The 108896-nt window shown below is 41.5% G+C and overlaps 1 protein-coding gene across 3 annotated transcripts; it reads left to right on the forward strand.

The window, feature by feature from the left end:
• The first annotated feature begins 14043 nt into the window (after positions 1 to 14043).
• Positions 14044 to 45127, forward strand: LOC126213179 (uncharacterized). Of its 3 annotated transcripts, none has more exons than XR_007541104.1 (3): positions 14044 to 14111; positions 15710 to 15798; positions 43583 to 45124. XR_007541104.1 is itself a non-coding variant. In XM_049940806.1 (3 exons), the coding sequence occupies exons 1-3, from the start codon at positions 14522 to 14524 to the stop codon at positions 43835 to 43837; spliced, it is 408 nt and encodes a 135-aa protein (XP_049796763.1). In that variant the 5' UTR covers positions 14402 to 14521; the 3' UTR covers positions 43838 to 45127. The 3 variants fall into 3 exon arrangements, 1 of the variants encoding a protein (XP_049796763.1); XR_007541103.1 differs by having other exon boundaries at positions 14054 to 14183; positions 43583 to 45123; XM_049940806.1 differs by lacking the exon at positions 14044 to 14111 and adding an exon at positions 14402 to 14585 and having other exon boundaries at positions 43583 to 45127.
• The last annotated feature ends 63769 nt before the right edge of the window (positions 45128 to 108896 follow it).

Genomic DNA, 108896 nt, shown 5'->3' on the forward strand with positions numbered 1-108896 from the left:
ATGCAAAAACCACACATTTCTTGGAGAGATCTTATGGACTTACATGGATGCTGAGAGTAAGATTGATGTGGAACACTCTTCGTTGTGCAGCAGTTACATACTCAGCTCGAGCTCGCTCAGTTCCTTCATGAGAATTGGAATGTAGTAAGTACTGTACCCTCCTGCTTAAGGTCAGTTGCAAATTAATTCGGCGACTGTGTTGCAGAGAGGGTTGGTCAAAGACAATGCAAGGAGCTCTTTCAGTGTCCGACTTTACTCTATAAATGCGAAAATACTTTGTGATTCCCATCCACATAGAATAAGATGGCAAACCATGATTAAATCTTACCGAATTTAAGAAGTGTTTCGCCTAAGGAACGTAGTTTTCGCACCTTCTCTACGCTGGTGGCTATTTCCTACACAAAGAAACAGCACTGTGTCATGTGATGTTGGCAGTGTAACAGGCTTCATGATATATCCATACATATATGGCCCTCGCAGAGTAGTGGGGGGGGGGGGGGGGGATGGTTTTGCAATGATACAGAAATTGAGAACCATGCTGCAATGTCATTGGCTGACAACATAGCGGCAGTGACGTGATGAGACATTTTGTTGGTTTGAAACTCGTTAAGGGTGGTGGTTTGGACCTTACATAACTGCATAAAATGTGTTAAAATTACGGAAAACGTGGTGCAGTTGCGAAATTGATGGAGAATACGTAATCACTGTAGAAGATGAGATTAAATGTAGAGGTCGTCACATTTGGACAGCTGTTTGGAAACATTGCACAACACCACAAACTCTTCCAGTTTCCACATATTGTAGTACCTTCCACATTTTTGTCAGTAAGAAACACCAACTCTGTCTCTTATTCCAACCACCCCATTTATTGTGGTAGCAGCATAATTTATATCATTTGATGTCTAGTTTTTTGTGTGAGAGCCAATGGATCAAAACATGTTAGTGTTGGATCAAACCTGACATGGACCTCGAAGTTATGGTAGAAAAACATCGTGCATGGCTGTGTACATTGCTGTAGTCATACACTGCTCCAGTGTCTTACAGCTAAAACAATGTATCAAATTGCTTACGAAACAACAACACAAGAACCCTCTCTTTTGCCAGCCGTTGTGGCTTCAGTCCAGAACCACGCGACCGCTACGGTCACAGGTTCGAATCCTGCCTCGGGCATGGATGTGTGTGATGTCCTTAGGTTTTTTAGGTTTAAGTAGTTCTAAGTCTAGGGGACTGATGACCTCAGATGTTAAGTCTCATAGTGCTCAGAGCCATTTGAACCATTTGAACCCTCTTCTTACGATTGATAGTCTGTGGTCTAGGGTCTTCCTCCAGTACACGCGGCGAAACTTTACTCAGATCCGTAGAAACGTATTCGATCGCTAGCCACCTGGTCCAGTGGACCAAAACATGTATATATAATGGGATCACCTCATATGGGCGATGTCAACAAGCATACGGTATTTGTTTTTGATATAACAGGAGAGAGAGAGAGTCGGTAAAATTTTGTTGAGTTCTCTACCGAAATTTTTATAGTTTATAGGTTTACTCCAGTGGATCTTACAAAAATAACGAGGACAGAGAAGGGGAGAGAGAGAGAGAGAGAGAGAGAGAGAGAGAGAGAGAGAGAGAGAGATACGATGTGCTATCAAAAAAGATTTAGAGATCATTGCGCTGTCGTATTTCTGATGTGGTAATCATCAGAATACAATAAAGGAATTAGGACATGTATCGGGGATATGTGTAGACTGCTGAATTTCTTTGTGCAATCCATGCATACTCTGCTTGGTTGTGAATTTCCTCCTGTACATTAGTGTGAAACTTTTCTCGTTGTGATAGCTCTCGTTGTGATAGCTCTCTGCCTAGTCAGTGACGGGTGCAGGTGTAGACAGCCTTCTGACTAATAGAATAGAGCTCTTGAAATGTGATGAGATTACGAGACTAACAGCGGGCGTCTGTAACTTGGCGGAGGACATTCCTTACTCTCGAAATCACGTGTATACAAATTCTATTATCGAAGACTGGAGGAATCATGAGCATGAGACAGATAAACGATAATCTGACCAAACACGTTACAACCTCTCACATACATCTCGAGAAGTGACTGCAATTAGAAAATTAGGGGCTAATACGAACATTTCTACAGTGAGACAGTCAGCAGCAGAAGTTCTGTCTTTGTTTTCTCGATAAATTAGAGGCGACTTTCTTCCTTAATTATTTAGTGTGCCTGTAAATGGATGAACTGACATCTTAATATGTATATTAAATTTACATCTACATCGATATTCATACATCACAAGCCATTGTACAGTGATTGGCTAAGGATACCCCTGTACCGTTACTGCTCATTTCTTTACCTATTCCACTTGCACACAGGGAGAGGGAGAAAAAGATGGTGTACATACCTCCGTATAAGCGCTAATTTTTCTTATCTTATCTTTGTAGTCTATACGCAGAATGTATGTTGGCAGCAGTATAATCCTTCTGCAGTCAGCTTCAGATGATGATTCTGAATAGATTTCCTTGAAAAGAACATCATACTCCCTCTATGGATTCACATTTCGGAAACACATCTCAGAACGTTTTGGTTTGCAGAAGAGGTGAGGAGGAGCATGTTGTTGAGCATCCTGGTATTTACCCCAGTGACATTTAAGCTCACACTCCTTCAGAGAAAGATAGGACAACTTTAGCACGCATGGAATCAGCTGCCTGACACAGTGAGCAGTGAGTTGTTGGACAGTAGCAATAGAGCCCTGATACGAGGGGTTCACGACCGAGTGGTGGGAGTGACAGCTGTTCACATGCAACCCAGTGGCAGGGTGGTGATGGGGGCGAAGGCTATGTGGGAGTGGTGAGAGGAGTGAAACATCCGGCGGCGCCCATACACCGACAGGTCTCAGCAGGACTGGTTTGGGAGTCGCTTACCAGAATTATAAGTGACTTACTTCCACCAGCATGACAAGGCAACCGAGAGACAGACCGTAGTTAGAGATGGATATCTTCAACTATTTTAATACAGTTAGCACCCATATTGGTATCAGAGGAAGTAAGTACCTAGCTTGTGGGGAGCCTCCAGAGACGACACAGGAGCGTCCGCAACAGTTACCTAACGAGTGCAATCTGACTGCAGGAAAAAAATTACTCGCCATGCAAAGCGACTCTCATGATCAATTTAATTAATTAGTCAATCAATTTCATATCAATGAGGTGTTGCTGGGAGGGTGGAAGCGAGGGAGAAATTACCACAGATATTATTCGAGAGTTGAATTGGTAATCACGCGTTTTTTCTTTGTGGTGAAATTTTTTAACGGAGTTTCAGTCTACCAACTACACAGGGAGAGATGATCATGTTAAATTTGGCTACAGTACCGAATTTACAAAGTGATGTGTAGTATAAGCCTGATGTTCACAACTCCTCTGTGCTGCTACCTTGAGAGACTTTGTAGGTGACGTGAATGTAGAAGAGGGTATCAGTGATCATAAGTCAGTGGTTGCATCAATGACTACAAGTGTAATAAGAAATGCCAAGAAAGGAAGGAAAATATATTTGCTTAACAAGAGTGATAGGGCACAAATCGCAGAATATCTGAGTGACCACCATCAAACGTTCATTTCTGAGGAAGAGGATGTGGAACAAAAATGGAAAAAATTCAGAAACATCGTCCAGTACGCCTTAGATAAGTTCGTACCGACTAAGGTCCAAAGCGAGGGGAAAGATCCACCGTGGTATAACAATCATGTACGAAAGGTACTACGGAAACAAAGAAAGCTTCATCATAGGTTTAAGAGTAGTCGAATCATAGCTGATAAGGAAAAGCTGAACGAAGCGAAAAAGAGCGTAAAGAGAGCAATGAGAGAAGCATTCAACGAATTCGAACATAAAACATTGGCAAACAATCTAAACAAGAACCCTAAAAAGTTTTGGTCATATGTAAAATCGGTAAGCGGATCTAAATCCCCTATTCAGTCACTCGTTGACCACGATGGCACCGAAACAGAGGACGACCGAAGAAAGGCAGAAATACTGAATTCAGTGTTCCGAAACTGTTTCACTGCGGAAAATCGTAACACGGTCCCTGACTTCAGCCGTCGCACGGACGCCAAAATGGAAAATATTGAAATAAACGATATCGGAATTGAAAAACAACTGCTATCACTTAGTAGCGGAAAAGCATCCGGACCAGACGAGATACCCTTAAGATTCTACAGTGATTATGCTAAAGAACTTGCCCCCTTTCTATCAGCAATTTATCGTAGATCGCTGGAAGAACGTAAAGTACCTAGCGACTGGAAGAAAGCGCAGGTCGTTCCCATTTTCAAGAGGGGTCATAAATCAGATGCGAATAATTATAGGCCTATTTCGCTTACGTCAATCTGTTGTAGAATAATGGAACATGTTTTGTGTTCTCGTATTATGACGTTCTTAGATAATACAAATCTCCTTCATCATAACCAACATGGATTCCGCAAACAGAGATCATGTGAAACTCAGCTCGCCCTATTTGCCCAAGAAATTCACAGTGCCGTAGACACTGGCGAGCAGATTGATGCCGTATTCCTGGACTTCAGGAAGGCATTTGATACGGTTCCGCACTTACGTTTAGTGAAAAAAATACGAGCTTACGGAATATCGGACCAGGTTTGTGATTGGATTCAGGATTTCCTAGAAGAAAGAACACAACATGTCATTCTTAACGGTTCAAAATCTGCAGATGTAGAGGTAATTTCGGGAGTACCGCAGGGAAGCGTGATAGGACCTTTATTGTTTACAATTTACATAAATGACTTAGTTGACAACATCGGTAGCTCCGTGAGGCTATTTGCAGATGACACGGTTGTCTACAAGAAAGTAGCAACATCAGAAGATTCGTACGTACTCCAGGAGGACCTGCAGAGGATTAATGCATGGTGCGACAGCTGGCAGCTTTCCCTAAACGTAGATAAATGTAATATAATGCGCATACATAGGGGCAGAAATCCATTCCAGTACGATTATGCCATAGGTGGTAAATCATTGGAAGCGGTAACGACCGTAAAATACTTAGGAGTTACTATCCGGAGCGATCTGAAGTGGAATGATCACATAAAACAAATAGTGGGAAAAGCAGGCGCCAGGTTGAGATTCATAGGAAGAATTCTAAGAAAATGTGACTCATCGACGAAAGAAGTAGCTTACAAAACACTTGTTCGTCCGATTCTTGAGTATTGCTCATCAGTATGGGACCCTTACCAGGTTGGATTAATAGAAGAGATAGACATGATCCAGCGAAAAGCAGCGCGATTCGTCATGGGGACATTTAGTCAGCGCGAGAGCGTTACGGAGATGCTGAACAAGCTCCAGTGGCGGACACTTCAAGAAAGGCGTTACGCAATACGGAGAGGTTTATTATCGAAATTACGAGAGAGCACATTCCGGGAAGAGATGGGCAACATATTACTACCGCCCACATATATCTCGCGTAATGATCACAACGAAAAGATCCGAGAAATTAGAGCAAATACGGAGACTTACAAGCAGTCGTTCTTCCCACGCACAATTCGTGAATGGAACAGGGAAGGGGGGATCAGATAGTGGTACAATAAGTACCCTCCGCCACACACCGTAAGGTGGCTCGCGGAGTATAGATGTAGATGTAGATGTAGATTTGGTTACTTTAAGAGAGTTCGAATAAGAGGAGACATCCTGAGACAGAGGTAGAGAATGCTTTCAGCACCCCATCATGAACCAAAAATGAGATTAATATTCTAGTCCTGTGAAGCAGGACGGGGCAGATATTAAACTGATAATAACATTTTTTTCTACCTCATGACAGCATACTTAGGGGAGACATAGTCAGTGCCACGGTACTGCACAAGATTTTCATAACAAGTGGAGTGATGGTGTTGGCAACCACACAACTTATCCAGTTCGTGGAATGTCAGTGATTTGAACTGTGGTCTGTGATCCATTGTGATGTGTACCAGGCTGTCAAACCAAGTGGGTCATGTAGAAAGAAAAGTCTTGGCTGGCTTTTCCACAGAAATGTACATAATTGGAGTCATATGAGCCCAACAGGTGTATCTCTCAGTTGCCTTGAGGATTTACCAGAACAATTCTGCTGGAGGCAGTAGGCATTGTGTACATAGGAAAAACGCTACGTGGAATAAGAAAAATGACCTACTGGCCAATGTACATAGTGATTGCTTTTGCTACCTGAAGTGTAACACATGCTCTTGTGCATGATCAACAGCGTTTCCTAGCAACCGGCCAAGTGTATCTGTTCTTGGCAGGTTTAATTGTGGTATTAGCTACAGAGTGAGTGTCTTTGTACGCCTTGATGAACACTTGCTTGCCAAAAACAGTAGCAGGCATGGTAATGTGTCTCACATCCATGGCAAATTCACTATTAATAACTCTAACTGCCAAAACCACAAAACCATGTCAGAGAAAGGTTTCCTCAGGCCTCTTAAAGGCAAAATTAATGGGCTTGTTGTCTGTATAAACTGGAAACAGTGTACAATGATAACCCAAAAACGGTGTCACTCAGAAGGTAAAACCAGCTTACCTGTTACCTGGTGACCAGCTAGCACCCCCAGCACACAAAAAAGGTCATGAGCAATTTCATTGAACCACAGATGACTCGATCCACTACTGAGGACACCCTTCATGCTACACAGCCCCTGACTCCTGTTTACATAAGCGTCGTTCATCTAGTTTGCCACAAAGCCCATACATTTGAAATTCTGCTCTACGACAGGAAGGGATTTGGGGGGGGGGGGGGGTGGGCAGCGGCCTTGTTGGAGTAGATGTGACTCGAGATTGACATACAGCATTTGTCAGGCACATTGCATCTCTGTGGTGCTTAAAGCAAACTATCAGCTCTCTTTGGTACACTTACACAAACTGTCTCTCTCATTTGGCTGCATATTTGCAGGTTGTGAATAAATTTTCGTTTTTGCTTAGCATTCTTATATGAGTGATGTTTGTTATGGTTAAAATACCTACAAGTACGGCCAATGACGTGTGGTAACATTAAGTAAATTATATCTTATGAGAATCTGGGGTGTTTAATAATATGTTAGCATTACCTAACATGCGCTTGATATGTATCAGGTGATTAAGATTAATATTTCATTACCGAATGTGACTAGAGTACACATACGGGGTTGATGGGTCTTACATTGTGTGCTGATGGAAGTTTATTGATGTCATAGGCAATTGGATGTCAGTATATGGAAACCAATAAGAATCACTGAACATAATTATTCTTTTCAGTAGGTGGAATGAATTGATTACATTATTTTTAATATGCAGAGCGTCAAAATAACTTCTATGTGTCTGGTTATTATGAATTTTAGGGTTTGTTACTGATTTTCATAGTTGTTTGATGAATGGAAAAACTAGATTTAGTGACACAATGACCTGTAGTGAAGCCTGAAGCCTAGGTTAGGGCTGGAGTTTGACCCCTTGACTGTGAGTTTGGCGAAGCCAGCAAATGTGAATGGAAGGAAACGTAGGTGTGCTGACAGACTGTTCTGCAGAGTACTAGCAACGCAAGACCTTGAAACGTTGGAATGTGACAATTCAGTTTCGAGTTACAAAACCAATGAAGATGGAAGTACGACTGAAATAAAAAATTGATGTCTACTGTAGCCTGAGACATATGTTCGACATTGCAGTAATCTACTTGTGTATCTTATTTCCGATTTTGTCAAAAATTGTGCCTAAGTGATTAAATTGTAACCTAACAAAATAAAATACCATCTAACTTTATTGAGTGCCATAGAAAATTCCGAATGAGCTTCCTGATTTGCAGTTGACAGTTGGCTTTGAAAGTGCACTTCTATCCAGTGTTTTAATTAATATGTATTTGCCTTCCTGTTGTCATGCAACAAAAAAGACATATGCCATCCAAACAGTGATTTTTATTTCACTGTGTCTTGTATCAGCAGGTCAGTTTTGTCAGTAAAGTAGTAGAAACTACAATCAACTTTGATTTGGTGCTTAATTGGCATATACATCTCTTAAAAAAAGAAACCTCTTTTTATTTGTAAACCATATTGAGCCTTCAGCTTGGATTCCGTAGAAATGTTGAAACACGAGAGGCAATACTGACCCTACGACTTATCTTAGAAGAAAGATTGAGCAAAGGCAAACCTACATTTCTAGCATTTGTAGACTTAGAGAAAACTTTTGTCAATGTTGATTGGAATACTCTCTTCAAATTCTAAAGGTGGCAGGGGTAAAATACAGGGAGCGAAAGGCTATTTACAATTTGTACAGAAACCAGATGGCAGTTATAAGAGTCGAGGGGTATGAAAGGGAAGCAGTGGTTGGGAAGGGAGTGAGACAGGGTTGTAGCCTATCCCTGATGTTATTCAATCTGTATATTGAGCAAGCAATACAGGAAACAAAAGAAAAGTTTGGAGTAGGTATTAAAATCCATGGAGAAGAAATAAAAACTTTGAGGTTCGCCGATGACATTGTAATTCTGTCACAGACAGCAAAGGACTTGGAAGAGCAATTGAACGGAATGGACAGTGTCTTGAAAGGAGGGTGTAAGATGAACATCAACAAAAGCAAAACGAGGATAATGGAATGTAGTCGAATTAAGTCGGGTGAGGCTGAGGGAATTATATTAGGAAATGAGACACTTAAAGTAGTAAAGGAGTTTTGCTATTTGGGGAGCAAAATAACTGATGATGGTCGAACTAGAGAGGATATAAAATGTAGACTGGCAATGGCAAGGGTAGCGTTTCTGAATAAGAAAAGTTTGTTAACATCGAGTATAGATTTAAATGTCAGGAAGTCGTTTCTGAAAGTATTTGTATGGAGTGTAGCCATGTGTGGAAGTGAAACGTGTACGATAAATAGTTTAGACAAGAAGACAATAGAAGCTTTCGAAATGTGGTGCTACAGAAGAATGCTGAAGATTAGATGGGTAAATCACATAACTAATGAGGAGGTATTGAATAGAATTGGGGAGAAGAGGAGCTTGTGGCACAACTTGACTAGAAGAAGGGGTTGGTTGGTAGGACATGTTGTGAGACATCGAGGGATCACCAATTTAGTATTGGAGGGCAGCGTGGAGGGTAAAAATCGTAGAGGGAGACCAAGATATGAATACACTAAGCAGATTCAGAAGGATGTAGGCTGGAGTAGGTACTGGGAGATGAAGAGGCTTGCACAGGATAAAGTAGCATGGAGAGGTGCATCAGACCAGTCTGAGGACTGAAGACCACAACAACAACAACATATTGAGCCTAGTATGAGTATGTTTATGGTATGTATTTTACACTGAGCTTGAGCATGAGTACTTTTTTAAACACTACAGAAGGAGGAAACCTATAGCCTTTCCAAGAAAAAGAAGTTAGGTATGTCAGTATAGATGTATTACCAGTTTATCCATCCGGTTTTGTATTCTCGTCTCCGTTTCAGTAATCAGGTTATTTAAGGAGGTCGGGTCCACCACTTCCAGTTGCCTTGGTGGGGCTGCCACCTTATCGCCCATCTGACGATTTTCCAGATGATCTGCATATGTGCTTGGCATTTCCTCCGCACCCCTATACGTGGTTTAACCGCCAGAATCGGTTATGTGGGGAAAATGGGAAGGAAAAGAAAAAGTATGGGCTAGGGGTGGGAAGAGGATAGGAGACAGGTTTTTGATTGGCGTATTTTAAATGTGAGATGACCAGATAAAATGACAAAAGAAGATCTTTGGAGGGAGACAAATCAGCAACCAATCAATATACAAATCAAAGAAAGAAAATTGAACTTGATTGGGCATACATGGAGGAAACCAGATGGAGCTGTTGGAAGGATGGCGTTTGACTCGAACCCTCACAGAGTTAGAAAACGTGGTCGTCCCAAAAAGGCGTGGAAAAGGATGACCGAGAGAGAAGCTGCAGAGGATGGGAAAACCTGGAGTGAAGTGAAGAGACTTGCTAAAAATCGTACCAGGTGGAGGAATTTCGTCACGGCCCTATGTTCCAGAGGGAACGACAGGAACTAAGTAAAGTAGTATAGATGTAGCTGATGTTGCAACTTTCTATTATTGGGTTTTAATTCTAATTAATTAATTAATTGACACTGTTTTAACATCTTCTCTGAGCTATCATTTCTCAAGTATGAAATGTAAACAAAATTTTTGTTAAGTGGCAAAATATACTTAAATTTTGTGAAAGAAATCTGATTCTATATTTTAGCAATTACTTTCAATTGATGCTTGTTAGCAAGATAACACAGTTCCATTTTCCTTACCAAAAAGTGACAATAAATTTAGAGAACACTCAGTATAGAAAAGTAGATATTTACATTACTGTACAACTATCAGTATTTTAAGATATCATAATTCCAGTATAATAAATTCATTTTCGTTTTTTGGTCACAAATGTTACAATGAAATATCAACAAAAAATTTATTAGTGCTTTCACATATTTAAAGCTAAATTTGAAGTGACATCGAATCCCATCAGAACGAAAAACTGTTCTTATAAGCACAAACGCCAATTTACTGCGAAATATCCTATGCATAGGACTTGCAACTTCTGAAAATTGTCAAAATTGCATTTTGTTTCAAGTTGATATAAATTTAAAATTTAGGTGAAAGATTCTTTGAATGAGGATACCATTGTTAAAATGGTATCAAGCTTGCTTTACTTGAAATTCTTTAAAATCTAATAAATGCTTCGAGATAAAATTTTAAGCTCAGTTATCATACCTTAATACACATTAAACGATGTGTAGGTTTTAGCCTCTATTTTGTCGGTAATATATTTTGTAACTTTTATTGTTTTGTAATATTTTATCAATTGACATTTTCAAATAATGCTAAGTGCTTTGAATATACTGTTCAGTTATTCATAGTATTTCAACCAATCTTCACTACTGCTAAAAATATCGTCACATTAATACAATAACTCGATCTTTTGCACCTTTGAGTCGTCACTATTACTCTTCCCTCTGCTGCAGCTAGGTATCTCTCAAGATTTACTGTTGGATCGCAATACTCACTTCAACAAATATGCAAATATTGTGTCAGTGAGCATTTCTCTGCTACAAATAGCAGATGTTTCTTAATAAGAGCTACCAATGGTACCATAACTGTAATGCCTGAGGCAGATATCTTGAACTACACAACTGTAATACCTGAATGTCATACACAGAAATATTTATGTTGTCTGTGTGTAACAGTAACACTGTTTATATTGGCAACAACGTTTTGTGAGTATTTTTCCCCATTCTTTCAGGTTTTGTCCTATTTATGCCATAATGAGTGAAAAAATCAGGGGGGTTTGTTTGATTTCAGAGCTCTTGTGTACTAACAATTTGTTAGTTATGAGTTCCAGAGGATAATATGATCGAATTTGTTCTGTAGGATTTGCAGTCTCTTGCTTGTATGTATAACAATAGTCTTCTGAAATACCGTTGCTTTGACATCAGATTTCAATGCTTTATTTCTTTTTCCTGTTTCCTTCATTTTCTATGGATGCAAAGTGGAAACCTTTTTTTTAAATTTTTGCAAAACTGGAGAGTGAGGGAAAAATGAAATACAGGATACACAAGATACAAAACTTTGTCTCTGTTCTTCTGTAAGTAGCCTTGATTCTTCATATTTCCTGAATGAGATACCACTCAAATCAGTCACTTTCCCTATACTTTCCAAGCCAGTGACAACAATCGTGATTCACCTTCACCATCTCTCGTTCTATTTTTGAATACCAACCAACGTTTGGTGATGAATCAGATGAAGAGCCACGAAAATGAGCAAATGGTAATTTGCAGCAATTAAAGCCAGCTGATGGTAACAAGGTTCAAATCTATTGTAGACAGCCAATGAAGGTGACATTACTGACAGGCACCCGATTAAAGAACATAGAGACATAGAGACATAGGAGAAACATTTTCAAGGACAAGCAACGCCATAAAAAATATATAAACATTGAGAACACAGGTATATAAATGTTTTCAAAATCAGATACCAGTGCAAAGAATCGTACATTTCACCCAGGGAACTCCATGTTCCAGGAGCTTACATGAAAGATCCACGTTGAGAAAAGTGCAGAAGTAAATGTGATAAGAAGTTTATCCATGCAGAAAATGCTGAACATTTTTAAAGATATTACAAATTAGAGATGTATGAGGGAAAAAGAGGCCTTATTTGCACTAATTCAGGCAAGACCTTTAAAAAAAAGCCAGCATATGAGTGAACTCAAAAAGGAACTTCACTGTTATGTTCTACTTGCTAAGAAAAACAGAATGAATCAAAGTCTGTAAGACCATGTTTCTGAATAAACTTGGACTCTGTTAAGGTGTTGTGGTTATAGCGATGAAGGAAAGAGCATTCAAAAACACAAATGAAGAAGGTAGAAGGACCATCATCTAAGAAAATTTAATTCACCAGAACTTTGAGATGAGATGATGAATCAAGCTGAAAGTTTTTCGGTGGCTCAGTCTTACTACTTTCACTGTGGAAAAAAAAATTAAATAAAATTCCTAAGATTGTCACTTAACATCACACTCATGAAATCCCTGTACAAATCTGATCATACAGATCGTATTTACAGGAAGAAAGTTTCAGAGGATTATAGTCTCTGTTTCCATTATAAAAGAAAATAAAGATCAGTGACATCTATACATGGCCTGGGCTCAATAAAGATGCATTTACACCTAATAATAATGCTCAGCTTTTAGAAAAAGACAGGGCTCGAGAGGAGAAGGTACAAGAGATGGAGTGGGCCCAAAACTCATATAGAAGAATTGTTAGCTGCAACTTCTGTTTCCAGGGAGTTTTGTTGACAACAACTGATCCCATGATCAATACTTTGTTTTATAAGCAGCGACAGATTTTTTAAAATTTTACAGACAATGCCATAAAGCCAAAATAAGAAGACTGTTTCATGTGCTCGGAAATACAGGGAAAACGAGGAAGTTGTGAGATAGTAAGCTGTTTTGTATGGATGCTGAAGTCTCTTCCAACAATGCTAAAGCTCATTTTAGCGATTTTTGTGCAGGGTAGAATCCAAACAAATTTGTTGCTGCAACATGCTCGTCCGCTATTCAGGAAATATCTAACCCAGAATTCATCAAACACTTGAAAATCTAACCTAGGATTCATTGATTTAAAATTCATGTGTATTCGTCACAGTGAAATGGAATGTATATCATTGCATTTGGCAGTCACTGCAGAATTTTAAAAAAATGGTGAAAGTGAACTGGCCTGCTGACTGGAATATTGTTGCTGAATATGCGACAAGAAGGGAGTGACAAACCTTATATTGTTCATGAAGCAACGCGCGAGAAGATTATCAGTTGGCTGTAAAATCTGATTCGTTACGTTGCTGTTACGAAAGAAGATTTGAACAGGACACCAGTCAGATTAATAAGACCGAATGAGGTGGTGCAGTGGTTAGCACACTGGACTCGCAACTGAAAGAACGATGGCTCAAACCGGTATCTGACCATAGAGATTTAGGTTTTACGTGACTTCCCTAAATGGCTCCAAGCAAAAGCCAGGATGTTTTATTTGAAACAGGACAGCCGATTTCCTTCCCCATCCTTAACAGAATCCGAGCTTGTGCACTGTCTCTAATGACCTTCATGTCGATGTGACGTTAAATACGATCTTCCTTCCTTCTTCGGATGGGAATGTCATAAAACAGCGTCTATTTGTTATGTGATTTAATGAAAACTTTGACGCAGTGTTTAGAGCTCACAACTCTAACAAGAAAACCAGAAAAATCAACAAGACTCTCTGTCAAGCACGTAGTAGATACGCGTGCTGCCAGTAACAAAGGAAAATTACATACATGTGATGTCCCTGTTCAGATCAGTGTTCCCACACAGTACAGTGAAGATTTAAAATTCCAAGAGATTTTCTAACGGATTCCTTGAATAACAGCTATTTTATATTATCAAGTTGTTGTACTAAAATAGCGATACGGATTTACTAAAGGGATAGAATCTCCTATGGAATTTAATTTTCGCACTTTATCTTTGCAGTTTTTCGATACTGCTGCTCTTACTGCCCACGGCACAGTACTTTGTCTTGCTGCAAGCTCTTTGGTTTTCCTAGTTTGTGCGTGCAATCAGCTGCACTCTCGTGCTTTTGCGGAAATTTGTGTGTGACATTCTCCAGGTAATTTATAAGCGTTTATAAACTGCAAACAAGAATAGGTGAAAAAAATTGTTTCTGAAGTAAATGAACAAGGTACTTCATTTCTATTACCATAACAGTTGAGTGTGACTAGTGTAATAGTTCGCGGATATCTGTTGCAGACGCTGTGGTAGCTATGTTTGATGCTGCTGTCCTTTTTAAATATGAATGTGTATATAAGTATGAGATTTTATTCTGTATTTGTGATCACATCACGTATAGTATGCCTGGTGAGGGTGCGTGAATGTTTTTTCAGGTTATGTTCATAACAATCAAATTCCTGAGTTACTAGTGCTTACTGTTTTGGTCTCCCTGGTAAAGTCGTTACGTGCATCTTCATAAAAGAATCGGCTGGGATTGTGACGTGTTGCCAGGAGCAGTTTGTCTACGCAATGATCGCCATGCATTTCGTGACTGATGAGAAAAGGCTTACAGTGAAGTTCGAACAATCACTATGTTAGTACGGTTATATTGACTTAATTAGCTGTAATAACGTTTGTGATGATAATTTGCTGTGATCTGATGTAGTTATAAAGCGGCTCCAGATTTTAGGGCTAATTTAAGCATTTTTTCAGACGCCCACAGTTACTTCCTCATTTCATGGTTCGCGTATGTTCGCATGAAAGGAAATGCTGTGATTCTGTTGCATTTTGTTAGTTTACACTGTGCTTTGATTATTCGTGTCGTTAGTATTTGTCTAATCATGTGTAAATACCATTGTGTTGTAGTGTGTGGGTTTTAATGGAGTTCTGTGTAAGAATTCTTTAACAATATTTAGGAACTGGCGAAATACGAGGTACAAATTAACTGTAATTTGTCTAACATAAAGCATTACTTGTCTCCAGAACTTAGGTCATTCATCATATTTACAGATAGTAGGGAATCGTTTCAGTAAATCAGTTTTGTAAGAAAAAACTAACGAATGTTTAATCTTGATAGTAATAAAAAATGAGAAATTCCGCATTGCAGTGTGCAATCTACGGTGCAGGTATATGGGTTTCTTTAATAGCATGTAAAGATTCCAAAATAATGGTGCTTACTGTAAATTGAGTATACATCCGTGAATGAATACAGAGGAAGAAAGTTTGAAGGAAGTACCTATGTTGAAAATGCATATTCACTGATAAGCAAACCATCTGTACGTCTGGATTTTCATCATTCCCCTATAAGACAGAAATTAAGTAACACAATGAACAAAGTATAGAATGAAATATTTGGAGTTATTCAGTAATTTCGGTGCAGTCTGTTGACTGCTTTGATTGTTAGTACTACTGAAGTTAGTGCATGCACAAAAAAATACACATCTTCCATAATTGTCACTTTAGGGCAGCATCCATAGGCCAGTGTTACAAAGGAGCTGTAGCAACTGTAAATATTATGGTTCCAGTGCATGTTATTGTATGATTGTTCTCACTCTTCATGACATGAGAAATGTGAGTGAGTTTATATCACTGAACACTCTTCTCCTCAGCAACTTTGAATCTGTTTCCTGAGTGAAAATACTGCCTTTGAGCTATACTTCATGGTAACAATGGAAACTGAGTACAGCTATTCTTATCTGATTGCTTTTATTTTTTCAGACTGTAGAACTGAAGCCATGGACCAGGAGCCAACTATGTGGATTAAAAAAGAGGAAATGGATGAAGTACAAACTGAGATATGCTTCATGGTAAGTGGCTTACTTGTATTACTCAACAGTGTTTCATTCATTTCTGTGTGCAGTATGGTGTGTGGATACATAAAATTGATGTCATACTGCTGGAAACACGAGTAATTCTATTTACTAAAAATCTGATAAACTTTCAGTCTTAAATATGAGATTTTGCACAGTGCATTGAAATAAGCCTTGTATTAAACCTCACATAAAACTGAAAAAGAGTTTCAATTTAATATTCAGTAAACATTGAAAACTTTTTTAATTCACAACCCAAATATATTGATAAAGTGGTTGCCATAAGGTGGGTATATTCTTCTCTGATACGCTTCTTTTAAATGACAACTTAAAAATAACTGTGACTATAGTGAATGTTAGCAGTGCCATTAACTTTGTAAATGGTGTGGGTGAAGTTAATGCATTATTGCAGTGTATGGTTGGGGTTATTTGGGGGAGGAGACCAAACAGCAAGGTCATAGGATTAGGGAAGGAAGTTAGCTGTGCCCTTTCAAAGGAACCATCTGGGCATTTGCCTGGAGTGATTTAAAGAAGTCATGGAAAACCTAAATCAGGATGGCCAGGCGCCGGATTGAACTGTCGTCCTTCTGAATGCGAGTCCAGTGTGCTAACCACCTCACTCAGTTTTTATTATTGCAGTTTATCATGGAATGGAGTGAGAATTGTAATTTAGATATTAATGATGTAAAATAAATTATTTGTGAATAATTTTGAAGTGACATTCGCGTGGTCACTAATCTGTGAAGTACGTTTTGTAGTACTATTAACATTGTTGACTCTGAATATGTAAACAAAGTGTAAGTAGAACTGTCAAAAGTAAAGTTAAATTTCAGACAAATATCACATGGAAGCATAAATTGTTACATGGTCTGTAGGTGCAGAATGAATTTTTGTCGGCAGCAAAGTTTTGACGAAGCCTGGGGTTACACATTAAGTATTGACAGGTTTGTTCATAACCACTTCATGTGTTTACTGTATATTGTTACACATATAGTTAGTGAAACTGCCAGAACAGTTACAGTTACTGTTGTAAGTAATCTTACATACACACATCACTTAAAATCTGATACAGTGCAACTCTTTTTAGGGTATTCAGCTGTCAGCAGGCAAAGAAATTCACTTGGTGCCACTAGTATTTTTATTATGCAAACCAGAATTGAGGGTTCTGACACAATCACGCAAACTACTTGTGTACTGTCTGCGCTGAATAAGTCTGCTTCAACATCCATCTTCGGTGCAACTGCAGAAGTACTGCGATAGCATTAATGCAGAAATTAGCATTTGAATATAGCTGAGAGCTTCATTATAGTTAATACAAACTTTGTTACCAGCTTGCAATTTAATTGATGAGCAGTATCAGAACAGTAATCCTGTACCATCATTGTGAGGAAATCATAGGAAAGTAAATATACTAAATACTAGTAAATACAGTAAAAGAGTGGGTAGACCCAACGTGGTTCAGGCTTTGGATTTGACCCTTGACGTAATGATGGTTTGGCATATAGAATAAGTATGCACAACACATTGTGTGTGAATGGAAAGCAGTTTGAACAGTCATTGAGCTTGGACCTGAACCTGAGAACTATTCAAAGGTTACAAGGTTAAAATGTGGTGCTAGCCCCCTTGAAATATTGGTTGCGGTGAGAGACTGCTACATAGTGCAGCTCCAAGCCTAGCCTAGGTTGAAAAGTGGCAGTGTGGTTGTGAGCTGACAAAGCCTAGAAATGTGAAAGCCAAATAAGGGATGTGGTAACAAATTGACCAGTAGCACAGCCTAATGTTTACCAAAAAAATCCAAATGATGCCCAGAATGGAACTTTAATCCACAAGAAGTCTTCTCTTACATTGTGTGCTGTGTTAGTTGGAGTGAAATTCCATATGACCTTAAGAGATGTATGTAGATGTTATATCAATTGAAAGACACATTCTTTGCGAAATTAATGAAAAGTTAATTTTTATTTGTTGTATATTTTGGGCAAGTCCTCATGCCTAAAAGTAATGGCTCCAAATTTTTATTTGAAAATTATTGAAGCATTTTAATGAAAACAAACTATTAACATTTTACATCTTCATCATTCTTCTGCAGCATCACATTTCGAAAGCTTTTGATCACTGGTCATCTAAACTATTTATTTTCCGTATTTCACTTCCATACATGGATACACTCCGTACAAATACTTTCAGAAAAGACTTCCTGACATTTTAAATGTATGATTCATGTTAACCAATTTCTCTTCTTAAGAAACGCTTTCCTCGCCATTGCCAGTCCACATTTTATATCCTCACTACTTTGACCATCATCAGTTATTTTGCTCTCCAAATAGCAAAACTCGTCTACTACCTTAAGAGTCTCATTTCCTAATCTAATTCCGTCAGCATCACCTGACCTTCCGAATCACTGCTTCCCTTTCATGCTCCTCGACTTTTATAACTGCCATTTGGTTTATGCACAAATTGTGAATAACCTTTCACTCCTGTATTTGACAACTGCCACCCTTAGAATTTGAAAGAGAGTATACCAAACAACATTGTCAAAAGCTTTCCGTAATTCTACAAATGCTAGAAATGTAGGTTTGCCTTTCCTTAATCAATCTTCTACAATAAATTGTAGGGTCGGTATTGCCTCATGTGTTCCAACATTTCTATGGAATCCAAACTAATCTTCCCCGAGGTCAGCTTCTACCAGTTTTTCCATTTGTTTGCAAAGAATTCATGTTGGTATTTAGCACCTGTGACTTATTAAACTGAAGTTTGGTAATTTTAACACCTGTCAAGACTTACTTTCTTTGGGATCGCAGTTATTATATTCTTCTTGAAGTCTGAGGGTATTTTGCCTGTCTCATACATCTTGCCCGCCAGATGGTAGAGTATTGTCAAGGCTCTGCCAAGGTTATCAGTAGTTCCAATGGATGTTGTCTACTCCGAGGGCCCTGTTTCAACTAAGGTCTTTCAGTACTCTGTCAAATTCTTCATGCATTATCATATCTCCCATTTCATCCTCATTTACACCCTCTTCCATTTCCATAATATTGCCCGCAAGTACATCGTCCTTGTATAGACCCTCTATGTACTTTCACTTTTTTGCCTTCCCTTCTTTGCTTGGAACTGGTTTTCCATCTGAGCACTTGATATTCTTACATGTGGTTCTCTTTTATCCAAATATCCCTTCAGTTTTCCTGTAGGCAGTATCTGTCTTGCCCCTAGTCATATATGACTCTACATCCTTAAATTTGTCCTGTAGCCATCCCTGCTTAGGCATTTAGAACATCCTATCGATCTCGTTTGAAATGTTTGTATTCCTTTTTGCCTGCTTCATTTACTGCATTTTTATATTTTCTCATTTCATCAATGAAATTCAATCTCTCTTCTGTTACCCAAGGATTTCTACTAGCCCTCATCTTTTTGCCTACTTGATACTCTACTGCCTACACTATTCCATCTCTCAAAGCTACCCTTTTCTCTTCTACTTCCCATGTTCATGTCAGTGTTTCCCCAATGCTCTCTGAAACACTCTACAGCCTATGATTCTTTCAGTTTATCCAGAGCCCATCTCTCAAAATTCCTAGCTTTTTGCAGTTCCTTCAGTTTCAATAAATTGTGGTCAGAGTGCACATCTGGCCCTGTAAATGTCTTACAATTTAAAACCTGGTTCCTAAATATCTGTCTTACCATTATATAATCTATCTGAATCCTTCTAGTGTCTCCAGGCCTCTTCCACATGTACAGCTTTCTGTCATGATTTTTAAACCAAGTGTTAGCTACAGTGTGATATCAAAAGTGTCTGGACACCTGGCTGAAAAGGACTTAAAAATTCATGGTGTCCTCCATCGGTGATGCTGGTATTCAGTAGGGTGTTGGCCCACCCGTAACTTTGATGACAGCTTCCACCCTCACAGGCATATGTTCAGACAGGTGCTGGAAGGCTTCTTGGGGAATGGCAGAACATTTTTCACAGAGTGCTTCACTGAGGAGAGGCATGAAGTCGGCATTCCAAAACTTCCCAAAGGTGTTTTATAGGCTTCAGGTCAGGACTCGGTGCAGGGCAGTCCATTGCGGGGATGTTACTCTCATGTAACTACTCCACCACATGACTTGTACAGGGTGTTTCAAAAATGACCGGTATATTTGAAACGGCAATAAAAACTAAACGAGCAGCGATAGAAATACACCGTTTGTTGTAATATGCTTGGGACAACAGTACATTTTCAGGCGGACAAACTTTCGAAATTACAGTAGTTAAAATTTTCAACAACAGATGGCGCTGCAAGTGATGTGAAAGATATAGAAGACAACGCAGTCTGTGGGTGCGCCATTCTGTACGTCGTCTTTCTGCTGTAAGCGTGTGCTGTTCACAACGTGCAAGTGTGCTGTGGACAACATGGTTTATTCCTTAGAACAGAGGATTTTTCTGGTGTTGGAATTCCACCGCCTAGAACACAGTGTTGTTGCAACAAGACGAAGTTTTCAACAGAGGTTTAATGTAAGCAAAGGACCGAAAAGCGATACAATAAAGGATATGTTTGAAAAATTTCAACGGACTGGGAACGTGACGGATGAACGTGCTGGAAAGGTAGGGCGACCGCGTACGGCAACCACAGAGGGCAACGCGCAGCTAGTGCAGCAGGTGATCCAACAGCGGCCTTGGGTTTCCGTTCGCCGTGTCGCAGCTGCGGTCCAAATGACGCCAACGTCCACGTATCGTCTCATGCGCCAGAGTTTACACCTCTATCCATACAAAATTCAAACGCGGCAACCCCTCAGCGCCGCTACCATTGCTGCACGAGAGACATTCGCTAACGATATAGTGCACAGGATTGATGATGGCGATATGCATGTGGGCAGCATTTGGTTTACTGACGAAGCTTATGTTTACCTGGACGGCTTCGTCAATAAACAGAACTGGCGCATATGGGGAACTGAAAAGCCCCATGTTGCAGTCCCATCGTCCCTGCATCCTCAAAAAGTACTGGTCTGGGCCGCCATTTCTTCCAAAGGAATCATTGGCCCATTTTTCAGATCCAAAATGATTACTGCATCACGCTATCTGGACATTCTTCGTGAATTTGTGGCGGTACAAACTGCCTTAGACGACACTGCGAACACCTCGTGGTTTATGCAAGATGGTGCCCGGCCACATCGCACGGCCGACGTCTTTAATTTCCTGAATGAATATTTCGATGATCGTGTGATTGCTTTGGGCTATCCGAAACATACGGGAGGCGGCGTGGATTGGCCTCCCTATTCGCCAGACATGAACCCCTGTGACTTCTTTCTGTGGGGACACTTGAAAGACCAGGTGTACCGCCAGAATCCAGAAACAATTGAACAGCTGAAGCAGTACATCTCATCTGCATGTGAAGCCATTCCGCCAGACACGTTGTCAAAGGTTTCGGGTAATTTCATTCAGAGACTACGCCATATTATTGCTACGCATGGTGGATATGTGGAAAATATCGTACTATAGAGTTTCCCAGACCGCAGCGCCATCTGTTGTTGAAAATTGTAGCTACTGTAATTTCGAAAGTTTGTCTGCCTGAAAATGTACTGTTGTCCCAAGCATATTGCAACAAACGGTGTATTTCTTTTGCTGCTCGTTTAGTTTGTATTGCCGTTTCAAATATACCGGTCATTTTTGAAACACCCTGTAGCAATAAATGAATAAAAGGTGAGAAAAAGGTCACCCCATGACAACTTCAGGAAACCAAGCACTTGAACAGTAACACCAGACTGTTTTACACACTTTTGCTTGTTCCAGCGTGTGAACCTCAAATGTGCCAGTTTGCCATTTGCCATATTTGCGCAAGTCTGGACGAAATCTGAATATGATATGTGTGATTGACATAGAGCCGATCAGCATGTGGTCATGCTAACAGGCCTTGACACTACGTATAAGACAAGGACTCGACCCAACAAATCACCAAACATCAAAATGAACAAAATTTTAGAACAAATTTCAAACTGTAATTTACATAACTTGAGTGAAGGCAGCCCATGGGTAGATGGCAGTGGTGCATTGCATGAAGCTGATGTACAGAGGCAATGTTAACACCCACAATATGATGAGCACTCACTGAGTTCAGGTCCAAGACAACCAAAGCATGCCACAGCAGTTGAAAATTGGAACGGACTAAGGGAGCACCTAAATTCCACTGTCATTCTTAATACAACCATGTGACGGCAGTACTCGTACAGATCAATGAACTCTTCAGATGATTCTCATCAAAAACTTGGTCTAAGGCTAAACATGGTCACACTTAAAACTGTGTTCAGGATTAGCAAATCATCGAATCCACTGCTAAATATGGGGAATTGAATACCAATAACAAGCCTGTCTGGTTGCTAGACATTACCCTAAGCCCTTCCAAGGCAGTGCCGCAAGGTATTAAGTTGTGCAGCACAACTCAAATCGGGCAGTTTTTCAGATGAGAAAGCTCCTTGCATAATTTGACTTCCGCAGAGAAGAACCAACAGCAAGTACAGATCGTGAAGACCCCTCCAATGTTCTGTCTTCTGTTAACACCTGTGCCTGCAACTATTAACTCGACAGAAACTTTAAAGGGCTACCAGTCACTCCATTCTGTTAATTTCTGCTGAATGGCAAATACTTTCTACATACCGTGCATAGCTCTACTATGCTCCATGGTGCCGCAAGCTCCAAGCAAAAGAAGTGACATACACTAGGTGTCGGTAGGAATTTAGAGAGGGAGCCTGCCTTAGCTCACATAGTAATAATAATAAAATCATTATCATTATTTGTACTAGTATATAAGTATTTTTTGTAGGCAGTTACTTAATACAAAGATCAGTTAATAACATGTGCTGTATTCTTTGTCTTCTCTGCCCAGCATCTCTCTTTAAAGCATTCTTTTTGTTTCATTATTTCGTTGCTACACTCTTTCTGAAAGTTCAGTGGTCTACTTTGTTTCTGTCAGTAAGGTGATTTTTAATCATAAACTGTTGTTTGGCTACTAATTAACATTCTCAACAGATGCCTATATTAGTTCAATGATTTTTTTCTATGCTATCACTGTTTCATTTGTTCTCATTTCAGAACTTACTTCAACATTATGGGTTTTTCTGTCTTGATATGCTGGCTGTGCTCCATAAATAATGTTTCCAGGACTACTTCTCCTTTTGAGTTCAGCAAGTAAAACCCGTAGTAAGTAGTGTGCCAAGGTAGAATGTGTGTTTTTTAGTAACTCTATCATAGATAAGCGATCAGTGTATCAAAGGGTTTTGATGTAACTGTTTCAGACATTTTATGATTCTGATCATCTACATCTACGTGATTACTCTGCTATTCACAATAAAGTGCCTGGCAGAGGGTTCAGTGAACCAGCTTCAAGCTGTCTCTCTACCGTTCCACTCTCAAATAGAACGCGGGAAAAACGAGCACTTAAATTTTTCCTTGTGAGCCCTGATTTCTCTTATTTTATTGTGATGATTATTTCTCCCTATGTAGGTAGGTGCCAACAAAATGTTTTCGCAAGTGGAGGAGGAAACTTGTGATTGAAATTTCATGAGAAGATCTTGTTGCAACGAAAAGCGCCTTTGTTTTAATGATTGCCACTCCAGTTCACGTATAATGTCTGTGACACTATCCCCCTATTTCGTGAATATACAAAATGAGCTGCCCCTCTTTGTACTTTTTCGATGTCATCCGTCAGCCCCACCTGATGCGGATCCCACACCGCACAGCAGTATTCCAGAATAGGGTGGACAAGCGTAGTGTAAGCAGTCTCTTTGGTAGACCTGTTGCACCTTCTGAGTGTTCTTCCAATGAAGTGCAGTCTTTAATTTGCTCTACCCACAATACTATCTGTGTGATCGTTCCAATTTAGGTTATTTTTAATTGTAATCCGTAAGTATTTACTTGAATTTACAGCCCTCAGTTTTGTGTGACTTATCGTGTAATCGAAATTTTGCTGATTTCTATTAGTGCTGATGTCAATAACTTCACACTTTTCTTTGTTCAGGGTCAATTGCCACTTTTTGCACCATACAGATATCTTATCTAAATCATTTTGCAAGTAGTTTCGATCATCTGATGACTTTACAAGATCGTAAATGACGGCATCATCTGCAAAAAAATCTAAGGCAGCTACTCAGATTGTCTCCTACATCGTTAATATAGATAAGGAACAATAGAGGGCCTATAACACTTCCTTGGGGAATGCCGGATATTACTTCTGTTTTACTCGATGACTTTCTGTCTATTACTATGAACTGTCACCTTTCTGACAGGAAATCACAAATCCAGTCGCACAACTGAGGCGATACTCTGTAGGCACGCTGTTTGATTAGAAGACGCTTGTGAGGAACGGTGTCGAAAGTCTTCTGGAAACCTAAAAATATGGAATTAATTTGACATCCCCTGTCGATAGCACTCATTATTTCATGAGTATAAAGAGCTAGTTGTGTTTCACAAGAACGAAATTTTCTGTATCTGTGCTATGTGTCAATAAATAGTTTTCTTCGAGGTACTTCATAATGTTTGAATACAGTATATGCTCTAAAACCCTACTGCAAATCGACGTTAGTGATATAGGCCTGTAATTCAGCGGATTACTCTTCCTTCCCGTTTTGGGTATTGGTGTGACTTGATCAATTTTCCAGTCTTTAGGTGAGCGAGTGGTTGTATATGATTGCTAAATGTTGTTGTTGTGGTTATGGTCTTCAGTCCTGAAACTGGTTTGATGCAGCTCTCCATGCTACTCTATCCTGTGCAAGCTTCTTCATCTCCCAGGAACTACTGCAACCTACATCCTTCTGAATCTGCTTAGTGTATTCATCTCTTGTTATCCCTCTACGGTTTTTACCCTCCATGGTGCCCTCCAATACTAAATTGGTGATCCCTTGATGCCTCAGAACATGTCCTACCAACTAATCCCTTCTTCTAGTCAGGTTGTGCCACAAGCTTCTCTTCTCCCCGATCCTATTCAGTATCTCCTCATTAGTTACGTGATCTACCCATCTAATCTTCAGCATTCTTCTGTAGCACCACATTTCAAAAGCTTCTATTGTCTTCTTGTCTAAACTATTTATCGTCCATGTTTCACTTCCATACATGGCTACACTCCATACAAATACTTTCAGAAACGACTTCCTGACACTTAAATCTATACTCAATGTTAACAAATTTCTCTTCTTCAGAAACGCTTTCCTTGCCATTACCAATCTACGTTTTATATCCTCTCTACTTCGACCATCATCAGTTATCTTGCTCCCCAAATAGCAAAACTCCTTTACTACTTTAAGTGTCTCGTTTCCTAGTCTAATTCCCTCAGCATTCCCTGACTTAATTTGACTACATTCCATTATCCTTGTTTTACCTTTGTTGATGTTCATCTTATCTCCTCCTTTCAAGACACTATCCATTCCGTTCAACTGCTCTTCCAAGTCCTTTGCTGTCTCTGACGGAATTACAATGTCAAATTGTAATTGCTAAATATGGAGCTATTTTACCAGCATACTCTGAGAGGAACCTGACTGGTATACAATCTGGACCGAAGGCCTTGCTTTTATTAAGCGATTTAAGCTGCTTTGTAACACTGAGGATATCTACTTCTATGTTTCTCACCTTGGCAGTTGTTCATGATTGGAATTCCAGGAATATTTACTTCGTCTTCTTTGGTGAATGAGTTTCGGAAAACCGTGATTAATAACTCGGCTTTAGTGGCATTGTCATCAGTGACCACACCATTGTTATCGCGCAGTGGAGATAATGATTGTGTCTTGCCACTGGTGTGCATTATGTATGACCAGAACCTCTTTGGTTTTTCTGCCAGATTTAGAGACAGAATTTCGTTGTGGAAATTATTCAAAGCATCTCGCATTGAAGTTTGCGCCATATTTCGATCTTGTGTGAAACTTTGCCAATCTTGTGGATTTTGCGTTCCTTTAAATTTTGCATGCTTTTTTCGTTGCTTCTGCAACAACGATCTGACCCGTTTTGTGTACCATGGGGGGATCGGTACCATCACTTATTAATTTATGTGGTATATATCTCTCAATTGCTGTTGATGCTATCTCTTTGAAAACATTCCACAACTTTTCTACACTTACATGATCAGATCGGAAGAAGTGAAGACTGTCTCTTAAAAAGGTGTTAAGAGCATTTTCATCAGCTTTTTTAAATAGATATACTTTGCGTTTCTTTTTGATGGTTGTAGGTGTTACGGTATTGAGCCTAGCAGCAACTGCCTTGTGGTCACTAATCCCTGTATTCATCACAACACTCACTATTTGTCCAGGATTATTTATTGCTGAAAGGTCAAGTATGCTTTCACAACCATTTACGCTTGGAGTGGGCTCATGAACTAATTGTTCAAAATAGTTTTCTAAGAAAGCATTCAGTACAATTTCGGATGATGTTTTATGCCTGCTGCCGGCTTTAAACGTATAATTTTTCCAGCATATCGAGGGTAGATTGAAGTCACCACCTACTATAATTGTATGAGTGGGGCACTTATTTGAAATGAGACTGAAGTTTTCTTTGAACTGTTCAGCAACTATGTCTTCTGAGTCGGGGGTTGGTAAAACAATCCAATTAATAGTTTAGATCGATTGTCAGGTATAACCTCTAACCATACTATTTCACATGAACTATCTACTTCAATTTCGCTACAAGGCAAACTACCTCTGACAGCAATAAATACTCCACCACCAACTGTATTTAATCTATCCTTTCTGAACGCTGTTAGATCGTTTGAAATAATTTCGGCTGAACATACTTCCGGCTTTAGCCAGCTCTCTGTACCTACAACTATTTGAGCTTCAGTGCTTGGTATTAGGGCTTGGAGCTCTGGTTCTTTCCCAACAGAGCTATCACAATTTTCAACTACAATACCGATCGTTTCTTCAACTACCTTACTGTGTTTTACCTGCCCACTTCCACACAGCCCCCACTATCTGTGTAGCCGCCTCCTGTGTATAGTGGACTCCTGATCTATTAAGCGGAACCCAGAAACCCACCACCCGATGGCACAAGTCAAGGAATCTGCAGCCTACACAGTCACAGAACTGCCTGAACCTCTTTCAGACCCTCCACTCAGCTCTGCGCCAAAGGACCACAGTCAGTTCTATCGACGATGCTGCAGATGGTGAGCTCCACCTTAATCTCGGAAGCAAGAGTGGCAGTCTTAACCATTTCCACTAGCTGGGGAGGTCACAGCAGTGGACACGTGGGACATGCTAGACGTCCTTCACATCCCTGCATCTGATCTCCCACAGTGACGCCCCTTAGCAGCAGCCTCAAGCTGTGTGATGGAAGGTAACGCAGCCTGAAGCTGTGAGCGAAGGGTCACCAGCTCAGCTCGCATCTGTACACAACAATGACAGTTCCTATCCATTACTGCACTCCTCCTGTTTGAAGCTCGTAAAAATATGTAACAAGTGAACAGTGTAATCGCCTTAGTAGTAGTAGTAGTAGTAGCAGGAACTAGTGATGTGCTCTCTCTGATGATCTGACACTCATAAAAGTAGTAAGAGTGATGTGGAACTTGACAGTTCAGTTCATGCTCCCCCACACACTTCGTGTGCACTGTATTGTCATTTGATATGAACAACATTGATTTTATGAACAACATTGATTTTATGAACAACATTGATTTTATGAACAACATTGATTTTATGAACAACATTGATTTTATGAACAACATTGATTTCAGGTAGTAGCTGTAATAGTATTTGATTACACTACCATTATTTTGTCACATAACCAGCTGAGTAGCATTGTCGCCGTAGTGTAGTGGTTATATTAGGCTGTTCCATGGAGGGTCCTGAGTTCAAAACTCACCTGAACTGTAAAATTTTAATTTCTGTGTTTGGTTCGAGTACAATGTAGAAGTATCCACAAATGGTAAGAATGGTTGTACTGGAATGTTCTGTAGCTGTAAATGTACTGTATGTGTTCTGGCTGGAGGCAGGTCGCTGTGTGCTCTTGTATGTGCAAGTGCTGAATAAACCTTCATTAAGAGAAGTTACTGTTCATGATTGATCTACTTACATCTTCCTCTACTTTACGATATTCTGGTGGAGGCGCTGGGTATTGGAACTTGTGATACCACACTTTATCGACGACACAGTGGCTCCCATCAGGCCATGACAGAGCCGCGTTTACATGGTGAGAAACCCGAATTTGAGCCATATTCAACAGATTGCAATCTATTGGAGACAGAAGAAGATGACGTTACCATGACAGCAACAGTGTACCACCATATGAGACATCCTTCTGGGTTCTCTGGTGGTGATGGCCAAGATATGAACAAGTGGCTGAAGGTATATGAGCATAAAGCCAAATGTAACAAATGGGATGAGACCGTGTGTTTGGATAATGTATTTTTCTACTTGGAGGGCACTGCCAAGCAATGGTATGAGAACAACAAGGAGAAGTTCACAAGCTGGGAAGTATTCCAGGCAGAACTGCACAAGTATTTTGGCGACACACGACGACAGAACTGCAAGGCTGAAGATATAGTGCAGGGAACAGTGTCCAGGAGAAACCACAGCATCCTACATTCAAGATGTCTTGGAGCTGTGTAAAATAGTGGATCCTAGAATGAAGGGGAAGACAAGGTTGCACATCTCATGAAGGGTGTTACTGAGGATATGTATCAAGCCCTGCACCTGAATGAGGTTTTGACAGTAGACAACTTCATAAAATGGTGCCAGTATATCGAGACAATGCATCAAAAATGAATTACATGCAAGAAGTTTGAACGGCTTCCAAATGTCGTATCGATGTCTGTGATGGAGAATGCAACTGATTTCACTAGTGTACTTTGTCAGATAGTGAGAGAGGAAGTTCAGAAGGCACTTGGATTGCAAGGTGAGCAAAAAACCATGACACTTCAAGAAGGCATAAGGGAGGAAGTGGAACAGACATTGAATCCAATCTCTCGTCCTTCATTTCCCATTAAAACAGTAAAAAAAAGTAGACCCAGGTGAAGTTACGTTTCTACAATGCCGCATGAGAAACCTGTTTGGGCACCAAGGAAGACTGACGTCTGGAGGACCCAGGATAACCAAACAGTATGTTTCCACTGTGGACGATCAGGACATGTGGTGCGCTATTGTCAAAAAAGGCGGCGGATATTTGATGACACCCATGTCAGAAGACAGCAGACTGATCTTTGCCGACGCCAACTCTGAGGCAATGAAGATGAACAAGATGATTTGGGTGCAGGATGACATAGGTCACAATCACCGCACGCTAGCCGCTGGAGAGAACACTCCCCAACACGCCGATCAAGGTCTGCATTGCTGTTTAGAAGCTTCAGCCAATCACCTAGCCACTACAACCTGGGAAACTAAAGATTGTGACATTTCTTGGAGGTGAGGCCTCAGAAGAGAAAAATCCTCCACCATCAATCACTACATGAATGATAGGAAAACTGTCGAAACCCTCGTGGATGGCCACCAGCCCAAGCTCTTGTGGACTCTGGAGAATCATATTCAGTTATTTCAGAGAAGTACCGTCGCCAGTTGCAGAAAGCCGTATTCGTCAACAACAAAACATCTCTCCTGAAGGTGGCTAATGGGAAATACGTTAAACCTGCAGGAAGATGTCATTTGTGTAGGTATAAGTGGCCATACACAGCCATTAGAATTCGTCGTCTTATGAGAGTGTAGTTCTGACATCATTCTCGGATGGGACTTTTTAAAAGCTTCTCAGGCAATTATAGTGATATGTCTGCATAAGCAGAAGAAACTAACACTCAAAGTCCGAAAACAATTTGTTGGACTTTTCAATTAACCAAAACAAATTCTCCAAGTATAACACCCATACGAAATAGTGATCAGTCTTCGAATCACAACTGCATACAAGAATAATATAGAAAACAACAGAAATAATTTCCTAGTAGTCTCCGCCAGGGACTTCTCCAATATACCAAGCCTAATCCAGAGATCGGCGAGAAGATCCAAGCCTGGCTGCTGAGGCAGCACCTATCCACATCTGCTGGCGGTCGATGAACTGCCGATGTGCGGCCGAGCGCCAGCCTTTATACTGCTTTGGCGGATGAGTACCTCAGAATTATTTTCCATCACTTGGTTTGACGTGTGAAAATAGTTTCGGGATCTGCAGCGACCTCTTCCTTATGTTTGTGTGTGCTGGTAGTGGCCACTGGTGTGTTTGCAGTGGTGATGTTGTTGTCGTTCATCAATATTGCCTGTCAGTTGTGTAGTGCTTTGGTGTGCCTGCAAGCAGGCAACCCACGGCTGCAGGCTGTCAGTTTGGTTGCTGATACTCTTGGCGCCATGATGTCTGGTGGAGAAGGCCACAGCATATAGATTGTGGTTGCGTGAAGATTGTGCTAGCCGAGATGAGATACTATGGACGATGCACATCTGAGTGTGTGGACACTGTGTGCTGGATGATGTAATCATTCCTGCAGTCAACGCTAGAAGGGTAGCAGTCATGTCATGCCATGCATCAACCCATGGATCTTGCAGTGGAATGTACAAGAAGCATACCACTGAAGAATAACTTGGTCATCCCAGCCTCTGTCATCTCGTTTAAGAATGGAGTCTGTGTATTGTGGATAGTTAACTGTCACCGAGAACCACAGATTCTTCCAAGAGGAATGTGTGTAGCAAACGCTGAGCTGTTAATTGCAGAACAGCTAAGCATAATAGAAACTTCCCATGCTGAGTCTGTGGGCGAAATTAGCGCTACCATTAAGAGACAAGATCTTCTAGCTCTACTATCACCAGATCTAACTAAGGAACAACAAGAGACGCTACTTGCCATTCTTCAAGAGTTCTCTGAATGCTTCGATCCACAGGTGAAGAGCAAATTAGACAATTCGACGGTGAAGCACCGGATTAGCACTAGAGACAATCAACCAATAAGCCAGAGAGCAAACTGTGTGTCAGCAACAGAACGTCCAATAATTCGCGACAAGGTAGAGAAAATGAATAAGAATGACATCATTCAGCCTATGCAGAGCCCATGGTTGTCACCAGTGATTATCGTCAGGAAGAAAATGGCTTTTGTGTTGCTTACAGGAAGCTTAATAACTAAAAAGGACATTTACACTCGTCCACAAATGGACGATTGTCTGTGGGGGGCTAAGTTTTTCTCAACCATTGACATGTACTCGGGATACTGGCAAATTGAAGTAGACGAGGCTGATCATGAGAGAACTGCATTCATCAACCCTGAGGGGCTGTATGAGTTTAAGCAAATGCCATTTGGTTTGTATAATGCACAAGCAACTTTTGAACGAATGATGGATAATATTGTAAGGCACCCAAAGAGGACTGTGTGTCTTTGTTATTTGACATTATAGTGTTAAGAGACATTTGATGAACACACAAAAAGACTGAAGGCTGCTCTCAAGTGTCTCCAACAAGCTGGACTGAAACTTAATCCAAGAAAGTGTGTCTTTGGAGCAAAATAAATCAAAATACTTTGACACCTTGTGTCAAACTAAGGTCTGTGGCCAGACCCATGAAAGGTGAGAGCTATAGCGGAATTTCCTATTCCTAAAAGTATTAGAGACGTGAGAAGCTTCCTCGGGTTGTGTTCTTATTACCACTGTTCCATCAAAGACTTTTGTATCAAAGCCAGACCACTCCAAGAGTTGTTAAAAGCCAGATGCTAAATCTATCTGGGGTGGTGCTCAAAACAGACATATGATGTGCTGTGAAAATCGCTGATGACTGACCCTGTACTTGGTCTGTATGATGAGAGCACCTACAGAACTACACACAGATGCCAGTGGGTATAGGATAGGCACTGTCGTGGTGCATGTTTTGGATGGAAAAGAGAAGGTTATATCCTACACTTCTAGGACACGTAACAAAAGCCGAGAGAAACTACTCAACTACAGAAAAAGAATGTCTTGCTGTGATCTGAGCCATATGAAAATTTCGACAGTATATCTATGGAAGGCCATTCACAGTTGTTACAGACCAAAATTAACTTTTTTGGTTGACAGGTTTTAAGGATCCAACAGGACTACTCGCCAGGTGGGCACTACGTCTTCAAGAGCATGACATTACCATAGTGTACAAAAGTGGAAGAAAACACTACGATGCTGACTGTCACTCGAGAAACCCTGTGCAAGACCATCAAGACATTGATTGTCTCCCTTCACTCCTGGATCTCTCTGCTGAGCAGAAGGACATCAAGATATCTCAAATAATGCTTGCCCTAAATCAGTCAGAGGATGTGAAAGGACAATTTAAGGTAGTTAATGGATTACTTTGCAAGAAAAACTTTGTTCTGTTTGGAAAGAGGGGGCTACCGGTGCGCTATGGTCACAGGTTCGAATCCTGCCTCTGGCATGGATGTGTGTGATGTCCTTAGGTTAGTTAGGTTTAATTAGTTCTAAGTTTGAGGTGACTGATGACCTTGCCCCCTGCGGGTTCAGGGGTTAGAATAGGCCCGTGGTATTCCTGCCTGTCGTAAGAGGCGACTAAAAGGAGTCTCAAACTTTTCGGCCTTATGTGATGGTCCCCTGTTGGGTTTGACCTCCATCTCTCAAAATTTTCCGAAGAGCGAGCCAATTGGGGAAGGGCGCCTTATTTGGTGCATTGTGTCCATCGTGCGGTCAGACCATTTGCCAGCTTATACGCCGTTGAATTGCAGTCCTGCCCACTCTCCGTCTCTTGGGCATGACTACGTTTCTGCATGCAGATTACATCTTGCACTGTGCGGTGCCTCTTTCTGCACCGATGGCGACCATGGACCACATGTTACCCAACATCCAGCACGGTAGCCAGTCCGTAGTGGTGGGGCCACCATGTACCCTGTTGGTTGTAGCCCCCTGACAACACAGGGATCGCTCTACTGATGCCTGCGCCGTTAACTCCCCACATATGCCAAGGAGTAGATGCCTATCCTCCTGGGGTATCGGGACTCCCGGCAACGGCCATCCTGCCAGGTGGCTCTTGCTGCGGCTGGGTGGCGCCCGTGGGGAGAGAGCCCTTGGTCGGAGTAGGTGGCATCAGGGCGGATGACGTGCAATGAAGTGTGGTACATCGTCTCTCGCTGGTGGCCAGCCGCCAGCAGTCTCTAAGCGTTCTCGGGATCAATTAACGCTCAGAAGTACGATCTGAAAACGTTCCCCTCCCTGGCCACACTGTGGGAGGAACGTAAGTCTCAGGATGGCAGTAGCAGTTATTCGCCCCAATTCGTAGTTTGTACAAGAGCTGATGGGGAGTCTTTTCTCTCCACAAAGCCTCAGTTCTTCGTCGAGCATTTAGAGGACAAGTTTGGGGAGGTGGAGGGCTTGTCCAAAATGTGCTCTGGGTCAGTCCTGATACAAATGGCATCCTCTGCCCAGTCATGATGGTTACTTGCTTGTGACAAGTTGGGGGATGTTGCCGTTACGATCACACCCCATAAGAGTTTAAATATGGTCCAGGGAGTTATTCACCATAGGGATCTTCTTTAGCAGTCTGATGACGAGCTGTGCGCCAATTTAGAGTGCCGAGGTGTACATTTCGTCCGGCGCATTCATCGGGGTCCGAAGGAAAATCAGATTGCTACCGGTGCCTTGATCTTGGCCTTCAAGGGCGATACATTATCGGAAAAGGTCAAGGTGATGGTCTACCGATGTGACATCAAGCCCAATATCCCTCCCCCGATGCGGTGCTTTAAGTGCTGGAAGTTCGGCCATATGTCTTCCCGCTGAACTTCCAGCCTCACATGTCGAGATTGCGGACACCCATCACATCCCAATACTCCATGTGCCCCGCCTCCCATCTGTGTCAACTGCGGGGAGCACCATTCACCTTGCTCGCCAGACTGCCGAATATTCCAGAAAGAGCGTAAAATCATGGAATACAAGACCCTGGACCAACTGACCTATACTGAGGCCAAAAAGGAAATACGACCGACTCCATCCTGTGAGAATGACATCTTCCTACGCCGCTGCTACAACACCTGTGCTAGCCCCATCAGTTTCTCGAATTCCGGCCAGATCGACGAGTAGTACAACTCCTCCTGTCCCCTCACCAGTGGGGGCTCTACCCACCGGGTTGCTCCTGCGCCACCTACCTCAGGAGCAATACCATCCCACCCATCGGGGACGTCCGTCCCCGCTTCTGAGCCGGAGAAGTGTCCAACTTCTTCGGCTTCTCAGGCTCGCAAGGGGTCCCTTGGGTCCCTCCCTTCCCAGGTTTTCACCAGCAGGAAGGCTGATGACCAACAGTGGCGTAAGTGCCCACAATCAGCTGGTCGTAGGGCTTCACGATCCTCCTCCGTCCCGGAGAATGAATCGGTGAAGCCCTCCCAGCCAGTGAAACCCAAGGAGCAGTGTGAGAAACCCAAGAAGAAGAGCTCTAAGCCCAAGGAACTCGCGGTGGCTGCCATCCCACCGCAACCTTCCGGCTCTGTGTCTGAGGACGAGGTGGAGACTCTGGCGTCCGCTGAGGACCTCGATCTCGCCGGTCCCTCAGACACCATGGATAGCACTAGCACAGGTGCTCAATCGGAGGCGGCAGGTGACCCAGCGGCGTAATCTGCCTTCCAAATCCCGTCACGCCTCAGTACCATCCTCCAGTGGAACTGCAGCGGTTTCTTCCACCATCTAGCTGAGCTCCGCCAACTTATCAGCCTTCACCCTTTCTTCTGCATTGCTCTTCAGGAAACTTGGTTTCCAGCAATGTGAACCCCTGCCCTCCGTGGCTATTGGGGTTATTATAAGAACCGGGCAGCTTATGAAAGGGTGTCTGGTGGCGTCTGCATATATGTCCTTAACTCTCTTCACAGCGAGTCTGTCCCTCTACAGACACCTTCAGAGGCTGTCGCTGTTCGGGTGTGGACGCCACAGGCTGTTCCTGTCTGCAGTCTTTACCTTCCACCGGATGGTGATGTTGTGCAGCATGTCCTGGCTGCGCTGCTAGCCCAATTGCCGCCACCTTTCTTGTTACTGGGCGACTTCAACGCCCCTAACCCTCTGTGGGATGGGTCGGTGGCGACAGGTCGAGGTGCCACCATTGAGCATTCCTTGTCACAGCTCGATCTTTCACTTTTAGATAATGGTTCCTTCACACACTTCAGTGTGGCGCATGGCACGTACTTCGCCATTGACCTTTCGATCTGCAGCCCTAGCCTCTTCCCGTCTGTCCAATGGAGAGTGCATGATGACCTGGGTGGTACTGACCACATTCCGATCTTTCTGTCACTGCCACGGCGACACTCTTCTGGGCACCCTAGCAGATGGGCTATGAATAAGGCTGTCCGGGACTTGTTCTCCTCCACTGCCACTATTGAGCCTCTCGCTAATGATGACATTGATGCGGTGGTTCAATCGGTCACCACCGGCATCGTTACTGCCGCCGAATCTGCCATTCCCCATTCTTCTGGGTCCCCTCGGCGGTGGACTGTGCCTTGGTGATCGCCTGAGATCGCTGAAGCGATTAAAGATCGCCGGCGGGCGCTCCAGCGTCACAAGCAACATCCCTCCATAAACCACCTTATCACCTTCAAACGGCTGTGTGCGCGAGCCCGCCTCCTTATCTGCCAAAGCAAGCAGGAGTGCTGGGAGCGGTATGTGTCCACCATTGGCCTCCATGTCACTCCATCGCAGGTCTGGGCCAAGATTCGACGCGTCTACGGCTATCGGACCCCTGCCAGCGTCCCTGCGCTCTCACTGAATGGAGCAGTTTGTACTGACTCCGACGTCATTGCAAACCTCTTGGCAGAGCATTTTGTTATGAGTTCTGCTTCTGCGAATTACCCTCTGGCCTGGCCTTCCACTCCATTAAAGAGCGAATGGAATGTCTGAGCCCTTTGTTTCGCACCCACCATCCAGACTCGTACAATGTTCCATTCAGTGAGTGGGAATTTCACAGTGCCCTAGCCGCTTGCCCTGATACTGCTCCTGGGCCAGATCGCATCCACTGTCAGATGCTGAAACACCTTTCAGTGGACTGCCAGTGATGGTTCCTCGACCTTTACAACAGTGTTTGGGTCGAGATTGAGTTTCTGTTGCAATGGCGGGAAAGTATTGTTATCCCCATTCTGAAACCGGACAAGAACCCTTTGGAGGTGGACAGCTACCATCCCATTAGCCTCACCAACATTCTTTGCAAGTTGCTTGAACGGATGGTGAGCCGGCGCTTGAATTGGGTACTGGAGTCTTGGGGCCTTCTGGCTCCGTCTCAGGGTGGGTTCCGTAAAGGCCGCTCCGCCGCCGACAATCTGGTGAGCCTGGAGTCGGCCATCTGTACTGCCTTTGCCCGCCGTCAGCACCTGGTTGCTGTCTTTTTCGACATGCGGAAGGCCTACGATACGACATAGCATCCTTTCTACACTTCATGATGCGGTCTTTGGGGCCCCTCTGTCGATCTTTATTAGAAATTTTCTTTCGTATCGTACCTTCCGCGTGCAAGTCGCGGCCTCCCATAGTTCCTCCCGAGTGCAGGAGAACGGTGTGCCACAGGGATCTGTTTTAAGTGTCTGCCTGTTTTTAATAGCCATTAACGGGCTCGCTGCAGCCGTGGGAACGTCTGTCTCAGCGTCCTTGCATGCTGACGACTTCTGCCTTTACTACAGCTCTATTGGCATTGCAGCTGCTGAATGTCAGCTACAGGGCGCTATCCGTAAGGCGCAGTCTTGGGCTGTAGCTCATGGGTTCCAGTTTTCAGCAGCCAAGACCTGCGTTATGCATTTCTGCCGGCGATGCACTGTTCACCCGGGGCCGCGGCTTTATCTTGACACCGAGCTTCTTGCAGTGGTGGTCACGTAGGTTTTTGGGGGTGGTTTTTGATGCTTGGTTGGCTTGGCTGCCTCATATTCGGCAGCTTAAACAGATGTGTTGGCGGCATCTAAATGCTCTTCGATGCTTGAGCCACACCCGCTGGGGCGCCGACCGATCTACCCTGTTACGGCTCTACCAGGCGTTAATCCAATCTCGTCTGGATTATGGGAGCCTGGCTTATGGCTCAGCTTATGGCATCTGCATTGCAGGTGCTGGACCCAATCCTCCATAGCGGGATACACCTTGCCACTGGTGCTTTCCGGACCAGCCCTGTAGACAGCATACTTGTGGAGGCGGGTGTCCCTCCATTGCAGTTACGGCGCCAATGTTTGCTGGCCGCTTATGCTGCCCATGTTTTCAGCTTGCCCGGGCATCCTAACTATTGTCTACTTTTCCCACAGTCACACGTCCATCTTCCAGAACATCGGCCCAGGGCTGCATGTACGATCGCGGTCCGCGTCAGAGAGCTTCTCTCCGGGCTTGGGGCTTTACCTCTTCCGCCTCCTTTCAGCGCACCTCTGTGTACACCCCCGTGGTGTGTGCCTCGCCCTCGCCTTCAGCTGGAATTAGCACAGGGCCCGAAGGACTCAGTCCCTCTGGAGGCCTTCAGCCGCCGCTTTCTTTCCATCCTCACAACGTATCAGGGCTCTGTCATTGTTTGCACTGACGGCTCGATGGTTGGTGGTCGTGTCGGTTATGCGCTAACTCTAGGGGACCATTCTGAACAATGTTATCGGCTGGCTGCAGCATTTACACTGCTGAGCTGGTCGCCATCTTTCGTACCCTAGAGTATATCTGCTCCTGCTCAGGTGAGTCCTTCGTGATCTGTAGCGATTCCCTGAGCGGTTTACGAGCTCTCGACCCGTGTTTCCCTCGGTCTCGTCTGGTGATGGCTATTCAGGAGTCCCTGCATACTCTTGCCCGTTGCGGCCGCTGTGTGGTCTTTGTTTGGACCCCGGGCCATGTTGGGATACCCGGCAATGAAAATGTTGACCCTCTGGCGAAAGAGGCCACCAGTAAACCATCTCTGGAGATTGGCCTCCCGGCGACTGATATGCGGGCACTATTACGCCGCAAAATTTTTGATTTATGGGGCACTGAATGGCGCAACCTGCCCGAGCCAAACAAACTCCGTCGTATCAAGGAGACGATGACTGTGTGGCAGTCATCCATGCGAGCCAACCATAGGGACTCAGTCGTCCTTTGTCGGCTCCACATTGGCCACACCCGACTGACACACAGTTATTTATTGCGTCGTGAGGACCCACCTCTCTGTCGCTGTGGGGCAGTTTTGACGGTGGTGTACATTTTGTCTTGTCCGCTTTTAGCTGTGCTCAGGCAGACATTTGCGCTGCCTGATACTCTCCCTGCCCTTTTAACTGATGACCCAGCTGTGGCTGGCTTAGTTTTACATTTTATTCGGGCAGGGGATTTTTATCATTTAATCTGAGTGTTTCTGTTTTCTTTTATTGTTTTTGTGTTGATTCTGGCCTTTGGCCTAAGATTTTAAGCTGAGTTTTTAATTTGTTCTCGGTGGTGGCTTTTCTTTTTTATCTCTATGGTCAGCCAACCACCGTCACACTGTGTGATTTTAATTTGTTTTGTCTCATCTCTGTCTGAGTATTTCTTGTCCTGTGTCGTCTGCCGTCTTTTCGGTTCGTTTTTTTACCTCTTTTGGTTGGTTTTCGTTTTTTGGAAAATGGGACTGATGACCATAGCGGTCTGGTCCCTTTAATCCCCCAAACCAACCAACCAACCAGCTGATGACCTCAGAAGTTAAGTCGCGTAGTGCTCAGAGCCATTTGAGCTACCGGTGATTCCTAAACACGTGCAGTTAAAAGCTCTACAGAATACCCATGACACACGAGGCCAGACATTTAGGATTTATTAAGACATATGATAGGATCTGTAAGAGATTTTTCTGGCCAGGTTTATTTAGGAGTGTCCATCACTATGTGTCATGCTGTGGAGAGTGCCAGAGGAGAAAGGCAGTTCCTCAGAAACCTCCTGGCCAACTCATACCAATTCCACCGGCCGAAATGCCTTTCCAGCATGTTGGGATTGACCTCCTTAGACGATTTCCAACATCTGCTAGTGGCAGTAGATGGATTATTGTTTGCACCTATTATCTGACACACTATGCCATTACAAACGCTGTGAAAACAGCCAAAGCATCTGAGGTAGCGAAATTCATAGTGGAAGACATTGTATTAGAACACAGTGCCCCAAGGACGTTAATTACAGATCGAGGGAAAGTTTTTCAATCGAATCTTGTGAGAGAGATAAACCGTCAATGCAGTACTACCCATCACATGACGAATGCCTGCTATCTGCAAATCTGCAAACTAACAGGCTTACTGAACGCAAATGCAATAATTTCGATTTTACGTTCTCTGGATTTGTCCAGGATGTTTTTTAGTTTTCCCATTTTTAAGAGAGAATTTACATTAAATGTCATTAGCCAAATTCTAGATTTTGGTTTGATTTTGTTATTACGGTGTTTTGAGGTACTCCGATTTACCTCCATGCACACTTCTGTGGTCTCCCCAGTATCCGAATAGACCACATGCGGTTTTTCAACTGTGGGATTTGACCCACTGGGGTAATTTGTCTTTGAAGGTGCTGTATCCATGTTGATTTAATTGGACTGGGTTTGTGACTGAAATTGAGATTTCAGTCTGCTTAAGCTCAGAGTTCCACTTCTGAGTTTTATAGATCAGCCGCCACTAACATGTGGAACAGACGCTGTAGGGTTACCGCCACTAACCTGTGGAACTGTCGTGCCCTTTGTCCAAATAACCTTGGACGATAGCTTGTATAGTATCCCAAAAAGCAAGGTTGCCTCTTCCGCCAGTGAAACCTATAATGGAGTGTGAACATACGTGCTGGATACACCGTATAGCAAACTTTTGGCTCTTGATACATCGTTGGAGGGTTTGGCTGTTCTGGTAAGTGCATTTCAGCGTAGTAATGTCTGCAGTGTTTACCTCCGTCCTGATGATAAAGCATCTCATGACATATTGTTTGCATTGGTTTCTCAGCCCTCCCCCCCCATCTTTCCTAATCTTGGGCAATTTCAATACACTCAACCCTTTTTGGGTTTTAACCATGATGACTGGTGGTCTTAAGGACCTCAGAAACTTACTGGCGCAACTTGAACTTTGCCTCTTAAATACTGATACCCTACACACTTCAGCATGGTGCACAGAATTTTCTGTCATTAACCTTTTCATTTGCAGCCCTTGGCTTCTCACATCCGTCCAGTGGGAAGTTCATGCTGACCTGTGTGGTAGTGAGCATTCCATAATCTTCCTGTCCCTCCCATAATCTTCCTCTTCCCCCCCCCCCCCCCCCCCCTCAGCATCGCTACCACGTATGCCTGCCCCGATGGGCTCTCAACATTGCTGACTGGAGTGCTTTTGCTTTCCATGTCGACCTTCACTCCCTGCTGCATGGAGACATCAACAAGGCTGTCCAGAATATAATTACAGCCATTGATTTGGCAGCTGATTTCACAGTCCCCTCTTCCTCCGGCCTTCTCTGACAGAAGAGAGTACCTTGGTGATCATCAGCAATTCCAGAAGCTATTAGTGATAGTAAGCTGGCTGTTCAGCACCGTAAGTGGCACCAGTCGCTGGAGCATCCTATTTACTTTAATTGGCTTCATACCCCGCTCTGCCACCTAATGAAATGACATAAACAAGAATGCTGGTAACATCATGTTTCAACCGTTTGACCACATACTTCTCCTTCGCAGGTTTGACCGAAGAAGAGACATGTCTCCATATACCAGACACTAGTAGGTGTATCTGCTATTACCTTGAAATTGCACTGTATCCATTGACCCAGACACCATTGCCCAACATTTTGGTCTGCATATGCTAGAGTCTCAGCATATGAGAATTATCAACCTGTCTTTCATGTTCTCAAGCAGTGGGTGGAGGAAAAGCAATTATCTTTTACTACATGCCATCTGGAGCTGTATAAATCTTCATTCATTGAGTGGAAATTCATCAGTATCCTAGCCCCCTGCCCTGCTACAGCCCCAGAGCCAGGTTACACCCACAACCAAATGATCAGGCACATATCAGTGGATTGTCAACATCATATACTTACCATCTGTAACTGGATCTGGACTGACGGCCAGTTCCCATCACAACAATTAGAAAGCATCATTGTCCTAGAGATGGTCGGTTATCGTTCAGTTTCACCAATGTTCTCCATAAACTGCTTGAATGTGCAATGAGCTGGCAGCTGTGTGGCTCCTTTAGTCTTGGTGTCTTCTGGCTGCATCCCAGGGTGGTTCTTGCTGACTGATTGTAACTCTTACTATTGTTACTCTAGTGTGGGTTTCACTGAATGTAGACTGCAAGGCACCATACAAAAGATGCGGTCACGGGCGGTCACCCATGGCCTTCGGTTTCCAGCTTCCAAGACTTGTGTCGTGTATTTCTGTCGACATTGTATGGTGCATCCACAGCCAGAACTTTATCTTGATGACGAACTACTAAATGTGGCAGGAACTTCCAGCTTTTTTCTTCGGCAGTGTAAGTGAAAGTGCTTGCTACACCTCAGTACACTTTGTCCGTCAGGGATGCAGAGTGCACTACCCTTCTGCAGCTTTACAAAGCCGTGATACCACCATGTCTTGGTTATGGGAGTGTGGCATATGGATCGGCATCATCCTCATCATTGTGGGTACAGAATCTGATAGACCACTGTGGGGTTTGATTTGCAACAGGAGCCTTTTGAACTAGATCTGTGGACAGATTATTCCTGGAGGCCGGAGTCCATTAATTGTGTATCAGGTGCCAACAACAGATTCTCAGTTATGTTACCTATGTTTCCAACTCCCCTAAGCATCTAAACCAACGTCCCCTCTTTCTAAATACGGAAACCCATCTTCCACAATGGTGGCTCGTATCAGGGATTTTGATCGCAGTTCACACCCTGTCCCTCCCCTCTGAACTCTAGTTATTGCTCTCTCCACCTCTCCTCTGGGCCCACTCATGTACACCTCTGTGGGGAACCCATTGGTCACAGCTTTGTCTTGAACCATCATGAGGTCCAAAAGACACAGTCCCTCCTGAGGCCCTCTGCTACCAGTTTTTCTCCATCCTTGGTACATCGTGTAGTTCAGCAGTAGTCTATACTGATTGCTTGATGCTTGCTGATCACATGGGCTTTGCTTACAGTCACGGGTCATACTGAATTGCCTTCCTTTCCAGAAGCTGTAGTGTTGCTAGCCCTCTCTCATTCTCTTGAGCATATCCTTTCCTCCACTGGTGTATCCTTCATCTGCAGCAACCTCTTGGTCAGTTTTAAAGCTCTCAACCAGAATTACCATCAGCATCCCATGGTCATTGATAACCAGTATTCCCAGTATGCCTTTGAGCAATGTGAATGCTCAGTGACAATGGTTGAGATTCTGGGTCATGTTGGGATCTTTGGGAATGAACTTGCTGATAGCTTGGCTAAACTGGTTCTGGTAATCAATATTATGGAAACAGACCTCTGATTCTTATTACACCATCAAGTTTTAGGAACCTGAAATATGGAATGGATCACTTTGACTTCAGACTACCAGTGATAAAGGAGACGACAAATTTATGGAGGTCCTCCATCCATGTCTCTCAGAAGGATTCTGCTGTCCTTATCCAGCTCCACATCAGCTGTACCTGGCTGACTTACAGTTGTCTCCTCCAGTGCCACCCCACAGTCTTCATTCCCACCAACAGTGGCAGAATCTTAATCTCCCTGACTCGCTATCCCTGGTGTTAGGAGATGATTCGTCAGTGGATGACTTAGTTTTACGTTTTATTCATGAGGAGAGCTTTTACCAATCTGTTTAAGGGAGGGCAACTTAACATTATTGGCCCATTGAGGGGTTGGCAGAACACTCTATTGCCTTCTCTGCCCAGACGAGGCTGCAGCTATCTAGGCTTGGTGGACCAGCATGGTTCTCACCCTACCTGATCCTTAACTCTTCTTCCCTCCTCTCACATTAATCTTTTGTGTCTGTACTTCTCTTGCTCTGTCTGTGTTGTTAGTCTTTCCTAGGCAGTTTCTGAGTAGAGTATCTCAGGTAAGTGGTGGGGACTGGGGGATGTATGTCCCCTCATTGCATTCTGCTTTCCAGTGCTTCCGGCTGCTCCCTAAATGGGGCACCTTGGCTGTCTTTCGTCCTCTTCCTACCTTTTTTCTTTTTGCCCCTTATATTGGTTTCATTGACTTTTCATAGATATTGGGGTTTTCTTCCTCTGAATTGTGTGTGGTAGGCTCTCTTTCACCAACAGTCAGGCAGACCGGCCTGCCTGTTGGAAGAAGAAGAAGAAGAAGAAGAAGAAGAAGGGATGGATGACCTAGAAGTTTGGTGCCTTTAATCATTCATTCAGCCAACCACCTCTGTCCATGTGCTACCCTCTCTCTGTCCATCTATTCCTGCCACCTCTCTCTCTGTTGTTCTTCCCTTTCTCTCTCCACATCAACCTGCCCACCTCCATAGGAGGTTGCTGGTTCTTAACTTCTTAGTATTTTAGTCTAGGTCGTAAGTAATATGTGTACCTGGCTTGGTTGAAGTTGAACCAGTGGTTTAGGAGGTGATATAAAACACATGTACTTTCATAATATATATGGTTACTGTCTATGCTGGTTGTTGCTTGGTACGTAAGAAGTAATTTTGATTCATATTTTGGGGTCAATCACTTACTGGTGTGCTTACCTTCAAGAATAAACAAAGCTTTGTTTTGAAATATTTGAATTGTGGATCCACATTTTCTTGGTGCCTGTTTCTAATTGATGAATATACGTGGTCATTAGCATTATGGCATTTACAGTTTCTATAGAAGATCTGTTTGAAAGTACTCATATCTCTCTCTCTCTCTCTCTCTCTCTCTCTCTCTCTCTCTCTCTCTCTCTCTCTCTCTCTGTGTCTGTGTCTGTGTCTGTGTCAGTGTTTGTGTGTGTGTGTGTGTGTGTTTTATCCTGCTCCCCTACTCTCTGAGAGAGCCATGTAAATGTAAGGTACTGAAGCCTTGACATCACTTCTTTTTTCATTTTTTCAGTTTTTTGTAGACCCATTAAAGACGGAAGGCCCTGGTGTTTGGGTAAAGCAAGATCCTGAACTGGAACTACATACTGATGGATCTGAGCATTATGTAAGTTTTCACACAAGCACTGTATTGTGCAGGAAGTGTAGTAAGAATGTCATGACACAAATACGGGACATTCAATTAAATTATCATGGACGGTTGACAGTTGAAACCTATGATACGAGCTATTTTCAAGAACTTTTTGGTCTTCTAGTTGACTCTAGTTAGATGTGTTATTTGCTAGGTACTACCAATAGTATTTTACCAGCACTTGTAATGAGCATATCTATACTAACCATTACCCATGTATTAATTTTTTATTATGATTGTATGCAATGAATGCCTTAAATACATATTTGGTATCAATGGAGCAAGGAAGACTTCCTCTTGGGAGTAACTGCCTCTGTCACAGTCCTATAACAGAAAATTTGGAATTAATATACTTGGTGGCTGTATATTTTAGACGTCCCACTCACTATTCACTGTAGTATTTACATCATTACTGAAATCCTGCATTGGCTGTATGTAATTCCTTATGATTTTCCATCAGCATACATGACATCAATTTGCATGGTTTCCTAAAGAGCAGGCACTAAAAATACATGGTGAAAGAGCAAGAAGATGTGTAAATAGCATTAAATTTGGCTAATTTTGATGATAATGTGTGAAATGCCATATTCATTTGATTAATAACCAAAAAGCCCTCTTGTTTATGGGTTTACAACAGGGACATTAATTGCATCCCTATATTATGTGGAATTTAATTTTGAAATGTTGCCACACACATATATCAAGTTTGTATATAGGAGTACAACCACTTGATAGAGCAGACCAGAGTGCCTCTGAAATCAGAGTGGATTGTGCATCAGGAATAGAAACTGAAAGTATGCCAAATAAATACTTCACAATGGCTGACAGCAAAATCAGAGACATTAGAACTAATTTGGATGCATTCTGACACTCCCTCTTTCCAAGCAGTAAGAATCTCTGCAAAGTATGACATTCATAGCAAAGGAATATTAAGAGCTGTGTCATACACACAGAAGTTAGCAAGCTGTTATAATTCACAGACTCTTTTCTTCTTTCAGTCTGTTAAAAATCCATTGGGAATATCTTGATCCACTGATTTTATCAATGGGGATCATGAATTAAATTTGGAAATGAATGTAACTGAGAATATTGTATGTATTTACATCTCTGTTGTATTGCTTGTAATTCAGTAATAAGTCTTTTCTTAAGTGTGTAGAGTAAGAGATGAATTGCTGTGGAATTGGCCCAGATTGTCCGTTTTCTGGAACTAGTTGCTGTTCATAATTGTAAAGTATTCACTTACTTGTCCACTCGACTATATCACCTGTTATGTACTGGCTGTTCTAAATAGAACTGGTTGCTGGGATAATCCTGTTTTCCATAGCCCTTGTTGATATCAACAATATTGTATAATGGCTGTGTGTGATGGATACAGTAAATTCATGTTTAGATGAAGTTCTAATAGCGTAGGTCATTTGAGAAATATTCCTCCTTTCAGTAACTTATAATAAATACAATTCAAAATAACATTGGCTGTTCTTACCTTTTGTGTGAATCATAGTTATTCTTAAGATTGTCCCAAAAATTTTTTTGTTTTGAAAAAAGAGATAACATTTGTGTGCTGTAGATCAGCCCTGATAGTTTGGCCACAACCTGTACATATTGTGGCAACTTATGTGGTACTTGTAGTATTAGTTATAAATTTGTCAGCTATAGAAAACAGTGTATGGCCTTTGGTGAATGATTGTATACAGATGAAGCCATGTATGAGCTCACCATTAGAGTTCTGGCAGATCTAACAAAGAAAGATTAATTTTTTAAACATGCTTTATGACCTTGCTAAGGGAAAGAGATGCCCCCATTGATTAACATGTCACAGGAATAAAATTAGACAAAGACTGGGGAACATTCACACAGTTGCACAAGGTTGGGTACTGGCTCAGTCTTGATGTCATTGTTCATAAACGAACTTCCTGTGATTATTAAGGATTCTCCAGGCACATAAATGTTGGCTTCCTGAGACAATGAAATGTGTGGTGATTATACAAGCGTACAGATCAAGGAACCAAACTATCATGCTAGGGACAGCTCAGAGAGTCCGTAAAGGATTGTCGCTGATTCACAGCTAACAGACCAAGACTTAATTTCACAGATATTATGCAGTTTTAAACATATGAAAGGGATGCATTGGCATGACAAGTAGACGGGACAGCAAGTGAAACAGTAGTAGTGTTGTTCCACAAGAAGGGTTTTACAGAAATGACAATGCCACACATAGTACTCCAGGATGTGCAAATGAGGAGCGTAGCCAAAAGAACGAACTGTAGGGTTTCCTAGGGCATAGCTGTAGTTGTCAAAGTGGCTGGATTGTAGTTAATGACCACTTACCATGTAAATACAAAAGGCCACACTGGCCTTCATATGCAGACCAAGAGGTCACAGGTAATACAAGATGCCTCCATGGCACCAGGGCCAGTGGTGTGGAGATAGTGTCCACTGTATGGAGTGCTGCTCCCAATGCAAGTGTGCAGAACAGTGTGTTGCTGGTTGTGTGGCCTGGAAAACCATGTTGCACGGTTGGCACTGAAACCATTGACATGCGCCCCCACTTGTTATTTCGAAATTACGTAATTTAGATTAAATAGTGGTAGACACCTGAGCAAATCTACGAATGGAATGTGTGACCACAACAGTGAGCCTGAGTAGTACATGCAGTTGTGCAGTGAATATCTTAGCTGTCCGCTAGAGTGACATACAGTCTTTGTGGTCTCAGGAGGATAAAATGCTAGGATTTAATAATGATGCAGAAAAATAGGGCAGATCATTTTGTTAAAGGGATATGGCTAGCAAGATTCTGCATTAATTGTGGAATTGGGAATTTTATTAGGTAATTGCATGAGAAGCTAGAGCAAGCCTTGTTACTGTACTCCTACGTATATTATTTAGAATGCCCATTGTGAATCTTTTCTGAAAACCTGTACAAACTGTTCTTACATCTGACATTTGTTTGCCGGGCTTGATTTTGATGTGCATTCATTGCATATTACTGTTTCCCTGTGTTTAATGATTTTTTTTTATTGTAATTGCCATCATATGTGAAGATAGTGTTAGTCAGAAAGATTATTGTAAGAAACTCATCACCTTAGAGAATGAAGTCACGAGATTCGATGTTTTTGTGATCAAGAAGTTGCATTGAATTTTATCACTTGATTGCTGTTGAACAGTAATTATCAGTTGTTTGAATTTCTATGAAGGTTTGGTGATCTTGCACAGAAATATATATGTGCTACCAATTGTAAGCCCATGTCCTGCATTAAGGTTCCAACAGCTAAATATCACGAAGTGCTGATGAGGCAGTGCTTGAAAAATTGAATGTGGAGGTTGGTTTGTAATGGCGCATGATTTTAGAAATTTAAGTTATAGTCTTAGAAATACTGTTTTTTGAAATGCTGGTTATGTCTGTGCCATCCACATGTTGCATGGTATAGTTAAGGAACTAGACTGCTGATGGTTAATTTTTCTCATGTAGAGAAATTTGTCCAGCTATAGTGAAGATATGGAAAATTGAGATTCAGAGATGGGGAGAATCGTCTTTTTGAACCATCAAGTATTGTAAGGGAAAGTGGATGGTACAAATCTGGGTTGGAAGCAGGTGTCCTGGGAAAGAACACGGAAGGACTATGCAGTAACTAATTGGAGAATACGTTGAGTACCAGACTGTTGCATGTTCAGATAACTGGGAGAGGTAAATCTTCAGCCAGTTCCAATAGAAAACAGCTAATTTCAGAATAAGGTATTATACAATGGAGTGAAACTGCAATGAAATAGTGAGCTATGGGGTGAAATGACAGAGTGCACAATGTTCTGCAGAGTCATTTGGATGAATGCATATGGAATGAATGTGTAATTAAGCATAGGCATACTTTTCATTCTTTCATTTAGTGAGTTGGGTCCCTTCATATTCTGCATGTAGGGTATTAGGGTGTGTTTTGCTGTTTAGATTTGATGTAGAGTGGATGAACAGGAACATTTAGTTTTCAGTAGATATCATGTATCTAAAACCAAGTTCGGTACTGCCTTATTAGCCACTCTTGTGCTCATCAGGATATTTTGACTCAGGGAGGCAAGTTCCACTTGAATTCAGTTTTTATGTTGAGTGGGTTTCAACTACGGCAATAAGTAGACAGCTAATATAATTTCTGTGTTAAGTTGTATTAATATCTTATTGGAGAAGCAATTCAGTGGCAGGCTGTTACATCTGTTACTGGTACATTCAAACAACACACAAGTGTTACAGAGATGCTTCAGGAACTCATCTGGGAATCCCCACAGGGAAGGTCATGTTCTTTCAAGGAACGCTAGTGAGAAAATTTAGTGAACAAGCATTTGATGCTGACTGTTGAATGATTTTGTTGTTTCCAACATACATTGCACATAAGCACTATGAAGATAAAATCTGAGAAATCAGGGTTGATATGGAGGCACATATACAGCCTTTTCCCCTCGTATTTGCAAGTGAAATGGGAAAGGAAATGACCAGCAGGGTTATGGGGTACCCTTCCCCACGTGCCATTAGGTAGATAGCAGAGTATAGTTGTATGTGTAAATACTAGGTAAAATACGTAGCTGACTAATGTAGTAGGAGCAACAGTGATACATTTCATGGTAGTAAATGTACATATGCATACATACAAAATAATATATAAGCAGCTCCCATAATTAGCAGTGTGAGTAGATTAGCACTAGTCACAAGCAACTGGTTGTCAGTATACTTCAGAGGTAAATTCCTGTGGGACCTTCTGCCCTCAGGTTTGCAGCCTGGCTCATTCCAATTCCATCCACATCTTCATTTATGGAATTCAATGTGTAAATCATAGACTGAACAAATTAATAATGTTCACACCCCATCTCTAGCCTGAGCAAAGGTTACAAGGTTGAAAGCAAATTTAATTTTATGAAAAAAATTCTGAAACACTCAATAATAGATGCAACCCATCAAGACAAATTAAAGGTATCGTATTTTACTGAAAGAAAATATACATGTGTAAACAACTGCTCAGGATGTTTAAAATCATCAGATTTTGCAAGGCTACAACTTTGACCTAAATGAAGATCCAGAATTGGGGTCAGATTTTCACTTCTATACATGCCTGCAAAGCCTTTATTTACAAAGGAACCATATGATTTAACCTTTGTGTATGATTTATAGGTGTGCACATACAACATTAATGTGCTTTTCACAGCTATGTTTAGGATCAGATTCGTCATTAACTGATCACAAGTATCAAAATTCTTTTCACAACATTTAAGCATCAGGCAATAGACTTGACCCATGCATTTGCATGCATGTCAGTTTAGGAAACTCACTGCTGTTCCCATGTGGTATCATAGTCTATCCAAAGGTATTGGAAGAGGATGCACATAGGTGGAGCCTTTCACAAACTCCCACCAATAAAAAAGATATTGTACTGTGTGATGAAGCAAATTTCAAGGTCAGATCTGCAGCCTCTTACAGCTGATCAATCTGTTGGGCAGCTTACTGTTCAGAAGTGCTCTTTTGTGCAGGTTCCAATGCACTGGTACACCATCCAGAAGAAAAATTATTTTTATGATCATTTTCCATCTCTTCTGTTTTCCATACACCTATGTGATTGGTAATATTGTCAACTCTCTTAAGTTTGTTACAGAATTCCCTGCTCTTCAGATTCAGTTCAGTGTTAATCTCACTAAACTGTTCGTCACATTTCATAAGCTGAATAATAAATCATGATCACTACCAACAAACTTCTTGTCCCATATTGCATGGCACATTACCCTTATTAATGTTGCAGCTACCAGTTCAAGTCTTATCCCTCAAGGACTCATTTTTTAAGATGTAAAGCAATCAGAAATGACCTGCTACTGGAAGTAGTAGACATTACTGTTTGCCTCTAAATGAAACATACTGCATACAATTTGTTGGTGTCTGCTTTGATTTCAATTGAAATGGGGTCAACAAATTGGTAAGCTTGTCAAGTTGATCCCCTCAGCATTACTCACTTAGAGGCAATTATGATGGCTTCTTTTGGATTTTTCATTTGTTTTCGGAATTATCTTCTGTGACAGCCAACTAGAAATAAAATATTTGTGTTGTTTAATGTAAAAACCAATAGTGAGTTCCGTAGTGACATGTAGGCGCAAGATTCCGTAGGTCAATGAAGAGGTTTATGCATGATATTCCCATCACTATCATTCTGCAAGGTTGTATAGGGCAAGTACTAATTTTTTCATAGATGCGATGCCCTGTAAGATTATCATATAGGATAGTACTGAGTGAAAGAAAGCTAGGAAGCATTTCTGCAAGATGACACTCTGGAGGAACATTTATAATTGCAAGGCAGAGAGCTATGAGCTTTTTGGTTAACTCATTCTTATGCAGGTGCCTCCTTAATCTATTATCGATCCAAATGCCCAAGAACTTCACTCATGGATCCTCATCCAGTGTCTGTCATTGATATCTCCTTGTATCTGTAAGTCATTTGAATTTGTTTGGAATTGCATGATGTGTGTTTTTGTAAGTATAAAGGTTGAATTTTTGTTCTTTTGCCTGTAAACCAGTTGCAAGCCTGTTCCATTATTCTTGTGGCAGTTTCTTGTATGAATTTATTTGCCAGTTATCAGTGCACTTGTGTCATCAGCAAACATTGCAGATTTTGAAGGCTCCTCCAACAGTTTTAGCACAACACTTATGTAGATCAGAATAAGCCAAATGCTGAACCCTGTGGGGCATTGTATGTATTGTTTCCCCATTTTTATTCAGTTTTCCTCCCAAGTATCATTTATTACTATGACCCAATTTTTTGTTGCTAAGCTAAGATTCAGTTTTTGTAAGTCCATTTCTTTTAACACCATAGCACATTAATTTCCAAAAAAAAAGGGAGATGAAGGTTGTAATGGGATGCCAATAAGTTTTCTCCACTTCCACTGCATATTTCAGTCATGCTGTAGAGTCAGCACAATATTTTAGTAATTAGATTGTTATGGTCATAACAAGAAGAGTTCCTGCTTCTGTCACCAGATGATTCTTGTGATTGGTTTGACCATTCATCTGATGAAACTGATGTCTGGTCAAGTACACACTTCCTGATTGAGTCTGATGGACCTATTTTCAATGGTCACTTTTTCTCCCCAGTGTTTTCAGCTACTGTTAAGAAATTATTGTTTTCATGACCTGACATTCTTTCAGTTTTTTTGTAAATGTTAGGCTGGTGCATAAGTTGATAGCACTTTAATTTTGCATGTTCGTATTCCAGTTGCTGAGGGTTTATCTATCAATTGTCATTTTTTATTTTTAGTTTGCTCATTGAGTTCATATATATTTGAGTTTACATATTGTCATTTTGTTATTTGGAGATACTGAGTGGAACAGTGGTCACTAGAAAGTGGAGTGCAAAATGGAGAAACAGGAGCACTTTTGACATGCTCATCTGTTCGTGTTCTACAGAGGGGTAACAGCAGTGGAGGCAGCTAGAAACATTTGCACCCTGTTTGTGTTTAATGCCGTTGGGCAGAGCTTGGCAAGAAAATGGTTTTGTCATTCTAAAGAGAATTGTTTGCCATTAGTGACTTACCTTTGGGGTTTGATGAAGATCATTTAAATGCTTTAATTCACAATGATCCATGTCTTTGTACTTGAGAACTGGCAAATTCGATGAACTGTGTTCATTTCATGACCTTCTGACATTTGCGTGCAATGGGGAAGGCTCAAAAACAGGGTCTGTGGATACCACATGCACTAAAACAATATCACAAAAACAGGTGGCCATATGGGGATCCTTGCTTGCCTGTCATTAGCTGCTTGTAAAGAACACTAATCATCTGTGCCCTGTATCATTATACTGATCAGAAATGATGGCTTTGTGCCAAAATAAGGAAAAGAAAGGAATGGTTGAGCCCAAACAAAAGACCGATGACCATCGCAGTCTGGTCCCTTTAATCCCACAACCCAAACAAAACAGCAAGAAAAAGCATCCACAAAAGATAATGTAGTACATGCGTTGTGGTTTACTATGAATATCTTCCTTGAGGTGTAACCACTGATTACTGCTGACATTTGTCAACAACTTAAATGTGTTGTAAACACAGTACATGAACAATGATCAGGAAGACACTACTCCAGGATAACGCCTGCCTGCAATCTGCTAAACTGACAAAAAACAGTACATAGGAGTTGGGTTTTGAAGTCATTGCACACCCACCTTAGTCACCTGATTTAGCACCCTTCGATTTTCTCCTTTTTTGCTTGCTATTGAAAACCCCTTCAAGGAACTTCCTTTCCAGATGACAATGCGTTCTGACCTTTGCTCAACAAGTTCTTTGCCTTAAAACCACGTGACTTCCACAGTTACAGAGTGAAAAATTCGTTCCACAATTGGGAGACTGCTGTAAATAGTGAAGGATAACATTTTGTTGATTATTAAAGTCTCTCTTGCTTGTATCCATTGTGTCTATTAAACTTACGGAAAAATGCCATGAACCATACACCAACCAAATACTTGCTGCAAATGGGTACATATGCATAACTTTTTTTCATTTTGCTGTTAAACTGTGTTTCCTTTCATCTCTGTCCAACCAATATGTATAATGTTCAAAATAAAACTTGGTCTGTTAATCCCAATGTCTGAGTACAGATGTTGCAAACATGGACTGGTATTGTACATATCTTTGGCAATGCAATCTGAATGAAGAAGGCACATTTGAAAGTTGTTGTATAGAACTTAAAGACTATAACACACTAATTATCAGCATATATCGCACCCCTGGGTACCATATAAGCTCTGTATTTTTAGATAAGTTTGATACATTGCTACATAAATTAAAATGTGAGAAACTGTACAAGAAAGTGGTTATATGTGCTGACTTCAACATAGATGTAAGGACTAATGACAAATTTTCTTCACACTTAAAGAACCTGGTAGCCACAAATGGGCTAAATCTCAATTTCGATCAGTATACAAGAATTACAGCAAGCTCTGCAACATGTATTGACAATATTGTAAGTAGTTATAATTATTATGTAAAAGAAAAGTTTCTTCTAGATTTAGGAGTATCAGACCATAAAGCACTATTTGTATCACTACCAAAGCAAAATTCAGTCTGCACAACAAAAAGATGTAGGAATTTCAGTCAAGAAAATGTGGAAGTATTTTGCAAAAAACTAAGCCAAACCAAGTGGACAGTCAGCAAACACACTTCCACAAGTGACAATTACAATAACTTTTTAACTGAATTCTTGGGTATATTCAATGAATGCTTCCCTTTTGTAACAGTGAAGACCAGGTCCCAAAAAAGTAGATCCTGGGTAACAAAAGAAATTAGAGTGTCTAGTGCTACTAAGAGGAAACTGCATATGGAGGCAAAAGTAAATCGAAGCCCTCAATTTCTTAAGTATGTAAGCACATACAAAAAAACATTTGACAAAATAGTTAAACTAGCAAAACGTACTGCAAATAACGACTTCATTTCAAATGCAAAAAACAAATCAAAAGCTGTTTGGTCTGTTATAAGAAGTGAAGTCGGCAGTGAGGCAGAGAGAAAATGCCCTTCTAAAATAGTGATAAATGGTAGAGCTGTTACAGAACCCAGTGCCATTTGTGAATCATTCAATGACTTTTTCATAAACTGTAACAAATTTGGTGACTGTTCACCAACAAATACAAAGCCCAATATGACAGATAGCAATTGCACATGTTTTAAGTTTTCTCATGTTTCCATCTCAGATGTAATCAAAATCATAATGTCCCTAAAAAATTCAAAATCTGCGGGGTGGGATGAGGTCCCCATTGAAATAATAAAAATAGTCCGTCACAGTATTGCATATCCACTCTCTTTCATAATCAACCAATCATTTGATGAGGGATGTTTCCCAGATCGATTAAAATATGCAGAAGTTCGGCCCATAAAAGGTAAACAAGATGAATTGGGCAACTATAGGCCAATCTCACTGTTACCAATTTTCTCAAAAATATTTGAAAGAGCTGCATGTGATCAGATTGAAAATCACAATTCATCTAACAGCATTATCTTAGGCAATCAATATGGTTTCAGAAAAGGCCGCAGCACAATCCATGCAATAAATGAATTAGTCACAAAAGTCAGCAGATGTCTTGATGATAGAATGTGTGTGTCAGGCATCTTTTGTGACCTGTCCAAAGCCTTCGACACAGTAAATCATGACCTGCTTCTCCAAAAATTGGCACGCTATGGTTTTCAAGGCAAATCTCTTAGCTGGATGTCATCATACTTGGCAAACAGAAAACAAAGAGTACATATTAACATCAACGGCAAGAAATTTCTCTCTGGCTGGAAAATCACTCAATTAGGTGTTCCACAAGGCTCAATATTAGGGCCACTGCTTTTTCTATATTATATTAATGATATGCCATGTCAGGTCCAGTCTGATACTATCCTCTATGCAGATGACTCAACAGCTGTAGTCTGTTGTAAAAATGAGGTAGACCTAATTCGTCATATTGAACAAACACTTGGGGAAGTAGAGGCATGGGTCAAAAACAATAACTTGACATTAAATTTTACAAAAACAGAAATTGTTCATTTTACCACAAAACAATCTGCACAGTCTATAAGTGAAATAAGGTATATGGACAAAAAATTAGAGACTGCAGACTGTGTCAAATTCCTTGGCATGTTAGTCAATAAAAACCTGTTATGGAGTCACCATGTGGACAACATACTGGGTCGACTGAATAGCCTTGTATATATTATGAATATCTTGTATAGTATTACTGATTTAGCTGTAAGAAAAACCGTATATAATGCATATTTTGTTTCAGTCATTAGGTATAGTATAATTTTCTGGGGGTCTGAAAAAACAAATTTACTTAGAGCTTTTAGACTACAAAAAAGAATCATCCGAGCAATGGTGGGAGCAAAACCAAAGCAACACTGCAAACCTTTATTTGTAAAACTGGATCTAATGAGCATTCCAAGCATATACATCTATGAAACTCTCACTTTCACGAAAAGAAACCCACAACTTTTTGAGGGCAACTTCTTCTTGCATCAATATGATACTAGACATAGAATGAGCTACATGTTACCTACCCACCGTTTAAAATCATATGAAAAAACCCCATACTATATGGGCATGAAATTTGTAAATAAAATATGGAAAGATATGGATGACCCAAATGTAAAAGGTACCAAAAGAGACCTGGAAAAATATCTGAAAGATAAATGTTACTATAGTGTAGAAGATTTCATGAATGATAACAATGCATTATAATTGTAATTAAAATACCTCTTTGAAGATGTTACACCATGTATATTATTAGTTTATTGTCTATTTTTAGTATTGTTATATATAGTGTAAAACTGACAAGTCACCTATGTCACAATCTTTGATTGTATAAGGCATGTTATGTGATAATAAAAATTGAATTGAATTGAATTGAACTCAGTGCATGTGTGCTAAGTGTTCGATGATGCATCATGTTGTCTTTAGTAGTCAAGTTATTAAGGAATTTAATATTTTCTCGAAATAATTCTGACCCCCAAGTGAGGTTATGGCTGAGTAAATGACAGAGGATTGTTAATTTCTTCTCATATAAGGATTAGATTAATCTACTTTCATTCCAATCAATCCGTAGTGAGGAGATCCTCCAAAATGTTCAACATGTCAGAAAAACAATAATACGTGACAGATATTTACAACTGAAACAAATAAGCTAATGTACCTTCCACAGGTCCCAGGTGGAATGATCGTCTTTTTTTTTTTTAATGAACATTATATGAAAGAATCATTTTACAAACACTAATGCACTGAATTTAAAATAAAAAATGTTTTTTTTTATTTATAAGGTAATAAACATGTAATAGAACTACTATAATACCTATTTACAATGAACACATTACTGCACTGAAATTGTGCAGAAGTTATATTGTACTTATAGAAGGAGTTGGCCACCAATAAATCCTTTAGGCTTCTCTTAAACTGAATTTAATTGTTTGTTAAGCTTTTGTGGCTACTGGCAAGTTATTGAAAATATATGTTCCTGAATAATGTACACCTTTTTGTACAAGAGTAAGTGACTTTGAATCCTTGTGAAGATTATTCTTATTTCTAGTATTGATTCCATGAATTGAGTTGTTGGTTTGAAAAAGTGATATATTTTTAATTACAAATTTCATTAAGGAATAAATATATTGGGAAGCAGTAGTTAGTATCCCTAATTCCCTAAGCAGGCTTCTGCAGGATGTTCTTGAGTTTACACCACATATAACTCTTACTGCACATTTCTGTGCCTGGAAAACTTTAGCTGGGCTTGATGAATTACCCAAAAAAATAATCCCATATAACATTATGGAATGTAAGCAAGCATAGCATGCCAGCTTTCTCATTTTTATATCCCTTATGTCTAACACAATTCGCATTGCAAATAGAGATTTGTTAAGATGCTTCAGCAGTCCTGTGGTGTGCTCCTCCCAGTTGAATTTATTATCAATCTGTAATCCCAAGAATTTAACACTGTCCACATCTTCTATCTGCTTGTCATTGTATGTTAGGCATATACTCGTGGGACACCCCTTACAAGTTCTGAAATGCATGTAGTTTGTTTTTGAAAGTTTAATGCCAAAGAATTGGCTAGGAACCAGTGATTAATGTCCACAAATATTTTATTAGCCCACCTTTCTAAGACTACACTTGATTTGTTATTTATTGCAATGTTTGTATCATCAGCAAACAAAACAAACTTGGCATCTGGTAATGTTACTGATGAAAGGTCATTGATGTACACAAGAAAAAGTAAGGGCCCTAAAATGGAACTTTGTGGGACCCCACATGTAATTAGTTCCCAGTTGGATGATGCCTGATAGCTTAATACATGTCTCTTTCCTAATAACATCCTATTTTTCCTGCCAGAGATATAAGATTTGAACCATTTTGCAACATTTCCTGTTACACCATAATATTCTAATTTACTTAAAAGGCTATTGTGATTTACACAGTCAAATGCATTTCACATACCACAAAATATACCAGTTGCCTGCATTTTTTTGTCTAATGAATTAAGCACATTTTCACTGTAGGTATACATAGCCTTCTCAATATCAGAACCCTTTAGAAATACGAACTGCAACTTTGACATGTTCTTTGAGATAAGATGATTATAAAGTCTATTGTACATTACTGTTTCAAAAATTTTTGAGAATGTTGGCAAAAGTGAAATTGGATGGAAATTTCATGCTATTTCTTTACATCCCTTCTTAAACAGTGGCTTAACTTCTGCATATTTCAACCATTCAGGAAATATTCTGCCGATAAATGACTGGTTACACAAATAGCTTAATATGTTACTTAACTCAGAAACACATTCTTTAATTAACTTTGTTTATATTTCATCATACCCACTAGATGTTTTTGATTTTAAAGAGTTTATGATGGAAATTATTTCTGCTAGGGTAGTGAGGGTCAAATTCATATTACGGAAGTTACTTGAAATGTCTGGTCGGAGGTATTCCATAGCAGCATCTACAAAACCTGATAACCCCATCTTTTCAGTAATAGTTATAAAATGTTTGTTAAAAAGTTCTGCAACACTCTACACATCTGTAACCAATGTACCAATTACTCTTAATGCTATTTGTTCCTCTTCATGTCTGGTTCTGCCAGTCTCCTCCTTCACTATATCCCATGTTGCCTTTATTTTATCATCTGATATGACTGTCTTTTCCTTGTTATATATTTGCTTTGATGTCTGTATTACAGGCTTTAATATTTTGCAGTATTTCTTGTAATGTGCTATAGCATCAACATCAGAACTGTTTCAGATTGACAGATACAGTTTTCTTTTTGTTTTAAAAGATATCTCTATTCCTTGAGTAATCAGTGGCTTCTTCATAGACTTTGCTCTAACCTTGGTTGGTTTTGGGGGAAAACAGTGTTCAAATGAGGTAAGCACTTTATTAGCAAAAGTGTTACATTTTTTATTCATGCCATGAGGACTGTAAACATCATTCCAGTGAATGTCTCTGAGGAGTGTCCTAAAATGATAAATTTTTGGCTTATTGATTACACCCTTGAGCTCAGATTTAACAGATTTTATATCCTGTTCAGTATTAACATTTAACAGAAATAACTGCATGTCATGGTCCAAGAGGCCATTGACTATTGGTTTTGTAATATAATTTTGTTCAAAGATATTATCAATGGCTGACTGTGAGCAATTGGCTACCCTAGTGGGAACTTTACAGTGGGAATAAAGTTGAATGATAGTGTCACTAACTCAGATAAGTTCTTATTGGGAGAGTCTTTAAGGAAATCTACATTGAAATGACCAGCAACCACTATTTCTTTGTTTTTGGTTGTTAAATGCGCCAGTACAGCTTCAAGGTGGTTTATGAACAGGTTAAAGATATCTGCAGGCACTTGATATACACTTAATATTGTGAAGGACTTTTTGTGAAATTCTACTTCTGATGCACATTCTTCCATATGCTGTTCTAGGCAAAATTTATGAATGTCTATGTTCTTAAATTTATGACAGTATCTTATGAATGTGGCAACTCCTCCTTTCTCCATTTCTGCTCTACAAAAGTGAGATGCTAACCTAAACTGTGTAACACTTAAAAGTTCTACGCCAGTGGTCACATGATGTTCACAGAGGCAGATTATGTCAGTTGGGTTTGAAAACTCTAATTCATTTATGCAAATAATTAATTCATTAATTTTATTTCTCAGTCCTTGAATATTTTGATGCAATAATGATAGCTGACATTTCACATTGACTGAGTTAAAATTGAGTAAAGTTGAAATATCTGCTGACTGTTGAAAATTCTTAACCAGTAGCTGTTTATACTGATTTAATAAGCTAGAATTATGTTTTTTGTTTCTTTCTCAAACTGAATGTTTGTCTCGGTCCTAACCTCTCTTAAAATTTAGTTTCTCTCTGTCCTCCTTGTCCTAAAAATGGGTCTTTTTCTGAATCCTATAAGCACTGGTATTTTATCAGTCATGACAGTGCCTCCCCTCTTTAACTTTCCTGCTATTTTCCCAGCCAGTTTACTCTTCCCTTTCCTGTTGAGGTGAAGGCCACACCTAGTATAATCCCACCTATTGAGAGAATCAACAGGAACCACACCAATGTGTGACCCTGCACCCAACATGAGCAGCCGTTCCAACTCTAAGTTAACTCTCTTGACAGAAGAGTTCAAATGAGGTTGGTCATGGTGTCCAGAACAGATACAAACTCAGTACCAGTATGCTTTGATGCTGATGCAATCATTGCCAGGTCACACTGTATACTGTACCCAAGATCTCTGTCAGTACTATTATCTGCCCCACCCACTATAACCACAGTGTCTTCCTTAGTGAAATCTTTGCAATGTGCTCCTAAGTTCTCTGTCACCTGCTCCAGACCAGCACTAGGTTTAAAAAAATTGGTGACCTGGTGTTCTAATCCTAGTTCATCCTGCAAAAGCTGGCCAACACCTCTTCCGTGGGAACTACCTAACAACACTACTTTCTTTCTCTTTACTGATTTCCGTACATTCTTACTTTTCAATTTGCTGCCGAAAGTTTGTGGTGCCGTCTGCACCTACAACTGCTTGAGGCTCACCAGCTTCTAACTGAAGCAACAGGTCAAATCTATTTTCTACATTCAACATGAAACCATCAAAGTTCTAGGCCTGTGCCTCCTGTTGCCACTTCCCACCTATCTTTACCCTTCTCCCTCCTTAACCTGTCAAGATCTCCCCTGGCCTTGTCTAACTCAGCCTGAAGGGTGGCAATTTTCCCCTCCTGTTCTAGTATCTTCCTATCTTTACTACATATCCTACAAAACCACTGATGAGTCTCATTTACTTCCCCTATTCCCACACCACTACAGTCACCCACATGGAGAAAACTACAGCACCCGTCACACCAAAGCCCTAACCTAACAATTCTACAACAAGTCAAGCACTTTTCACTCATGATGAACGTAATAATTTAATTGCAATAAGTCAGTTAAATTACAGATAAACACGAAAATATGGTTCTACAAATTTGTGGCTCTGTTGAGAGGTTAATGTAATCTGTGCACCATTGATTCTTAGAACATTTGGGTAGTAGTGTGTGGGCCAGCTGTGTTGTGACAGTTATCCAACATAAAAGCTAATTACTCTTGTTTTAAGGTATTGGTTTGGATAATTTTAATGAACAAAACAAAAGGCGCATTGAAATATTTTGTAGGTTATCAACAAATGAGCATAGCTTCTAAAAGAAATTTTGTATGAAGAAAATGCAATGAACTGACAGAACCTGTAAATTAGTTAGTAAATTTGTTTACTTCATTGTGGAAATGACTGAAGCACTAAATATCCACCAATTGATGTTGGAAATAATTTGAATTTGTTTGCATGATCTGTAGGCCTGGGAGTTGCAGTGGATGGAGATACAATTATATCTTAATTTATTTAATAAAATTGCAGCCAAATAGCCATATACAGTTACTTTGCTTAATATTTTACATTTACATTTTACATTTTTGCATATTCATTTATCGATTTCACTCTTTTACTGCACAGTTCTATGTGATATCATTCACAGGCTTCGTTACACAGTTCACATACACATGTTGCGGTTGGGTCATGATAAGTTTTGTTCTTGCAGATTAGATGATGAAAGCCGTGAATAGAAAGTCTAGTTACGACATGTCGCTGTTCGAAGTTTGGTGCTGTCCATGAGCGGTTCGTCATTGCTTCGGTGCCATAAAACTCCGGCCATATTTTTTCTCGTTTGTCCTCCATGATCTTCAGTTGCTTTCTGGAAGCCCTGGTGTGTGGCATCATATATCGAAGTCTGATGTCTTCAATTACGAATGTCTCTCTCATTAGCAGGTACACTAGTCTAGATCTTGTTGTCTTTGAGAGACCTAGTGCTCTTTTTAGATAGGTCGATTTTACCTTTTCTAGTGTTTCTAGATTTTTTTCTGTCAGGTGGTCCCATATAACCTCCATCCCATAGGCCAGGATTGGCAAGATTTTTGTGTTGAATAATTTCATGGCTGTTTCTAGACTGAGTAGGCGGATGTTTTTGATGTCCTGTATTGCTATTATTGCTTGGGCTGCACGTTCTGTTGTATGTTTTGTGAAGCATTTGGCTGTTGGTTGCAATGTCACTCCTAGGTATTTAAAGTCTGATGAGATTTTTATTTTTTGTCCTCTGATACTGATTTCCGCATTCTTGGGTGTTTTGCCTCCTTTTCTGAAAATTACCATTTCTGTCTTTTTTATGTTTATGTGTAGTTTGTGTTCACTGCACCATCTGTCTATTTTCTCAATGATTCTCTGCAGCTTCTGTATATCTGTTGAACCTACGGCTATGTCAGCGTATGCATATACATACACATCTTCTTCATTTTCTCCAATTCGGAGTACTTCTTCAGTGGCAAGAATGTACAGCAAAGGGCTCATTGGGTCACCCTGTAAGACTCCGTTCGATTGCAGAATGGGGTTCGAAAAAGAGAGGTTGTCTGATATTGTAATTAAGTTCTATTCGAGGATTGATTTCATTATTCTTGCCCATACGCTATCTTCTCCCATTGTGTTTTCCAGTTTTCGGACTATGAGCTCTCTTTCCAATAGGTCAAATGCTTTGGTAAAGTCTATGAACACTGTGTAGAACATTTGTTTCTTTTGTAGTGCATCATCGATGTTGTTTAGAAGAAGCCTGACTGCCGTAAGTGTTGATCTTCCAGATCTGAAACCCATTTGTCGTTCTGGGAGATGACTGTCCACAGAGGCTTGGACTTTTTGTGTTATTTTTGGAAACATCTTGAATTGAGTATTTTCCAGGGCTATGCCTCTGTACTTGTTTGGGTCCATTGGGTCTCCTCTACCTTTGTAGAGAACTTTTATTGTCGAGTGTCTCCATTGTGTCGGAATTCTTCCAAGTTCCAGGCATCTGTTAAACAGTTTGGTCCATATGTGTTGGAGGGCCTCTTTTGCATCTTTTATATGTTCATTATATATATTATCAGGTCCTGCTGCTTTCTTATTCTTCAGTGCTTTTATTACTTCTTTCACATCATCTTCATTTAGGGAATCCCATGTATTGTCTTTTTCCTTAGTTTGATGTTGTTTCTCTTTCTTTGGGGGTGTTTTGAGTCCTCGTTTGTTCAGTATCTTACTGAAGTGGTCTTCCCATTCCTTCAGGTCTATATTTGGTGTATGAGCCATTTTTCTTGGTCTTGTTGCTATGTATGGGTCTTTCTCTGCTTCATCCGCTTCTCTTTTTGCCTCACTTTCTATGTATTCTTTTTTCTTCTCTTCTATTAGTTTTTTGTAGATTCTCCTCTCTTCTGTGTACAGTTTGTATGTTTCCTCGTCATGCTGGTTTCTTAGTCTGTGGAGGATTCTTAGAACAGTGTTCCTTTTGCTGTAGCATTCAGCATCGAACCATCTTTTGGCCATCCTTGTTTTGGGGGTTGTTTGTATCACTGAATTTTTAAGGACGTCTTCTATTTGGTCTGCTGCTTTTTCGAGGTCTCCTTCCTCTATATCTTACATCTTAATGGAATACAACAGTATACATACTCATTAACTGTCAGTTGAATCTAAAGTACAATTCAGCTGAGGAAATAGTGATTCCAAATTTCCTCTTGGGCAATCACATGTATGAAATGTGAGGTTCATTAATTGTTATACTAACATTTCCTTTTCTATTTGATTGATAATGTCTTCACACAGTTGGCTGTGGGTTTAAAGGTAGCTCCTGAAAGAATTTATTAAAATTATGTTTAAATCAGAAATTATTTTAATTACACCCTTTCTTTAAAATACAAATACATAAAGAATGAGTTACTTCAGGCATGCAATAATTGTATCTAAAACTTGAAATCTTGAAGATAAATGTCAAAAACTAATAGCATTTGGGACACCATGGATTCTGTACACGACTTGCGCAAGTAGTGTCATTCTTAATGCAAGTTTTGATACTCTAAAAAACTAAAACTATACATAAATCATACAATTTAAATACATAAGCCTTTAAATTTTTTATTATATTACATTTTCTTATTAAAAAAAAGATTCATCTTGCAACAGTCATAGGTCCAAATTCTCAAGACATAATATATATTGCTCTTTTGAACAATCGTTGGTAATTTTATTAATGTTCAAATTTGTTTATTTCTAACAGAAAGTGCTGTCACTTTTGTATTGTGTGAATAAATTGTAGCCTTTGAAATGGGTTTCAAAAAGATTACCACAGCTTCTTTGTTTTCAAATATGGCATAGAAATTGTTTTATTCTAGATGTGACCTGAGGTGTGAACAATCATCTAAGGTGGGTGTGCCCCCTTGTGAACGGAGCCCCCAGTTGGAAGGAGCACTCCATTGGAGACACTGGCAATCATGGGGGATTTCCTCATGATGAGTCAATCGTCTTCCCACTCAACTTCTACAAAATGTAAATGCAATGAGGCTAATGATTCAAAGACACTTCCTGCTGCACCATGGTTCCTCGTGGTCTCACATACTGGAGATGGTCAGTCCTTTGCTACGGTAAATCCGTTTATTATTGAGAAAGGTGTAGATGCGATTTTTGGTCCTGTGAAATCCTGCTCTCGTTTATAGAATGGCACTTGCTTTGAGAGACCATTTAAGATTCTCAAGCACAACTGCTTGCTGCCTTGCTTCTCCATGGTTACCCTGTTTGTGTCGAGGCCCACAGAACCTTGAACTCTTCTTGTGGTGTGATATATGCCAGGCTGCTCGACAGTCTAACAAAGGCTGAAGTACAATCTTACCTCTCTGATCAGGGTGTCATTGCCGTTCATAGTGTAATGAGGAAGGTAATTCCTCCTTAGTGCCCACACGCACTCTTTCTCACCTTTGATAGAGTGGTGCTTCCATCCAAACTCAAAGCAGGCTACGAAATTATCACTTCTGCCCATACATTCCAAACCCAATGCATTGCTACCAGTGTCATCGCTTTAACCACACCAGAACATGTTGTTCACACCCAGCCACATACATCACTTGTGGTATGGATGCACTGTATCAACTTCAGTGGTGGCCATGCCTCCGCCTCTCTGGAGTCTCCTGTGTAACTAGATGAGTGGGCTGTTCAAGAGATCCGGATAAATGAAAAGGTGCCTTATCCAGTTGCTCACATGTTTCTGGCTAGTCGCAAACCCTGTGTTCTCCCGTCTGGTACCTATAGTTCTGTTCTTTTTACCTCTTGCTCCATGAAGGACATGGTCACACAGACATACAACCTCAAATTTGCCTCTGAGGTTGTGAAATTGCTCAGTATCAAGGTAACATCGCCATCCCTCCGACCCACTGTGCAACAAACCGTCAAACTTTCGCCTAAAGGGGCAAAGCCATCTACTACGCAACCAGCAGGCAGGAAAGGACAGAAGGAGTATTCTTGTGAAGACTTCCTCCATCCCTCCAGCCAAACAGCACCCGTGTCTTCATCCAACCGGAAAGACTTGAAGTCCTCAAAAGGCAAACAGTCTTCTATTTCGCCACCTCGAACATCGTCTTCGATGGTGTCGGCACGTGGTCCCTTAGCCTAGCCAGCCTCTGTGTCACTGGTGCACACCAACAACTGTTTTTCATAGTTGGACTCCACAGACCGACCTACAAGAAAGCTGATGCTTGCGTGAACCCCTTGGATCAGGATCTTCCTGCTTCTGTGCCCCGTAGCAGCACTTCTTCCCCAGCTGTCACTCGGCAGCCACCGAGGTGACACCCCCCCGACGTCTCTTCATCATGACTCTCTTCCAATGAAACGTTCACAGCCTTTGGTCCCGCAAAGAGGATTTATGGCTGCTTCATTCATGTCAGTGTCCCCTTGTACTCTGCCTTTACGCAACAAAATTGTGCCCTCATGACCGCTTTGAGCTTCCACATTTGTTATTGATTCGTTTTAACCTTCCTCCCTGAGGTTGACGTTCCATCTCATGGGAGCGTCATGCTGCTCATATGGGATGACATTCACAGTCAATCCATCTTGCTAACTGCCAGTCTTCAAGCTGTAGTAGTTTCCTTTTCCTTCGCTACCTGACTTTCTCCCTCCATTTATGTACCTCCGTCCATTGATGTCACCAAGGCAGACTTCCTTCAACTTATTGGGCAGCTACCTCCCCTGTTTTTGCTACTTGGTGACTTCAGTGCACAGAATCCTCTGTTCGGTTCTCTCAAGACCTGTCAGAGAGGTGCCCAGTTGGCTGACCTTAACCAACCGTAACACTGCCGTAACACTGGAGCACCTACTTTCCTTTCTGACTCCTCACACATGTATTCCCATTTGGACCTATCCTTCCGCACTGCCCAGCTTGCCCGTCGTCTTAAGTGGTCCGTTCTGACACCTACTCAAGTGACCATTTCCCATGTGCTGTCCATTCGCTAAGTCATACCTCATCTGCATGTACACCTAAATGGCACATACTTCAGGCTTAGTGGCAGCTGTACTCCTGCCTGGCGACCTTCAAAGAACAAGATTTCCCCAGTTGTGATGATCAGGTCGTATATATCACAAATGTTATCTTTACTGTTGCAGAATGTTCCATCCCCTGCACTTCCTCTCTACCACATCGTGTCCCAGTCCCTTGGTGGACTGAGGCATGCCACGATGGAATTTTTCACGGAGACATTCCACACTACGCTAGAAAACTGAATTCATTATAAACAGATATGTGCAAAGTGTCGTCGGGTTCCTTGAGATAGCAAAAGAGCTAGCTGGATTTCATTCACTAGTTCTTTTAATAGTACCACCTTCCTCTATTGTGTCGGCCAACCTCCAACAGGTGTCCGGAACCAAGATCCATTCCCCAATTTCTGGCCTTGTAGCACCCGACAATGTCATCGTGGATCCTATTGCTATCTCAAACATCTTGGGCCACCATTTTGCGCAAGTTTAGAGTTCTTCCCACTATCACCCAGCCTTCCTCCATCAGAAGCGAGCAGAGGCGGCTTGGGCAATACCCTTCTCTTCTCCGAATCTTGAGTGCTACAATGCCATATTATGAGGAAGCTAGACCGTGCTCTCAGTTCATCCTGATCTTCCACCCCAGGGCCAGACGCCATCTACATTCAGATGTCACAGCTTCTTTCTGTTGCGGGCAAGCACTTTCTGCTTAACATGTACAACCACATTTGGGCAGAGGGCAAATTTCCTGGATGCTGGTGTGAGCCCGGTAAGGACAAAAATCTTCCTTCTCTCTTACCAGCTGTGTTTGCAAGGTAATGAACCATATGATTCATGTCCGGCAGGTGTGGTGGCTTGTGGTCTTGCAATTTACTGATGAATGCACGGTGTGGATTTCGAGCACAGCATTCTGCAGTTGACCATCTCGTTACTTTGTCCTTGCATGTTTTTCAATTTGGAGAAGGCCTACGACGCCTGCTGGAGAACTGGTATCCTCCGTACTCTTTACATGTGGGGCTGCCCTGTTTCCTTCAGATATTTTTACAAGACAGTTTTCAAGGTGTGTGTGTGTGTGTGTGTGTGTGTGTGTGTGTGTGTGTGTGTGTGTGTGTGTGTGTTCTGCCTTATTGGACACCTTTATCCAGTAAAAGGGTGTGCCTCAGGGTTCTGTCCTGAGCATCATCCTCTTTGCTATCGGCATTAACCCTATAGTGGCCTGTCTCCCACTGGGCATCTCCAGCTCTCTTTTTGTTGTCGATTGTGCCATCTATTGCAGTTCTCCATGGACCTGCCTCACTGAGCGGCGTCTTCAGAGCTGTCTTGATTGTCTTTACTCCTGGAGCATCGATTATGGTTTTCGCATTTCCCCCGACAAAACCATGTGTATGAATTTCTGGCTTTGCAAATGGTTTCTCCCACCATCTCTCCATCTTTGCCCTGTTGCTCCTCATTCATTGAAACTACAAAATTTCTGGGGCTCAAGCTCGATAGGAAACACACTTGGTTCTCCCATGTGTCTTACCTGACTGCCCACTGTATGTGGTCCCTCAATATCGGAACCATCCTCCTCCGTTTGTACCAGTCTCTTGTCTATTTGAAACTTGACTATGGGTGCTTTGTTTATGCGTCATCCCTCTTATGCCATCTCAACACTATCCACCATCATGGCATCCATTTGGCCAATGGCACCTTTTACACCAGCCCAGTTGAGAGTTTGTATGCTGAAGCTGCTGAACTACCACTGTCCTACTGCCGTGACTTTCTCCTCAGCAGGTATGCATGCTGTTTGTGTACCATGTGTGGCTGCCCCATCTATGCATTCATCTTTCATGATACCTCCTGGAGTCTGCTTTCACCACTTGATATGGCAGCTTAACTTCACACTAGCTGCAATGTTTCCAGTGGGTGTGTGCCCTTCACTACCTTGGCTTCGTGCAGTGGCCCATGTTAACCTTGGCCTGCATTCATTTCCTAAGGACACGACTCCAGCTTCGGTGTATCGCCTCCAGCTCCACGACTTTCGCATGATACTTCACAATAGTACACCTATTGCTCTCACACTGACCATGGGGTCGGGTGTGCCTTCATCATTGGCACCCATGTCTTTTGATATTGGCTTCCGGCACACTCCTCAGTATTTACAGTGAAGCTCTTCGCCTTGTACAGGCCGCGGAGTACATCCAGCAACACAGTATTTCCTATTGTGTCCTCTGCTTAGACTCACTCAGTGCCCTACAATGTTTAAGTGTGCTGTAGACTGCTCATCCCTTAGTGCAGTGGGTCCAGGAAAACTGTCACTTGCTCACTCTTAAGAGGAGCCAGTGTCATGTTTCTGTGGGTCCCAGGTAATGTTGATCTGCCAGGAAACCAGGCTGCTGATGTTGCTGCCAAGGCTGCAGTCCTCATACCTCAGCCCATGAGTACCTATATTCCCTCCGATGATCTCTGCATTGCTGTCTGTCAGGAGGTGATGTCCCTTTGGCATCGCCACTGGTTCTCCATTCATAGGAATAAGCTTCAGCTTATTATGTCTCTCCCAGCACCATTGACGACCTCGTTTCGGCCCTGCTGCTGGCATGAGATTATTTTAACTCTGCTGTGTATTGGGCACTGCCTTTTTAGCCATCATCATTTGCTAAGTGGCGCTACCCCACCACTTTGTACCCATTGTGCCCAAATTTAACTGTCCATCACTTCCTGCTGGAATTTCCTTTTTTTGACAATTTTCGTTCCAGCTTGGGTTTGCCATCTGATTTATGAGCCGTTTTAGTGAATGACATGCAGGTTGTTTACCGTGTTTTACTTTTTACCTGCCAAAGTCATATGGCGAATGCCATTTAATTTTTAGTATTGGATATCCATTTCTATATGGCTTTTTTTTAGCCCTTTTTCCACATGCCTGTTTTTAGCTGTCTCCTATTCTGCCCATTGGAAGTGACATATAGTTGTTTAGCTCCCGTCTGTGTTCATGTTCTATAGTTTTGACTGGGGCGCGTATGACCCCAGTTGTGTTTTGCATCCTAAAACAAGCCGGCCGATGTGGCCGAGCGGTTCTAGACGCTACAGTCTGGAACCGTGTGACCGCCACGGTCGCAGGTTCGAATCCTGCCTCGGGCATGGATGTGTGTGATGTCCTTAGGTTAGTTAGGTTTAAGTAGTTATAAGTTCTAGGGGACTGATGACCTCAGAAGTTAAGTCCCATAGTGCTCAGAGCCATTTGAGCGATCTTAAAACAAAACAAAACATCTTTGATGGGTTGCATCCTCAGTTATGAGAAGACGTTTGGTTTTTTCAAACTTCAGGGTTGTTGTGACAGCTCAGGGTAGAAAATAATAATAGTTTTGAACATGAGCAAAAAGTTTGACCTGAATGTAAGTTATGATCACTCATTTGTCCAGTACCATAAAAGACGGTTTTTGCATGAATCTGAGTTTGTGCGCACTCATAAAACTCTGTAGCTGAGCCAGCATACCATTTTCTGTGTTTGATCTGGTGCCACACTCCTCTCCTCATTGTACCACCAATTGCATCCATCAGAACTTTACCATGACACACAGCAAAGAATAACAGTCCATTTCCACTTCAAATACTTTCAAACAAAAACTGGATAATGTGTACTTGTTTTCAAATAGGGAAGTACAGCAATCTCAACAGATTGTCAACTTGTTTGAAACACGAGATGTTCTTCTTTACATCAGCTATAATTTGTAGGAGAACACAGCAATAAGTGTTAGATCTCATTAGTGATGATAGCATGATACAATGTTTCCACAGAATCCAGGTATGACCTATGAAGCCTGTACTTGTTCATGTGATGAATGAGCCCTTCGAATATTGTCTTCATTAATCAGAGAAAAGTTATCTAAAAAGTCTGTCTGTTTGTTACTGCATATTTCCAAGTTGGGCTGTTGGAATGTAGCTATTCTGATCGTTTCACTGCTTTTCCTAAAGTTTATGGGGATTGGTATGGATGTAAGTAGGGTTCTGAAGATTACACTACAGTGACGAGTGGTTTTGCATTTACTTTCTTTGTACATACTCTTCACAACTCTTTCTTCCCCTTTTCCTTTATTTTAAATCTAGACATTTGCTAAGTTTCTCTCTTTCCTTTCTTCTGAAGTCTTGTGATATTTTCTTCTTTTTCTCTACATTGAAACAATTGTAACTGATTTGGTTATAGTTTCTCTCTCTCTCTCTCTCTCTCTCTCTCTCTCTCTCTCTCTCTCTCTCTCCAATTTACTATCCATTATCCTTAGTAGAAAGATAGTATTAATGTTGTGTAACAATGCTCCAGCCTTCATATACAGATGTATTGCTATGTTAAGTATTCAGCAAATGAAACTTTCATTGTTCCAGCCACAGAATAATTCCCCTATAAAATCATTGCTTTACAGCACCATTAAAAAAATTGTTTGAAGTTAACTAACAAAAAAAGTAAACTCTCTTCCTGACCTACCTTCTGTGTGCTAACAATCCTTGATTTTAAATTCTTTGGATATCAGGACTTATCAGTATTTTTAGTTCCATGTGTGACTTCAAACACGATGACTTTAAACTTAAAATACCTCTAACACTGTAGCCAAACAAAATGTATTTTGTAACATGGTCTACGCAGCTAAAATCAGCACACAGGAAGTGTCATACTCATCAGTACCTTAGGTGTGTAATGTGAAGACAAACATTCTTCATGTCATTGTAACCTCTACTTGTAACTTTAAAAAAGTAGATGTGGGAAATGATTACATTTTTCCTCCTCACACAGGAAAATAGGTACTACAGATGAAACCTGAGGCAGAAACAAAAATAAAGCTTAGAAAATTATAAAATTATATTTTACTCCTAAGCTTATGTTCTGGAATGGCTCAAAACTACAAATTTGTCAGACAAAATGGCTGCCCTTCACTTAACTTCAGGAGGTTAAATTGCTGGTACTGACAATAAATGCACACTAAAGTACATGGAACATTCTAGCTTTTGGAATTATTTGATTCCTTCATCTGGAAAGCGTTAGTAATAGGTACGGGAAGGTTGTAAAAGGAGGGCAGGTCACTGAGTCCCTAAGAGTGTTACTCACAAGGAAACATCATCAATTTGACCTTATATTTTAGAGAGAACAAAAGCATACCATTTTTGTGGAGTATGACACTTTTTTCTTCGAAAAATTCCCTATGACATTCAGGTGTGTCTTTTACTCAAAATTTTTGTAAAGATGCCAACTGTTTGATTTAAAATTCCTACTAGGCTTAAAATAGGCCATATATTCAATGCTGTGGGGAAACTATCTCTACCTGGCAACATTGGATTCAACTGGCAGCAGCAGTGCACTTATGCGACAAACAATAGTAGTAGGGCTTCACAAGCTTGCTAACACTGTCCTGCTCCTGTCCTGCCATCACAAACCCAGAACCACGTCTAGCCTATGATGTATCACTGCAGTCTATGGTGCCCATGAACTTGAACTGAAAGAGATTTGTGTTATCGGTAACAGAAGATCATTTTCTTTTAGCAGTTTGCTAATGGAAAAAATAAAGCAGTTTCATATGATGTGGACTATAAATTGAAGAAAATAGCATATGCAAAACAATATGGAAACAGAACAACTGAGTGGCATCTTTTCCCTCCTCCATCAGAAAGCCATTCGTGATTGGCTTGCTAGTAAGGAAGAACTCCTGAGAACTTCTACATTCCAAACTATGTTTGCTTAGGGTTTAAGGCAAATAATATAAATACTTCTCTGGTGGCAAGTGAGAAAAAGCTTCTGTCTTTCCACTAGCATGTTGCAGCAGTGGCTGTTGCTATACTATTCTCAGCTGGCTCTGCTTTGCAAAGCAAGTTGGCCATGTTTTGCTTTGCAATGCATAACACTCTCACCCGTCTGCAGCTGGCTCAGTATCAACTCACTTTTGCTCCGGCACATTTTTTTTTTTACCAGTTATGGTCGATTCACTACATTGACCTTTTTATCAAGACTCTGTCCCTCAGTGTGACAAAACTATACTACCCATCGCAGCAGAATTACTGGCGACCGGTATTTTCAGCCTTATTTCATCTTTTAAGTATCATTCTAACAAATACATTGCTGGCCATTAAAATTGCTACACCACGAAGGTGACGTGCTACAGACGCGAAATTTAACTGACAGGAAGAAGGTGCTGTGATATGCAAATGATCAGCTTTTCAGAGCATTCACACAAGGTTGGCGCCGGTGGTGACATCTACAGCATGCTGACATGAAGAAAGTTTCCAACCGATTTCTCATACACAAACAGCAGTTGACCGGCGTTGCCTGGTTAAACGTTGCTGTGATGCCTCATGTAAGGAGGAGAAATGCATACCATCACGTTTCTGACTTTGATAAAGGTCGGATTGTAGCCTATCACAATTGCGGTTTATCGTATTGTGAAATTGCTGCTCGCATTGGTTGAGATCCAATGACTGCTAGCAGAATATGGAATTGGTGGGTACAGGAGGGTAATACAGAACGCTGTGCTGGATCCCAATGGCCTCGTATCACTAGCAGTCGAGGTGACAGGCATCTTATCCGCATGGCTGTAACGGATCATGCAGCCACATCTCCATTCCCTCCCTGAGTCTACAGATGGGGACGTTTGCAAGACAATCACCATCTGCATGAACAGTTTGACAATGTTTGCAACAGCATGGGCTATCAGTTCGGAGACCATGGCTGCGGTTACCCTTGACAATGAACCTGGGTGCATGAATGGCAAAATGTCATTTTTTTGGATGAATCCAGGTTCTGTTTACAGCATCATGATGGTCGCATCGGTGTTTTGTGACATCGCGGTGCACGCACACTGGAAGCATGTATTCGTCATCGCTATACTGGCGTATCACTCGGCGAGATGGGATGGGGTGCCATTGGTTACACATCTGTCACCTCTTGTTCGCATTGACGGCACTTTGAACTGTAGACGTTACATTTCAGATGGGTTACGACCCGTGGATCTACCCTTCATTCGATCCCTGCGAAACAATAAATTTCAGCAGGATAATGCACGACCACATGTTGCAGGTCCTGTACGGGCATTTCTGGATACAGGAAATGTTGGACTGCTGCCCTGGCCAGTACATTCTCCAGATCTCTCACCAACTGAAAACATCTGGTCAATGGTGGCGGAGCAACTGGCTCATCGCCATACACCAGTCACTACTCTTAATGAACTGTGTTGTTATGTTGAAGCTGCATGGGCAGCTGTACCTGTACACACCATCCAAGCTCTGACTCAATGACCATGCGTGTCAAGGCCGTTATTACGGCCAGAGGTGGTTGTTCTGGGTACTGATTTCTCAGGATCTATGCACCCAAATTGCGTGAAAATGTAATCACATGTCAGTTCTAGTGTAATATATTTGTCCAATGAATAACTGTTTATCATCTGCATTTCTTCTTGGTGTAGCAATTTTAATGGCCAGTAGTGTAGTTACCTTAACCCCTTCACTGACTCTTACATATTTCCATAGGGCCTCTTGCCCTGCACCTTAACTCATACACCATTGAATTAATTTCATTACCACGCTTCGTGCACAGTCATTTATAACTCTCTACTCCCAAGTTAAAAGCAATTATTCTTCGTACTATATCACCGTGCATTCAGCTTCATTCTGCTGCTTTTATGCTCAGGTTATCCAACCGAGTGGAATCTGAACTATGGCTGTGTCTGAACTCAGTGTGTTCTTGTCTTTTATGTACCCAGAGAACACCAGGCTCAGCAGAAGGAGTGCCGCTGCAGTGGTTGCTATGACATTAGTCAGTGTCATCTCTTTACAGTGCCAATTTTCACAATATGAATTTGCATGCTGCTATAATGTTTCCAGGGAGACTGGTCCTTCCTGTTGGTTCAGAAGTGTATTTATCGACCCTAGAGTTTGATTTAAAACTGGATAGAGTTGTGGGAGGTGGCACTTGCATGGGGTCCTCTGGCCAGTACAAATGCGGCTGGGAAGTACTCAAGTGACTTTCCCCTGAAATCGAGGTGTGCAGACAGAAAGTAGGCCCCATTATGTTGCACACTGTTCCATTTAATAAGAAAGCATTCACTTTTCATTCTAGCCCCTTTGCTGATATACCCCTCTGCTTCTGGAAACAACTAACTGCTACTACCATCTTGTCAAAGCTAGATTACAACCAATGTGCCTCGACCTGCTGAAAGTACAATTCTGACTAGACCACTTCTTCATTGCATTCTCTGACCTCCTTTTTCACTGCACAGGAATCATGCCCCACACTGATTACCATATTGGGACAGACTGTGATTTTCTCTGTGGCATTTTTGTAACTTTGCTTCTTCCATTTCTACATATGTTTTGCAGTTAATAACAGTCACTGAGTTTTTACTCTTACAAATATCTTCAGTATCCCCCACGAATTATGTAGCACTCATGATGTACTTGTTTCCTTGCTACTGTTACAGAAATGGAAATGTAAACTTTTCTTCCCCGTGTTCCCACTGATGCTGCGGCTACTCCAAATTAAAGGGCAAGTCTTTGAGCTCAAGTTCCTAAACTTACCTCAACTTTGGTGGTAGTTCCTTTTGTACTTTCTGTAGACCCTTTAAATACTGCTCTTCTTGCAACAGATTTACTCCTATCTGAAACACTATCTTCTATGGACGGCAACCATTTTATCATTACTATTTCCTTATCTAAGACTTCTACTTGGGTTTGTAGTTCCCTGATATTTTGTCTAATACATAATAGTGCTGCTTTTCTACTTCAGCTATCTGCATTTCCTTGCTTATTCCCACGTTTATGCATAAGTTCAAAATCAGATTCACTTGGTCTTGCTGCCCATCATGTAAACCTATTCAGAAGGATTCTTTAACCCCAACAACCATTTTAATGCCACATGATATGTTACTACTGTAAATGTTTTAGGGCACAGATGAAGTTTGAAATATGTGGGCCCATAAATAAGGTTAACATATCACTCATCATTGTGGAATAATGTCATTCTGCAGAATTCAGCTGCCTGGAGTATGCTGGCACTGTTATGACAACACAAATTAGTTATCCTTCTTCTAACAGTTGTGTCAACCTTCTGGCAATATCCGCACATCCTTTTATGAACTGGTGGTAATAGTACATAAGTCCACAATGATTGCAACTCTTTTACACATTATGGTACAGGAAATTCACATACACTCAAATTAATTTTGGGTCTGTCTTAACTCCATCCTGTGATATGTCCTTGGTATGCTATCTATTCCATCACAAAATCACACTTTTCTGTACTCAGAGTTAACTGCTTTTAACCTTAGGAATACTTCCCTTAATCACTGCATATTTAGTTTGATATCGCTTCCATAGATGATTATGTCATCGAGATAGACAAAGCATTGCCATTGCATCCTTCTGATTTGTTAGTGTCCTCAGGATGCTGAAATTGCTGTTTTGTGTCAGTCCTATGGTGCAGGATCTACCTGGTGATAATCACTCTTCAAATCCATTGTTTAAAAATATTTGCATAGCTCTGAATGATCCATAGTTTCTGTGATGTATGGGAAAGTGTAGGCATCCGTTATGGTTTTCACATTTAGGTGTCTGTAGTCAAACCAAAACCTATATTTTTGACACAACTATTCCTGCCTGCCACTGACTATTACATTCTTCAGTTATTCCATCTTTCAGCCATTGATCGATTAATAACTCCAAAATTGAATGTAAGTACCTAGCTATTCTGTATCGTTTGTGGTAGACTGATGATTCATTTCTCATTGGTATGCAATGTTGTGTAATATGCGTAACTAATAATGGTCCTTTTGGAAAAAATGCATAATTGAATTCCAAAAGTAGTTTTCATGTGTTCCCTATTTCTTCCCTCCAGGCACTTTACTTTGTCTCCTCATACAGTCTCAGTAATGTCTGGCAATCCTATGTGGCTGACACCCTACATTCCCCATTCTTCTTCATCAGAGATATTCATATTAGCAATTAAACACTTATTTCTTAATCATATGCCCTCTGCACTGAAATGGTACATAGATACTGGTATGTGCATGATACGTCTGTTAAATAAACATCCCACCTGATCTAATACTTCATTCTCTTCTAATGGTTCCACCACACACAAAATTCCTACTGGCAAGGTAGACTCAACACTGTCTGAAAGTAATGTCCCAGTACCCTTACATACATAACCATGCAAATCAAGTCTTAGTATGGTTGTACATAGTTCATTTGGTTCACCTTCCGCAATGGACTCTCCTTGCCACATTGCTACTATGACTTAACCTGAGTGAAGCATTTTTCCATGTATTTCCACCCTGTGTAGCTAGAAGTTGATTATGGCACAATGCTGATGAAAGAAATCTAATCCCAGAATCATGTCATAGCCCTCAAATTGCATGTGGCACAATCTCTGATTATGGTTTGAATTAGGCCGTATCCAGGTAGATGTGTGTGTCCACCGTCCTAATGGTGTGATGTTGTTGTTCCCACTCTATGCAGTCTGTACTGTGGTGGATCCCATTGCTTACATTTCACCACACCACTACAGGTGACTGAAACATGCTCCCCTGTGCCCAACAGTATAATGAAATCCTTTTTTTCCCAATTTTTCTTATGGTATAGACCAGGGGTTCCCATTGGTGTTTAATACCTTGTTCCTCCCTGGTCCTCTGCTTCTAAAACTACTATGTCTTCTTACTTTATTCACATCACCCTAAGGCTGTCAACACTTTGTCCTTACATGGCATGTTTGTCTAAACTTGAGATGTTTTGTATTAGCTTTAAACAATGTCCATTTGCCCTACATTCCAGTCAACAAATTGATCTCACAAGCTGTATTGTATTTTATTGTATTGTATGTTAACCTGGGGCCTAGAAATGATGGAGAGGCTCCGTCCTAGTTGCAGCCACCAGTGGTCCACAACCCCGCGACGACTACAGCTGTCCACTTTACCCCTCCGCTGCCCCACACCGAACCCAGGGTTATTATGCGGCTTGGCCCCTGGTAGACCCCGCCCCCTCCCCCCCCCCACCACCCCCAACAGAATGTCTCACACAAGGGGAATGTAACCCCAATGTTTTCACAGTAGAGTAAGGGTGGTGTACACATACATGGAACCAGCCCACATTTGCCGAGGCAGATGGTACACTGCCTAAAAACCATTCACAGACTGGCCAGCTCACCAGACCATGACACAAGTTTGCCGGATGGATTCATGCTTGGAACCGGCACTCCTTCTCAATCCAGAAAGCAGTGCGTTAGACCGCACGGTGAACTATGTGGGCTCATACTCTGTTGTTAACTCCAGTGAAGTGAGCAGATCTGTCGGACACCCTATCCATACACATTTTGACATTTCCGAATGCAGCCCTCTTAAAAAAGCATTGAAAACCGTCTGCTCTGCTTCTTGCAATGTAATGTCATTGACTTCAGCATCTTGCCCCAATGCATAGTTACGTCCATTAATTTTCCTTATCCTATCTGCAGATTGTTCCACAGTTTCTTTATTTTTCTTAGTTATTACTGCTAATCGTTCCCTATAGAGTCTGACAGTATTTTTGTCTGTATATCTTTGAATGAACCCTTCTTTAAATTCTTCAACAGTTGTGGCTCCCTTTAGATCTCCTGTGTACCGTAAATAAGTTTTTACGTCCCCTGTTAGTCTCAATTTTGTAGCAGTCAATAATACTTCATTAGACCAACCTTGCAACTGAACCAGATATCGAAGGTGAAGGCCTGCTCATTCTTGGTTGTTTTACCAGGAGAAGGAGCAATTAAACTTTTGTCTGACAAATACTCTGTTTAATGATCGTGATCCTGTCAACCCACGAAGTTCTTTATAATCTGCTGGTAATTGTGCTACCTTTTTTTAACAATATGCATATTGCTTCCAGTATTGCAATTATTATACTCTTCTTGAAGTTTGAGGGTACTTTGCCTGTCTCATATATCTTGCTCACCAGATGCCAGTTTTGTCAAGGCTGGCTGTCCCAAGGCTATCAGTAGTTTTAATGGATGTTGTCTACTCCCAGGGCCTTGATTCAACTTAGGTCTTTCAGCACTCTGCCAAACTCTTCATGCAGTATCATATCTCCCATTTCATCCTCATCAATGCCCTCTTCCACTTCCATAATATTGCCTGCATGTACATCACCATTGTATAGACCCTCTACATGCTCCTTTCAGCTTTTTGGCTTCCCTTCTTTGCTTGGAACTGGTTTTTCATCTGAGCTCTTGATATTCTTACAGGTGGTTCTCTTACCAAAGGTCTCTTCAATATTCCAGAACGCTGTACCTATCTTACCCCTAGTCATATATGCCTCTACATCCTTAAACTTGACCTGGAGCCATTCTTGCTTAGCCTTTTTGCACTTCCTGTCGATCTCATTTTTGAGACATATGTAGTCCTTTTTGCCTGCTTCATTTACTGCATTTTTATATTTTCTTCTTTCAACTATTAAATTCAATATCTCGTCTGTTACCCAAGGATTTCTATTAGCCTCGTCTTTCTACCTACTTGATCCTCTACTGCCTTCACTATTTCATCTCTCAAAGCTACCCTTTCCTCTTATACTGTATCTCTTTCCCATGTTCTTGTCAATGGTTCCCTAATGCTCTCTGAAACTCTGTACAGCCTCTGATTCATTTAGTTTATCCACATCCTATCTCTTAAAATTCCTACCTTTTTTCAGTTCCTTCAGGTCTGGATAGACATCTGCCTATTACACATTATGACGATCTTCAACGACAGAAGTATCTGTCAGTCAGCAGACGAGACTGGCCTGTATGCTTTTGTGCTACATGTGTCCCTTCACGTTTCCACTTCACTATCACATTGGAAACAGTGGTCCTAGGGATGTTCAGGAGTGTGGAAATCTCGCATACAGACGTGTGACACAAGAAACACCCAATCACCTGACCACGTTCGAAGTCAATGACTTCTGCGGAGCACCCCATTGTGCTCTCTCACGATGTTTAATGGCTACTGAGGTCGCTGATGTGGAGTACCAGGCAGCACAATGCACCTAATATGAAACAAGTTTGTTTTTGGGGGTGTCTGGATACTTTTGAGCACATAGTGTATGATGAATTTATGGTGTGTGCAAAATTCTACCTGACGGCTTTCTCTTTCATCCCTTACCCACATTCCAGGTTCACCTATTCCTCTCCCTCTCCCTTCTCTCCCTCTCCCTTCTCTCCCTCTCCCTTCTCTCCCTCTCCCTTCTCTCCCTCTCCCTTCTCTCCCTCTCCCTTCTCTCCCTCTCCCTTCTCTCCCTCTCCCTTCTCTCCCTCTCCCTTCTCTCCCTCTCCCTTCTCTCCCTCTCCCTTCTCTCCCTCTCCCTTCTCTCCCTCTCCCTTCTCTCCCTCTCCCTTCTCTCCCTCTCCCTTCTCTCCCTCTCCCTTCTCTCCCTCTCCCTTCTCTCCCTCTCCCTTCTCTCCCTCTCCCTTCTCTCCCTCTCCCTTCTCTCCCTCTCCCTTCTCTCCCTCTCCCTTCTCTCCCTCTCCCTTCTCTCCCTCTCCCTTCTCTCCCTCTCCCTTCTCTCCCTCTCCCTTCTCTCCCTCTCCCTTCTCTCCCTCTCCCTTCTCTCCCTCTCCCTTCTCTCCCTCTCCCTTCTCTCCCTCTCCCTTCTCTCCCTCCCCCCTTCTCTTCCTCCCCCCTTCTCTTCCTCCCCCCTTCTCTTCCTCCCCCCTTCTCTTCCTCCCCCCTTCTCTTCCTCCCCCTTCTCTTCCTCCCCCTTCTCTTCCTCCCCCTTCTCTTCCTCCCCCCTTCTCTTCCTCCCCCCTTCTCTTCCTCCCCCTTCTCTTCCTCCCCCTTCTCTTCCTCCCCCTTCTCTTCCTCCCCCTTCTCTTCCTCCCCCTTCTCTTCCTCCCCCCTTCTCTTCCTCCCCCCTTCTCTTCCTCCCCCCTTCTCTTCCTCCCCCTTCTCTTCCTCCCCCTTCTCTTCCTCCCCCTTCTCTTCCTCCCCCTTCTCTTCCTCCCCCTTCTCTTCCTCCCCCTTCTCTTCCTCCCCCTTCTCTTCCACCCCCTTCTCTTCCACCCCCTTCTCTTCCACCCCCTTCTCTTCCACCCCCTTCTCTTCCACCCCCTTCTCTTCCACCCCCTTCTCTTCCTCTCCCTATCAAATTCCACTGCCTCATGACTATAAATTTTCGTATCCCTTTACTATGTGAATTCACAGGTATGGTGGAACTCCAAATACCAGAGATAATCCAGTCCAGCACTCGTGGCTGCCGCATCACGGTAGCGAAGTGCGGACGAGGCAGTTTAAGATGAGTTTTTACAGTCTAATGATAATTTATGGATTTGTAGTTTTAGCTTGACGATGTCCACTATGGGCAAACGGTAGTTACTGTTACTCTGAAGAATGTTGCACTATCCCGACTGAAACCTAGGTAAATTCTATGTAAACAGTGCAACTGAGCCTGTTGGTTATTAACAAAAATTAAAATTAATATTTATTCAGTTGCTGACAAGGCCACGAAATGTTGAAGATATTTAAACAATTATGTAGATTCTGAAATGACAGATTCCAAAACTACTTTCTCATTAACAGCATGATAACCCACATCTGGATGAAACACGCCACTGCTGCCCATAGATACTGATAATATGGGAGAATCATAGGCTGAGGTTGAGGGCCTGATGACCCCATCAAACAACACACTATTAATCAAAGCACATATACATTTCATCTTTGATGGAGAAAGCCTGTAAAGATCCTGCCTCTCTGGAATGTCATTTGTAAGGTGAATCTTGTACTGTATTTTATTGGTGATGCCCAATCTGTTAGTTAACATCTGTGGTAAACAATCAAGAACTTCCAGTACCTGCTTCACCTCTACTGGACCAAGGTGACTGAGCTCAAATGGCGAACATTGCAGTAACACACTATGAATTCCTGTGGCAAACTGCAGGAGAAAAACGTGGATTTTTCAGCCGAGTCAAATTTAAAATAAACAACCCTGCCTTGACAATATAATACCAACCACTACCGTTTACAAAAACACACCTCATTGAAAGATTTTTAATTAGTATTCATTTCACTGGCCAAGAAAATTTTCCAATACTCAGTTACGCCAACCAGAGGCAACATCTGCCCAATGCCTGAACAACATCATTATTAGAGATGGCCAAAGTGTTGGTGTGAAACATAAATTTGACCATGATCCACAAGATGGATTTCACCTGTCTTTAAATTCTAAATTGAAAGTTCCATTATAGTTTGAAGCAGTAACATTGTTTGTTAAGGTAATTTCCCAAATGAATTTCCCTCTGGTTCTTACAGGTGTCTGTAACATTGCTACTACTTCCAGCAATTATCTGTTGGTAGGAGAATCTTGTTCACCTATTGATCCTAATTTGTCTAAATAAGGCAGCTGACAACACTTTGCAAGTCAATCACCTGCCCCTGTAACTGCAGAGGTTATGTAACCTGCTCAGAATAGAAATTACAATGTGGAATACCCCACAAGCGATTATCCCAATGGATCAATTGTGCCTGAATTGTATGTATTTGCTTATGGTTTGGCTGACTACATTCTAAACACTCTACATTCCGAGACAAGGTTGTCATGGCCGGAGGTCAGTCAGCTAGTGCAACATATACCTCCCCAGTGCAGTTGGTATTAATCACCAAGGGGTTGTCCACATCGGCATTGAAATATTGTATCCCGGCTAAGACACAAGTTGAAAATATGGTCACTATTTTTTACTTAAATTTGCCATATTTCGTGACAGTACCTTTTCCGTTAGACGTTTGCAAGGCAATATTAGTCTTGGCTTCAGTTGTCTAAGTATGATTCCACAATGCATCTTTGTCGGCTGCAGAAAAGACGTGGTTCAACGTGTTTGCCTCATTTTGGCGTTTCAACTACCATTTCTTCAAATGTAGTTTCTTTTTTTATGATTAATACAAAAAAAAATAGTAACATAATTCAAAATTATTTATGACGGCGACCTTCACATTGTTCTTCTGTCAACCTTCACATTGTTCTTCCGTCAACACACACCAAGAGTTAGCTGCCGACTAACTATAGTCAAAGACGACTCCAGCGTCAAAGATATTTTACACTGCACACAAGCTTCCACTTGTAATCAGTCTCTTTGCTATTCTTCAATACATTTACTAATAGTAATCAATATGCTTTCACTCTCAAAAACATAAGTAAATTAACATATAATAAGGCAAATTACAATAAATTCTGACAAAAAGTATAAAAAAAACATTTACAATTTGGTATCGACAAATACAGTAAAAAAATAACATCTCCCAGATCCATTACAACTGATCCCCAGGGCTTTTGTTGTTATGGACATATACAACAAAATCCCGACCACACTCAGTGATGGATCTGTATTACACAATTAGTACATTAATGATGCAGTCTGATAACCTCTTCCAAATTTAGTCTCTATGAATCTGTGGACTTGTTACTGGCTGTTGTTGCAATGATACTTCCCCATCAATCCCATACACAAAAAAATTCGAGTAAAGAAATTATTTGACATGACAAATATATATGGTATAAAACATACATGAGAAATATTCTAACATACAGCATAGAGACTGAAAATAATAGGAAGGTAAAACTCATTCCTAGAATAAGATTTAAATTTTTTAAAATATTTACCTAATATATATATTTTTTTATTTCGATTTTTTATTATTTTTTTATTCATGTTTTTTTTTCTTTTGTATATTTTTTTGCTTATATTTTTCTTTTTTTAGTACAGCTAAAGATACAACAGTACTATCTAAATTTTTTGCAATTATTTATGTACACTTGCCTCATTACTACAAGTCACATTCTTGTGAAGATACTTTTGCTCCCCAGAACATCAGTACAAACAACAATAAACTGCTCATATATCATGAGGCTTTATCTACAACTGGTTTTGAAACTTATACTTTTGCATGCATGTCCTCACATGCATGCCTTCACCCACAGGGAAGACTTAGCTTCCAAAAACTAGAAAAATTCAGAAATGCTCACTAGGGAGACATTTTTTTTTGTAAAAAAGTAAAAATAAATGTTTCTCTCATTCTTTGTTACAACAGTGTTTTTTCATCAGTTCCAATTAACATGTGACTTCAAATTATTAATTTATACATGCAAATATACATACTTGGTTGTACAGGCAGTTTTGTTCTAACAAGTGTATTCCAGTGGAGGACTTTTGTTTTAGATAATAATAGGTTATTTAAATTTTGAAATTATGATTTCTGTTTATATAGTTTTAAAGAGACAACATTCCTGAGACCAAATAATTTCTTTGACTTAGGATACACCAAACGATAAGCATTAGGGTGTGGATTTTCTATGACTTTTCTCATGCTTGAGCAACATTCTGCTTGCAAATGCTATGGTACAATGTATCTTAACTCCATTCTCTACTCTTTCTTGAAATAACTCTGCTCCAAGCCCATAATTACTGCTGTCAGTGTTCAAACAAAATGGTAAATTAAAATCAGGTCTGTGTAATAACTGTTGCGTCCTCAACTCTTGCTTAATTTTATCAAACTCTTCCTGACAACTTTTATCCCAAACCCAAACAGTGTTTTTCTTAAGTAACTGACTTAAACATAGTGCCTTCAGACTCTGATCACTTATATGTTTTTGGTAATAACCGCATAACCCAAAGAACGACTTTAATTGTTTTTTAGTCTTAGGAATAGGAATTTCTGAAATTGCTTTAATTTTTTCTGGATCTGCCAAAATTCCCTTGTCTGTGACAACATAACCCAAAAATTTTAATTCAGAAACTGCAAATTTACATTTCTCTAATTTCAATGTCATCCCCCCCCCCTTTTCTAAGTTTTTCACAAACTGACTTCAAAATCGAAAAATGTTCCTCCCAATTTTGCCCTGTAACCAAAATGTCATCTACATAAATTATCAGTTTAGACGCAACTTCTTGCCCCAGTACATGATCCAAAGCTCTTATAAATTTGGAAACAGAAGAATTTAACCCAAATGGCACAACACAATATTGGTAACTCTTACCATTGTACAAGAAAGCAGTATATTTTCTAGAATTAACCGAAAGTGGTACCTGATGAAAACCCGAAGTTAGATCCAAACTTGACATACATTTTATATCTGTAAATTTATACAGTAACTCATCAATATTTTCAGGATGGTCTGTATGTCTGAACAAAATTTTGTTTAAGTGTCTAGAGTCCAAAACCAATCTTACTCCACAATCTTTTTTCGATACTACTACTAGAGGATTATTATATGCACTGATACTCCTTTCTATTATATTACATCCTTCCATCTTTTTCAGCTCTTTCTCAACAGCAGGTCTTTTTGATATTGCAATACTGTATGGTTTTATGAAAAATGGTTCATGAGGTTTTACCTGAAGCTCACACTGATAACCCTTTACCCTACCAGGTATGTCACTGAAAACATCACTGTATTCCCACAGCAGATTTTCTAACTGTTGTTTTTGCTCCCCAGATAAATTTTGTGTTTCTGAAATTTTCAAATTTACTAAATTCCCAAATTCAACTTCATCAGTATCAAATCTACGAGTTTCAATATTCTCCAATCTATTTTCTTTTAGTAAATTGATACTGTCAAAATTTCCTTTACTCTGATCACCAAGTGTGTTCACAAAATTTGTCTGAATGTATTCCCTTTCACTAGTTTCTATCAAAAGTTTTCTTCCAACCCAATCAAATGCTGTATTTACCTTTACTATCCAATTCATACCCAAAAGAAAATCCTCATTAAATTCCTGAATTACAAAACATCCATGTGTGAACAACTTGCCTTCAATTAAAAATGTCACTAAAGCCTGGCTTTTTACCAATTTACTGCTCTTCCCAGTAGCACCTTTTATCTTTACCCCAACAACTGGCATTTCAACATAATCTTTCCCCACTTTCAATTTCATGCTTAACCTTTCAGATATTCCCAAGATCTCACTTCCTGTATCAATTAAACATTTACCAATCCATGACCCAATTTGAACTTTTATATAAGGACTGCAAAATTGATCACTTTTCTCAGAACCTGTATCCTCATGTAATAAATCAGTTTCAATTTCCCCAAACCTATACTTATCAGAATCATATTGTATATCATTACATGTATTATTTGTCAGTTATAAAATTTGCACAAGATACAAAATTGTCATTAGTACTCTCTATTATCTCAAATAGCCAAGAATTTTCATCCGAATCACATTGTATACTATTGAAGTACTTATCCTTCAGCTTTTCAAAAATAAAATATCTCACCTTTTTCCACTACTCAGTACATACAGTTTCACATACATTAATAAGCATCTTTCTAAAGTTCTTGTCAAAAGAAATAGTTTCACTGTTCAGCCATATATTCATAAGAAATGTGTGTGTATCATTAGTATCTGTAAAAGTTTCACTTAAGCTCGAAGTTATACATGTGTCATAGTTTCACTGTTCAGCCATATATTCATAAGAAATGTGTGTGTATCATTAGTATCTGTAAAAGTTTCACTTAGGCTAGAAGTTATACATGTGTCATCTTTATTTGTGTAGTCAGATTCTTTACAAACAACATCAAAATTCACACTTTCACATACATCCAGCTTGTGAGCCTTATTCATCCTGGTAACATCCCTGGGAATTTCTATAATATTCTCACTATTTAATCCATTTTCAACCATGTGTATACCCAACTCCCTATTTAAACTAATGAAATACCTTTCCTCAACATCATCATCAATACCATTACCATCATTATCAACTTTATCATCAACATCATTATTACACATATTCAGGTCATACACATTCAAATTATCCCCCAAAATATTATTTCCCCTTTCTAAAGTTACCAGATCCCTTTCACCAACATTTTCATTCTCACAGCATGCATTGTCTATTTCATTCACACACATCTCTGAACTACTACAAATTACATCATCTGACAAAGTGTTGTTCTTTTCTGCCCCAGTGTAAAACTCTGTTAAATTAAATGAATCACAATTACTTTTATCTACTGTATGTTCTTGTGTACTGAAAATGTTATCTTTATCATCATTATTTTCCTCTCGAAATTTCTTCAATAAGTAACAACTAATGACCTCATATGATAGCTTAAGTTTGGAACTGTCATGTTTGGGTTTATGATAGTCACATCCATTGGTCCTTTCATCATGCTCACCTTCTGCCTCAACCTTGCAGACCTTCAAGGGGGCGTCTACTCGTTTTTTGTTTCCTTAATTACAACTTGTTCCTGCTTGAACTGCTAATTGTGGTTCTGCCAATGTCTCTGATCAACATTTCTGTTCCCATTCCTATGCCAAACATTACCTGATTGTTGGTAGTTTCTATTGTACTGATCTCTAACAAAATTTCTGTGATTTTGATCCCCAAAGTATTCTAGATTTTGTTGATTATTTCTGCGAAAATGTTGTTCTTGTTTTGGATAAAAATTATGGTCCCTCTTTTGAAAATTGTTATATCCCCCTGAATTTTGACTGACACTATGAGAATTGTTTTGTTCCCTTTTTTGAAAGTTATAATTTCCCCAATTTTGACCATTACCTTTCTGAGTAAACCCACTGTGTGTTCTTGTTGTTACCCTATCCAACTTTTCAATATAATTGAGAAACTGCTCTACATTACTATCAGGAAAATGAACTAAACTCAACTGCATTGCTGATGGCAATCTTCTCTTTAAGGTATCAATTTTGATCAAGTCATCCAAAGGTTTTGTTAAATGAATAAGTTTTTGAAGTTCACTTTTGAAAAATTGTTTCATGTTCCCATCTGATTCCCTATAGTTTCTCCCATTCAAAAATTCACTTTTGATTCTAGTTTAAGATCATCCCAAAAATTTTCCAGAAATTTTGATTCAAATTCTGAAAAGGTCATCGCCAAAGTTACAATCTGGTTTGCCCAAGTCAAAGCTTCCCCTTCCAAGAATTTTTTCACAAATTTAATTTTCATATCATCTGGTGAATGAGGTAAAAAACAATCCTAACAGTACTGTATAAAATCAACGGGATGTAAGGGTCCATCTACCGAAAAGTGCTTCACTGCAATATTAGATACAAGATTGCATGTGTTGACATTGTGATTTTTGCTTTGAAATTCAATGTCAAAACTTTCAAGTTTTTCGCTAAGTTCTCTGACAGATTTTTTGTTTTCTAAATCATTGCACTCTACTTTTTTTTTCTAGAGTAACCAAACGATTGTCAGTTTCTTGTTGTACATTTTTAACTAAAACTTTTCTATTCTCATCCAAATTTTTAATTTCCCCTTTTATCTCATTAAAATCAATTAAATTTCTTGCCCTATCTACCAATAACTCATTTTTTACAGTATTAATTTCACCGCTCAATTTAGCATCAATTTCATTTACTTTTGCTTCCACAGATTAAATTTTTTCCTCAACACTGCCAACTCTGTTCGAAAGATCACCCACTTGGGTATTGACTGCTTGGACTTGCAACAAAATGGTATCAATTTTTTCATCCCAGTAAGTCTTATTGTCGTCAACTGATTGTTTAATTTCTTTCGTGAAATTTACAAGAAAACTTTTTAAATCAAATTGATCGGTTCTTTCTGTTTCATTTGACCTGTCCTGATTTTCGAAGTCTATTAAATTACTACTTTCAACTTTAGGCACAATACTCTCGAAAATCTCATAAGTCATTGTGAAGAACAAAAATTTATACACAACAATAGAAAACAAGATAAAAATATTGTTTTAACAAAATACGAGGGTTTCGTGACTTATCTGGAACATTCTTCTACTGTTGCAAATCCACGTTTTCCATCCATGTGATTGTTGACCAAAATTCTTAAAGTATTTTCTTCTGTCGAAAATTATATTTTTTGACGAAACATTTCTTCTCAAAACTTTTACTTCCCGATGAACACAAATACTGTAACACACATTCTGAAGAAACTGGTATTAACGCACAAAATTTTTCTTCCTCGTAGCACTGTTGAAGATCTCGTGAACACAATATCCCGGCTACAGTCGCCAGTTGAAATATTGCTTCCCGGCTAAGACACAAGTTGAAAATATGGTCACTATTTTTTATTTACTTAAATTTGCCATATTTCGTGACAGTACCTTTTCCGTTAGACGTTTGCAAGGCGATATTAGTCTTGGCTTCAGTTGTCTAAGTATGATTCCACAATGCATCTTTGTCGGCTGCAGAAAAGACGTGGTTCAACGTGTTTGCCTCATTTTGGTGTTTCAAATACCATTTCTCAAATGTAGTTTCTTTTTTTATGGTTAATACAAAAAAATAGTAACATAATTCAAAATTATTTATGACGGCGACCTTAACATTGTTCTTCCGTCAACACACACCAAGAGTTAGCTGCCGACTGACTATAGTCAAAGACGACTCCAGTGTCAAAGATATTTTACACTGCACACAAGCTGCCACTTGTAATCAGTCTCTTTGCTATTCTTTGATACATTTACTAATAGTAATCAATATGCTTTCACTCTCAAAAACATAAGTAAATTAACATATAATAAGGCAAATTACAATGAATTCTGACAAAAAGTATAAAAAAAATTTACAATTTGGTATCGACAAATACAGTAAAAAAATAACATCTCCCAGATCCATTACAGCATGCAGACGAGTCACAAGTTTGGCAACACTGCCCTTACATAGAAGCTGACACACTTTTAATTAGTAGATTAACAAGGTATTAAGTTGTGCAACACAACCCAAATCAGGCAGTATTTCAGATGAGAGAGCTCCTTGCATAATGTGACTTCCACAGAGAAGAACCAACAGCAAATACAGATAGCCAAGACCATACCAATGTTCCGTATTTTGTTAACACCTGCACCTGCAACTCTTAACTTGACAAAATTTTAAAGGGCTACCAGTCACTCATTCTGTCAATTTTGGCTGAATGGCCAATAGTGTCTATGTATCTTGTGCGGCTGTACCATTCCCTATGGCGCCACAAACTCCAGGCAAAGGAAGTGGCAAACACCAGGTGCAGGGTGGGAATTCAGAGATGTAGCCCTCTATGGCTCACATAGCAATAATAATAAAATCATTATCATTATTTGCACTAGTATATTAGTATTATTGTAGGCAGTTAATTAATACAAAGATCAATTAATAACAAGATGTTGCTGTATTATTTCTATCTTCTGCCCAGCATCTCTCTTCATGGCATCCTCTTTGCATACATCATGTTGCTTCATTATTTCATTGATACACTCTTCTGAAAGTAAAGTTGTGTACTTTCTTTCTATCAGTAAGGTGATCAAAAATTATTCTTTGGCTGCTAATTATCTAACATTCTCAAGAGATGCCAATATCAGTTTAATGATTTTCTTCCTTTGCTGTCACTGTTCTCATTCCAGCACTTACTTCAATATTACATGTTTTTCAGTCTTGATATGCTGGTTCTACTCCATAAGTAATCTTTCAGAAATATATTTTCTTTTGAGATCAGCAAGTAAAACTCAGTTCCGATCCATAGAATAGGACTGGTGTAGCCTGTAGCATACAGCCTATGCTCTCTTTTTGTGCTGTTAGAAACGTGCTTGTCCCACCAAAAGGAATTCATAAACTTAGAATTGTAGTAAGTAGTGTGACAAGGTAGGGTGTGTATTAAAAAACACAATTTTATCATAAGTAAGTGTTCAGTGAAACAAAAAGTTTCGACATAACTGTTCTAGACATTTTATGATTCTGATAGTAAAAGTATTATGAGTGATGAGGCACTTGACAGTCCAGTTTCTGCTCCACCCCCCCCCTCCCTCATCCACACACACACACACACACACACACACACACACACACACACACACACACACACACACACACACACAGATGGTGTACACTGTATTGTTTCTGTTTATATGAACAATATTGATTTTATTGTTTAAGGTATTTGCTGTGTTATTTTATTTGATTACACTACCATTATATGTATATGAAGATATTGAAGCTAGAAAATACGACTGAAAAAAATAGCATAGGGAGAAGGCTGAATTTTAAGATCATAATGAATTTTTAAAGGCTTTGTCATTAATCAGTCTAAAGATTTTTGCTGCCTCCCTGTGAAATATGCCACAATGAACTCATCACCAGAATTTGAAACTCAAAAGAGAGTACTTAACCAGAACTACTATTTAGTTGTTAAGAAGTATGACAGTTGGGCTTCATATATGTAGTACATTGTATATAATATGGGAGGACTATGTGTGCTTAAATACACTTATTACAGATTATTTTTACCATTTTACCACAGGCTCAGGTTCACCCATCCAGCATGAAAGTAAAAGAGTAGGAGGAGGGTGCAAATAAAGAGATAATTTTAGAATTTAGGAATTTTATAATTTATATGACTGCATGAAATTAATCATTGCTATGCTGTGGTGAAAATAATGAGACTGTTATCAGTTGTGTGTGTATTCAGTTCAGCAATCCTCTTTTTACTGTAGGGTAAAGATGACAAGACTTACTGTATTATAGTATGCCCCAGGTTGGAAACGAGGATACAGGTAAAATAGAATGTTTGTTACATTTTACCCATATTGATTTAAACATTATCTTTGAGCAGGTGAAGTAGTTTAGCTTGTAAGTTTGTAGAATTGCTTCTTTACATTATAAGCACAAATAAAAATTAAATGAGATTGCATTGATGAAGTTATAAGAAAATTGGTACCAAGTCCCAAATCTCAAGCCGTGATTTCCTATTTCAATGACCAGTTCCCTCAATGTTTCCGTGTATGTGAACTCCAGCATTGGATGTTTTTATTTGCCATGTGATACTGCTGTGACAGTTACAGAATCATTGAAAGAATATCTACACAAAGTAGTGCAGAAAAATCAGGTGATCATAATCTACTGAGTAGAGACTAAGATGTCTGTGCGTACATTGCAGGTGGTACGGACAGGCAGTCTTGTGAAGTACTTTTGAACAGTTTTCTGAAAGCTGTCATAAGTTGCAACTTTGAGAGCCCACACAGAATGGAAATACTTTAGACCTTACATCTATGAACAGGCATGTCCTTACAGATGGTACTAGTGCAGAGAGGGGTTAGTGATCATGATGCCAGTGCAGCAACAATGGTTAATGAAGTTAATGAATCCTTAAAGAAGGCTAGGAGAATAGATATACTATAAAGAGCAGGTAAGTTGTTGTTAGTATCCCATTTCGACAATGAGTGAATGTCATTTACTTCCAATATGATTTACGTAGAGGAAAATGGGCAAATGTTACATGGACTGTAAATCACACAGTGAACAAGTAGTGAGTAACTGGATTACAGACAGAAAATTTGAAAATGCTGAGGAATCAGACTGTTGTACACTCAGATCAAAAAAGTATTCTTAGTGGTGACAGGCAAGAGTTAATGGTAATTTGTGTGTCTGTAGAAAGATCTACGCGTGAAGCATACAACTACCACCATCATACATAAGTAAAAGATTTTACAGAGAACATGACACATGATTACATAAAATCACTGAGTCTGACTTCTCTCCAGGCAGTAAGTGACCAGTGTGGTATGGCTTTGGAGGAAAGCTGTACTGAGTTTAAAAGTTTGTGCAGGAGGATCATATAAACATATTGTTGTTTGACTGTCACACAGACTCCTGTATTGGGGACATAGTAATAGGATCCCTGAAATAGAGAAGCAAGTCGAAGAGTTGAAATCAAAATAGTTTCCATGTCCAAATGGAATCACAAATCATTTGTCCAGAGAGTACTCTATAGCATTGGCCTCTTACTTAGCTTGTTTTTATTGCAAATATCCCACCTAGTGCAAAGACCCAGGCAGCTGGGAAAAAGTTCAGGTGGCTTCTGTATACAAGAATGGTAAAAGAACGTACCTGCATAATTACAGACAAATGTCATAACACTCATTTGCTCCAGAGTTCGTGAACATATACTCAGTTCATATATAATTAATTTCTTTGAGACAGATAAGTTTCTATCCACAGATCAGCATGGATTTTGTGCAATACTCATCTTGGTCTTCTGTCAAATTATATACTGTGAACCATGGATGATGGGCAACAGGCTAGATTTCACATTCTTACATATCTGGAAAACATTTGACACAGTGCCCCACTGCATACTGTTAATGGAGTTATGAACATATAGATTAGGTTCCCCAATATGTGATTGGCACAAAGACCTCTCAAGTAACAGAGGCCAGTACTTTGAACTCAACAGCAACTGTTTCTCAGAGCCAAGAGTATCATCAGTAGCACCACAGAGATGTTTTATAAGATCATTCTTATTATCTGTATATGAAATGATGTGATAAGCAGCATTCTGTGTCTGCTCATGGCATTGAGAGTATGAAAGGGTCATCACTGAGTGACTACGAAGATGCAAGATGACTTGGGCAAACTTTTTATTTGGTGTGATGAATGGCAGGTGTTGAAATATTCAAGTGAATGCAGATGAGTAGGAAAAATAATCCCGTAATGTTAGAATACAACATTGGTACTGTACAGATTGAGAGTCTGGTCAATAAAATGTTTAAGCATAACACTGCAAAGTGATATGAAGCAGAACAAGAACATAAGGATTATAATGAATGATCAACTTCTTTGGTATTGGGAAAACTGTGGTTCATCTGTATAAGGACACTACATATAGAACACCAGAGAAACACCTAGTAGTAGTAGTAGTAGTAGTAGTAGTAGTAGTAGTAGTTGTTGTTGTTGTTGTTGTTGTACAAGGTGCCATCCACCATGCACTGTTTTGTGGCTTGGAGAGTTTTTGTGCAGACATGGATGTACAGCATCTAGAAAGAAGATAGTAAAGTTGCAGATTCCATGTGGAATGCATTCTCATGCTTTTTAAGTTTGGAAAGTCCCTTTGTAAGGCTAATAAGTTGTTAGTTGGAGTACGTGACAGAGCCAAGCATCAGTTGTCTGCTTGGGTCATGAAGGGAATACATGAGAGAAAAGTAACATAAAATTAAACTAGAGGTAAAACTGTCATCAGGCTGGATGTTTTAAACACTGTTCTCTCTGCTACACACAGTTCTGCTGACTGCCATATGCTGTTGCCCTCTACCCCTCCGAACTGATTTACCCAACCAGTTACAAAGTACCTGCAGTTCAGTGATCAAGGACCTTGGAATTTGTAGTGTCACATTTAGCCATTTAGCCATTGAGCCACCTAGTACTAGAAAGGGGCAGAAGCATTTAGCAATGAAGTCCAGGGTTATTCTTATTAGGTCATAATAGGATTGGGTACATAACATGAAAAAAAGAAACCAGAATAAATAGTTACATAGTCTTAGATTCCATATGGAATGCACGCCAAAAGTAGATGCTGAGCAGAGGAGAGGCCAGATGAACTTGAAGTCTAGTTAGCAGATCCAGGCACACAAAAAATGGTGCGGAACTGAACCCTCTCTGCCATCAGAACTGTTCATTTAGGGAACAGTGGTTTGTCACACGTATAGAAAAAGGCAAAGGCCATTCCAGTTTGTAAGAAGTCACAGGAAATATGTGCAAAACTGCAGACATGCCTAGTTGGTGTAAAAATCTTGTTAAATGATATTGTAATTCTGTATGAATGCTCTTATTGAAAACATCAATTAATCTGCTAGAATGGAAATCGATCCCATAATTACTACTGGCCATGTGAAACTGTTTAGTCTGCTTATTCACAGTGCTGCCACAGTGTAGTCAGCATGTAAAATGAGGCCATAATTCTGAAGTAGTATCTGTGATGTGCCTTTCAATGACTCGGCAGTTCTGCTATGGAGTTAGTTGTTACCTTACACTTTAAATTACATGCAAGCAGTAAGATTCATTTGAACTGAATGGTACAAATGGATAGCTGTGAAGTACCTGCCATTACGACATGTAAACTATACAAATACCTTCTCTTGTGATGTCCAACATTCATAACTAACACACATAACATATAAAATGAAAATGAATGTTTCCATAACTGCCTACTTATTTGTGACAAAAAGTATTTTAAGTATGGTTATATGTTGACAATATATAAATATAATTGAATCTGAGAATCCTACTTTCACAAGTGTTTGAGGGGCTACCACCAATAGCATGTGCTTTCATTTATTGCAAAAATTTCATATTCATTCTTGCCCTTCCCCTCCCTTCCGCTCTTCTGGCACTCCCAACCCAGTGGTGTCTCACCTCTCTCTTCAGTGTACATTCCTTGCCTTGCTACATATTTCAAGGGTTTCTACTTCAGGTTCCAGCCAGCTTTCAATTCCAAGATTATTTTGATCATGACAGCTTTCTTGGAGGGCATTAAATTCAGGAACTACAAATACATCAAGAATTTAATTTAAAATTTTGATTGTAGTATGGTCTTTACTTTGTATGCAGTCTAATTTCTGTATCTCTGTACTGACAAGTGTGCATTCATCAAAGGGCTTTAAACTACTGCCTAGCCTAAAAAACCTTGCTTTGTGTAGTGCACTCCTGACACATCAAGTATTCCTACAATTCTTCACCTGATAACACATGTTCAGCAGTCTGCAGTCTGGACAGTCAAAGAATCGACGAAGCCTTTGGTTGAGACCCTCCACTCTCTCCAAACCAAAGGACTCAAATCTATTCTGGGAAACAAACTGTGTGTGCTGCATGCACTCCATTTGTGGCTCAGGGGCTCTTCAGCATTTGTGCTACCTGTCCATATAAACTGAAGATGGCCTCAGAACCCAAACGACGGGCATCATTGGTGCCAACATGAACCACAATGTGCAGACAGCTGCACCCTGCATGTCTGATAGCCACAGGCAGGACATTCTCCATATCTCTGAGGCTCGCTGGCAGACATATTGAGTACACATGGAATTCATTTCCAGTCTTGGACGCCATTTCCCTAAGGAGCTCCATTGGGTACACCACAAGGTGTCTTGACAGCAGAGCCATTGGGCAAAATAGGTGGCACCTTCGACATCCCATGCGATGAGCCATATTCTCGGCCACCAATACTACAATAGGCAGCAGCCTGAACACTGCTGAGCATGGCAAAAGGTATCTGTGGCTGTTTGTGAACTGACGCCAGCTCCTCCATCTGCACATAGCGTGCACATGTTATATCCATTCCAGTACTACTATTCAAGTATTAACTATAAAACACACAGAGAAAGCAATATATCTAACATGCTATTGTTCCGGTGTTTCACCAGTTTAGGCTAATGTGTTACTGCGCTGTCTAGCTGTTCATTCAAAAGAATTGAGAGCTGTTGAACACACCGCAAATACACCTTAAAGTTACCAAAATATAGGATTGCACCTCTTGACTACAAAAACATGGGAGGAATGTAATCATAAAATTGGGGAGGGGGGGGGGGAGAGGGGGACAGAGAGAGAGAGAGAGAGAGATGTAACTTGATTGTGAAACAACCCTGATTAAATTACGTTATTGTTAGTAGTCGAATAATGCTAATTAGTTTTGACACCTATGGGGTGTTGTTTCAGCCAGAATTTGGCTGCTCTATTATGCTACATTCAAGGAGCAGAGATTTTTGACTAAGCAAGGTCACGAAAAATAGCCCAAAGTAAAGTTACATATTTTTATTTAGACATAAGTGGAAGGAGTCACTATCACTGCAAAATAAATTTTTATTCATATATAATCTCTACATAGATCAAATGTGCATCTGTTGTCTATTCTTTTGGACATGTCCAACAGGACAGACACTATTTTGATCCTGCAGCCACAGTGACTCATGAGACAAAGGAAGTAGAGGCATTAGTTCTTTGTGGGCATTAATTTACATCAGTGGGGAGGGTTGAAAATTTGTGCTAGACCAGGATTTTAACCCTTGTTGTGGACATGAATGTGGAATATCGGCATTCCATATATATGATCATTTCTTGGTAAAAACAATTGTCACAATATGGTATAATTTTGCTTGCCGGTGTCAACCCACAACAATGGGGATAAACATTCAGCCAGTGCAATATTCCTCCTCTCAATGTCCCATTAGTCAACACTCACTCATTGTGCAGCTGCATCACTGCATCAGAAAGCAGCAATAATGCATACTAGGAGCATTAAGTTATTGACTACCAATACCTGGTATCCTCCACTGGTGTGAATAAAATATTCTTATGTTTCAGTAGGTAATTGTGCATCCCTTACAGTGCTCTGCTGGTGTGTCACATACTGCAGTTTGAACCACTGAGACAAGCAGTTGCAGGGCATTCAAAACAAACAAAAGATGACTGTGCAATAGACTGCACAGATCTACACATTACAGTTTTGTAAACATGAGATTAGATCTCCAAAACGTGCTCATTGCCGCTACTTAAGGACCCAACCATTTTCCACAGAATATGTAGTGGAGATCTCAAAACTAATAAAAGTTCTGATCTGAGTCTTAAACTCTGCTCCAAATTAGATGATAGTAATTCATCCGCAGCTTGACTCTACAAACTAAAAGATGTTCTTTTGCCTCATTAAGAAATGTTCATTGCCTCTTCGGCCAACAGCCAACAAGTGAGCGTAGGATGTCCTCTGAGCCCAACCAACCTACAGTGGGTGCAAAGTAGGCTAGTCAGATCTAGGACAGAGAGACCTTCCTTGCATAACAAAATCCCAATCATTAAGGGCATTTATGGTCATTGCTTTTATTGAAGAACCTGTCTCGTTAGTCTCTTTTTAATCACAAAGTGTGATCCTTCTTCAAAGAATGGTAGTTCAGTTAAGCACTGACTCAGTTTTCACGCTAGATCATTACCATCATGTTTCAGTAGTTGTGGAGGCAAAAGTACGTTGAATTTTAAATGATAAATATTTTCTTCAGCAAAACATTCTCTCATGTCAGTTATAACATGGTCCAGTGTTGGAATAAAAGGTTTTTTTTCCAATTTGTCTTAGCATCATAATTATAATTGCAGTTTTCCCTGTGTCTTTGTCTGCCAGTAAGACAAGGAACACTCATCTGCAAGTTTAACTCTTCCATAACTTTCTTTGCCTCTTTAACAATATGAGCAAAGTGGCTATCAGCATTAGCTCTCATGCCGTTATAAACCTTGAACATTGAATATAATTTTGCTTTTGCCATTGCAACGTCCAAGATTACGGTCTTGCAAGATTTTGCTGACTGTATATGTTATGTGCATGTCACTCATTGTAAACAGTGTGTTAAGAAACTCGGTATTAGAGTGAGCTCAAAGGAAAATATTGGTTGTGGCAGCCGTTGTTCTATCCCTCCAACACTGTATTTGTTGAAGAACTTTGCAGACTGTTAGGAGATCGGCTGCGAATTGAATAACAGCATCATGTCGCTCAACCTATCTCGTTTGACAATGTGACTGGAGCGAATGTTGTAGGTGACTCTTCAAGGCTGCAAACCACTTGCTAGACACTGTAAAGAATGATACTACTTCTTCAATAGTACCAAGCGAGTTTCTCACACTTGTAACTTCGCAACTGCTAGAGACAATGAGGTTGAGCTTAAGACTTCGACACGGTGCTACTTGCACATTGATAGCTTTCTTTTTTTATTGTAGCCACAGCTCCTTTCAGTTCTGACTTACTATCTGAGCAATTGTCACAACCTGTACCCACACAGTTCTCCAGGGACAGAGAAAGGCTTTCCATTCTCCGTAGAATTGTAGTACCTAATACTACAGCAGTAACACTACGCTCTTCATCTTGACATTCTTGAGGTTCATCGTCAGTGTTTCCACTACAATCCTTGTCTTCATTTATGGCAATGAAACTCAAAAAATCTTTCGTGTAATTTGCCATCATTTTCAACATATCTTGCAGCTAAACTCAGTTGAGCAGTGTACGCTATGTCTGAAGTCTCATCGAAGATTATGCTGTAATAACAAGTATCTTTGATTTCCTCCAGTAATCTCGATAACTGTTTCACAGCATGAAATAAGTTCGTTACATCATGTTTTACGTATGTAAGTAGCATTCGCTTTAGTGGTCTCAAGGTGATGTTCTAGTTGCAAGTCTCCAGCATCAATTCTAAATCTTAGAAGAGCTCTAAAGTTTCCCTTGTTACTCACTGTACTTTCATGATCATTTTCGTTTTCTAATAGGCTCCCATCATCTCTATGCCCCCACAAGGGAATATGTTGTTTTCCATAAGATATGATTGTTTTTATTATAGGTACAAGATAGTTTCTGTTTTCCCTAATGCTTCCCATTTTCTGTCTTGACAATTGATTTAAGACATAAAGTTTGCATTCCTCATGTTGCCAAAAATAATTTTGCATCTGTTGACACTTCAACGTGACAGTGAGTCTCAAGGTCAACATCTTTACCAGTAAGTTTGGCAAGGTTTGTTAGTGGTTCAGTCACAAGTTTACAAAATTGTTGAGGCTTTCATGGCCACTTGTTGACAAACTGCCTATTGGCTTCTGTCTCGGGTTCTTCGGCTGATGTTCATCTAATGATTTTTCTGACGTTTCACCAGCACGAGTGGCTGGCATTGTCAAAGCTTCACCCTCCATTGCCGGTGATGAACTGGAGCCGAGCTCGCGGGCGCAGACTGTATGTACCTGGTGCGTCAACGTCCGAGGGCTTCCCCGCGGTCATTTCCGGTGCGGTTCTCGTCTTGCTACCTGCGACGGTCGTTCGCTGCAGTACGGGAAGCCAGGATCCGTTTACCTTAAGGCTTTCCTCTTTCTTGTTCAAACTGTTCGCGTGTTTTTGTATTTCTACAGCTTCTCTAAACAAGCGTGTGTGATAGTGGTTCTCTACATCCAGAAAAGAGGCATGATTAGTACGCTTGTAACGAGAGCAGGACGAACATGTGGGCCGCAACACCTCAAACGAGAAATGCAACATCTGGAAACTGTCCTGAGGAGCAACGGGTACTCCACAAATTATATTAGAAGTATAACAGAGCCAAACACTTGGCGAAGTAAGGAACCAGAAAAAGAAATGTCGGGTACGGCCTTTCTGCCATACATTCCCAGAGTGGCGGACAGAATCGGCCGTATATTGCGCAAACATGGCGTAAAGACGATTTTCAAACCGACAAGGAAAAGAGACCCACTTGCAATGTCGGGAATATACCGCATACCATGCACATGCGGAAAAGTTTGTCGGAATGACTGGACGATCCATTAACACCAGGATCAAAGAGCATAAGTGACATTGCAGGTTGGGGCAGGTGGAGAAATCGACTGTGGCAGAGCACGCACTGAATGAGACTGACCACGTAATAAAATTCGCCGACACGGAAGTTCTGGCTGTAGAGAACCACTATCACACGCGCTTGTTCGTAGAAGCTGTAGAAATACAAAAACACGTGAACAGTTTGAAGAAGAAAGAGGAAAGCCTTAAGGTAAATGGATCCTGGCTTCCCATACTGCAGCGAACAACTGTCACAAGTAGCAAGAGGAGAACCGCACTGGAAATGATCGCGGAGAAGCCCTCGGACATTGGCGCGCCAGGTACATGTAGTCTGTGCCCGTGAGCTCGGCTCCAGTTCACCACCAGCAATGGAGGGTGAAGCTTTGACAATGCCAGCCACTCGTGCTGGTGAAACGTCAGAAAAATCATTAGATGAACGTTGGCCGAAGAACCTGAGACAGAAGCCAATAGGCAGTTAGTCACAAGTTTCTTGGCGATAATGGATTTCTTTCCTCCAACTATTTTGTTATTCACAAAAATTGAACAGTTAATGCAGATAAGTCCCTTTCTAACTTGTGAGAACACCTGCCTTGGATACTGTTCAAAACGATTACTGTGCACTTGTCTACGTTCAACCTGCCCTTTCTCATTTTACTCAGGTTTCATTGGAGCTGTGAGACGCTTGTGTTTTATATTATCACTAATATTTTATGATGCTAATATATCCAAATAATTGCCAATACATTGGGATTAAAGGAATCAGTTGATGAACTTTGTTATGGAAGTTTCGACGAAATGCTGGGCTCTGCCTTTACATCTGATGGTGTTTTTGCTGCTGAATGGTGACTGGAATCATCAGATGTTTCTCCTTTTTTTCTTTTTTACATACCAATCCATTTTGTTATAATTTAATGATGTAGGTAAATTAGATGCCAATCATTCTTGAATAAACACTTTATTCACACTGAAAAATCCAACACTGGTACACTTAGCACTAAAACACACTCGGCCACACTCCCAATATTTCTAATATCACTAAGCTCAATACTGACTGTAGTCCATGGTAATAGCCAATAATGCTACTATTATCACTATTTATCACATCCAAATTATCGTGAAGATTGTAGATTTCAAACTATCTGGCAGCGACTCTGCTCCTCATATATATGTGGCTCAATTGTTTTGGGAACACTCGCTGCCAGAATGGCAATTGTACATTTGGCCATTTGTAAGTCACACTAGTGATGTTCCCCCCCCCCCCCCCCCCTGAGCCCGGTTTTCATCAATTGCTTGTCTAAGTCACAAGGCATTGGCAGCTACAGCAGGTTTAAGATAAATGACAAAATTAGTAAATGAGGGCGAACCTCTCACATTCCCACAAACACAGACAACCTAAATACAGATAGAGAAAAGCTTACAATATTGGTTTCCACACAGAAAGACACAGAAAAGGAAATTATTAAAACAAATACATTTGTGAACCTGCTAATATTGCTACTGCAGTAGTGCTGTATTTGTTCCACACACATTGTATCACTCAATTAGATTTTTTTTACAGCAAATACCACGAGAATCTGTCAGTTGAGTGCCCCAAAAAATAAATTTGTTATGTCACTGCTTTTGCAGGGATAAATTTGTGATGCTGGATATGGTGTATAAAGAGAAAGTCCACCCATCAGGTAGGAGATTTCAGAAAAATCATGGAAGAACACACATGGATATAACAAGAGGGAAATTGCTGTAAACTTAACTTCGGTGGTGTACATTGATATTCACTGTCAGCTATAATTCTACCAAGTGTGTGACTGCATCATTACACAATTTGGCTAGGAAAAGTGGTAGAGTGTACAGTAGCTGTGAATTTGTACTCAACTACGCGTAAAACAAGTGGTCACTGCTTTTTACATCAAAGGCCATTCCTTGTGCTTGTTCATTATCATAGAAAATTTCTTTCTAATTTTGGGTTCCTAAGACAATGACCATAGGTGTAGAGATGGCATATATGTGAGTTGTTTTCTGTGACTTCTGAAGGATTGCTAGTGGTGCAAGTAAAACGATTATATTTATTTTTATTTGTACAAATTTAGGACAAATTCACAATTACATTCAATTGTAAAAAAAATAAAATTTTTAACTTACATAGCATCCACAATTCACCACATCACTATCGTGACTGTGACACTGGAGAGAAGCAGAAAGTTGTCCTGATATATCTTATATGTTTTATACTTTGTACAATAATGAAGTGGCATTGTTTGTCAGAATGAAGGAACTTCTATTTAAGGAAAACTAGTGAACTTCGTGGCTTCGCCTTGGTATGCATTTACTCCAATTCTAACTTCCTCGACCTCCATTACCTTTCACTCCATTCTTTGTCCATGACACACCCCCACTCCCCAGGGGCCTTTTAGGGTGATTCATTGGCTGAAAAGGTCAAGGTGATGGTATACTGATACAATGTGAAATCGTAGGTCTGCCCCTCTTCCCCCCCACCCCCCTTGTTGCTGAAAGTGTCTGGAATTTGGGCACCTCTTTGCATTTTTGCATTGCAACACTAATCACATCTGTAGAGATTGTGGATGAGTATCACTTGCAAATGCTCCATGTGCCTCTCCCCCTATCTGTGTCCACTGTGGATAGCACCACATTCCCTGCTCACCAGATTACACTGTTTTCTAGAGAGTGAACAAGATACAAAAATACAAGAGTCAGGACAAACCTACTGACAAATAGGCCAAAAGGAAGTACAAGCAGTTGCCCCCAGCATGTACACAATCTCATATGTGACAGCTACAAAGACATTACCCCTTTGCCGATGATACTCCTTCCTGTTACTCTTTCTGTAATCGGCCCTCAGGGCCACTCAACCGTCCGTGCCTCCCTGATGGTTTTGGGGCTCCCCTCTTGCTGCTTTCTCCACACCTGTTGTGGGATCAATAGCTTCCCATCCACCAGGGACATTTGTCCCTACCTCCCAGCCTGAGTCGAATAAGCTTCTTCTGGCTTCTCGTGCAAGAAAGAGGTCCTTGGGGACACTTCCTTCCCTGGGTTGCACTGGTCTAAAACTGGACACCAGAAAGTGGCTGTAGGAGCTACAGACTGTTGGTCGCACTGCTTCACGATCATCATCTTTACCTGAAACTGATTCAGAGAAGCCCTTGGCATCATCAAAATCCTCTAAGGAGAGTAAAGACGAGACAAGTGCTTCAAGGAAGATGACTTTCCAGTGGACCCCCACACTGACACAGCCCAACTGTTCAACTGCTGTGGCCAAGGCACAGATTCCAGCTACCCATGAGGCCCCAGTTTGCTCCACACAATGCAACTTGGAATGGAGTTTGTTCCTATGTTCTGGATACACTGTATAGCAAACTTAAGCCCCTTGATACAACTTTGGAGGCTGTGGCTGTTCAGGTAAGTGCATTTTAGCATAGTACTGTCTGCAGTGTTTACCTCCCTCCTGATGATAAAGCATCTCATGACATTGGTTTCTCATCAGTGCCCCCCCCCCCTCCTGCCCCCCAATCTTTCCTAATCTTGGGCAATTTCAATACACACAACCCTTTGCGAGTTTTAACCATGACGACTAGCGGTCATTAGGACCTCAGAAACTTACTGGCACAACTTGAACTTTGCATCTGAAATACTGATACCCCACGCACTTCAGTGTGGCACACAGAATTCTCTGTAATTAACCTTTTAATTTGCACCTCTTGGCTTCTCCCATCCATCTCATGGGGAGTTCATGATAAACTGTGTGGTAGTGACCTTCCCACAATCTTCTTGTCCCTCCCTCAGCATCACTACCCTAGAAGCATGCCCAGATGGGCACTCAACATTGCTGATTGGAGCACTTTTGCCTTCGCTGTTGGCCTTGACTCCCCGCTGCATGGAAACATCAACAGGGCAGTCCAGAATATAATTACCGCCATTCATTTGGCAGCTGATTTAGCAATCCAGTGTTCCTCAGTCCTGCTCTGACAGATGATAGTACCTTGGGCTATTAGCGGTAGTAGGTGGGCTATCCAGAAACCATAAGTGGCACCAATCGATGGAGCATCTTATTTACTTTAAGTGGCTTTGTCCCTGAGTCTGCCACCTGACAAAATGATGTAAACAAAAACACTGAGAGCAGCATGTTTCAACCAACAGACCACATACCCCTACTTCGCAGGTTTGACCTAAGATGAGACGTGTCTACATAAACCAGACACTAGTAGGTGTGTCTGCTATTGCCTTGAAATGGCACTGTCTTGACTGACCCAGACACCATTGCCAAACATTTTGCTCTACATATGCTCAAGTCTCAGCATCTGAGAATTATCAACCTGTGCTTCATGTTCTCAAGTAATGGGTGGATCAAAAGCAATTACCTTTTACTACATGCTACCTGGAGCTGTACAAAGCTCCATTCATTGAGTGGAAATTCATCAGTGTCCTAACCATCTGCCCTGATACAGCCCCAGGGCCAGGTCACATCCACAACCAAATGATCAGGCACCTATCAGTGGACTGACAGCATCATATCCTTGCCATCTGTAAGTTGATCTGGACCAAGGGCCAGTTCCCATTGCAACAATTAGAATGCGTCATATGTCACAGTGCTGAAACAGGGTAAGCACCTCTAGAGATGGACAGTTATCAGCCAGTGAGTTTCACAAACATTCTCCATAAATTGCTTGAATGCACAGTGAGCTGGCTGCTGTGTGGCTCCTTGAGTGTCAGGGTCTTGTGGGCGCATCCCAGTGTGGTTTCTGCCAAGGCTGTTCCACTACTGATAATCTGGTTTGCCTACAGTCTGCCAGCCAATCAGCTTTTGCCCAATGTCAATGCATTATAGCCATCTTCATCGACTTGAAAAAGCTGTATGACACCCGGAGGTGACTCCATATCCTTGCTGCCTTACACGAGTGGGGTCTGTGGGATCTACACCCGATTTTTATCTGGAATTGCCTGTCACAGTGTATATTCTGGGTAATAGTTGGTGCTTCCCACAGCAATCCCCATATCCAAGAGAATGGAGTCATGCAGGGCTCTGTACTGAGTGTCCTTGTCTTTCTACAAGGCATCAGTGGTCACCTCCAGCTGTGAGGTCATCAGTGTCACCCTCCTTGTATGCTGACTATTTCTGCCACTTACTATCACTCCTCTAGTGTGGGTGTCACTGAATGTAGACTGCAAGGTGCCATACGAAAGATGCGGTCATGGGCACTCACCCATGGCTTCTGGTTTTCAGCTGCCAAGACCCATATCATGGTTTTCTGTCAACATCGTATGGTTCATCCACAACCAGAACTTTATCTTGATGACAAACTAATAAATGTGGCAGGAACTTACTGCTTTTTAGGACTGGTCTTTGATTCTTAGTTGCATGAATTCCCAATCTTTTGCAGTGTAAGTGAAAGTGCTTGCTGCACCTCAGTACACTTCATCACCTGAGTAACACCAGTGGAAGTGCAGAGTGAACTACCCTTCTGCAGCTTTACAAAGCCATGATAGAACCCTGTCTTGGTTATCGGAGTCAGGCATATGGTTCCGCATCATCCTCAACATTGTGGATACAGGATCTGATGCACCGTGGTGCCTTTTGAACTAGGCCCGTGGACAGATCACTCGTGGAGGCTGGGGTCGATTCATTGTTTATCAGGTGCCAACAACTACTTCTCAGTTATGCTACCGATGTTTGCAACTCTCCTAAGCATCCAAACTATCGTCCCCTCTTTCCAAACATGGAAACTCATCTTTCGCAATGAGGCCCAGATCAGGGATGTTGATCGCAGTCCACACCCTGTCCCTCCTCTCCGAACGCCAGTTATTTCTTCCTCCACCTCTCCTCTGGGCCCACTCACTTACATATCTGTGGGGAACGCATTGGTCACAGCTTCGTCTTGACCCATCTTGAGGTCCGAAAGATATGGTCCCTCCCGAGGCCCTCTGCACCCAATTTTCCTCCATGTGTACTGATTGCTTGATGGTTGCTGGTAACATCGGCTTTGCTTACACTTTCACTGAGCTGCCTTCATTGCTGTAAGCTGTAACTTTGGTAGCCATCTCTTGTGCTCTTGAGCACATCCTTTCGTCCACTGGTGGGGTCCTTCATCTGCAGCAACCTCTTGACCAGTTTGAAAGCTTTCAACCAGCATTACCCTCAGCATCCCCTGGTCATTGCTAACCAATATTCCCAATATGCCCTTGGGTAATGTGGATGCTCAGTGATGATTGTCATGTTGGGATCCCTGGGAATGAACGTGCTGATAGCTTGGCCAAACGGGCTACCAGTAAACTTGCTGTGGTAATCACTATGCTGGAAACAGACATATGATCAGTATCACACCATCGAGTTTTAGGAACCTGAAATATGGAATGGATCACTGTGACTTGAAAAAACAAGTGATGAGAAGACTACAAATCTATGGAGGTCCTCCATTCAGGCCTCTCATGAACATTCTACAGTCCATTGCCAGCTCCACAACAGCCATATCTGGTTGATTCACGGTCATCTCCTCCAGTGCCACCTGACTGGCGTCATTCCCATTCAACAGTGTTCTACATTTTGCTGTACTGTCCAACCTAGCCACCCTGTGGCAGAATCTTAATCGCCCTTTCTCGCTACCCCTGGTGTTAGAAGATGATGCCTCAGTGGATGACTTAGTTTTACGTTTTATTCATGAGGAGGGCTTTTACCACTCTCTTTAAGGGAGGGCAACTTAACCTTGCCTGCCCATTGAAGGGTTGGCAGAACACTCTGTTGCCTCCTCTGCCAAGACCAGACAGCGGCTATCTGGGCTTGGTGGACCAACCTACATGCCCCTTTACTCTTCTTCCCTCCTCTCGCATTAATCTTTTGTTTCTGTATTTCTCTTGCCCTGTCTGTGTTGCTAGTCTTGCCGAGGCAGTTTCTGAGTGGAGTACCTCTGGTATATGGTGGGACTGGAGGATGTGTGTCCCCTCATTGTATTCTGCTCTCTGGTGCTTCTGGCTGCTCCCTAAATGGGGCACCTTGCCTGCCTTTCCTCCTGTGTCTACTATTTTTCTTTTTCTTTCTTATCAGTTTCTTTCACCTTTCATAGACATTGGGGTTTTGTTGATCTGGAATGTGTGTGGTAAGCTATCTCGTACCAACAGTCATGTAGACCTGCCTGCCGGTTTGAGGAAGAAGGGGTGGATGATGTAGTAATTTGGTGCCTTTAATCAATAATCAGCCAACCACCTCTGTCCATCTATTCCTGTCACCTCGCTCTCTCTCTCTCTCTCTCTCTCTCTCTCTCTCTCTCTCTCTCTCTCTCTCTCTGTTGTTCTTCCCTTTCTCTCTCCACATCAACCTGCCCACCTCCATAGGAAGTTGCTGGTTCTTACCTTCGTAGTATTTTAGTCTAGATAGTAAGTAATATGTGTACCTGGCTTGGTTTAAGTCGAACCAGTTGTTTAGGAGGTGATGGAAAACACACAAACTTTAATAATGTGTATGGTTACTGTCTATGCTAGTTCTTGCTTAGTACATAAGAAGTAATTTTGATTCATATTTTGGGGTCAATCACTTACTGTTGTGCTTACCTTCAAGAATACACAAAACTTTCATTTCAAATATTTGAATTTTAACTCTCTCCCCATACCTCTCTCCCCCTCTCCCCATACCTCTCTCCCCCTCTCCCCATACCTCTCCCCCCCTCTCCCCATACCTCTCCCCCCCTCTCCCCATACCTCTCTCCCCCTCTCCCCATACCTCTCTCCCCCTCTCCCCATACCTCTCTCCCCCTCTCCCCATACCTCTCTCCCCCTCTCCCCATACCTCTCTCCCCATACCTCTCTCCCCATACCTCTCTCCCCATACCTCTCTCCCCATACCTCTCTCCCCCTCTCCCCATACCTCTCTCCCCCTCTCCCCATACCTCTCTCCCCCTCTCCCCATACCTCTCTCCCCCTCTCCCCATACCTCTCTCCCCCTCTCCCCATACCTCTCTCCCCATACCTCTCTCCCCATACCTCTCTCCCCATACCTCTCTCCCCATACCTCTCTCCCCATACCTCTCTCCCCATACCTCTCTCCCCATACCTCTCTCCCCATACCTCTCTCCCCATACCTCTCTCCACCCCCTACATCTCTCTCCACCCCCTACATCTCTCTCCACCCCCTACATCTCTCTCCACCCCCTACATCTCTCTCCACCCCCTACATCTCTCTCCACCCCCTACATCTCTCTCCACCCCCTACGCCTCTCTCCACCCCCTACGCCTCTCTCCACCCCCTACGCCTCTCTCCACCCCCTACGCCTCTCTCCACCCCCTACGCCTCTCTCCACCCCCTACGCCTCTCTCCACCCCCTACGCCTCTCTCCACCCCCTACGCCTCTCTCCACCCCCTACGCCTCTCTCCACCCCCTACGCCTCTCTCCACCCCCTACGCCTCTCTCCACCCCCTACGCCTCTCTCCACCCCCTACGCCTCTCTCCACCCCCTACGCCTCTCTCCACCCCCTACGCCTCTCTCCACCCCCTACGCCTCTCTCCACCCCCTACGCCTCTCTCCACCCCCTACGCCTCTCTCCACCCCCTACGCCTCTCTCCACCCCCTACGCCTCTCTCCACCCCCTACGCCTCTCTCCACCCCCTACGCCTCTCTCCACCCCCTACGCCTCTCTCCACCCCCCCTACGCCTCTCTCCACCCCCCCTACGCCTCTCTCCACCCCCCCTACGCCTCTCTCCACCCCCCCTACGCCTCTCTCCACCCCCCCTACGCCTCTCTCCACCCCCCCTACGCCTCTCTCCACCCCCCCTACGCCTCTCTCCACCCCCCCTACGCCTCTCTCCACCCCCCCTACGCCTCTCTCCACCCCCCCTACGCCTCTCTCCACCCCCCCTACGCCTCTCTCCACCCCCCCTACGCCTCTCTCCACCCCCCCTACGCCTCTCTCCACCCCCCCTACGCCTCTCTCCACCCCCCTACGCCTCTCTCCACCCCCCCTACGCCTCTCTCCACCCCCCCTACGCCTCTCTCCACCCCCCCTACGCCTCTCTCCACCCCCCCTACGCCTCTCTCCACCCCCCCTACGCCTCTCTCCACCCCCCCTACGCCTCTCTCCACCCCCCCTACGCCTCTCTCCACCCCCCCTACGCCTCTCTCCACCCCCCCTACGCCTCTCTCCACCCCCCCTACGCCTCTCTCCACCCCCCCTACGCCTCTCTCCACCCCCCCTACGCCTCTCTCCACCCCCCCTACGCCTCTCTCCACCCCCCCTACGCCTCTCTCCACCCCCCCTACGCCTCTCTCCACCCCCCCTACGCCTCTCTCCACCCCCCCTACGCCTCTCTCCACCCCCCCTACGCCTCTCTCCACCCCCCCCTACGCCTCTCTCCACCCCCCCTACGCCTCTCTCCACCCCCCCTACGCCTCTCTCCCACCCCCCCTACGCCTCTCTCCACCCCCCCTACGCCTCTCTCCACCCCCCCTACGCCTCTCTCCACCCCCCCTACGCCTCTCTCCACCCCCCCTACGCCTCTCTCCACCCCCCCCTACGCCTCTCTCCACCCCCCCTACGCCTCTCTCCCACCCCCCCCGTACGCCTCTCTCCACCCCCCCTACGCCTCTCTCCACCCCCCCTACGCCTCTCTCCACCCCCCTACGCCTCTCTCCACCCCCCCTACGCCTCTCCACCCCCTCCACCCCCCCTACGCCTCTCTCCACCCCCCCTACGCCTCTCTCCACCCCCCCTACGCCTCTCTCCACCCCCCTACGCCTCTCTCCACCCCCCCTACGCCTCTCTCCACCCCCCCTACGCCTCTCTCCACCCCCCCTACGCCTCTCTCCACCCCCCTACGCCTCTCTCCACCCCCCCTACGCCTCTCTCCACCCCCCTACGCCTCTCTCCACCCCCCCTACGCCTCTCTCCACCCCCCTACGCCTCTCTCCACCCCCCTACGCCTCTCTCCACCCCCCTACGCCTCTCTCCACCCCCCCTACACCTCTCTCCACCCCCCCTACACCTCCCTCCACCTCCCTTCGCCTCTATGCATCTCTATCTACCTCTACCTCCTACTACCTCTACCTCCTACTACCTTCTACCTCCCTACTACCTCTACCTCCTACTACCTCTACCTCCTACTACCTCTACCTCCTAACTACCTCTACCTCCTACTACCTCTATCTACCTCTACCTCTATCTACCTCTACCTCTATCTACCTCTACCTCTATCTACCTCTACCTCTATCTACCTCTACCTCTATCTACCTCTACCTCTATCTACCTCTACCTCTACCTCTACCTCTACCTACCTCTACCTACCTCTACCTCTACCTACCTCTACCTCTACCTACCTCTACCTCTACCTACCTCTACCTCTACTCTACCTACCTCTACCTCTACCTACCTCTACCTCTACCTACCTCTACCTCTACCTACCTCTACCTCTACCTACCTCTACTCTACTACCTCTACCTCTTACCTACCTCTACCCACTACCTCTACCTACCTCTACCTCTACCTCTACCTCTATCTACCTCTACCTCTATCTACCTCTACCTCTACCTCTATCTACCTCTACCTCTATCTACCTCTACCTCTATCTACCTCTACCTCTATCTACCTCTACCTCTATCTACCTCTACCTCTACCTCTACCTCTCTCTCCCGCCCTCGCGCTCTCCCGCCCTCGCGCTCTCCCGCCCTCGCGCTCTCCCGCCCTCGCGCTCTCCCGCCCTCGCGCTCTCACGCGCTCGCGCTCTCACGCGCTCGCGCTCTCACGCGCGCTCGCGCCCTCGCGCGCTCGCGCCCTCACGCCCTTTCTCGCTGCCGCACACACACACACTCTCTCTCTCTCTCTCTGTCT

Source organism: Schistocerca nitens, chromosome 11 (genome assembly GCF_023898315.1).
Source record: "Schistocerca nitens isolate TAMUIC-IGC-003100 chromosome 11, iqSchNite1.1, whole genome shotgun sequence".
NCBI classification, from domain to species: Eukaryota; Metazoa; Arthropoda; class Insecta; order Orthoptera; family Acrididae; genus Schistocerca; species Schistocerca nitens.

Coding starts and splice junctions, on each gene's coding strand:
- LOC126213179 (XM_049940806.1), top strand. CDS start 14,522: ATGATCGCCATGCATTTCGTGACTGATGAGAAAAGGCTTACAGTGAAG. Junction 14,586..15,709: donor GAAGTTCGAACAATCACTAT/GTTAGTACGGTT, acceptor TTATTTTTTCAG/ACTGTAGAACTGAAGCCATG. Junction 15,799..43,582: donor AAACTGAGATATGCTTCATG/GTAAGTGGCTTA, acceptor TCATTTTTTCAG/TTTTTTGTAGACCCATTAAA.